The sequence below is a fragment of the Ranitomeya imitator genome, chromosome 2 (genome assembly GCF_032444005.1).
Source record: "Ranitomeya imitator isolate aRanImi1 chromosome 2, aRanImi1.pri, whole genome shotgun sequence".
In the NCBI taxonomy this organism is placed as follows: Eukaryota; Metazoa; Chordata; class Amphibia; order Anura; family Dendrobatidae; genus Ranitomeya; species Ranitomeya imitator.
The window spans coordinates 279,159,775-279,294,932 of NC_091283.1; the positions used below are offsets into that span (position 1 = coordinate 279,159,775).

Genomic DNA, 135,158 nt, shown 5'->3' on the forward strand with positions numbered 1-135,158 from the left:
AAGGAAAAAGCCGGTAATTGAATTACCGGCTTTCAAGCTGTCTAGCGCTGGAATAAATATTAATATATATACATATATGTGTCTCACTGACATATATATATATATATATATATATATATATATATATATATACCTATTCTATGTGTACACATTTATTCTACCTATTCTACTGTAAGCTGTCAGTGTGATTTTACTGTACACCGCACTGAATTACCGGCTTTTCTCTCTAATATATGTGTCTACTGACACATATATATATATATATATAGACAGTATATATATATTTTCTTTTCTTTTTGGGACACATGGATCACTTCTATAGCGGTATGTTGGTTTTGCTAGCCTGCGAGAAAACCACGCAGTACGGATGCCATACGGATTACATACGGAGGATGCCATGCGCAAAAAACGCTGACACACCCTGCCTACGGAGGAGCTACGGACCACTTTTTTCGGGACTTTTCAGCGTATTACGGCCGTAATATACGGACCGTATTGTTTTACGCTGTGTGTGACGCCGGCCTTATACTGAAGCTACAGAAGCAAGGACTGGGGGAAACTATATGGAGATGGGTACAGAACTGACTAAAAGATAGGAAACAAAAAGTCATCATAAGGCCGGAGTCACACTAGTCTGTAATATGGACGAGTGCTATGCAATAAAAAAATCGCATAGAACTCGGACCAATGTTAATCTATGGGGCAGCTCCCATCATCCGTTTTTTTTTTTCGTCTGTATTACACAAGCGAGTGAAATCGCAGCATGCTGCGATTGTCCGCGTATCTCAGCTGAGAAACGCCAATGCAAGTCTATGGGTGCAAGAAAAAATAGCACAACACACGGACCATCAGTGTGACTTGCGAGAAATTCTCAGGCATTGGGCAGGTGACAGGAAAGGTTCATCCATTATTTGCTCATTTTGCAAGTGTGTGAGATTCCATACGGATGAGATACTGATGACGCATGGATACTTTTTTGAGAAAAAAACGCATCCTGGCATTGCACACGGACGAGATACGGATCACCATACGGAGAACATTTGTGTGATTCTCAGCAGACAAAATCGGACAGATTTTTTATACATTGTGTGCGACTCCAGCCTAAATGGTATGTTCTCTAAATGGGATATAGTCAGTAGTGGGGACCGCAGGGATCTGTACTGGGAGCAGTGGGGACCGCAGGGATCTGTACTGGGAGCAGTGGGGATCACAAGGATCTGTACTGGGAGCAGTGGGGATCGCAGGGATCTGTACTTGAACAGATTATTTTTAAACTCTTTATTAATGAGCTTGTGGATGGAATTGTGTGTAAAGCGACAGTTTTTTTCTATTGGCACCAAACTATGTAGGATATTAAAATTTGACCTTGACAATACAATATTACAAAACGATCTGGATAAGATCAATATTACAAAACGATCTGGATAAGATGTCTGATGGACAAACACTTGGCAAATGATATTTAATGTTGATCAATGTAGAGTAATGTACCTAGGACAGAGTAATCCTATTGCTGCATATACATTAAATGAAAGCATACTCGGGACTACAGAACAGGAGAAGGACTTGGGTATTGTGGTTACGAGTAAATAGAGCAGCAGTACCCCAATGTCAAGCAACAGCTGCAAAAGCAAACAAGATTTTAGGGTGTATAAAAAGAGATGTGATCCCAATGTATTGTTATCCCTCTATTAATTACTTGTAAGGCCACATCTAGAATATGGGATCCAGCTTTGTTGTCACGCACAGTGTAGGAAAAACTAAGTTCAACACAAAGGGATAAGGAAATGGGAGACCAACACTAGGGAAGAGGGGACCTGCCTGACCCTAGCTGTAAGCCCTGCTTAGGGAAGAATGGGTGTGTGGTGGTCGAACCCCACTATAACTAAAGACAGATGGAATAGACAAACAAGGGGAACACTTAACTTGAGTAGACTCACAGAGAAACACAGACGTCCTCCAAACACCAAAGAGGAAGATAGCCGACTGCTATAGCTCCAAGCCCCAACACTGGGAAACAGAAATATCACCAGCCACTCAACAGCAAGCTAATAGTTATAAACACCCAGGTCCAGGTGTGTCCATTAGATTTGGGGGAAGGTTGCCACTGGGTCATAGAGTCAGAAGGACCAAGTTGTATTCTGCAAAGCAAACTGAGACCTTCTGCAGCCAGATGAAGTGTGATGGTCTGCAGCCTTTGATGCACCCATGACATTTGGGATCCATATTGCAAAAAAGATACTCAGAAGTTAGTGTGGCCCTTAGTCACTTCTCAAGGAGATACCATGAGTCGGCATACACTCGGAGACTGATGTCAATAGCCAGGAGGGTACATCATAAACACAGGGCATAGACAAAGGTGTAGTTAAGTAACGGTCCAAGGTCAAAATACCAGGAGAATAGCGGATCAGTGCAAAGGGGTTAGACAAACAGGCAAGGTCAGGCAATGATAGATCAACAAGAAAAGCACTGGGTACATGAAATCAAACCACATTGAGCTAAAGCTATGGCTGGCAGCTATCTGGGACTGCCAGCCCAGTTAAGGCCGGCTTCACATATGCGTCTGTGTGCGCAGCATACGATCTGCATGCATCACGCATACATATCTTTAACATTGTGTACGCAGGGACATATTTTTGCATGTGTTCGCTTGCGGATGCATATGCATGCATCGTTATGAGGTGTGCGGCGGGGTCTGGCAAACGCAACATGTTGCCTTTTTTGAGGCGTCAAATATTGAGCGATCATCTGCATGCGGACGATTGCGGATTGCGTAAAAAAAACACATTAGTGTCTATGGGAAGGCATTGGTATGCAATGACATGTGCACGAATGCGTTCGTTGTGAATGCGTTCAATACAAATGCGTACTTTAGACTGTGCATGTCCAGAAAATGATGTCACCGCCTCCACCATGTGCATAAAAAAAGCAAATCTATAAAGGCACGGATGATTGACCTCGTGGAGACCAAAACATCCAACACCGCGGAGACACCATCACGTGTTTCTCAATGCAGTGATCCAGAACACTGCCCCCAAATATGCAAATGCATGTAGAGGAGCTGCAGAGACACCATCACGTGTTTCTCAACGCAGGCAGTGAATAGCCAGTCCTTTCCCCTTGCCTGAAAAAAACCAGAAATGTATAAATCTTTGCAAATGTATTAATAAAGAAAAACTGAAATAACACATGGTCAAAGGTATTCAGACCCTATGCTCAGTATTGAGTAGAAGCACCCTTTTGAGCTATTACAGCCATGAGTCTTCTTGGGAATGATGCAACAAGTTTTTCACAACTGGATTTGGGAATCCTCTGCCATTCTTCCTTGCAGATCCTCTCCAGTTTCATCAGGTTCAATGGTGAACGTTGGTGGACAGCCATTTTCAGGACTCTCCAGAGATGCTCAATTGGGTTTAGGTCAGGGCTCTGGCTGGGCCGGTCAAAAATGGTCAGAGTTGTTCTGAAGCCACTCTATTTTAGCTGTGTGCTTAGGGTCATTGTCTTGTTGGAAGGTGAACCTTCTGCCAAGTCTGAGGTCCAGAGCACTCTGGAAGAGGTTTTCATCCAGGATATCTCTGTACTTGGCCGCATTCATGTTTCCTTCAATGGCAATGGATCTGTTTATACCAAGGAAGGTGACAGTCACAAGGGGCATTCTCTGCATCTGGAGGAGAGAAGGTTTTTCCACCAACATAGGATTCTTTACTGTTAGGGCAGTGAGAATCTGGAATTCCTTGCCTGAGGAGGTGGTGATGGTAAACTCAGTCGAGGGGTTCAAGAGAGGTCTAGATGTCTTCCTGGAGCGTAATAATATTGTATCTTACAGTTATTAGATTCTTTAGAAGGATGTAGATCTGGGGATTTCTTCTGACGGAATATAGGCTGAACTGGATGGACAAATGTCTTTTTCCGGCCTTGCTATGTTACTAATACTTTCCATACCCACTGTACTTGGTAAATTCCCAGTTGAATTCTTGCAGTGAGTCAGGTTGCTTTCCCTCCCTGCATATTTTTGTTCTGCCACCCACTGTTAATTTTCTGGAAGGTTATATTTGTTCCTTGTATTGTTAGTTTTCCTTAACTTTCCCACTCTGCCATATTTATATGTGTTTTAGTTTCTCATCCAGAGTTTTCGTATCTTTGTTCACACTTTCTTTTTCCACTTGTTGACTGTGTATTGTGGCCTCCCCCTAGTTCCTCAGGAGGTACGAGAAACCCCTCGATGGCCTATTAGGGAGTTAGGTCCAAGGTGGTGTTTTTAGTTGTGCGGCTAGGGTCTTACTAGTCTTTTCCTGGGAACAGTTAGGTGTAGTTGTGGCATTTCCAGTGTGTGTACACGTACATGACGTATACGACTGTCTGTTATTAGTGATGAGCGAGTAGCATTGTTGCTCGGGTCTCCCCAAGCACGCTCGTTTGATCTGAGTATTTGGATGTGCTCGGAGATTTAGTTTTCATCATCTCGGCTGCATAATTTACGGACTCTGGACAGCCTGAAAACATGTCCAAATTCCCTAACAAACAGGCATTCCTCACATGTATTCAGCCTGTCTAGCAGCCATTAATCATAGAGCTGAGGCAATGAAAACTAATTCTCCGAGCACATCCAAATACTCGGAGATCACCCGAGTAGGCTGGAGGAGACCCGAGCAACGAGTATACTCGCTCATCACTATCTGCTATATTTTTTTATAAAATTTGTCAATAACATATGTACTTTCTCCCAGTCTGAGATATTTTTGATGATCAACAAAATACAATTTTCCAGTAATTCATTTTTCACACTTTAGGTATCATGATTTCTCTGTGTGGTATTTTTATGTTTATAAATCGGTTGTCCTCTATTTGGACAAATCCTTCTTATTCCTCATGTTTGATCCTATTAAAATTAAAACAATTCTACTTGCCTCCCGTGCTGATGCCGTTCCAGCGGTGCCAGCACTTGCGTTCCCAGGGCTCATATGAGGCTGTTGCGTCACTTGAGCCATGTGCCCATTTAACACTTGCGTCACTGTCCCCACCTTCAGACAAATCGAACATCAAAAAGAAGTTAGAGGCAGCCCTGGCTTGCTGTTGATGCTCAATACTTCTTAAAGTGGGGACAGTGAAACCTTATACACCCTGACCAGACTGGTTTCATGCCCGGTAAAAATACCTCTTAATATTAGACGAGTCCAATCAGTAGTCCAATTTAGTTCTTTAGTGCCGGATAATAATTTGGCTCTGGCATCACTGGATGCAGCTAAAGCCTTTGACTCCCTTGAATGGCCTTTTTTATTTGCATGTTTGAGGAGATATGGCTTCGGGGCTAGTTTTCATAAATGGGTAGGTGCAATATATGCAAAACCTAAAGCTCGTATAATTATAAATAATTCAGCATCGGAGTCATTTTCTTTATCTAGAGTGACACGTCAGGGGTGCACCTTATCCCCAGCTATCTTTGCTCTTGCAATTGAGGCATTGGCTATATGCATGCGGTTCTCTCCAAATATTGTGGGTATAAATATAGCCGACTGTTTAGAGACTATTGGCTTATACAGTATGCTGATATGATTTTATTCATGGATAGGGCAGAAGAGACGCTCCCACATGCGGTTACTATTATAGATAAATTTAGTAAATGCTCCATAATATATCAACTGGGATAAATCCATCCTATTGCCTCTCTCTCATAGCCCAATGACTCACCTTGCTACTTTGTCTTCGCTACCTATGATGTCTCATTTTAAATATCTAGGTATTAACATATCCAAAGACAGTGAGCTTGATCTACAACTTAATATTATTCCTCTACTGGAATTAGTCAGAATTAAATGTGCCTCGTGGGATATGCTATCTGTAGCTGGCCGTATAAACTTAATTAAAATGGTTTTACTTCCTAAACTCAATTATCCTCTCCAACATAGTGCGGTGTTGATTCCTAAATCCTTCTTCATGAATCTAAATTCCTTGACCACGTCTTTCATATGGGGGAAAGGCAGACCCAAACTTAAACTTTCTACTCTACAGCGGTCCAAACAGATGGAGGGAGCGGCGTTGCTGGATTTCTATTTCTATTACCTAGCCGGACAAATTTAGGCTTTGAGTAAGTGGATGCCCGACAATCCCCTACCCAACTCAGAAAGTCACTTAAGGCATGCTGCAAAGGTGGACTGCCCATTACATTTCTTAGAAACAAATAGACCTGGTGTCCCTCTATTATTACCTCTATTTAAATTAGCACGGTCAGTTTGGAGACAAATTAAAAAAGTCATCCACTTTGAGGATATTATAGCAGATATGCCACTGTGGAACAATTCTTATTTTCCGGTGTTGTTGGGTCACCCGTCTGCTAATTTTTGGATTTCACATCATGTTTTTGCAATTAGGCTAGGTTCAGATTGCGTTAGTGCAATCCGTTTAGCGCCTAGCGCTAGCGGATTGCGCTAACGCAATGTGATATAAAGGGGTCGCGTTAAACGTCCCCGATCTCAAAGATCTCCGATCTGCGAGAGCGGGGAACGGACCGCGGGCGCGCCTCGGACGCTGCAAGCAGCATCCGCGGCCCGCCACAAAACACCGGCACATCGCTAGCGCGTGCCGAAAATGGCACGCGCTAGTGATGCGCGTCCCCATTGCTGTTAATGGGTGCGCTAACGGACGCGTTGCACGGCGTTAATTTCGCCGTGCAACGCTGTCCGTTAGCGCGGTCCCATTAACGCAATGGGAACCTAGCCTTATATTTGAATGAAAATGGAGTATTGATGTCCTTTGAGCAAATTCAGTCTAATTATAATGTCCCAAGGTCCCAGTTCTTTCGTTTTCTTCAGCTCAGATCAGCTATCCAGTCACATCTACATTCTGTGAGTTTGACTCAAATTATCTCATCGTTCCCTTTGATAGGAATTCTTAAATCGCAAGGTCCCCAGGGTCTCATCTCAGCTTAATACACATACATGTTATCGGTGGGAACCAACTCTGCTATTGTGTCAGTTAAGGGAAGGTGGGAAGCTCTCAGTCCTGATGCTCAAGATAAGGATTGGGAGGAAATTCTTGAATCTCCCATTGGAGTGTCCCCATCAGTCAATAATAGAATGACCCAGTTATATATCATACATCAGTCATATTTCACTCCATTGCGGCTCTTTAAGATGGGTCGGTTTCAAACATCGGAATGTTTGAGATGTCATTCGCTGGAAGCAAGCTTTATACACATGGTATGGGGTTGCCCCATTATTCAGTCTTACTGGAGCTAGGTAACGTAGCTGTTGACTTCTCTAGTACAATCCTCTGTTCCTCTCAATCCCTTAGTTTGTTTATTTGGGGTGCTAGATGAAGAAGCCTGGGGACACTATGTTAAGATTTTTCTACGTGAGACACTCGTTCTGGCTAGGAAGGTGTTGGCATTGCGTTGGATGGGTAGTGTACACCCCTCTCTCGGGACGTGGATAGAATTAGTAAATTTGATCATACCGTAGGAGTGGACAATACATCAAAACATGGGCTGCTTAAAGAAGTTTGATAAGATTTGGAACAGGTGGAACTCTTCTTGTTTTACTGTATCAGGATATGGTGGCCTGGCACCACCATGGCATTAATACATACTCAACGTCATCAGATAGTTATTATAATATACAGTTATATAAAAAAGTTTGGGCACCTCTATTAATCTTAAGCTTAATGTTTTCTAAAAATAGTTTTTTTGGCAACAGCTATTTGTTTCATGTATCTAATAACTGTTGGACACAGTAATGTTTCTGCCTTGAAATGAGGTTTATTGTACTAACAGAAAATGTGCAATCTGCATTCAAACAAAATTTGACAGGTGCATAAGTATGGGCACCTCACCAGAAAAGTGACATTAATATTTAGTAGATCCTCCTTTTGCAAAAATTACAGCCTCTAGTCGCTTCTGGTAGCTTTTAATGAGTTCCTGGATCCTGGATGAAGGTATTTTTGACCATTCCTCTTTACAAAACAATTCCAGTTCAGTTAAGTTTGATGGTCTCCGAGCATGGACTGCCCTCTTCAAATGATCCCACAGATGTTCAATGATATTCAGGTCTGGGGACTGGGATGGCCATTCCAGAACAGTGTAATTGTTCCTCTGCACGAATGCCTGAGTAGATTTGGAGCGGTGTTTTGGATCATTGTCTTGCTGAAAGATCCATCCCCTGCGTAACTTCAACTTTGTCACTGATTCATGAACATTATTGTCAAGAATCTGCTGATACTGAGAGGAATCCATGAGTCCCTCAACTTTAACAAGATTCCCGGTGCAGGCATTGGCCACAGCCCCAAAGCATGATGGAACCTCCACCAAATTTTACTGTGGGTAGCAAGTGTTTTTCTTGGAATGCTGTGTTTTTTGGCCACCATGCATAACGCCTTTTTGTATGACCAAAAAACTCAATCTTGGTTTCATCAGTCCACAGGACCTTCTTCCAAAAAGAAATTGGCTTCTCCAAATGTGCTTTTGCATACCTCAGCCGACTCGGTTTGTGGCGTGCGTGCAGAAACAGCTTCTTTCGCATCACTCTCCCATACAGCTTCTCCTTGTGCAAAGTGCGTGGTATAGTTGACCGATGCACAGTGACACCATCTGCAGCAAGTTGATGCTGCAGTTCTCTGGAGGTGGTCTGAGGATTGTCCTTGACTGATCTCACCATTCTTCTTCTCTGCCTTTCTGATGTTTTTCTTGGCCTGCCACTTCTGGCCTTAGCAAGAACTGTATCTGTGTTCTTCCATTTCCTTACTATGTCCTCGCAGTGGAAATTGACAGGTTAAATCTCTGAGACAGCTTTTTGTATAATTCCCCTGAACAACTATGTTGAATAATCTTTGGTTTCAGATCATTAGACAGTTGTTTTGAGGAGCCCATGATGCCACTCTTCAGAGGAGATTCAAACAGGATAACAACTTGCAAGTGGCCACTTTAAGTAGCTTTTCTCATGATTGCATACACCTGGCTATGAAGTTCAAAGCTTAATGAGGTTACAAAACAAAAAAAGTGCTTTAGTAAGTCAGTAAAAAGTAGGTAGGAGTATTTAAAACAAGAAATGATAAGGGTGCCCATACTTATGCACCTGTCAAATTTTGCTTGAATGCAGATTGCACATTTTCTGTTAGTACAATAAACCTCATTTCAAGGCAGAAACATTACTGTGTCCAACAGTTATTAGATATATGAAACTGAAATCTCTCTGTACAAATCCCTAGTTAGACCGCACATGGAGTACTGTGTCCAGTTTTGGGCACCGGTGCTCAGGAAGGATATAATGGAACTAGAGAGAGTACAAAGGAGGGCAACAAAATTAATAAAGGGGATGGGAGAACTACAATACCCAGATAGATTAGCGAAATTAGGATTATTTAGTCTAGAAAAAAGACGACTGAGGGGCGATCTAATAACCATGTATAAGTATATAAGGGGACAATACAAATATCTCGCTGAGGATCTGTTTATACCAAGGAAGGTGACGGGCACAAGGGGGCATTCTTTGCGTCTGGAGGAGAGAAGGTTTTTCCACCAACATAGAAGAGGATACTTTACTGTTAGGGCAGTGAGAATCTGGAATTGCTTGCCTGAGGAGGTGGTGATGGCGAACTCAGTCGAGGGGTTCAAGAGAGGCCTGGATGTCTTCCTGGAGCAGAACAATATTGTATCATACAATTATTAGGTTCTGTAGAAGGACGTAGATCTGGGTATTTATTATGATGGAATATAGGCTGAACTGGATGGACAAATGTCTTTTTTCGGCCTTACTAACTATGTTACTATGTTACTATGAAATAGCTGTTGCAAAAAAAAAACAATTTTTATAAAATATTAAGCTTAAGACTAATAGGGGTGCCCAAACTTTTTCATATAACTGTATATAGATATTGGGTAGCAGATTAGGATAAGATAGTTATGACTTAATTGGTTGTATAATGAAGGGAAGAGGAGGTGAGAGGAAGGAGAATACTTCCCTTTTTTTCTTTTTTCTCCCCTCTTTCTTGGATACATGCTACCAGGCCGACATGAAGTTTTCTGTTCACTTGACCAGTGGTTTATTATATATATATATATATATATATATATATATATATATATATATATATATATATATATTATTATATATTATATATATATATATATATAGCAATATATGGACTTATAATACTGATAGTGTATGAATAATAATACACAAATTTGTTTTCCATTCGTAATTACCTTGACAAGTGTACTTATGCTGGCTTGGATGCACAAATATGTATATGTTGTCACTGTTTTGGTTAATAAACGAATTAAAAAAAAAAAGTGGGGACAGTGAAGCAAGCGCTCATTGGACACAGAGCTCATGTGATGTAAACACCTCAAGTGATACCCTGGAACATGAGTTGCAACACCCCTGGAATGCCACCAGCACAGGAAGCGAGTATGAGTGTTTTTGTTTAAACTCAGCCAAATGCGGTATGTGGAATGACAAGGCAACAACCCCTTTAAGAAGATACAATTTTCGGTTAAAACATTTCCAACAGTCTGAACATGAAAAAATCTTCTCCCGTGTGTGACGTATCTGATGTTTATTAAAAGTGGAATTCTGTGTAAAATATTTGCCACATTAAGAAGATGGAAGAGGGTTCTTCCTTGCGTGAATGCGCTTATGACTAAGAAGAGATGATTTCTTCACAAAATATTTTCCACATTCTGAACAGGAAAAAGGCTTCCTTGTGCGAGTGCTCTGGTGTGTAACAAAATGCAATTTCCCACATTCTAAACTAAGTTTCTCCTTGGCGTGAGTTCTTTGATGTGCAATAAGTTTTGATTTCTGTATAAAACATTTACCACAATCTGAACACGAATATGGCTTCTCCCCTGTGTGAGTTCTCTGGTGTCTAACAAGAGCTGATTTAACTACAAAACATTTTGCACATTCTGAACATGAATATGGCTTCTCCCCTGTGTGAGTTCTCTGGTGTGTAACAAGAGTTGATTTGTCTGCAAAACATTTCCCACATGCAGAACATAAAAAAGGCTTCTCCCCTGTGTGAATTCTGTGGTGTCTAGCAAGAGCTGATTTATCTCCAAAACATTTCCCACATTTTGAACATGAAAAAGGCTTCTCTCCTGTGTGAGTTCTCTGATGTATAACAAGAGTTGCTTTCTCTGCAAAACATTTCTCACATTCTGAACATGAAAAAGGCTTCTCCCCTGTGTGAGTTCTCTGATGTGTATTAAGATGTGATTTATGTCCAAAACATTTCCCACAATCTGAACATGAAAAAGGCTTCTCCCCTCTGTGGGTTCGCTGATGTGCGATAAGACTTGAATTGTCTCTAAAACATTTCCCACATTCTGAGCATGAAAAAGGCTTCTCCCCTGTGTGAGTTCTCTGGTGTATACCAACATCTGATTTCTGATTAAAACATTTCCCACATTCTAAACATGAAAAAGGCTTCTCCCCTGTGTGAATTCTTTGGTGCTTAACAAAATTTGATTTCTGTGTAAAATATTTCCCACATTCTGAACATGAAAAAGGTTTCTCTCCTGTGTGACTTCTCTGGTGTTTAACAAAAACCGATTTATGGTTAAAACATTTCCCGCAGTGGAAACAAGAAAATCTATCCTTTGCCAAGTGAATTTTTGGATGTTTAAGAAAAGACTTTTCGAGGGGAAGACTATGTTCATATTCTGAAAGTGAAAATGACTTCTTTGTTTTAGGATCAGTTTGTTTTTTAATGCTGATTTTGTGAATTTGATTTTCCTTAGTAGTTGGTAATGAATCAGAAGACAGGACCTGTTTCAATAGATCGGATGATAGATCTTTGCTGTGAAGGGATGATGGTATATCTGGAGTAATGGCATTCACTTCAATTGTATTCTGTGGGATCTCAACATGATCTGATTTAAAAATTGAAGATTTCTGCTGTCCCTCTGATCTCCTGGTATAGTCACCTGCTAAAAACAAAACCAATTATTTATTAATAAAATATCCTTGAATTTTATATTTTTGAACACTTCTACTTAAGCGGTTTGTAAAAATGTCAACTTATGTAAATATATTGAATTATTCATCAGGACAATGACAGTTCACAGTCTAATAGAAAACCTCATAGGATGAACCAGTATAGGATGGTGTTCAACTGTTTGCTCATTCTGCCTCAAAAGCCACCATTGTTATGCAGGCAAAATAATAACACTTCTCATACTGCAAAAAACTAACCCCACTCAGGTCTAACATCTAACAGTCGAAAAACTGAGGTTTCCACATCATTAAGGTACCGTCACACATAACGATATCGTTAACGATATCGTTGCAACGTCACGCTTTTGGTGACGTAGCAACGATCCCACTAACGATCTCGTAATATGTGACAGCGACCAACAATCAGGCCCCTGCTGGGAAATCGTTGGTCGTTGGGGAATGATCAGGACCATTTTTTGGTCGCTGATCACCTGCTGTCATCGCTGGATCTGCGTGTGTGACGCCGATCCAGCGATGTGTTCACTTGTAACCAGGGTAAATATCGGGTTACTAAGCGCAGGGCCGCGCTTAGTAACTCGATATTTACCCTGGTTACCATTGTAAAAGTAAAAAAAAAACAGTACATACTCACATTCTGATATGTCTGTCACGTCCCCCGGCGTCCACAGGGTTAAAACTGCTTTCGGCAGGAGCGCTGCTAATGCACGCGCGGCTGCCGAGATGCACTGACTGTGTCAGCGCCGGCCATAAAGCAGAGCACAGCGGTGACGTCACCGCTGTTAGTGCCGGTGCTGACACAGTCAGTGCAGGGAAACTCTCGGCAGCAGCGCGTGCATTGGCAGCGCTCCTGCCGAAAGCAGCTTTAACCCTGTGGACGCCGGCGGGGGACGTGACAGACATCAGAATGTGAGTATGTAGTGTTTTTTTTTTTACAATGGTAACCAGGGTAAATATCGGGTTCCTAAGCGCGGCCCTGCACTTAGTAACCCAATGTTTACCCTGGTTACCCGGGTGCTGCAGGGGGACTTCGGCATCGTTGAAGACAGTTTCAACGATGCCGAAGTCTTTCCCCTGATGGTTGGTCGCTGGAGAGAGCTGTCTGTGTGACAGCTCCCCAGCGACCACATAACGACTTACCAACGATCACGGCCAGGTCGCATCGCTGGTCGTGATCGTTGGTAAGTCGTTTAGAGTAAAGGTACCTTTAGTGACTTAACCCTAGAACGCATACCCATAGAAATCTACACATTCACGCACCTGGGGCCTTTTAGGCCTGTTTACAATTATCATGGAATAACTCAAATAAAAATACTTTTCAAAGTTTATTGCAAAGTAAGGATGCATTTCCACTAGCGCAGGGGTCCGCCAGGACGGGATTCCGTAATGGATCTGACCTCCTGGTGACCCCAGCTAAGGCTGGCGGACGCATACCTGGGGCCTCGGAGGCCTGCCAGGTTACTTGTTTTCTATTTTCTGTAAAATTACTTTAGTTAGAATTTTGAAACTCTAGGTATTCCTTACAATTGCAAGGGAAGGATGCATTCCAACTAGCGCTGGGGTCCGCCAGGAGGGGATCCGTAATGGATCTGACCTCCTGGTGACCCCAGCTAAGGCTGGCGGAATCCCGCCATTCCAGCAGCCTTAGCTGGAGTTACCAGGAGGTCAGATCCATTATGGATCCCCTTCTGGCGAACCCCAGCGCTACTGGGAACACAGCCTAAGATGTGTATATTTCAAAACATAATTATGTGCATAAAACAACAAAAAAGTAAGTAAACGGGCACGCCAAATATAGGCATTCTATATGCAATTTTTTTATGAAAACATTTTTTGGTTGTAGCAAACTTGGTGCAGGAATATTTATTTGTAACTTTACATATTCCCCCGACAATTCTTGCATATTATTTTTTCGGCTGAATGTTCCTTGCATACATTTTGTCCGCAAGTAGAACAGAAACGCTCCGATTTTCTTTCCTTCTTTGCTGGACAAAATATAGCAGCGCTTTCTTTTTTTTTCTCTTTGCTCTGGATGTTCCAGAAAGCGTATTCCACATTGGATCATTGCCTCCGTAATTTGCCTTGATAAGTATATCATGCTGCTTCTCTCCATCATAGTAGGCATCAAAAGTTCATAAAGTTCTGTCAAAAATAGACGTCTCTTGACTTTCCTGTTGGCATGGAATTCTGGATTAGTTTGACAATAAACAATGTAGCTATTGAGGGCTGACACATCAAGGATATTGGAAAAAAGGGCAACAGGCCAACGTTTAGTCTGCCTTTTGCACGAATACTCTCCAATCATTTCGTCCATCTTCGATACCTCCTTTTGTCTTATTATAATGCAGTATGATTTCAGGTTTTTTTTTTCCTGTCATTGGTGTCAATACTTCCATCATGATGCATTGTACTCAGTAATATCACGGATTTTTCTTCTTTCTTGGCTTTATAAGACACCATTGTTGCTTGATTGCAGAAACCGAATACACTCTCTTAGATTGTTCGCTGTGCTTCATGATTGGTGGAATTTCGCGGCGGTTTGGCCTCATAGTACCAACAACTGTAAGTTGCTTTTGAAGCAAAAAGTTGGCCATTTCAAAATTGGTAAAGTAGTTATCCATTGTAATATTTTTTCCTGAATTGAAAATTGGTAGAGCAAGTGTTTTTACTATGTCGGAACATAGGTATTTCTGGACTGGAGCATCAGCTTCTTTGCCACAGTAAATCAGACCATTCATCCCATAATAGCTTGCTGAATCGCACATCCAGAAAATTTTGTCATGCAGAATCCACACTCTTCACAGCAATAGCAGAGTCATAAAAGTTCTTCCCCAGCAACAATACAGACAAAAAGACTGAGTATCACATGTAAACCTAGTACAGGCCTAAAAGGCCCCAGGTGCGTGAATATGGGGTAGTCCCAAAAAAAGGTTGTTATACCGAAATGTCTGTAACATAAAAATATATGAATAACTGGAAATTACTAACAACTATATACCTGAGGATTATACCAAGATTTTCAAAATTCTAACTAAAGTACTTTTACAGAAAATAGAAAACAAGTAACCTGGCAGGCCTGCGAGGCCCCAGGTAAGCGTTCTAGGGTTAAAGACTATTGAAAAGCAACATGGCTTCCATAAACCAATCAAGCAATATCCTCTCTCAAAGTCAAATCTCCCCTTCTCTTCTGAGCCTTGCAGTGTGCCCAAACCAAATTTAGCATCCATGAACTTGGTGTTACTATAGTGGGAGGAACCCACTTAAATTACTGTGTGTATGTCGACTGGAGCACAATCTGGGCACTATGTGTTGAGTAACAAAATAGCATATTTGCAATTTTCACTCTCCAACATCCACTGAACAATAATTTCTAGAAAGTGGCTGTGGAGTCAAAATGGTCACTACTACTAAAATTTCCAAAATGAAGACGCATTATGTTGGTTTCTACTGCTCTGTTTATGTCATTTTGTTGTATTAGTTCTTCTGCAAATGTTGTGACTCATCTCCTCCGGGATCTGCTCCTGTGATGTCTGCTTCTGTCACCAGGCACCGCCTTATTCATTCTGCAGGCAGCACTGGTGATGTAGGGGATGTTGTAATCAGAAGCTTTGGGAGGTACAGACGTCTAGCCACTAAGAGTATGGAGCCTGAGACTTGCAGCACAATCCAGTATGGGTGTATGTGCTGTCCAGCTGACGTAATCTACTCCCTGCTTCAGCCAATTGGAAAGCACCACACCCTACTAAAGCTCAAAGCATGAGGCCTGTCCGTGATAGGCTACGTTCACATTTGCGCAGCTCCCGGCTGCGTCGGGCGCAGCCGCGGCGACGCACGCGCCATGCGCCCCTATATTTAACATGGGGCGCATGGACATGCGTTGCATTTGCGTTTTGCAACGCATGCGTCGCTGCAGCGCATGCGTCAGGGCGCAGAGAACGCTGCATAATGCAGTTTTTCCTGCGCCCAAAACCATGCAAAAAGCGATGCATGCGTCGCAAAACGCAGCGTTTGTACATGCGTTCATATTTGCGTTGTGCGTTGCGTCGCCGACGCAGCGCCGCACAACGCAAATGTGAACGTAGCCATACTGTGCCGAGAGGATGCTTAAATACAGCTTCCAGCACTTCCACCGGCTTTTTCTCTCCCTCTGATGGCTCCCACAAGAATCAGGATCTCTGCGCAGATGGGAGCGGTGTCAGCCCTGGATAACTTCCTCATGCAAGAGTGAGTGGGCTTGGCAGTCCCGACGCCATCTTGTTGTGTGGTGGTCACTGCAGCGCAGGTGGAGGATGCATCCCGCAGCGGTCTGGACAGTGGGGAGTTGCAGATCCCAGCTGGAGGGGACGAGCATGGAGGGGGGGGGGGATGGAGGGCATATGAAAGATGGCCCCCTGCATCAGCAAGCACAGGATGGGCTGGACGGCCGAGGACCACCTGCACAGCCCAGCATGTAAGATGGCAGTTCGACACGGATATTTGGAGGTCACCTCTCCCCTCCCACAACTTCAGGCTGCTGAGCCCTCTACACTGCCTAAGAAAAGGAAATCCCCTCGGAGAAAAAAAGCCTGAGTGGACTGGGAAGCAGGGGTTGCACTTTCATTGAAGGGTCTCCCAAAACACTATCATGGCACTGGGGAAGGGGACTGGAGCGATTTCACTGGGGAGTCATCTGAAGAGGAAGAGGGTCTGATGGTTGGTCCCCCTCCCGCCCCCAACATCCTGTATGAAACTATTGTCTCGTTTCTCTTCCAGGCAGGACTTTAAATCTCTGATAGTAGAGGTTAGGCTGGGGTCACACTGCGTTAAGGCAGTCCGTTAGACAGACTGCGTTACACTGTGGCATAACGCGTGGCACGTGGCATTAATCATCTGCGCTAGCGGTAAAGCATAATGCGATGGCGTGTATGCTATAGCGTTAACGCAGCCCGTCAACGCTATGCGTTGAACGGGCTGCTTTAACGCAGTATGAACCTGGCCTTAAGGACACAATTAGGTCTGAAATGGCCTGTGTGAGACAGGATCTGCAGCTTCTGTCAGGCCGCATAAACACTCTGGAGGGGAATCATGATACCACTAGATCCCATGTAGCTGAATTGCACCAGCTAATGCTTTCACAACAAAGGACTGTAAGATCTCCGGGTTCAATTAGGAGATCTTGATAATAGGGGCTGGAGATATAATATCAGGGTTAGGGGCATCCCAGAACCTAGTGACCAGGAAAAGCCATAAGCAAAGTCAGGAATAGACCCAAATTTTCAACACCATCAGATGACAGCAGCATAAAAGGTGTTTTTAATGTTCAATATTTAAATGAGGCCTGCCAGTTGTTGTCTTCTAAATTCTATGGATGACTGTATGACCCTACTTAAAATTTTTAATTTTTTTCCTGGTGGTTTTAATGTTCAATATTTGAATGAGGCTTGACAGTTGTTGCCTTCTATGCTCTATGGATGACTGTATGAACCTACGTATAATTTTATCCTGGCTTTGTACAAAGCCTTTGAGTGTAGAAGTACCACAACTTCAATTTCTTAATATGAATGAGGCACTCCATTTGGTGCCTTCAATAGTGTATGGATGACTCTGCTAGTAATTATTGGCAGGCTTTGCACTGAGTGCATAGCCTTTGAAAGTCTAGGAGTACCTCTAAATTACAGAATGTCTATGAGACCATCCTTTATGTCTAATACAGGGTGTATAAGAGTCCAAAATTTTTGCCAGTAATGGCTTTTTTTTAAATAAAAGTTTAAGTTTTGGTTTATTTAAAATATAATTAAAAATATGTATGTTTTGAACTTTTGTTTCTTAATTTTTTTCTCTAAACACCAATTTCTCATTGATTAAAGTGGAGCAAAAGTCTGACACCATTGTTTTCAGCAGCAATCTGGAAGTCAGAGATGCTTCCAGGGGTCTTCCCCATGCTGTTCTCCTTCCATTCAGCAATTTTTCCACCCATTTCAACATTTTAACTGCCCACAAGATCTCCTTGTAGGGTCTGCTGGAAAAATGGTTGAATTTCCAATTGACTCCTATTACACTCGTTACTTGAAGTGAGCACCCAAGCATTAGAAATTGCTTGGTTCAAGTAATGAGCATCCGAGCATTTTAGTGCTCGCTCATCTGTAGTGGTTACTACTCACCTGGGTAATCATATGTAGGACTCTCCTCTTTACACCACTCACCACCCCTTACATATGTTTCTGAATTATGGGTCAAATCTGCGCTCTGAAACAAACATTGTAAAACATTGCATTAGTCACATCTATGACCAGCTCTAATCCTGCCATCTCCACCGTTCTCATTACACAAGTCTCATATAATACTAGTGGATAAAACAAGATTGAGCACAAGCCCCTCACAGCAGAGGGGAGATCTCATGACACCTCTCCATCTACCTGATGATCCTGAGGAACATTGGGATCTTCTTGTTTACAGTCCTGTGGAAGAAGAGGATGAGGACATCTCTCTGCTGTTGTCCTCTTACTGGATAGATCTGCAAGGAACACATACATGGACTGAATATAATCTTTAAATACAGATAATTATAGGCCAAGTATATTTAGTCCTGTCTATTACCTGGTGATGTGAGGGACTGGGGGAGTTCCAACATGACGTCTTTGTACACATCCTTGTGTCCTTCTAAATACTCCCACTCCTCCGTTGAGAAATAGACGGCAACATCCTGACACCTTATAGGAACCTGACACATACAATGATACGGTCATCCCCCCGATCAGTTCATAGCATTACTGTATAATGTCCCAACATTCCCAGCAGTATCACCTCTCCAGTCAGCAGCTCAATCATCTTGTAGGAGAGTTCTAGGATCTTCTGGTCATTGATGTCCTCATGTATCAGGTGAGGTGGAGGCCCTGTGATTGGGCTCAGTGGTCTTCCCCATCCCTCAGACACAGGGTCCTGACAGCACTCACTAGAGGTCTTCTTCACTACTGTGTAATCCTGGTTATGGAGAGACACATTAATAAATCTCACTACACACATTTCCAGAGTCCTCACCTCTCCAGTTCTGTCCATCTGTTATTCCCATAGATAGGAATGATGTAATGTGACATCATCAGAATCTCTCACCTCTCCAGTAAGCCGGAAGAGGATCTCTAGGGTGAGGTGTAATATTCTCTCTGCCATCCTATCCCTGTCCAGATCCATCACTGTCGGGTGATTCAGAAAAGTTTTTTAATATAGAAGATCTCCACTGAGAGGATCTGATATTGCAGAGACCTGAATGAGAAGAAAATGAGCCGATGTAACATCATAAAAATCCTGTGTAATTATACAATTATATGGGGAAACGTATGAGGAGATCGAACGTGTAGATGTTGTATTCTCTAGTCTTGTATGGACCCGAACATAAGTTGAATTACTGACTAAGACATCTCCTCCATGCTACCAATCACTGGCTATGTTACTCACTGCTTTGGCAACTGATTAGCTATAGGAATCACAAGTTTGTTACGACTGACCAGGAAATACAGAGACTGGCAGGGACCCAAGCAGCAATGGTATTTATTATTTTACAACATTCTGTTTTTTACCTGACATCTACTAATAAAACCTATATATTTTACGCCACAGACAACAAGCAGTTTCTTCCTCGGAGTCGGCAGCTGAATACGTTTCTCATAGACTCATCTTCCATAACGCTAATTCTCGTCTCATTTACCGACACTGGAATCGGCATTAGCAATACTGCAGGAGATATTCATTACACGTGACAGGAGAAATAACTACTTCATGATGAGGACGACATCTTCATCTTCTACTACGGCTCTAGAAATATATTTGGCCATAGTCCATAGCTGACTCCATCACCACCGGCCGTCTGAATGTTTCCGGTCTTCCCCGTTGTAACATATGGAAACGGAGGCATAGCTGTTGCAGTGTACATTCGTTTATTGCAATTTTTGTGGAACCATGGGACCAGTGTCCGGGGGCTACAAAGAGGGCGTGACTATGTGAGCCCCAGACATCCGTAGTAAGACACGTCAAACAGGGTCGGATTGGAATGCCCGAAGGACCCAGGTGCTACCTTCAGTTAGACCCCGGACACGTGGAAGCTGACCCAGGGTAACAGGTGGACTGGATGGTATTGCGGGTAGCAAAGCACTCGGCTGACGGCAGGTAGAAGAGTCAGGTAGCAGCCTGGAGCGGGTAAGAACTGGTGCAGGAAGTTCAGGCAACGTTCTATAAGGCATTGTGAGGCACGGCTGAGGAGATAAGTGGAATTAGCAGGATACCAAGGTACGAGGAACCTGGGCATAGCAACAGGAAGCACTTGTTTCTCAGGCACCTCCCTAAGGGCAAGGGTGCCTGAAATAATATCGGACACTCAGCGATTGGCTGAAAGCAATTTTGAAAGTGGCGCGCTGTCTCTTTAAGAGACAGGGAGTGCGCAGACACGCCCTTAGAGAGGTGTCCGGAGACCTGCGGGACGCACGCAGAGTCCAAGAAGCAGCAGGAGCAGACAGTGCGGGATATGGGACGGGAGCCCAAGCAGACCGGCGTCCACACCGGGCACCATGCTGAAGCGACGAGCGAGAGGCCACAGGTTTGGAACGGGGAGCAGAACGGCACGGAGTCGCTACACCCACACTGTAATCTATCACACATGTCCGATTCACACATAGAAGTTTGAGAGTTTTATAAAAGATTGTTTGTGTCACGGTTCCATCCCTCAGTGTGTCTGGGATGCAGTTACTGACAGCTTGGCCATCCAATCTGGTACAGGGGCATGCTGAGCTGTCATTGTGTTGATTCACAGCTCAACTATCCATCTGAAACTGTGAGCCGTCGGCTGTCTCCATGTGTTCAGTATTCCAGTTAATTGCCATGCTTTTTATCTGAGCTGTGTCTCCCAGACGTACGTTCAGCCTGTGAGGTTTGTGCTTGCCTGTGCTTTGAGTTCTGTATGCTTGATCTGTTGCCTGACCTTGGACTTCGTTCTGACCATCCACCTGTTTAACCCTTTCAGCTCTGATCCGCTCTCCTCCCGGTACTCTGACCTCAGAACGTTACCCGACTCTGCTTTAGTCTCTTCCTACTGTTTATGATGTACCTTTCTGGCTTCTGACCTTGGACTCCTTGGCCACCCTGATTCACGGCTTGGCCGTGAAAAGTGACTACCGTCACAGTTTAAGAACAACAAGACAGGAGATATTTGATGCCAATGTCACCATGTACGTTGTTTTTTTTCTCTGGATATGATTTTTTTTAAGCATTTTCCCATACACATCAATATATTACATAAAAGGTGTTAAATTGTTGCAAATAATTTGGGGATGGAGGCACTGTGGGAACATTATACAGTGTGTGGGGGGATGGTGATACTGTGGACACATACTACACGTGGAGGTGATGGTGGTACTGTGAGAACATTTTAAAAGTGAGTGGGGGATGCCGGTCCTGTGAATACATTATACCGTCTGTGGGAGGATGGTGGTACTGTGGGGACATTTTACTGAGTGGGATGATGGCAGTACTGTGGGAGCATTATACTGTGTGAGGGGATGGTGGTACTGTGGAAGCATTATACTGTGTGAGGGGATGGTGGTACTGTGGGAGCATTATACTGTGTGTAAAGTGATGGTGATACTGTGGCACCATTATATTATCTGTGGGGGATGGGGGATGGCAGTACGGTGGCAACATTATACTGTGTGTGGGATATGGGCGGTACTGTGGGAGCATTATTCTGTGTGTGGGGGGGTTGTTTTGTGGGAACATTATAGTGTGGAATGCATATCTTATTGATTTATGACTTTTCTATATAAATTCTATTCCTTTTCAATACAACAGTATATTTCATGTTCTTACAATATATTCCTCACAGGTTTTAATGACCTCTCACTAGGCTACAACGCCCGTCCTGTTCCATGTTTTACTACAGGTATAGTGGTTAAATCTTTTATAAAGGATAAGACTTCCACTATACAGTATATGCTCTAACTAACATATATATCCCCATCATCACAGGCCTTTTTGCTGTACAGCATCACCCTTGTATTCTGTACCTTGGTTCCTTCCCACTTGTCCCATGATCATAATCCTGTTCTTTTCCTATAATATTCATCATTTGCAAGTATGATTAATGCATTCAAAGATACAATGTATTTTAGTTTCTTTTCTTTATTTTCTTTTGTACTATATATGATAGACATGTTTTGTTTGCTTTTGTTCTTTTCTATTGTGATATAGCAGGCTGACGAAGGTCTATGTGTGACGGAAAAGTCTTTACATGTTACACAGACAGCAATAAAAAATTCCAGCAATAAAAATTAAGGATCTATCTTAACTTGGCACTCAACTAATTTTTACACAGTTGGATGATGGCTGTTAATAACAACTCCCAGTATCTTCTTACCATTTGTAAGGACATACTGGGAGTTGTAGGGTTGCACGTTTATGCGATACAATTGTTTATGGGACGGACTTGATAATAGATTGTTGTACTGAGCTTGGTTCTTGTATTCAAGTACTCTTGGTTCTGGTCATGTATTCATATACCTATGGTGGTTCTGGTCATGTATTCATGTACTGATGGAGTTGCTGTTGGCGTACTAAGTTAATGATGGTGGTTCTGGTGAAGTAGTCAAGTACTGATGATGGGTCTGTTGATGTATTCATGTACTGATGGAGGATTTAGTGATACAGTTAGGGCCAGAAATATTTGGACAGTGACACAAGTTTTGTTATTTTAGCTGTTTACAAAAACATGTTCAGAAATACAATTATATATATAATATGGGCTGAAAGTGCACACTCCCAGCTGCAATATGATAGTTTCCACATCCAAATCGGAGAAAGGGTTTAGGAATCAAAGCTCTGTAATGCATAGCGTCCTCTTTTTCAAGGGACCAAAAGTAATTGGACAATGGACTTTAAGGGCTGCAATTAACTCTGAAGGCGTCTCCCTCGTTAACCTGTAATCAATGAAGTAGTTAAAATGTCAGGGGTGGATTCCAGGTGTGTGGTTTTGCATTTAGAAGCTGTTGCTGTGAGCAGACAACATGCGGTCAAAGGAACTCTCAATTGAGGTGAAGCAGAACATCCTGAGGCTGAAAAAAAAGAAAAAATCCATCAGAGAGATAGCAGACATGCTTGGAGTAGCAAAATCAACAGTTGGGTACATTCTGAGAAAAAAGGAATTGACTGGTGAGCTTGGGAACTCAAAAAGGCCTGGGCGTCCATGGATGACAACAGTGGTGGATGATCGCCGCATACTTAATTTGGTGAAGAAGAACCCGTTCACAACATCAACTGAAGTCCAGAACACTCTCAGTGAAGTAGGTGTATCTGTCTCTAAGTCAACAGTAAAGAGAAAACTCCATGACAGTAAATACAAAGGGTTCACATCTAGATGCAAACCATTCATCAATAACAAAAATAGACAGGCCAGAGTTAAATTTGCAGAAAAACACCTCAAGAAGCCAGCTCAGTTCTGGAAAAGTATTCTATGGACAGATGAGACAAAGATCAACCTGTACCAGAATGATGGGAAGAAAAAAGTTTGGAGAAGAAAGGGAACGGCACATGATCCAAGGCACACCACATCCTCTGTAAAACATGGTGGAGGCAACGTGATGGCATGGGCATGCATGGCTTTCAATGGCACTGGGTCACTTGTGTTTATTGATGACATAAGAGCAGACAAGAGTAGCCGGATGAATTCTGAAGTGTACCGGGATATACTTTCAGCCCAGATTCAGCCAAATGCTGCAAAGTTGATTGGACGGCGCTTCATAGTACAGATGGACAATGACCCCAAGCATACAGCCAAAGCTACCCAGGAGTTCATGAGTGCCAAAAAGTGGAACATTCTGCAATGGCCAAGTCAATCTCCAGATCTAAACCCAATTGAGCATGCATTTCACTTGCTCAAATCCAGACTTAAGACGGAAAGACCCACAAACAAGCAAGACCTGAAGGCTGCGGCTGTAAAGGCCTGGCAAAGCATTAAGAAGGAGGAAACCCAGCGTTTGGTGATGTCCATGGGTTCCAGACTTAAGGCAGTGATTGCCTCCAAAGGATTTGCAACAAATTATTGAAAATAAAAATATTTTGTTTGGGTTATGTTTATTTGTCCAATTACTTTTGACCTCCTAAAATGTGGAGTGTTTGTAAAGAAATGTGTACAATTCCTACATTTTCTATCAGATATTTTTGTTCAACCCTTCAAATTAAACGTTACAATCTGCACTTGAATTCTGTTGTAGAGGTTTCATTTCAAATCCAATGTGGTGGCATGCAGAGCCCAACTCGCGAAAATTGTGTCACTGTCCAAATATTTCAGGCCCTAACTGTATGTTCTTGTACAGATGGTGATTCTGGTGACGCATTCATGTACTGATGGTTCTGGTAACACTTATTTACTTATGATGTTTCTGACATTTCTGGTGCCATATTAATGTACTGTTGATGGCTCTGGTGCTGTAATTATGTACTGATGATAGTTCTGGAGATGAATATATCACCAGAAGCATCATCACTGCATGAATACAGCATCAGAACCACCATTAGCTTTCTGCGAGCATGACGGACGCAAAAACCATCAGACATATCCTTATATTTATAATGGGGGTTTGTTTATTTTCCATTAGGGTATCTGCCAAATGCTGAACACCTTAATTGAAACCAAATTGCCCCAATTATAGTTATGCTTTATTAGTTGCCATAACTATCCTTGGGATCTACATTTAAAATACAAGGCATCAGAGATGAATATCGCAATTTTTTCCCCCTGTATTGTGTAAATGGTCTGCAAATAATATTGATTCTGCATCTAACTTTGAAATTGCACTCCCTGTCACATCCCTAAAGTACACCACTTTTTTAAACTTTGGATTACTTTTTTTGTGAGAGGGAGGAAGAGCAATAGGGGTCCTGATACCTTAGTCTGAGCCATTCCTTTGGGGAGGGATGGGGGGGGGGGCACCATTGGATTTATCTGCCTAGAGCACCAAAATATTTTGCCCTGGCCCTACATGAGCTTCATTCATGTCTCCTCTGTTCAGATAACTACTTGGGTATTTAGCCAGCTCTCTGGTGACACTGGTGCATCCAGCAATGGTAACCCCTGCAGATGTTATAACAGGAAAGGCTATATCTATAACCGGGATTGGAGGGGTCAGCCCTGCCGTGCCCAAGGCCCATGTGTAGCTGGACTGGGGAGCAGGGACAGGACTGAGAGAAGTGGGACTATGTGGATATTCCCTCCAATGTGTTGCTAGGCACAGACTTGGGGAGGATGGTGTTCCACTATATTGCAAGTAAATGCTACAGAGAAGGTGGAAGCAAGCGACCCACCTGAAATCCCGTGCAAGGAGGGATATTGTACCAATGCACAGGACTGTATGTATGTGGCTGCTGTGACCCGGAGTCAGGCTGCGGCTCAGATTCAACCCCAGAGATTAGAGGGCGAGCGTCAGACAGAACTGCCAGGACAGGAGGACCATACTGCGGCCCCGGAGCCTCCTCACATGGCAGACCCAACAAGGTCCCCGATAACCGACACTGAAAACTCAGCTTCAGACCAGTGCCTGGCAGTCACACTAGGCCAGGGCCTGCAGGCTGACAGTCAGCGCTTCCAGGAGGCCCTGTGGACAGATGTCAGTCTGGAGAAGCTCAGATATCTTGCAGACCGACCCCCTACTGCTTCTAACAAAGAGAAAATATACTGGGACCAAAGCAGACTGTAAAGAGACTCTCCCTACGGATACTACAGAACATTGGGACTGTGAAAAGCAGCTGGTTATTACTTATCTATTTAGGGAACAATTATTGAGAATTGCTCATGAGATTCCTCTGGCAGGACACTTTGGAATACAAAAGACTAAAGCTCGCCTGACACATAACTTCTAATGGCCAAAGATGGTAACAGATATTGGCAATTATTGCCAATCGTGCATAGTTTGTCATAGAGTTGGAAAGTCCGGGAATATACAGAAAGCTCCATTGATATCACTGCCGGTGATCGATGAGCCTTTCCAGCTGGTGGCTGTGGATATCATAGGGCCACTTGCAATCCCTAGCAGCTCTGGCAAAAAGTACATCCTCACAGTGGTGGACTATGCTACAAGATACCCGGAAGCTGTGGCACTGTCCTCCATCCAAGTAGACAAAGTGGCGGATGCTTTACTGACTCTTCTCTCGTGTGGGTTTCCCCAGGGAAATGTTAACCGATCAGGGAACCCAATTCATGATGGAAAGCCTGTGCGAAAAAATAGAAGTACAGCATTTTGTGGCCAGCGCCTATCATCCCCAAACCAACGGACTCTACGAGCGTTTCAACGGAACATTAAAACAAATGCTCAAAATGCTGGTGGAGACTGAAGGGAGAGACTGGGAGTGGTACCTCCCCCATCTGTTGTTTGCGTACAGAGAGGTACCCCAGGCATCTACAGGATTCTCCCCCTTTGAACTGGTTTATGGGAGGAGGGTCAGGGGGCCACTTGATTTGATTAAGGACTGTTGGGAGGGTGACCCCAAAACTACGGGAGTCTCAGTTGTTGAATATGTACAGCGGCACAGAGAATGAATGCAAAAACTGAGCAACCTGGCCCATGAAAACGTGACCCAGGCTCAAATCAACCAGGTCTTTTACGATCGTAATGCCAAGCTGAGGGCCTACGAGGAGGGGCAGAAGGTTTGGGTGTTGGTCCCTATGTTACAGAATGAATTACAGGCCGCATGGGAGGGACCATATACTGTTCACAAGTGGCTAAATGATGTTAATTATGTGGTGACTCTAGATGAGCATGCAAAGCGTCAGAAAGTATTTAATGTAAATATGTTGAAGGCTCACCATGACAGGGAGACCTGTGTCCTACCTGGCTGTAGCCTGTCCGAAGAGGGGGAGGCTGATCTATTACTAGATGTGGGGGCTGGGGATCATCAGTATATGGGGTTCCTGGAGTCAGCAGAGCTTAATCCTGAGCTATCCCACAGTCAGAGGTCTGAGCTGATGGGGTGCTCAGCGAGTTCACTGAAGTCTTCACAGGGGAGCCTGGGAGGACGCACTTAGCAACTCACCATGTGGACACTGGTACTAATCCCCCAGTACGGCAGTCTGCATACCGGGTGTCAGCAGAGGTGAAGGCTCATATGAGGGAACAGGTAGAGGAGATGGTTAACCCCAAGCTAATACAAAAATCTCAGAGTGCCTGGGCCTCGCCTGTGGTTCTTGTCCCATACTACCCGGTTCTGTGTAGACTACAGGAAATTAAATCTACTGACTACATGTGAGGTCTACCCCATGCTGAGGACAGATGAACTGTTAGAGCAGCTAGCTAAAGCATTTTACCTCACCATCATGGACCTAAGTACGGGATACTGGCAGGTACCCCTGACCAAGGAAGCGCTGGAGAAGTCTGCATTTATAACGCCATTCGGGCTGTTTGAATTCCTGGTGATGTCATTTGGTATGAAGAATGCCTCTGCCACCTTCCAGAGGTTGGTCAATCACTTATTGGAAGGATGTGATGGTTTTGCCATTGCTTATCTCGATGATATAGCCATTTTTAGTCATTCTTGGGAGGAACACCTCATACATCTTTCTCAGGTGTTGCAAAGGCTTAAAACTGCAGGCCTTACTGTTAAGCCGGGGAAGTGTCAGATAGCCATGCGGGAAGTACAATACCTCGTACACTGGGTGGGGGAAGACTGCTAAAACCAGAGCCAGGGAAGGTAGAAGCCATTACTGCCTGGGCCACCCAACGAACCAAGAAGCAGGTACTGACCTTCCTGGGTATGGCTGGCTACTATAGGAGGTTTGTACCAAACTACAATGCTCTGGCCAAACTGATAACTTATCTGACAAGGAGGAAGCTTCCCAAAATTGTCTCCTTGAGTCCTCAGTTCGAGGAATCATTTTCTGCCCTAAAGTCGGCATTGGTTAGTTCACCCATCCTTCAGGTCCCAGATTTCACTCGCAGGTTTGTAGTTAAACAGATGCCAGTACCTATGAGCTAGGTGCGGTTCTTAGCCAGGTGAACCTGCAAGGTGAGGAGCACCCAATTCTCTACCTAAGCAGGAAACTCCTGCAAAGCCCAGAGAAGTGGCTTATGCCACCATTGAGAAGGAATGTCTTGCAATTGTGTGGGATCTGCAGAACCTGCAACCATACCTCTACGGGTGCAACTTCACCGTGATCACAGATCATAACCCACTGAGTTGGCTCAACAGAGTAGTTGGGGACAAAAGGAAATTGCTCAGATGGAGTCTGATATTACAGCAATATGATTTCACAATTCAACATAAGAAGGGAGTCGATCATGGCAATGCTGATGGCCTATCCCACCAAGGTGAGGCGGAACCAGATACGTGCTCGGGAGCTGACCTGTAAGTTAACTCCCATGCACTTTCATAAGGAGGGAGGTGAAGTGAAATATGCATAGGTATGAATGTGTGACTAGCAGAACTAACATCTAACATCTGTCCTGAGACTGCAGGTCTCACAGAGGGCACAGCATATTAACCTGAGAAGGCAGTCTACAGTCTCCAAACTTTTCACACCTTCTGGCTCTTTTGAAGAGATGTTAATTACATCCTGACACTATCTATGGGTTACACAAAGAATTTCAGAGAAAATAATATATTCATTGGTGGAGTGGCCATGGTCCAGTCAAAAACAAGCAATTATATTAACATGAGAGGCTGGTCTAGAAATTTGACCTCCAGGGTGACTCTATAAATTAGGCCTACACAAAAAGAAAGTGGTTCACAGACTAAGGGACAGCCAAGCTGATGTGATCCATTCCATATTTGTCCCCCCCACAGGGAGCAGAAAGCAGACTACAAAGTTAGATATTTCTGTAAGTTTTCTCCTGTTTATTTTTTATAACTGTTTTGCATATTTGTATGTCACTTTTTATTCCCATATTTTTATACCCTTTTTATTGTAAGCACTGTACCTTTTCTATTAAAGCTTAAAACTTTAATAAGTCTGAACTTTGCATGCTCTAAAGAATCCATAGCCTTATGATTGGAAGACAGTAGTAATATTTCCGGGAATCATCGCCCGTGTGTTCGGTGAATGGTGGCAGTGTGTATGAGCGGGTGTGTGCACTGTGTTGGGGTGTGATTTATGCTCCTATTACAGCATAGGACATAGGTTGAATGCTGGACTGAGTGAGAGGAGATAGATTAACCCTTGCAGGCACAACCCCAAGTCATGTGCTGAGAAGCAGGTACGTGACACCTGGGTATTTAGCCAGCTCTCTGCCTCAGAATAGTGCAAAATGTAGCTTATTGCTCACTGGTGTATGTTTGCCTTGTTTCACTGTGCTCTGTTCTACTGCTGCCTGACCTAGGACCGTGCTCTGAGCATCCGTTTGCTTTGACCCTTTGCTTGATCCACTATCTTCCTGGTATTTTGACCCCTGGACAATGACCTATTCTTTTGTATCACCCTTCTGTCTATGATGTACCCTCCTGGGTTTTGACCCATGGACCGTGACCTGACAATTTTTTGTATCACCCATCTACATATGAGGTGCCCTCATGGGTTCTGACCTCGGACCTTTTGATTACCCAGCCTCGAGGCTTGTGCATGAGTAGTGACTAGCATCAGAAATATACAGTGTATGGGGGGTTGGTGGTAGTGTGAGAGCATTATACTGTGTGGAAGAAGGGCTGCACTGTGAGAACATTATATTCTGTGTGGGTGTGATGGCAGCACTGTGGGAAAACTATACTGTGTGAGGGGATGGTGGTTCTGTGAGAATATTATACTGTGTGTGAGGGGATTGTGGTGCTCTGAGAACATTATACTGTGAGTGGGAACCAACAAAGAAGCAACTTACTGCATCAGGAATGAAGATAAGTGAGTATTTATTATCTAGAGGTTTGGATAGTAGCTTATAGTGTGGGGCATGTTGTAGAATCATAATGTGTGTGGAGGATGATGGTACTGGGGGAACATTATACTGTGTGTAGGGGGGATAGTGGTACTGAGGGAACATTATACTGCGTGTGGATGATGGCAGTACTGGGGGAACATTATACTGTGTGTGGGGGCCAAGAAAGGGGCACAGCACTCAAAGCAATACACATTTCTTTGATTCCCGTCTTTCATAGTTGGGTTGTATGTATGTAGTGGCAGAAAAAGAACAAAACAATTGTGAGTCTTATGAGGTGGCAACACAAAAATAAACTGAAATATAACATTTTTAAAACAACTCCACATTTTTCGTATATTAAGGGTAAATTGCTTTAACCATTTGATTAGAGGTGATACTATGAAGCTAAAGTGACTAAACAAAATTTGTCACATCCATAAAGGGGAACTCTTCTGTGTTTGTCAGAACTGTCCGAGGATTATTAGAAGTGATAGTTGCCTCAATTAGAAGGGACACTTGTGGATATTGGGGTCTATACCTGCAACTGTTCCGGTGGGATTTACGAGGTAAAGTGCCTTGTGATAAAGTGGACGTTGGACAAACCTCACAATCAATTAACATCAGACTGAAGGAACATCACTCCTCTATTCGGCTCTATGAATCTAGGATAAAATCCACTGTGGCTCCTGCAAAAGAAGAATGAGAAAGAGCAGAAGTTTGGTGAGACCACCATGGCCAGACGTTTCTCGGAGATGGTGATAAAAGTTCTAATCTCCGGTGCTTGAAGAGGCGACCGAAGCGGATTCACAATCAAAATGCAGGAAAGTTCTACAGAGGTGTGTTCTAGATTTACTAACATCTTAACCATGCAGCTCCTATGTTGTCCATGGCATTCACACGACGTCCACAAATTTTATAGTTCATCCTATGGAGCCGTGTTCTGAGATCGAAGCTCCGTGAGACATGGCAAGAGCGGTGATGACATCAGTAAAGTTACAGTACTTACATAGCCACTCTCCAGGAGCGAAGCCTGACCAGGAGTGACCTATAACGCTTCGATCTCAGAACAAGGCTCCATAGGTTGTACTATGATGGTGAATGAAGGACTGCCTTTTGTCTATATTCATTTAATTCTCTCTTTTTAGGTTTTTCAGGTTGCCATTTGAGGACCATGTTGGAATTCGTGGACTCCTTCGAACCAGCATGGCTTTTTAAATTTAATAAATTGGTGAACCAGGGGGTAGGAGAGTTGTTTATGAAAAATAAAATATTTTTCTGACTTTTTTTTTTTCTTTCAGCTTACTGTGTTAGTAATGGGGGTGTCTGACAGATGTCCTCCAACACTAACCCCTAGGACTAATGCCATCTGATAAACCCCACAAAATACAGTGCCTTGAGAAAGTATTAGGCTCCCTGGAACTCTTCAACCTTTTCCCACATATCATGCTTCAAACATAAAGATACCAAATGTAAATTTTTGGTGAAGAATCAACAACAAGTGGAACACAATTGTGAAGTTGAATTATTGGTTATTTTAAATTTTTGTGGAAATTCAAAAACTGAAAAGTGGGGCATGCAATATTATTCGGCCCCTTTACTTTCAGTGCAGCAAACGCACTCCAGAAGTTCATTGTTGATCTCTGAATGATCCAATGTTGTCCTAAATGCCTAATGATGATAAACATAATCCACCTGTGTGTAATCAAGTCTCTGTATAAATGCACCTGCTCTGCATCATGAAGACCAAGGAACACAACACATATGTCGGTGATACTGTTGTGGAGAAGTTAAAAGCCGGATTTGGATACAAAATGATTTCCAAAACGTTTAACATCCCAAGCAGCACTGTGCAAGGGATCGTGTTGAAATAGAACGAGTATCATACCACTGCAAATCTACCAAGACCCGGCTGTCCCTCTAAACTTTCATCTCAAACAAGGAGAAGACTAATCAGAGATGCATCCAAGAGGCCCATGATCACTCTGGATGAACTGCAGAGATCTATAGCGGAGGTGGGACAGTCTGTCCATAGGACAACAATCAGTCGTACACTGCACAAATCTGGCCTTTATGGAAGAGTTGTAAAAAGAAAGCCATTTCTCAAAGGTATCCATAAAAAGTGTTGTTTAAAGTTTGCAACAAACCACCTGGGAGACACACCAAACATGTGGAAGAAGGTGCTCTGGTCAGATGAAACAAAAATCGGACTTTATGGCAACAACGCCAAATGATGTTTGGTGCAAAGGCAACACAGATCATCACCCTGAACACACCATCCCCACTGTCAAACATGGTGGTGGCAGCATCATGGTTTGGGCCTGCTTTTCTTCAGCAAGGACAGGGAGGATGGTTAAAATTGATGGGAAGATGGATGGAGCCAAATACAGGACCATTCTTGAAGAAAACCTGTTGCAGTCTGCAAAAGACCTGAGACTGGGACTGGGACGGAGACTTGTCTTCCAACAAGACAATGATCCCAAACATAAAGCAAAATCTACAATGGAATGGTTCACAAATAAACGTATCCAGGTGTTAGAATGGCCAAGTCAAAGTCCAGACCTCAATCCAATCAAGAATCTGTGGAAAGAGCTGAAAACTGCTGTTCACAAACGATCTCCATCAAACCTCACTGAGCTCGAGCTGTTTGCCAGGGAAGAATGGGCAAGAATTTCAGTCTCTCGATGTACAAAACTGATAGAGACATACCCCAAGCGACTTGCAGCTGTAATCGCAGCAAAAGGTGGCGCAACAAAGTATTAAGTTAAAGGGGATGAATAATATTGCACACCCCACTATTCAGTTTTTGAATTTCCAAAATTTTTTTAAATAAACAATAAATTTTGTTCAACTTCACAATTGTGTTCCACTTGTTGTTGATTCTTCACCAAAAATTTACACTTGGTATCTTTATGTTTGAAGCATGATATGTGGGAAAAGGTTGAAAGGTTCCAGGGAGCCGAATACTTTTGCAAGACACTGTATTATCCTGGGCAATTGGGAGGAGCGAGGCAAAGTGGCAGATTAGTGCATCTAGTGTAATTCTCCACTTCTGGGTTTGCTGAATGCTGGTATTTTTAGGCTGGGAAGAGGCAAATATCTATGGACCTTCCCAGCTTCATAATATCAGCCCCCGGCTGTGTGCTTTACCTTGGACGGTTATTAAAAATAATTGGGACCCCACATCATTTTTTATAATTATTTATTTAATACGATTAAAAAAAGTTTAATACACCCTATAGTGCCACATGAAAGGCACCAAAGTGTGCAACTTTATAATATTTAGGTGGGGATGACATTAATCTAATCTCTCAATCCTATAACAACTCTCCCTGAACTGCTTCCTGAGGACGGTGTGCTGAGCATCGCGTCACCGGGTCTTCTATAAGACCAACATGGCTACAGCATTACCATGTATGGAGGGCATTCCCTGCATGTTTAGTGGCCAACAGCGGCAAAACATGTGGGGTGGAGACAACATCACCCGCGGTACCAGATTGAGTAACAAGCGCAACTGAGGACCCCGATGCCTGATCGAGTAGTGGAGAGAGCGGTCATCACTGGTATCTACATTATTGTGCTGGAGCAGAACTAGGAGCGAAGTAATCACACTTGGTGAGAACTTCTTTGGGCTTCTGTCCTCTCATCCTGCAGTTGTCTGAATGGATCTAATGTGGAACCAGCTAAACCGCATTCTGTCCACAGCTGTTACGTCACTGTTCACACCACACAGAGACCCCAAAAGGGTCTCCTCAGTGCTGATGGGGTTAATATCCCCTACATCCAGAAATGGAGAAACTCCAGCACCGACCTCCACCCGCAGAGCCGCACTCCACATAGAGAATAATGGAGCCTCCTGCACCGACCTCCACCCGCAGAGCCGCACTCCACATTGAAAATAATGGAGCCTCCAGCACCGACCTCCACCCGCAGAGCCGCACTCCACATAGAGAATAATGGAGCCTCCTGCAACGACCTCCACCCGCAGAGCCGCACTCCACATAGAGAATAATGGAGCCTCCTGCACCGACCTCCACCCGCAGAGCCGCACTCCACATAGAGAATAATGGAGCCTCCAGCACCGACCTCCACCCGCAGAGCCGCACTCCACATAGAGAATAATGGAGCCTCCAGCACCGACCTCCACCCGCAGAGTCGCACTCCACATAGAGAATAATGGAGCCTCAAGCACCGACCTCCACCCGCAGAGCCGCACTCTACATAGAGAATAATGGAGCCTCCAGCACCGACCTCCACCCGCAGAGCCACACTCCACATAGAGAATAATGGAGCCTCAAGCACCGACCTCCACCCGCAGAGCCGCACTCCACATAGAGAATAATGGAGCCTCCAGCACCGACCTCCGTCCAGAGCCGTACTCCACATAGAGAATAATGGAGCATCCAGCACCGACCTCCACCCACAGAGCCGCACTCCACATAGAGAATAATGGAGCCTCCAGCACCGACCTCCACCCGCAGAGCCACACTCCACATAGAGAATAATGGAGCCTCAAGCACCGACCTCCACCCGCAGAGCCGCACTCCACATAGAGAATAATGGAGCCTCCAGCACCGACCTCCACCCGCAGAGCCACACTCCACATAGAGAATAACGGAGCCTCCAGCACCGACCTCCACCCGCAGAGCCGCACTCCACATAGAGAATAATGGAGCCTCCAGCACCGACCTCCATCCAGAGCCGTACTCCACATAGAGAATAATGGAGCCTCCAGCACCGACCTCCACCCGCAGAGCCACACTCCAGATAGAGAATAATGGAGCCTCCAGCACCGACCTCCACCCGCAGAGCCGCACTCCAGATAGAGAATAATGGAGCCTCCAGCACCGACCTCCACCCGCAGAGCCACACTCCAGATAGAGAATAATGAAGCCTCCAGCACCGACCTCCACCTGCAGAGCCACACTCCAGATAGAGAATAATGGAGCCTCCAGCACCGACCTCCACCCGCAGAGCCGCACTCCACATAGAGAATAATGGAGCCTCCAGCACCGACCTCCACCCGCAGAGCCGCACTCCACATAGAGAATAATGGAGCCTCCAGCACCGACCTCCACCCACAGAGCCGCACTCCACATAGAGAATAATGGAGCATCCAGCACCAACCTCCACCCGCAGAGCCGCACTCCACAGAGAATAATGGAGCCTCCAGCACCGACCTCCACCCGCAGAGCCACACTCCACATAGAGAATAATGGAGCCTCCAGCACCGACCTCCACCCGCAGAGCCACACTCCACATAGAGAATAATGGAGCCTCCAGCACCGACCTCCATCCAGAGCCGCACTCCACATAGAGAATAATGGATCCTCCAGCACCGACCTCCACCCGCAGAGCCGCACTCCACATAGAGAATAATGGAGCCTCCAGCACCTACCTCCACCCGCAGAGCCGCACTCCACATAGAGAATAATGGAGCCTCCAGCACCTACCTCCACCCACGGAGCCGCACTCCACATAGAGAATAATGGGGCCTCCAGCACCTACCTCCACCCGCAGAGCCGCACTCCACATAGAGAATAATGGGGCCTCCAGCACCTACCTCCACCCACGGAGCCGCACTCCACATAGAGAATAATGGAGCCTCCAGCACCGACCTCCACGCGCAGAGCCAAACTTCACATATATGGCTGCACTGTGCGCACAGGACCTGTGATGAGGTCACAGGAGGGGAGGAGTCAGGGGTCACATGATCAGGGTCCTCAGTGTATGCAGGACTCTGCTGTGCTGGTTGTCATGGTGCTGGATGATGGGAAGTTTCTGTGTGGGGTCAGGAGGGGTTTACAGTGTGGATGTAGTGGAGCCGTGGGTGTACGGAGCGGAGCCACGTGTGTACAAGGTTTACAGAGCGGAGCCGGTTTTTACAAGGTGCACGGAGCGGAGCTGCATGTGTGTACGAGGTGCACGGAGCGGAGCCGCGTGTGTACAAGGTGTACGGAGCAAAGCTGCATGTGTGTACGAGGTGTACAGCGTGGAGCTGGTGTGTACGAGGTGTACGGAGCAGAGCTGCATGTGTGTACGAGCCTGGTGCAGAGTGCCCTTGTACAGCCTGGTGCAGAGTATCCTAAAAGCTGCACCAGTGAGACGGACTGGTCGATCTGTGCCTACTACACCCACAAGTTAAACACTCTGGTGCATGTGACAGGACGCTCAGCATAATTTCGTAGGCCCGAGTCCTGCTGGACTAATGGTGAGGCCAGAACAAGTAGAGGCAGCTTTAGATTGGATGGCTGACAAGGCCTCCAGTTCCTTCGCTTTGTTTTCCACCCGGTCTCCTGCTGAGAGTGCAGAGTTGGCATCTGCGGCCTATGGGCATCTGTCTTCCACCTCACTCCATTGCAAATCAGCCAAGCAGTCTGAGCCCCAAGTCACGCAGCAGTCATTTCTGCTTTTTGATGACTCTGCTGGCTGGGGTTCCGTGGGCCGTCCACCTGACGCTGCCCCACAAATGGAAGAGACTGAGTGCAAGGATGCCCAATCACATGTTCTGTTGGAGGATAACTATGTGGAAAGGTTAGTGCACACGGTCAGTGGACCACCACAGCACCTCTGATGAGGAAGAAACACTGGGGCCAACTGCTTGTGTCTTAGATCAGCAACGAGGGCAAGGGGTGAGGAGTGGGAGGAAGATGATGTGGGTGATGATGAAGTCCTCAACCACACATGGAGTGAAGGCTATCTGAGTGATGTGCACAGCCCGGAGGAAGAGGAGGTGGTCACCCTGCCCCAGCTGTCCTCCTCACACACACACCTAGATACGTTTCTGCTGAAGGCTGCAAGTTCTTATCCACAGTTCAAGACAATTACTTCTGTCAGCTGGCAGAGGAACCAACCTGGGGAGATAATCTGCCGGATTATCAAATAGACCAAATACAATCTCAGCTCTAAAGGTCCAGGAGCATTTGTGATGCAGCGACCAGAATATGGTAAGTTGCAATGTAATTTTCTATAAAACATTTCAAAGGGGAAATGGAAAAACCTGGAACTTAAAGAAAGCGGATTTCAACAAATTAAGGATAGAGCTTAATTGTGTAGACTGGTACCATGTCATGTTAACTGGTGACCCCAAACATAAATGGGGCATGTTTAAGGATATAGAGTGGGTACGGAAAGTTTTCAGACCCCTTTACATTTTTCACTCTTTGTTTCATTGCAGCCATTTGGTAAATTCAAAAAAGTTCATTTTTTCTCAACAGAACAGAAATGTAGAATTGAAATATCACATGGACATAAGTATTCAGACCCTTTGCTCAGTATTGAGTAGAAGCACCTTTTTGATCTAGTACAGCCATTAGTCTTCTTGAGAATGATGCAACAAGTTTTTCACACCTGGACTTAAGGAGTCTCTGCCATTCTTCCTTGTAGATCCTCTCCAGTTCTGTCGGGTTGGATGGTGAACGTTGATCGACAGCCATTTTCAGGTCTCTCCAGAGATGCTCAGTTGGCTTTAGATCAGGGCTCTGGCTGGGCCAGTCAAGAATTGTCACAGAGTTGTTCTGAAGCCACTCCTTTGTTATTTTAGCTGTGTGCTTAGGATCATTGTCTTGTTGGAAAGTGAACCTTCGACCAAGTCTGAGGTCCAGAGCACTCTGGAAGAGGTTTTCATCCAGGATATTTCTGTACTTGGCCATTCCTTCAATGGCAACCAGTCGTCCTGGGCAGGTGATTGCATTTGGCAGGTGATGAGCAGTGCCTGGTTTTCTTCATATATTCTGATTAGAGTTATCACCAAAAAGGTCTATCTTCGTCTCCTCAGACCAGAGAATCTTATTTCTCATAGTCCTGGAGTCCTTCATGTGTTTTTTTTTTTTTTTTGGCAAACTCTATGTGGGCTTTCATATGTCTTGCACTGAGGAGAGGCTTCCATGGGAGCCACTCTGCCATAGAGGCCTGACTGGTGGAGGGCTGGAGTGATAGTTCTTTGTGGAACTTTCTCCCATCTCCCTATTGCATTGCTGGAGCTTAGCCACAGTGATCTTGGGGCTCTTCTCCCACGATTGCTCAGGTTGGCTGGACGGCCAGGTTTAGGAAGACTTCCAGTGTTCCCAAAGTTCTTCCATTTAAGGATTATGGAGGTCACTGTACTCTTAGGAACTTTGAGTACTGCAGAAATTCTGTTGTAACCTTCGCCAGATGTATCTTGCCATAATTCTGTTTCTGAGCTCCTTGGCCAGTTCCTTTGACCCCATTATTCTCATTTGGTCTGACATGCGCTGTGAGGTCTTATATAGACAGGTGTGCGCCTTTCTAAATCAAGTCCTATCAGTTCAATTAAACACAGCTGGACTCCAATGAAGGAGTGGAACCATCTCAACGAGGATCACAAGGAAATGGACAGCAAGCGACTTAAATATGAGTGTCTGAGCAAAGGGTCTGAATACTTATGACCATGTGAGATTTCAGTTTTTCTTTTTTTAATAAATGTGTAATAATAATCTTTATTTATATAGCGCCAACATATTCCGCAGCGCTTTACAGTTTAACAGTATCAAACACAACAGACATAAGTAACAACGTTAACAATACAATATTTAAAGCGAAATAAAACGACCCTGCTCGTGAGAGCTTACAATCTACAGTGAGGTGGGGGAGATACAAAGCACAGGTGTGTATTTACAATGATGGTCCAGCCATCTTCAGAGGGTGGGGGATAGATGGGGATAGTGAATGGGCTACTCACAAACATAAAATGAGTTTGATTAGTGACCATGGTAGGCCGCTCTAAACAAATGTGTTTTGAGCGAGCGCCTAAAACTATGCAAATTGTCGATGGTCCTAATTTCTTGAGGTAGAGCATTCCAGAGGATTGGTGCAGCATGGGAGAAGTCTTGGAGTCGGAAGTGGGAGGTACGGATTAGCGCAGAGGTTAGTCGAAAGTCATTTGCAGAGCGCAGCGGTCGGTTAGGCCGATAGAGAGAAATGAGGGAGGAGATGTAAGGGGGTGCCGCACTGTGGAGAGCTTTGTGGGTGAGAACAAGTACTTTGAATTGTATCCTGTAATGAATGGGCAGCCAGTGTAATGACTGGCGAAGAGTGGACGTGTCCGAGTAACGATTAGCCAGATGGACAACCCTGGCTGCTGCTTTAAGGATGGACTGGAGAGGGGAAGGCCAATTAGTAGAGCGTTACAGCAGTCCAGACGGGAGTGGATCAGGGCGACAGTGAGGGTTTTTGTTGTTTCCATGGTGAGAAAAGGGCGGATTCTAGAGATGTTCTTTAGGTGTAAGCGGCACGAGCGGGTAAGAGATTGTATATGGGATGTGAAGGAGAGATCGGAGTCAAACATAACACCCAGACAGCACGCCTGCTGCCGGGGTGTTATTATGGTGCCACCCACGGAGAGGGAAATGTCAGATTTAGGGAGGTTAGTAGATGGCGGGAGCAGAAGAAGTTCAGTTTTGGAGAGGTTGAGTTTCAGATAGAGAGCGGACATGATGTTGGAGACTGCAGACAGTCAGTGGCGTTCTGTAGTACAGCTGGGGTAAGGTCAGGGGATGACGTGTATAGTTGTGTGTCATCAGCATAAAGATGATAGTGAAAGCCAAATCTGCTGATGGTCTGTCCAATTGGGGCCGTGTAGAGGGAGAAGAGAAGGGGGCCAAGGACTGAGCCCTGAGGTACTCCGACAGTGAGAGGAAGAGGAGAGGAAGTGGAGCCAGAGAACAGAACACTGAAAGAGTGGTCAGAAAGGTAGGAAGAGAACCAGGAGAGAGAAGTGTCCCTAATGCCTAGTGACTGGAGCCTAGCGAGTAGGAAAGGGTGGTCGACAGTGTCGAAAGCTGCAGAAAGGTCGAGAAGAATGAGCAGAGAGTGGTCACCGTTACGTTTTGCTGTCAGAAGGTCATTGGTCACTTTGATGAGTGCAGTTTCAGTCGAATGTAGGGGCGGAAACCGGACTGTGAAGGGTCTAGGAGGGAGTGAGTGGAGAGGTAACGGGTAAGGCGGGAGTATATCAGGCGCTCCAAGAATTTAGAGATGAAGGGGAGATTGGAGACTGGTCTGTAGTTATTTGGGCAGGATAGGTCGAGAGCGGGTTTCTTTAGTAATGGAGTAATGATAGAGTGTTTGAAGGAGGAGGGGGAAATGCCAGAGGAGAGGGAGAGAATAAAGATTGTAGTTAGGTGAGTTGTGACGGCTGGAGAGAGAGACTGGAGGAGGTGTGAGGGAATGGGGTCGGTGGTGCATGTAGTCGGACGAGAAGAAGAGAGGAGCCTGGAGACTTCTTCTTCTGTGATGGGATCGAATGTGGAGAGTGAGCCAGGGGAAATGCAGGGAAGGAAGGGAGTCACTGAACTTGGTGATTGGGAGCTGATTTCCTGACGGACATTGATAGTGGGAGGCCAGGTCATCATCACTAATGTCTGTGATAGGGGCTTGTGCTTTTGGCCTGAGGAGGGAGTGAAAGGTGTCAAAAAGTTTCTTGGGGTTGTTGGCTAGTGAGGAGATCAGGGTGGTGAAGTAGGTCTGTTTGGCGAGGTGAAGGGCAGAATTATAGGTCCTTAACATAAATTTGAAGTGTATGAAGTATTATGGTGTGCGTGTTTTCCTCCATAAGCGTTCAGCACACCTAGAGCATCGCTGGAGAAATCAGGTTTGCGATGTGAGCCAGGGCTGTTTCACTCTGTGTTTGGAGGTTCTGAGGGTGAGGGGCGCTACTTGGTCGAGGGTGCTTCTAAGAGTGTCATTGAAGTTATGTGCAGCCAGATCAGGAAAGTAAAAAGAAGAGATTGGGGACAATGATGAGTGTAGGGAGTCAAAGTGTATGAGGGTTAATGGCATGTAGATTTCTGAATGTGCGGTAGGTAGGAGTGTGCTGGGGTGGGCGAGGATTTGTGAGTGTGAAGGAGAGAATGTTGTGGTCAGAGAGGGGAAGCAGTGAGTTATCTAGGTAGGAGATTGAGCAGAGCCGGGCGAAGACCAGGTCAAGGGTGTTACCGTCCTTGTGTGTCTCAGAGGTTGAGAGCTGTGAGAGGCCTAGAGAAGTGGTTAGTGATAGAAGCTTGGATGCAGATGTGGAAGTGGGGCTGTTTATGGGGATGTCTCCCAGGATAAGGGTTGGTAGTTCTGAGGACATGTGCAGCCAGGCAGAGAAATGGTCCAGGAAGTGGGTGGGTGAGCCTGGGGGCCGGTATATGACCGCTACTCTGAGGGAGAAGAGACGAAAGAGCCTGATGGTGTGGACCTCAAAAGAAGGGAATGAGAGTGATGGAGCTGGGGGGATGACCTGGAAGGTGCATTGTGGGGAGAGAAGTATGCCGACTCCACCACGTCTGTTTGTGGGTCTCGGGGAATGTGAGAATTGTAAGCCACCATGGGAAATGGCAGTAGAAGAGACCGTGTCAGAATCCTGAATCCAGGTTTCCGTGAGGGCCAGCAGATTCAGAGAGTTTTTCAGATAGTAATTGTGTAGGAAAGGAAGCTTGTTGCATACAGACCGTGGATTCCAAAGGGCACAATTAAAAGGAGATGAAGGAGTGCAAGTAATATTAGTAAGATTATTAAGGTTTCTATGTGAGGTAGGGTATGGGTTGAGGTTGGTGGATGGTGGACCGGAATTGGGGGAGATGTCCCCTGAAATCAGTAGGAGCAGGAAGATAACAAGCAAGTAGTTTTTGGAATTGTATGAAGTTTTTTTGTGCAAAGAGTTTGGGCAAGATGGGCTGAGGTTTTTCAGAAAGGTGAGAAGTGCATGGGAGCTGTACATGGGAGAGGGAAGGAGGAGCTGATGTATATGAGTCGGGATAGAGGGGGTATTGGTTGGTGAAAGTGGATTGCAAGGGAACATAGGAATAAAGCACATGGATAGAAGAATGAGCAGAGTGTGGGTTACCTGACTCCTGCCCTGACTAACTGCCATGGAATAACTGCTGTATCACGACACTTAGCTCCGTGACGCTTTGCTTCTAGGATGCTTGCGTGCACCCCCATAAGCGTGCACCCCTAAGGATGTTTCTAAATTTATAGTCCAGACTGCTGAGTCAGAAGAGATGGATTGTGGGAACTGGTTGAGGATAATTTGGCAGCTGGGGCCAGCACACCAGGGTTTTTTTTTTTAGATGATCAAAGACATTCAGCCTGGCAACATCTATTTTGACACCTTCCACCAGATAAGATCTACACTGATCCCAGTCATGGATATGCAACAGTGAGTTTTAAGTACAATGCACCAAATGAATTATACCAATGAATTAGCAGACACATTAAAATATGTTTCTAGATGGTAAAGCAGCAGATGACATTTCTACATCTGTTTTTTTCAGTCAAGATGGGGTGCAGAGTGTTCATTAATGAGAAAAAGAAATGAACATTTTTGAAGTTCCCAAATGGCTACAATGAAACCAAGAGTGAAAAATTTAAAGGGGTCTGAATACTTTCCGTACCCACTGTACTACTAGAATCGAAACAGAGAACCTATACCGTGTGGTAATAAAATGTCCAGGAATAAAAAGAAACAGTTATGGATAAATAAGAAAGTACAAAGTTTAATAAAAAGGGCATTCAAAATCGTAAAGGCTAAAAATACAGCAAAAGTATTTCAGGAGTAAAAAAAATCTCAAGCTAGCAAAGTTAGCTACTGAAACACAAAGCACTAGAGACATTAAAAAGAAATCCCCCAAATCTTTATAATGTCAAAAAAAAAAAAAAAAGATGGTATAGGCCCTTTAAAAGATGGTAATAACAAGATAATTATAGAGGACAAAGGAAAGGCTGAGATATTAAACAGGCACTTTTCATCCATGATCACCAATGAACTGACTCTTCCTGGGATCATTCAACAAGGCAAAAATCAAAGTTCACCACATGATATAACTAGTTTAACACAAGATGTACACCTACATCGAAGAAAATTAAACATTGACAAATCCCTCAGCCCAGATGGTATTTATTCATGGATATTAAGGGAATTGAGCTCAGTAATTGACAGAATGCTGTTTTTCATCTTCTTACACTCACTTGTAACAAGGGTTGTGCCACAGGATTGGGCAATGGCTAAGGAGCAGAAAAAAGTGCCATGCAGTCTTATTTAGTGTGACACTAAAGATAAAATTAAGGTTAGTTCAAATTAAGGTTTCTGAGGCATAAATTCCCAGCTGTTGCAGGACCACAGATCCTCAGATCAGAAATTCCGCATAGAAAGATGGAGGGTTTTTGTCATAATTTTGCACTGTTGGTGGGAAAATAGTGAATTCAGGCACACACAAATGGGTTTTCATTTGTCTATGCGCTTTGAGTATGCAAATTTCTCTTGTCCTGAAGAAGTTTGTATACTTTGAACAATGCAGGCAAACTCCTCTCCTCTTTCTAGGATTGCAGGATGGCTGACGTGGTACTGATATTTAAGAAAGGTGAGAACATCAGTAGTGTACAAAGTTTTTGAGGGCAGTATAAGAGATGACCAGAGAGATATATTGTAGATAATATAATAACTGACAACCAGCATGGATTCATGAAGAATAATTTGTGTCTAATTATAACATGTTGGGTTTCTATGAGGAGGTAAGTGCAAATCTTGATGTTGGTAATGATGTGATTTATCTGGACTTTGCAAAGGCATTTGAAACTACCACATAACAGCCTTATACTTAAGCTACAGAAGCAAGGACTGGGGGAAACTATATGCAGATGGATACAGAACTGACTAAAGGAGAGGAAACAAAGAATCGTCACAAATGGTACGTTCTCTAAATGCGATATAGTCAGCAGTGCGATACCGCAAGGATCGGTACTTGAACCCTTGTTTTTAATCTCTTTATTAATGACCTTGTGGATGGGATTGTCTTTTCTAATGACACCAAGCTATGTAGGATATTAAAATTTGATCTTGACAATACAATATTACAAAACGATCTGGATAAGACGTCTGATGGGTAAACACTTGGCAAATGATATTTAATGTTGATAAATGTAGAGTAATGTGCAGCGCCTGTTATGAAAGGCAATTCAGTACTACAATGGACATAGCGGTCAGAGCACATGCAGTGATCTGACAATAACCCAAAATCATAGAACGAGCTCTGAGACGTGGGAACTCTGCAGACCGCAATCCCTAATCCTCTCCAAACAACACTAGAGGCAGCCGTGGATTGCGCCTAACTCTGCCTATGCAACTCGGCACAGCCTGAGAAACTAACTAGCCTGAAGATAGAAAATAAGCCTACCTTGCCTCAGAGAAATACCCCAAAGGAAAAGGCAGCCCCCCACATATAATGACTGTGAGTTAAGATGAAAAGACAAACGTAGAGATGAAATAGATTCAGCAAAGTGAGGCCCGACTTTCTTAACAGAGCGAGGACAGAAAAGGTAACTTTGCGGTCTACACAAAACCCTAAAGAAAACCACGCAAAGGGGGCAAAAAGACCCTCCGTACCGAACTAACGGCACAGAGGTACACCCTTTGCGTCCCAGAGCTTCCAGCAACAAATTAGACAAGCTGGACAGAAAAAATAGCAAACAAATAGCAAAGAAGAACTTAGCTATGCAGAGCAGCAGGCCACAGGAATGATCCAGGGAAAAGCAAGTCCAACACTGGAACATTGACAGGAAGCCAGGATCAAAGCATTAGGTGGAGTTAAGTAGAGAAGCACCTAACGACCTCACCAGATCACCTGAGGGAGGAAACTCAGAAGCCGCAGTACCACTTCCCTCCACCAACAGAAGCTCACAGAGAGAATCAGCCGAAGTACCACTTGTGACCACAGGAGGGAGCTCTGCCACAGAATTCACAACAGTACCCCCCCTTGAGGAGGGGTCACCGAACCCTCACCAGAGCCCCCAGGCCGACTAGGATGAGCCACATGAAAGGCACGAACACGATCGGGAGCATGGACATCAGAGGCAAAAACCCAGGAATTATCTTCCTGAGCATAACCCTTCCATTTAACCAGATACTAGAGTTTCCGTCTAGAAACACGAGAATCCAAAATCTTCTCCACAATATACTCCAATTTCCCCTCCACCAAAACCGGGGCAGGAGGATCAACAGATGGAACCATAGGTGCCACGTATCTCCGCAACAATGACCTATGGAATACGTTATGTATGGAAAAAGAATCTGGAAGGGTCAGACGAAAAGACACAGGATTAAGAACCTCAGAAATCCTATACGGACCAATGAAACGAGGTTTAAACTTAGGAGAGGAAACCTTCATAGGAATATGACGAGAAGATAACCAAACCAAATCCCCAAGACGAAGTCGGGGACCCACACGGCGTCTGCGATTAGCGAAACGTTGAGCCTTCTCCTGGGACAAGGTCAAATTGTCCACTACATGAGTCCAAATCTGCTGCAACCTGTCCACCACAGTATCCACACCAGGACAGTCCGAAGACTCAAGCTGTCCTGAAGAGAAACGAGGATGGAACCCAGAATTGCAGAAAAATGGCGAAACCAAGGTAGCCGAGCTGGCCCGATTATTAAGGGCGAACTCAGCCAAAGGCAAAAAGGAAACCCAGTCATCCTGATCGGCAGAAACAAAGCATCTCAGATATGTTTCCAAGGTCTGATTGGTTCGTTCGGTCTGGCCATTAGTCTGAGGATGGAAAGCCGAGGAAAAAGACAAGTCAATGCCCATCCTACCACAAAAGGCTCGCCAAAACCTTGAAACAAACTGGGAACCTCTGTCAGAAGCGATATTCTCTGGAATGCCATGTAAACTAACCACATGCTGGAAGAACAATGGCACCAAATCAGAGGAGGAAGGCAATTTAGACAAGGGTACCAGATGTACCATCTTAGAAAAGTGATCACAGACCACCCAAATGACTGACATCTTTTGAGAAACGGGAAGATCAGAAATAAAATCCATAGAGATATGTGTCCAAGGCCTCTTCGGGACCGGCAAGGGCAAAAGCAACCCACTGGCACGGGAACAGCAGGGCTTAGCCCGAGCACAAATCCCACAGGACTGCACAAAAACACGCACATCCCGAGACAGAGACGGCCACCAAAAGGATCTAGCCACCAACTCTCTGGTACCAAAGATTCCAGGATGACCAGCCAACACCGAACAATGAACCTCAGAGATAACTTTATTGGTCCACCTATCAGGGACAAACAGTCTCTCCGCTGAACAACGATCAGGTTTATTAGCCTGAAATTTTTGCAGCACCCGCCGCAAATCAGGGGAGATGGCAGACACAATTACTCCTTCCTTGAGGATAACCGCCGGCTCAGACAAACCCGGAGAGTCGGGCACAAAACTCCTAGACAGAGCATCCGCCTTCACATTTTCAGAGCCCGGAAGGTACGAAATCACAAAGTCAAAACGGGCAAAAAACAGCGACCAACGAGCCTGTCTAGGATTCAACCGCTTAGCAGACTCAAGATAAGTCAAGTTCTTATGATCACTCAATACCACCACGCGATGCTTAGCTCCTTCAAGCCAATGACGCCACTCCTCGAATGCCCACTTCATGGCCAGCAACTCTCGGTTGCCCACATCATAATTTCGCTCAGCAGGTGAAAACTTCCTGGAAAAAAAAGCGCATGGTTTCATCACTGAGCAATCAGAACCTCTCTGCGACAAAACAGCCCCTGCTCCAATCTCAGAAGCATCAACCTCGACCTGGAACGGAAGAGAAACATCTGGTTGACACAACACAGGGGCAGAAGAAAAACGACGCTTCAAGTCTTGAAAAGCTTCCACAGCAGCAGAAGACCAATTGACCAAATCAGCACCCTTCTTGGTCAAATCGGTCAATGGTTTGGCAATACTAGAAAAATTGCAGATGAAGCGACGATAAAAATTAGCAAAGCCCAGGAACTTTTGCAGACTTTTCAGAGATGTCGGCTGAGTCCAATCATGGATGGCTTGGACCTTAACAGGATCCATCTCGATAGTAGAAGGGGAAAAGATGAACCCCAAAAATGAAACCTTCTGCACACCAAAGAGACACTTTGATCCCTTCACAAACAAAGAATTAGCACGCAGGACCTGAAAAACTGTTCTGACCTGCTTCACATGAGACTCCCAATCATCCGAGAAGATCAAAATGTCATCCAAGTACACAATCAGGAATTTATCCAGGTACTCTCGGAAGATGTCATGCATAAAGGACTGAAACACTGATGGAGCATTGGCAAGTCCGAATGGCATCACTAGATACTCAAAATGGCCCTCGGGCGTATAAAATGCAGTTTTCCATTCATCTCCTCGCCTGATTCGCACCAGATTATACGCACCACGAAGATCTATCTTGGTGAACCAACTAGCCCCCTTAATCCGAGCAAACAAATCAGATAACAGCGGCAAGGGGTACTGAAATTTAACCATGATCTTATTTAGAAGGCGGTAATCTATACAAGGTCTCAGCGAACCATCCTTCTTGGCTACAAAAAAGAACCCTGCTCCTAATGGTGACGATGACGGGCGAATATGCCCTTTCTCCAGAGATTCCTTCACATAACTGTGCATAGCGGATAAATTAAACAGTCGACCTTTTGGGAATTTACTACCAGGAATCAAATTGATAGCACAATCACAATCCCTATGCGGAGGTAGGGCATCGGACTTGGGCTCATCAAATACATCCCGGTAATCAGACAAGAACTCTGGAACCTCAGAAGGGGTGGATGACGAAATTGACAGAAATGGAACATCACCATGTACCCCCTGACAACCCCAGCTGGACACCGACATGGATTTCCAATCTAATACTGGATTATGGGCTTGTAGCCATGGCAACCCCAACACGACCACATCATGCAGATTATGCAACACCAGAAAGCGAATAACCTCCTGATGTGCAGGAGCCATGCACATGGTCAGCTGGGTCCAGTATTGAGGCTTATTCTTGGCCAAAGGCGTGGCATCAATTCCTCTCAATGGAATAGGACACTGCAAGGGCTCTAAGAGAAACCCACAACGCTTAGCATACTCCAAGTCCATCAAATTCAGGGCAGCGCCTGAATCCACAAATGCCATGACAGAATACGATGACGAAGAGCAGATCAAGGTAACGGACAGAAGAAATTTTGACTGTACCGTACCAATGGTGGCAGACCTAGCGAACCGCTTAGTGCGCTTAGGACAATCAGAGATAGCATGAGTGGAATCACCACAGTAGAAACACAGCCCATTCAGACGTCTGTGTTCTTGCCGTTCAACTCTGGTCAAAGTCCTATCGCACTGCATAGGCTCAGGTCTAAGCTCAGGTAATACCGCCAAATGGTGCACAGATTTACGCTCACGCAAGCGTCGACCGATCTGAATGGCCAAAGACATAGACTCATTCAAACCAGCAGGCATAGGAAATCCCACCATGACATCCTTAAGGGCTTCAGAGACCCTTTCTGAACATAGCTGCCAGCGCAGATTCATTCCATTGAGTGAGCACGGACCACTTTCTAAATTTCTGACAATATACCTCTATCTCATCCTGACCCTGACAAAGAGCCAGCAAATTTTTCTCTGCCTGATCCACTGAATTAGGTTCGTCGTACAGCAATCCGAGCGCCAGGAAAAACGCATCGATATTACTCAATGCAGGATCTCCTGGCGCAAGAGAAAATGCCCAGTCCTGAGGGTCGCCGCGCAAAAAAGAAATAACAATCAAAACCTGTTGAACTGGATCACCAGAGGAGCGAGGTTTCAAGGCCAGAAATAATTTACAATTATTTTTGAAACTCAGAAACTTAGTTCTATCTCCAAAAAACAAATCAGGAATAGGAATTCTTGGTTCCAACATAGCTTTCTGATCAATAGTGTCCTGAATCTTTTGTACTCTTGCCGAGAGCTGATCCACAAATGAAGACAGACTTCTAATGTCCATCGCTACACCTGTGTACTGAACCACCCAAATGTCTAGGGGAAAAAAAAGGCAAAACACAGTGCAAAGAAAAAAAAATGGTCTCAGAACTTCTTTTTTCCCTCTATTGAGAATCATTAGTACTTTTGGCTTCCTGTACTGTTATGAAAGGCAATTCAGTACTACAATGGACATAGCGGTCAGAGCACATACAGTGATCTGACAATAACCCAAAATCATAGAACGAGCTCTGAGACGTGGGAACTCTGCAAACCGCAATCCCTAATCCTCTCCAAACAACACTAGAGGCAGCCGTGGATTGCGCCTAACTCTGCCTATGCAACTCGGCACAGCCTGAGAAACTAACTAGCCTGAAGATAGAAAATAAGCCTACCTTGCCTCAGAGAAATACCCCAAAGGAAAAGGCAGCCCCCCACATATAATGACTGTGAGTTAAGATGAAAAGACAAACGTAGAGATGAAATAGATTCAGCAAAGTGAGGCCCGACTTTCTTAACAGAGCGAGGACAGAAAAGGTAACTTTGCGGTCTACACAAAACCCTAAAGAAAACCACGCAAAGGGGGCAAAAAGACCCTCCGTACCGAACTAACGGCACGGAGGTACACCCTTTGCGTCCCAGAGCTTCCAGCAACAAATTAGACAAGCTGGACAGAAAAAATAGCAAACAAATAGCAAAGAAGAACTTAGCTATGCAGAGCAGCAGGCCACAGGAATGATCCAGGGAAAAGCAAGTCCAACACTGGAACATTGACAGGAAGCCAGGATCAAAGCATTAGGTGGAGTTAAGTAGAGAAGCACCTAACAACCTCACCAGATCACCTGAGGGAGGAAACTCAGAAGCCGCAGTACCACTTCCCTCCACCAACAGAAGCTCACAGAGAGAATCAGCCGAAGTACCACTTGTGACCACAGGAGGGAGCTCTGCCACAGAATTCACAACAAGCGCCCCAGAGATCTGGTCGTTGCAGTATAACACTGTGCCACTAAGGGGAGTGATGGTACGTCTGATGGCACTGAAGGAATTCTACTGACCAGGTATCACCAGCACACATTACACTTCACACTCCGGCCACTAGGGGGAGCATAGGGCTTTATTTATTGGGCCACTCCTCACACTGGTAAAACTAGGGGTTGGATAGGAAGTTAGGCAGAAGCTTACTGGGTTGGATTCAGCCAACATCCCGTGGCAGGGGGTGTTGCAGGGAGAAGACACAGGGGGGTCCCTGTCAGGCACCTAGCGACCAGAATAGAACGTTACGGAACCGCGCCTGCACACCCCGCGGCGGTATCCTAAGAAAGAGACACGAAGCGAAGGATATTGTGGAACAGTGAGAAACGAGATCAAGCACAAAGGAGAGCCAGTAGGAGTCGTGCCGTGAGACCGAGGCAACATCCTACTGAGGCGCGTAGCCGGAACACCGAGGGAGTAACTGACTACGCTTTACTTCAAACTCCGCATTACAGTTAATTATAGGTTGGCTGTCTCACCTAAACACCTACGAAGACATAGGGGGCAACAGTGGGAGAGGGGCATCTCTAGGGTCCCGGATGAACTTCAGGCCTTCCCGTCATACGGGTGCATCCTAGCCATAACATACCTGGGGGACGTTGAACTAGAAACATCTGGAATGAATTAGAAAGAATGAACGAACGAGAGCAGAAGTTGTGAGGACTATTCCGAATGCTCAGCAGGGTAGCACTACAACACACAGGCGCTATTGGTAGGCAACGATTTCCACCTGCAAAGGGAATTCTGGATGTGCCCATCAGACCGGCCGGTCTCAGATAGCCCTGTTAAACGTGCTCTGGATTGCGGATCCTGAAGTCTACAGTAAAGAGGTAAAGAGACTGCAACCTTGTGTCCTCGTTATTGACTGCACCTCACACCATCACCATCCACCTCACTGGAAAGCCCTGGGGACATACCTTCCCACAGGTGAAGTATACCATCCAGCTGCCATTCCATCACCCCAGCGGACCCCACAGCAGCGTCGGTCACCCTGACCGAACACCACAGGTGGCGTCACGAAACCTGGACAGACTCCTATCACCTTTTATTGGAAGCCCCTTAGCAGGGTCGCGGACCGGGTCTAGCCACCGTGACAGCCTCAGAACCGAACCAGAGAGGCCCGGTACCGAGAACTCGTGGCCCTGTGTCTGGGGGCGCTCCAACTTCGTGTCACGAACAGGATCGTACTTAAGCCTGAGAAGCAGGTCATGTGTGCCTTGGAATTGTGATTGAAACGTGTTCGGACTGTGATCTATTGCAAAGACTGTATTGCTATCTGCCTCACGATTCCCGCCAAAACCGCCGCCATTACCGCGCCACGAGGAGCGCAGAAGGGCGTGGAAGTGGGCGTGAAAGAACTGAAGAGCGCAAAAGATAATGGCCGCAAAGTCCAAGTATTGCTGTATCCTGAGGGCGGGCCCGTCAGCCGCTGAGGTCCGCCTTCTCATCCTCTATGGAGGGTGGGGACAGTGGGGACGGAGCCGCCCCCGAAAAAGAGCCCGGGAAGAAGATCCAGAGGAGGGGACAAAGATGGCGACTTCCAGGCCACCACATGGAGACGACCCGGCCAGGTGCAGGCTTGCATCACCCATGGCGACTCCGGAGTCACCGCCGCTGCAGAGATCGACCGCTGTGGAGCTGCCTGAAGGAAAACCCGGCGGACGGATGCCTGATGGCTGGGTGGCCGCCGCTGAGGCTCGGTGGCTGGCGCGCTGCCTGGAGGCCCGCGCTCGGGTGAGTTCCCGGTTGGGCCACCCGACGGAGATCCGTCTCTCCCCCGTGTCCCCTCCTCTACCCACTCCGGCCGCGTCAGATCCCCGCACCCGACTAGGGAATCGCACTCCGCAGGAGCCGGACCTGAGGATCCTGCCGGTGAAGGAACATCAGCGACGCTTAGTGGCGGCATGGAGGAAACCGCCTCGACCTGTGACCATGGTCGACCTCACAGAAGAGGAGAAGGTCCCACCATCACAGTGGGGGGTGGTGGTCTTCTATAACCCCAAGGAGGAGAGGGGGGGTCATCCAGGAGATTGGAGAGCCCTTGCAGGTCCGTGTCAACCGGAGCGAGGTGGAGCCCTGTTATGGAACGGTCGATGAGGATCGTGACATGAGACCTGGGGATGCTGTGACCTACACCCGATGGCAGAGGGAGACCGGCTGGGTGGCCAGGGGTGTCCAGAGATGCGCAGTTCTTCAGGTTGCAGCTGAGGTTCCAGAGGGTGAAGCCCCTGCTGCGGACCACCAGACAGACCAAGCCCCGCGTGTCATTGGGGGTCCCACCCGTTCTCGACCGAGAGGGGTGGTCTGTGAGGTAAGACCGCAACCGTCGCAGCAATAAACCTCGAAGAACCGAGTATGTACATAGTTATTTAACTGTTTCCTGCTTTTGCTGCCTTAAACCCGTCCAGGGTTATTTCTTAAAGGGATCCCTTTGTTGACCCGGGATCCCGATTGTTTTCATTTCTTTTTCTATTTTTGCACAAGTTCAAAATTGTTTAAAAGACTGCCGGATCATGAACAGTGAATGATTCCAAAACTGCTTTGTATATAGTTTGCACCTTCTTAAAGGTGCTCCCTACTGGTTTTACAAAAGAAAGAAGACTTTGCGAAGATAATGCTTCTGGACATGACGCAGAAGGTCTTGCTTTCATTGGACTTGCAGACAGAGAGAATCTGCACTACCTCGAAGAGACTCGGCTCCCTCTTAAAGGGAATGTTTACATGTTGCCTTAGGAAATGTTGATAATGTTGAAATTTAGAATAGTTTGATAATGTTGATAGAGATTGAGGACAGGAAAGATTGAAAGTGAACCCGTAGGGGTTAGAGAGAGAGTCCTCCTGAGAACCGTAGAACGACAGTTCGTTGCTGAAAGAGAGACAATGACAGTAGGCCCAGCCCAGGAGCTAGGCGGTCCTGCATTGGTGAAGCTAGAAAGGAAAGACAAGTTGCGTTATTTTATAGTATTTTGTAGTAGGCCTTTAGTGGGTTCAGCTTACACGCCCTTAAAGGAAAAGTTAAATTATTGTTCAGAATTTGCACTTAGTAGAATGCCCGGCTGGGTAATAAGAGTTATTTATAGTCATAATGTGATTTAAAAGTATTTAATCTTGTTTTGTTTGTAACGTTCAAGTGTCCTCACCTCCCATAAAGGGAAGCATTGTTCTATTTACTTGGGGGGGCGGGGAGTGCAGCGCCCCAGAGATCTGGTCGTTGCAGTATGACACTCTGCCACTAAGGGGAGTGATGGTACGTCTGATGGCACTGAAGGAATTCTACTGACCAGGTATCACCAGCACACATTACACTTCACACTCCGGCCACTAGGGGGAGCATAGGGCTTTATTTATTCGGCCACTCCTCACACTGGTAAAACTAGGGGTTGGATAGGAAGTTAGGCAGAAGCTGACTGGGTTCATAGTAACATAGTAACATAGTTAGTAAGGCCGAAAAAAGACATTTGTCCATCCAGTTCAGCCTATATTCCATCATAATAAATACCCAGATCTACGTCCTTCTACAGAACCTAATAATTGTATGATACAATATTGTTCTGCTCCAGGAGGACATCCAGGCCTCTCTTGAACCCCTCGACTGAGTTCGCCATCACCACCTCCTCAGGCAAGCAATTCCAGATTCTCACTGCCCTAACAGTAAAGAATCCTCTTCTATGTTGGTGGAAAAACCTTCTCTCCTCCAGACGCAAAGAATGCCCCCTTGTGCCCGTCACCTTCCTTGGTATAAACAGATCCTCAGCGAGATATTTGTATTGTCCCCTTATATACTTATACATGGTTATTAGATCGCCCCTCAGTCGTCTTTTTTCTAGACTAAATAATCCTAATTTCGCTAATCTATCTGGGTATTGTAGTTCTCCCATCCCCTTTATTAATTTTGTTGCCCTCCTTTGTACTCTCTCTAGTTCCATTATATCCTTCCTGAGCACCGGTGCCCAAAACTGGACACAGTACTCCATGTGCGGTCTAACTAGGGATTTGTACAGAGGCAGTATAATGCTCTCATCATGTGTATCCAGACCTCTTTTAATGCACCCCATGATCCTGTTTGCCTTGGCAGCTGCTGCCTGGCACTGGCTGCTCCAGGTAAGTTTATCATTAACTAGGATCCCCAAGTCCTTCTCCCTGTCAGATTTACCCAGTGGTTTCCCGTTCAGTGTGTAATGGTAATATTGATTCCCTCTTCCCATGTGTATAACCTTACATTTATCATTGTTAAACCTCATCTGCCACCTTTCAGCCCAAGTTTCCAACTTATCCAGATCCATCTGTAGCAGAATACTATCTTCTCTTGTATTAACTGCTTTACATAGTTTTGTATCATCTGCAAATATTGATATTTTACTGTGTAAACCTTCTACCAGATCATTAATGAATATGTTGAAGAGAACAGGTCCCAATACTGACCCCTGCGGTACCCCACTGGTCACAGCGACCCAGTTAGAGACTATACCATTTATAACCACCCTCTGCTTTCTATCACTAAGCCAGTTACTAACCCATTTACACACATTTTCCCCCAGACCAAGCATTCTCATTTTGTGTACCAACCTCTTGTGCGGCACGGTATCAAACGCTTTGGAAAAATCGAGATATACCACGTCCAATGACTCACCGTGGTCCAGTCTATAGCTTACCTCTTCATAAAAACTGATTAGATTGGTTTGACAGGAGCGATTTCTCATAAACCCATGCTGATATGGAGTTAAACAGTTATTCTCATTGAGATAATCCAGAATAACATCCCTCAGAAACCCTTCAACTATTTTACCAACAATAGAGGTTAGACTTACTGGCCTATAATTTCCAGGTTCACTTTTAGAGCCCTTTTTGAATATTGGCACCACATTTGCTATGCGCCAGTCCTGCGGAACAGACCCTGTCGCTATAGAGTCACTAAAAATAAGAAATAATGGTTTATCTATTACATTACTTAGTTCTCTTAGTACTCGTGGGTGTATGCCATCCGGACCCGGAGATTTATCTATTTTAATCTTATTTAGCCGGTTTCGCACCTCTTCTTGGGTTAGATTGGTGACCCTTAATATAGGGTTTTCATTGTTTCTTGGGATTTCACCTAGCATTTCATTTTCCACCGTGAATACCGTGGAGAAGAAGGTGTTTAATATGTTAGCTTTTTCCTCGTCATCTACAACCATTCTTTCCTCACTATTTTTTAAGGGGCCTACATTTTCAGTTTTTATTCTTTTACTATTGATATAGTTGAAGAACAGTTTGGGATTAGTTTTACTCTCCTTAGCAATGTGCTTCTCTGTTTCCTTTTTGGCAGCTTTAATTAGTTTTTTAGATAAAGTATTTTTCTCCCTATAGTTTTTTAGAGCTTCAATGGTGCCATCCTGCTTTAGTAGTGCAAATGCTTTCTTTTTACTGTTAATTGCCTGTCTTACTTCTTTGTTTAGCCACATTGGGTTTTTCCTATTTCTAGTCCTTTTATTCCCACAAGGTATAAACCGCTTACACTGCCTATTTAGGATGTTCTTAAACATTTCCCATTTATTATCTGTATTCTCATTTCTGAGGATATTGTCCCAGTCTACCAGATTAAGGGCATCTCTAAGCTGTTCAAACTTTGCCTTCCTAAAGTTCAATGTTTTTGTGACTCCCTGACAAGTCCCCCTAGTGAAAGACAGGTGAAACTGCACAATATTGTGGTCGCTATTTCCTAAATGCCCAACCACCTGCAGATTTGTTATTCTGTCAGGTCTATTAGATAGTATTAGGTCTAAAAGTGCTGCTCCTCTGGTTGGATTCTGCACCAATTGTGAAAGATAATTTTTCTTGGTTATTAGCAGAAACCTGTTGCCTTTATGGGTTTCACAGGTTTCTGTTTCCCAGTTAATATCCGGGTAGTTAAAGTCCCCCATAACCAGGACCTCATTATGGGTTGCAGCTTCATCTATCTGCTTTAGAAGTAGACTTTCCATGCTTTCTGTTATATTTGGGGGTTTGTAACAGACCCCAATGAGAATTTTGTTACCATTTTTCCCTCCATGAATTTCAACCCATATGGACTCGACATCCTCATTCCCTTCGCTAATATCCTCCCTTAAAGTGGACTTTAGACAAGACTTTACATAGAGACAAACCCCTCCTCCTCTCCGATTTTTACGATCCTTTCTAAACAGACTGTAACCCTGTAAGTTAACTGCCCAGTCATAGCTTTCATCTAACCATGTCTCGGTTATTCCCACTATGTCAAAGTTACCTGTAGATATTTCTGCTTCTAGTTCTTCCATCTTGTTTGTCAGGCTTCTGGCGTTTGCGAGCATGCAGTTTAGAGGATTTTGTTTTGTTCCAATCTCCTCACTGTGGATTGTTTTAGAAATGTTCTTACCTCCCTTCTGAGTATGTTTTCCTGGGTCGTCTTTGTTCGAGTCTAATGTTTTTCTTCCCGTCCCCTCTTCTTCTAGTTTAACGCCCTCCTGATGAGTGTAGCGAGTCTTCTGGCGAATGTGTGTTTCCCAGGTTTGTTGAGGTGTAGTCCGTCTCTGGCGAGGAGTCCATACCAGTAATTCACACCGTGGTCCAGGAATCCAAATCCTTGTTGTCTGCACCATCGTCTTAGCCAGTTGTTTGCATCAAGGATCCTGTTCCATCTCCTGGTGCCATGCCCGTCTACTGGAAGGATAGAAGAAAAAACTACCTGTGCATCCAGTTCCTTTACTTTCTTCCCCAACTCTTCAAAGTCCTTGCAGATTGTCGGTAGGTCCTTCCTTGCCGTGTCATTGGTGCCAACATGTATCAGAAGAAATGGGTGGACGTCCTTGGAGCTGAAGAGCTTTGGTATCCTATCGGTCACATCCTTGATCATCGCACCTGGAAGGCAGCATACTTCTCTTGCAGTTATGTCCGGTCTGCAGATGGCTGCTTCGGTGCCTCTCAGTAGTGAGTCTCCCACCACCACCACTCTTCGTTGCTTCTTGGCTGTACTTTTTGCTGTCACTTGTTGCTGTGTGCCCTTTTCTTTTTTGCTTGCTGGTATTGCTTCATTCTTAGGTGTGCCATCTTCATCCTCTACAAAGATTTGATATCGGTTCTTCAGTTGTGTGGTTGGTGATTTCTCCATGGTCTTCTTGCTTCTTTTGGTCACATGCTTCCACTCATCTGCTTTTGGAGGTTCTCTGACACTTTTTGCACCTTCTGTGACCAGTAGAGATGCTTCTGTTCTGTCTAGAAAGTCTTCATTCTCTTTGATGAGTTTCAAAGTTGCTATTCTTTCTTCCAGACCCCGCACCTTTTCTTCTAAAAGGGCCACTAGTCTACACTTCTGACAGGTGAAATTGGATTCTTCTTCTGGTCGATCTGTGAACATGTAGCACATGCTGCAGCTCACCATGTAGGTTGTCACATCTGCCATGTTGCTCCTAGATCCTGCTGACTTGCTGTGTGTTTTCCTTCTTGTGTAATCTACTCAGCCAAGCTCTCTTGCAATAATGTCCTACAGGCAAAAATTCGCGCGCCTTATGGCGCGCGGTTTGGTGATGCTTTCGAAGCAGCTGGTCCCGGCTGTACCCAACGATCTTCTAGCTTAGGGAGACTTCGCTTCTCCCAGAAGGCACCTGGAATATGCAAATTAGCCTCCTGAAGCTTGAATCCCTGGTTTGGTGATGCTTTCGAAGCAGCTGGTCCCGGCTGTACCCAACGATCTTCTAGCTTAGGGAGACTTCGCTTCTCCCAGAAGGCACCTGGAATATGCAAATTAGCCTCCTGAAGCTTGAATCCCTGGTTTGGTGATGCTTTCGAAGCAGCTGGTCCCGGCTGTACCCAACGATCTTCTAGCTTAGGGAGACTTCGCTTCTCCCAGAAGGCACCTGGAATATGCAAATTAGCCTCCTGAAGCTTGAATCCCTGGTTTGGTGATGCTTTCGAAGCAGCTGGTCCCGGCTGTACCCAACGATCTTCTAGCTTAGGGAGACTTCGCTTCTCCCAGAAGGCACCTGGAATATGCAAATTAGCCTCCTGAAGCTTGAGTCCCTGGTTTGGTGATGCTTTCGAAGCAGCTGGTCCCGGCTGTACCCAACGATCTTCTAGCTTAGGGAGACTTCGCTTCTCCCAGAAGGCACCTGGAATATGCAAATTAGCCTCCTGAAGCTTGAATCCCTGGTTTGGTGATGCTTTCGAAGCAGCTGGTCCCGGCTGTACCCAACGATCTTCTAGCTTAGGGAGACTTCGCTTCTCCCAGAAGGCACCTGGAATATGCAAATTAGCCTCCTGAAGCTTGAATCCCTGGTTTGGTGATGCTTTCGAAGCAGCTGGTCCCGGCTGTACCCAACGATCTTCTAGCTTAGGGAGACTTCGCTTCTCCCAGAAGGCACCTGGAATATGCAAATTAGCCTCCTGAAGCTTGAATCCCTGGTTTGGTGATGCTTTCGAAGCAGCTGGTCCCGGCTGTACCCAACGATCTTCTAGCTTAGGGAGACTTCGCTTCTCCCAGAAGGCACCTGGAATATGCAAATTAGCCTCCTGAAGCTTGAATCCCTGGTTTGGTGATGCTTTCGAAGCAGCTGGTCCCGGCTGTACCCAACGATCTTCTAGCTTAGGGAGACTTCGCTTCTCCCAGAAGGCACCTGGAATATGCAAATTAGCCTCCTGAAGCTTGAATCCCTGGTTTGGTGATGCTTTCGAAGCAGCTGGTCCCGGCTGTACCCAACGATCTTCTAGCTTAGGGAGACTTCGCTTCTCCCAGAAGGCACCTGGAATATGCAAATTAGCCTCCTGAAGCTTGAATCCCTGGTTTGGTGATGCTTTCGAAGCAGCTGGTCCCGGCTGTACCCAACGATCTTCTAGCTTAGGGAGACTTCGCTTCTCCCAGAAGGCACCTGGAATATGCAAATTAGCCTCCTGAAGCTTGAATCCCTGGTTCGATTCAGGCAACATCCTGTGGCAGGGGGTGTTGCAGGGAGAAGACACAGGGGGGTCCCTGTCAGGCGTGGGAACCTGGCAGGCACCTAGCGACCAGAATAGAACGTTACGGAACCGCACCTGCACACCCCACGGCGGTATCCTAAGAAAGAGACACGAAGCGAAGGATATTGTGGAACAGTGAGAAACGAGATCAAGCACAAAGGAGAGCCAGTAGGAGTCGTGCCGTGAGACCGAGGCAACATCCTACTGAGGCGCGTAGCCGGTGGCCGGAACACCGAGGGAGTAACTGACTCTACGCTTTACTTCAAACTCCGCAGGACAGTTAATTATAGGTTGGCTGTCTCACCTAAACACCTACAAAGACATAGGGGGCAACAGTGGGAGAAGGGCGTCTCTAGGGTCCCAAAAGAACTCCAGGCCTTCCCGTCATACGGGTGCGTCCTAGCCATAACATACCTGGGGGACGTTGAACTAGAAACATCTGGAATGAATTAGAAAGAATGAACGAACGAGAGCAGAAGTTGTGAGGACTATTCCGAATGCTCAGCAGGGTAGCACTACAAAACACAGGCGCTATTGGTAGGCAACGATTTCCACCTGCAAAGGGAATTCTGGATGTGCCCATCAGACCGGCCGGTCTCAGATAGCCCTGTTAAACGTGCTCTGGATTGCGGATCCTGAAGTCTTCAGTAAAGAGGTAAAGAGACTGCAACCTTGTGTCCTCGTTATTGACTGCACCTCACACCATCACCATCCATCTCACTGGGAAGCCCTGGGGACATACTTCACCTGTGGGAAGGTATACCATCCAGCTGCCATTCCATCACCCCAGCGGACCCCACAGCAGCGTCGGTCACCCTGACCGAACACCACAGGTGGCGTCACGAAACCTGGACAGACTCCTATCACCTTTTATTGGACGCCCCTTAGCAGGGTCGCGGACCGGGTCTAGCCACCGTGACAGCCTCAGAACCGAACCAAAGAGGCCCGGTACCGAGAACTCATGGCCCTGTGTCTGGGGGCGCTCCAAATGTACCTGGGACGGAGTCATCCTATTGCTGTATATACATTAAATGTAAGGATACTCAGGACTACAGAACAGAAGAGAGTAAACAGAGCAGCAGTCCTCAATGTCAAGCAACTGCTGCAAAAGCAAACATGATTTTGGGGTGTATAAAAAGAGATGTGATCCCAATGTATTGTTACTCCTCTAATAATCACTTGTAAGGCCACATCTAGAATATGGCATCCAGCTTTGGTGTTACGCACAGTGTAGGAAAGACCAAGTGCAACACACAGAGATAAGGGGAAGGGAAACCAACACTAGGGAAGCAGGGAGTGGAGACCCCCTTGGAAGATCTAACATCACCCTGTCTGCACTAAGCGTCCCTTCATAGGTTCTGCACCTATTGCCAAGCAGAATACCTAATCCCTGCCTGACTCTAGCAGTAAGCCCTGCTTAGGGAAGGATGGGTGAGCGTTGGTCGATCCCCACTGTAACTAAAGACAGATGGGGTAGACAAAAGGGGAACACTTAGCTTGAATAGACTCATAGAGAAACACAGACATCCTCTAAACACCATAGAGTTAGATAGCCGACTGTTATAGCTCCAAGCCTTAACAGTGGGAAATAACACCAGTCACTCCCAGCAGCAAGCTGGGAGTTATAAACACCAAGGTCCAGGTGTGTCCATTAGAGTCGGGAGTAGGTTGCCACTGGGTCATAGAGTCAGAAGTACCAGGAAGAAGTCTGCAAAGTAAACTGCTGAGACCTTCTGCAGCCAGATGCAGTGTGACAGTCTGCTTCCTCTGACACACCCTTGACATTTGGGATCTATATTGCAAAAAGATATTCAAAAGTTAGAGTGTGATGCTTAGTCACTTCTCAAGGAGAAACCATGAGTCTGGATAGACTAGGAGACTGAGATCAATAGCCAAGAGGGTAAGTCATTATCAGAGGGAATAGACAAAGGTGTAGTTAGGTAATGGTCTGTGATCAAAATACCAAAAGAATAGCGGATCAGAGCAAAGAGGATAGACAAATGGTTAGGTAAGGTCAGGCAGTGATAGATCAACAAGCAATGCACTGGGCACAAGAAAACAAACCACATTGAGTTGAAGCTATGGCTGGCAACGATCTGGGACTGCCAGCCCAGTTAAGTATCTGAGTAATCAAGGGAACAGGGAGAAACTAATGAGTGGTCAGCACCTCCCAGTTTCAGATTGGACGGCCGAGCTGTCAATCAAAACAGCCTGCTCATCATGACCCTGCACTTGACTGGATAAAATGAGCTATTACTGTGTCCCAAGACAGACTGAGGGGTGGAATTGTTACATAGAGTTAGTTAACAGGCCGGCAACTAGATTATTTCAAGGGATGGAAGGCCTCCCATATGATAAGTTGAGAAAAGAGGGATGTGTTTAGCTTAGAAAAAATACAATTTACATGTATAATTATATGTGTGATCAGTTCAGAGAACTTGCACGTGACTTCTTCCTTCTAAAGACCATACTAAGGACCAGGGGGGCCCTCATTATGGGTGGAAGAAAGGGGATTCCTGCAGCTAAATAGGAAAGGGCTTTTACAGTTGGAGTAGTCAGACTGTGGAATGCCTTACCACAAGAGGTAGTAAAGGCAGACATTATGACAGCTTTTAAATAAGGACTGGATGATTTCCTCGATACACATATTATGTGTTATAGTTAAATTAGTGACAAAATGTATAATTAGTGGAGAAAGTCGAACTCGATGGACCGTGGGCTTTTTTCAACCTATGTAACTATGTATATACTATGTATGAGAAGTTGGGCTTGTTTAGCTTAGAAAAAGATAACTCAGATCTCATTTACAGTATGTGTATAAATATATAAGTGGTCAATACAAAGGACTGGCACATGACTTATTCCTTCCAATGACCATACATAGGAAAGGGTTCTTTACAGCCAGACTGTGGAATGCCCTACCACAAGAGGTAGTAATCAAAGACAATATAACAGCTTGTAAAAAAGGGCTGGATGATTTCCTCTGCACACATAACATTGTGGGTTATAGATAATGTAGCAACAAAAAATGTATATTTGGTGGAGAAAGGTTGAACTTGACGGACCTAGGTTTTTGTAAAAGTGAGGGTACTGTCATAGCTCAGTGTGGGGATTCAATCCTGTGATCTATTGCTGCATGTTCGGTTCTTCTGTATACTCAGCTATTGCTTCTAGTCTTTGTTTTCCTTTCTTGGTTTGCTCCTCTCCAACTGTTTACCATTTACCCATTTTGGTTTGCCCTATTACGTTCTGTGTGGGATTTTATATGTTCATCCTTCCCTTTCCTTCACTGCACTGCCTTGCTGGCTATACCTCTTGGTGAATGTGTGTTTAAGAGTTCCAGCCCTTCAGCTAAGGGGTTTACCTTGCTTGGTAAACTTCCAGTTAAATTCTTGAATTGAGTCAGGTTGCTTTCCCTCCCAGCATCTTTTCTTCTACCACTTCTCGTTTTCTGGAAGGTTCCTTGTATTGTTAGCTCTCCTTAACTTTCCCACTCTGCCCTATTTATGTGTTTTAGTTTCTCATCCTCGGTTTTCGTTTCTTAGTTCACACTTTCCTTTCCACTTGTTGACTGTGTATTGCAGCCTCCTCCTGTTTCCTCAGGAGGTACGAAAAAACCCTCGATGGCGTATTAGGGAGTTAGGTCCAAGGTGGTATTTTTAGTTGTCCGGCTAGTGTCTTACTAGTCTGTACTGGGAACAGTTAGGTGTAGTTGTGGCAATTCCAATGTGTGTGTGTACACGTACCTGACATATATGACTGTATGCTATATGTTTTTATAAAATTGATCAGTAACATATGTACTTTCTCCCAGTCTGAGTTATTTTTGCTGGTCAACAAAATACAATTTTCCAGTAATTCATTTTTCACACTTTAGGTATCATAATGACTTCTCTCTGTGTGGGATTTTATGATGTTTATAAAGCGGTTGTCCACTATTTGGACAAACTCTCGTCATTATGCATGTTTGGTCCTATTACTATAAAAACAATTATACTTGCTTCCCATGATGGTGACGTTCCAGCGGTGTCAGCACTTGCATTCCCAGGGCTCATATGAGGTTGTTGTGTTACGTGAGCTCTGCGCCAATTCAGCACTTGTGTCACTGTCCTCAACTTCGGTCAAATCAAACATTAAACATAAGTTAAGAGATTAGCAGCAGCCCTGGCTTCTTATTGATGTTCAAGACTTCCTAAGGTGGGGATAGTGAAGCCGGCGCTCATTGGACGCAGGGCTCATGTGATGTAACCACCTTATGTGATGCCCAGGCATGTGAGTCCCAACACCTATGGAATGGCACCAGCACAGGAGGCGAGTATGGCTGCGTTTAATCAAAAACACTCAAATATATGGGATAAGAAGGTGACAACCCCTTGAAGAAGATACAATACTGCACAGTATTTCTCCCGGGTATGCCACCCTCCCTCCTCTAACTGCAAGCACTCTACCTGCCCAGGGTCCAATTCCTGAGCCCTTTACACCAGTTGAGGAGATCCCCCTTGTCCAAGTCGCTCCCCCTTACAGGCACATAGACTGGATATAGCCTTTACCTGCTCAGTTGCGGAACTGCTCGGACTGATGTGCCGCACAGGTGCCCCACGTGCTCAGTTTCTCTTCCAGCACCATCTTGGATGAGAAGAATGGAGCTGCCGCCGTTGCTCTGCACACAGCTTACATAGCGGAAGTGAAAGCACTGTGGGACCTGATATAGGAAAGATATATATCTTGGTACCATGTTAGCCAGTAGATAGAAAAATATTTAGAATGGAGAGTGCTCAGTGGTTGATACCTTTTAATGGCTAACTGAAAATCTTTGAGGACTCTCAATTCTCAATATTTTGGGACCCGATAGGCAGGTGAAACTTCAGCACTTAATAAAGCCACTCCAACAGTATGCTGCTGACACCTAGTGGCCATTCAGCTCAACTGCACATTAAATTAAGACACTAGTAGACCTAACAGCAATTCTGCACTGAATTTAAACCTGCTTATTTAGGTACAGGCTGGTGCATTTCTTGGAGCCTGCGGCGCCTTGCAGCCTGCACTTCCGGTTGGACCGCGTCCTCGGGTTACGGGCCTAACGGCTGCACCGGTGGTGAGTGGGGTCGTGCGGAGGCTGGGCAGGCCAGTGGAGGACTCTCGAGAGAGATCATCCTGGTCCAGGTGGCGAGTCAGACACTTCTTTGGCCTCCTGCTGTGCGTACACAGGGTGGTGAGGCTCTTGCTCTGTATGGAAAGTCTGCATTTTTGGCACCTACTCCTTTAAAGCAGAATAATAAGCTTACCTAAAAAGTTATCAAAGGTCAACACGGTGGGCATGGGCAGCCTTGGGGAGTCATAACTAAGACGCACTAGTTCTTTACCCACGGGCACAATTATGCACTCAAATGTATAATCAACCCCTATAGTTAGAGATGTTGGATCTGCATGTTATTAGAATAATGCGTCCCAAAACATCCACTGTTTCTGAACCAAATACCAGATCTATCTCACATTTAATGTCTCAGTGCACAAAATCAACGAGTCACGATATGTCAGCATCACAATCAACCTCGCCGAGCTCCAGAAGTCCTTCTCAGAGGTCACTGCAGACCGATACGACTCCATCAACAAACATGAGACTGATTACGATGGAAGAACTCCTAGCAACCATCCAGAAAACATTTAAAGGGACACTGTCACCTGAATTTGGAGGGAACAATCTTCAGCCATGGAGGCGGAGTTTTTGGGTTTTTGATTCACCCTTTCCTTACCCGCTGGCTGCAATATTGGATTGAAGTTCATTCTCTGTCCTCCATAGTACACGCCTGCGTAAGGCAAGATTGCTTTGTGCAGGCATGTACTATGGAGGACAGAGAATGAACTTCAATCCAATATTGCAGCCAGCATGCAGCCAGCGGGTAAGGAAAGGGTGAATCAAACACCCGAAAACCCCGCCTCCATGGCTGAAGATTGTTCCCTCCAAATTCAGGTGACAGTGTCCCTTTAAGGCTGAGCTGTCAACAGCTGTGGACAATTTTACACAAAAAATCCAAGATATTGCGCAAAGAAACAATTTTCTGGAGAAAAGGATGTATGACACTTGACGCCATCGAGTATGGCAGAATAATTGCAGGAGCAAGATGCTAGAATCGAGGTCCTGGAGCTTAAGTGCAAGAATCTGGAGAACCGTTCACGATGTGGCAACATCAGAATCAAGGGGCTACCAGAAAGTAACACCAACTTAATGGAACTGATCTCGAACCTTTTTGGTGCACTTCTGCCTCAAGCAGATCCCAACTCTTTACGTATAAGAAGGATCCACAGGGTGCTGGGAGGACCCAAACCGGACACCTCACCGAGGGATGTCGTCCTTAAATTGCACCACGAATAATCAAGAGATCTGATCCTAGCAGCAGCTTGCAACAAAACCAAATTACCAGGTGTTCCAGAGACATCTGCCCAGAGACTTTAATGAGGAGAAAAGGTAAGAAAGATATAACAATGGCTTTAATCAAAGCAAATATCAAGTAGAGATGGGGGTTCCCACACGCACTAATCTTCTCTCATGGTAACTCCACCTACTCGCAAAAAATCAGTAAGAAGGCAGAAGGGCATTAGAGAAGGCAGGCATCCTGATGCTCGATTCGGGAGCATTGCCACAGAGACAAAGACCACGCAGAGATTGGATGGAGGTTCACTGTACAAGGCCTAACAAGCAGCAAATCCATTAGACAAACTGATCCCTGAGGCCACACTCACCGACTTCGATTGGTCGTGCCTGGAAGGCTATTAAAATGTAAACATTTAGTTGAGATGGTACTTGTGGATAATACACTTTACAATCTGTAGTTAATTGGGCTAATCTTTTTCAATTATAGAGTGCTGTGCCTTTGGAGTAATTATGCCACTCCATTTTGAGCTACTAGTGTTACTGGTCCCACTGATAGTGGACAAAAACACCTTAGCCCGCATATTGGCTGTTTTTTCTAACCATTTTTCATGGTTTTCTATTCCTTTTTACCCTATTCCCTCCTAATCGAAGGTTGATGAAGACTGTACATTTAAATAGACTTGGAAGTCGACATGAAGCGATTCATCACATACATTATCATTCCAACTGACTTAATTAGATTCTCTCTACATGCAACAATTCTCCGTTAAAAAGAAGGTGCGCCTTTATGGACCACACAAAACACTCTCCTGACGTGATATTTTTTTACATAAAAATGATTTCTCTAATAATTCGTCTCCCAAATATTTTCATAAATCATTCTCGAGATTTTTCTAGCTTCCCATGATAAAAAAACAAGAAGAGTTGTTATTTTACTTCATAACTCCTTTCCATTTGTGCAAGAGGATACAATTCTAGATAACGAAGGCAGATATATAAAATACTCTGGGGAACAGTACAAGAGAAATGAGTCTGCCTAGTGGAGTTCCCATGCTCCCCCGACGATGCAAATGAAAACTATCAAATCGATTGCGAGATTATTGGACGTGGTATATCTCGATTTTTCCAAAGCGTTTGATACCGTGCCGCACAAGAGGTTGGTACACAAAATGAGAATGCTTGGTCTGGGGGAACATGTGTGTAAATGGGTTAGTAACTGGCTTAGTGATAGAAAGCAGAGGGTGGTTATAAATGGTATAGTCTCTAACTGGGTCGCTGTGACCAGTGGGGTACCGCAGGGGTCAGTATTGGGACCTGTTCTCTTCAACATATTCATTAATGATCTGGTAGAAGGTTTACACAGTAAAATATCTATATTTGCAGATGATACAAAACTATGTAAAGCAGTTAATACAAGAGAAGATAGTGTTCTGCTACAGATGGATCTGGATAAGTTGGAAACTTGGGCTGAAAGGTGGCAGATGAGGTTTAACAATGATAAATGTAAGGTTATACACATGGGAAGAGGGAATCAATATCACCATTACACACTGAACGGGAAACCACTGGGTAAATCTGACAGGGAGAAGGACTTGGGGATCTTAGTTAATGATAAACTTACCTGGAGCAGCCAGTGCCAGGCAGCAGCTGCCAAGGCAAACAGGATCATGGGGTGCATTAAAAGAGGTCTGGATACACATGATGAGAGCATTATACTGCCTCTGTACAAATCCCTAGTTAGACCGCACATGGAGTACTGTGTCCAGTTTTGGGCACCGGTGCTCAGGAAGGATACAATGGAACTAGAGAGAGTACAAAGGAGGGCAACAAAATTAATAAAGGGGATGGGAGAACTACAATACCCAGATAGATTAGCGAAATTAGGATTATTTAGTCTAGAAAAAAGACGACTGAGGGGCGATCTAATAACCATGTATAAGTATATAAGGGGACAATACAAATATCTCGCTGAGGATCTGTTTATACCAAGGAAGGTGACGGGCACAAGGGGGCATTCTTTGCGTCTGGAGGAGAGAAGGTTTTTCCACCAACATAGAAGAGGATTCTTTACTGTTAGGGCAGTGAGAATCTGGAATTGCTTGCCTGAGGAGGTGGTGATGGCGAACTCAGTCGAGGGGTTCAAGAGAGGCCTGGATGTCTTCCTGGAGCAGAACAATATTGTATCATACAATTATTAGGTTCTGTAGAAGGACGTAGATCTGGGTATTTATTATGATGGAATATAGGCTGAACTGGATGGACAAATGTCTTTTTTCGGCCTTACTAACTATGTTACTATGTTACTATGTATTATTAAATTCACATGGGGGGGTGATGCATGACCATAGATGCAACACTCGATAGCTCCAATAATAAGCGATCTGACATATCTAAGAGAGAGAAAAAAAACGTACTTCAAACCATTTTCCAATCTCATCGCTTGGTTGACACGTGGAGAGAAAATCACTGACAATTGAGAGGTTACACTTATTTTTCTAGAATTTCTCACTCATATTGTAGGATAGATTGGATCCTTCCCAATTCAGTAAATATACCATCTTTATTATTCTCGTCTTGGTCTGATCATGATTGTGTCCTATCTGTATTTAAATTAGACTTTGTAACATCACGTTTATACTAATGGAGATTGAATTAATCACTAGCACCGATCCCCAAACAAAAGTGCTGGTGGAGCAGGAACTTAAAACTTTCTTCACCTCGAATAACACCCCTGATACCTCATTAGGTAATATATGGATGGCGCATAAAAAGTATGTAACTGGTGTTCTCATCCGGATCGCATCCAAAAAAAGAGGGACAGACTGAAAGAGTAATCATCGCTAGAAAATTAACTTTATAAGGTAGAATTAGCAAATCAATCGCATCCCTCTTTATACCTAACTAAGTGAATTTATGATTTAAAGCTGAAACTAAATACATTATTGAAGGCACACACTAAACTAGGTGGACTCAAGCGAAATTCTAAAACAAAGAACGACTAAATTCTATTTTCTCTATAAAAGATGAACAGTCTCAAACTACCTCCAATCCAAACAATATCTATAAAACATTCCAAAATTACTATCAGAATCTTTATACTGATTCTACGAATTTCTCTTTGCCTAAATTAGAGGACTTCTTAATGAACGTCCCTCTACGATCCCTGACCCCAAGTTTCGATGCAACACCGCACTCTGAGCAGAAGAAATATATACCAGCTCACCCGTGATACATAAGCTGAACTTCGGGAGCACGGACCCGTTGTGTCCAGGCGTGTAGGATCCAAAAGAAGAAAAAATGTCCAGCTTCACCGAATCCGTGAAAAAATAGTTTTCTTTATTCACAAACTTGTAACAGAGTATACAAACTTCAGCAAAACCATATGGGTGTGAATCTCAACGCGTTTCTGGAGACTAAGCTCCCTTAATTATGACATCACCGCACTCTCCCATTTCTGTTGAGGAAATTAGGTCCACCATCAACAGATTGGCTGACCGCCTTATATTATAAAAATGTTTTGAATATTTTAGCTCAACATGTCGTTGCAATATGCTTGGATATGTTTAAGGGTCAGGTAATGCCCCCAGAATTCTTTTCAGCACATATTTCTGTCATCCCAAAACCGGAGAGGAATCCTCTACTTCCGAAAAGATACAGGCCCCTATTCTTATTAAATTGTGACCTTAAAATTTTCCCGGTCATTGTAGCTGATAGGATTAATAAATGTCTCCCCAGCTTGATCCATAAAGATCAAATTGGGTTCATTCCGACAAGACAATACCCGGATAATATTCGCAAAAACCTTAACCTCATCCACGCCGCTAATAAACGTAAAACTCCCTTAATTCTTTAGCTTTGGTCATAGAAAATGCATTTGACAATGTCATCTGGCCTTACATGGTCACCATTATCCACAAAATGGAGATACCACAACAATTAATTCACTTAAACTCCTCTATAACAATCCGGTAGCTTACCTCAAATTACCGTCGAACCTCCTGAACCAATAATTATCAACAGGGGATCTAAACAAGGGCCTCTATCTCAGGGGGTGTCAAACTGCATTCCTCGAGGGCCGCAAACCATGCATGTTTTCAAGATTTCCTTAGCATTGCACAAGGTGTTGCAATCATTGTGTGTGTAGGTGATTAAATTATCACCTGTGCAATACAAGGAAATCCTGAAAACATGACCTGTTTGCAGCCTTCGAGGAATGCAGTTTGACACCCCTGCTCTATCTCCCACCCTATTTGCTATTGTCATGGAAACTTTAGCTCAAAAGATACGCTTACATACAGACATTACAGGCCAAACCATAGGCAAGCATAATTACAAGGTCAGCTTATTTGCTGATGATCTCTTACTAACTTTAACAAATCCTCATATATCGCTGCCAAACCTTCTTGATACTCTTAAACACTTTGAGGAAATCTCAGAACTAAAGGTCAATGTTGATAAATCAGAGATCATGTTTCTAAATACTCTTCCTACGGTCCAAAATTCAATTTTAACTAATTTTCATAAAACATTAGGAGTAATTTTCATCAAAACTTGAAAATATCTTGAAATCCTGATGTGATAGCCAAAAACGGAGTTCATATTCGTAATCAGCAGCCAAAATTGACTTAAAATAGGTTTTAAAACCTTTTGCCAAAAAAATTGCGTTGACCAGTGTTATGAATTAAAGTGCTTATATGACCCGTTGGGAAATTACCTTATATCACAATTATATTCTGTACTCAATAAACCCAGAGACGGTTTGAAATTAAAAACCATGGAACAATGGGAAGAGGATTTGCAAATCACCCTTTCACCTCAGAGATGGTACAAATGTTATGAAAAGATTTAAAAAGGAAGTACCGTATATACTCGAGTATAAGCCACCCCTCTAATGTTGCCACAAAAACCTGGGAAAACTTATTGACTCGAGTATAAGCCTAGGGTGGAAAATGCAGCAGCTACCGGTGAATTTCAAAAATAAAAATAGATGCTCCATACCGTTCATTATGGCCCCATAGATGCTCCACATAAAGCTGTGCAATATATAATGCTCTGCACCGTTCAGTATGGCCCCATGGATGCTCCACATAAAGCTGTGCCATATGGAATGCTCTGCACCGTTCATTATGGCCCCATAGATGCTCCACATAAAGCTATGCCATATATAATGCTCTGCACCGTTCATTATGGCCCCATAGATGCTCCACATAAAGCTGTGCCATATAGAATGCTCTGCACCGTTCAGTATGGCCCCGTAGATGCTCCATATAAAGCTGTGCCATATAGAATGCTCTGCACCTTTCAGTATGGCCTCTGTTGTGAATTCCGTTCTTGGGCTCCCTCCGGTGGTTGTAAATGGAACTTTTGTGAATTCTGCCCTTGGGCTCCCTCTGGTGGTTTTGAGTGGAACTGCTGCTCCTTGGGTTTAGCTTTAGCAGCTGCTTTCACTAATCGTCTCTCCTGGCTCTGCTATTTAACCTGGCTCTAATCTTCAGCCTATGCCACTTGTCAATGTTTTCTGGCTGGATTCAAATCTCTGCTTGGATTCTCCTGGTTTCCTGACCAGTTCTGCTAAGATAAGTTCTGGCTTTGCTCATTTCAGTCCACATGTTGTGGACTTATTGTTCTGTGCATTCTATTTTTGTCCAGCTTGTCATTATGGATTGTTTCTGCTAGCTGGAAGCTCTGGGAAGCAGATTTACCCTCCACACCTTTAGTCAGGTGTGGAGATTTTGTAAACTCTGTGTGGATTGTTTTGTAGTTTTTATACTGACCGCACAGTATCCTTTCCTGTCCTATCTATCAAGCTAGACTGGCCTCCTATGCTAAAATCTGATTTCATCTCTGCGTATGTTATTTTCCCCTCCTCTCACCGTCAATATTTGTGGGGGGCTATCTTTCCTTTGGGGATTTTCTCTGAGGCAAGATAGGTTTCCTGTTTCCATCTTTAGGGGAAGTTAGATCTTAGGCTGTGCCGAGGGGTCTAGGGAGCGTCAGGTACCCCCCACGGCTATTTCTAGTTGCGCTGCTAGGTTCAGGGTCTGCGGTCAGTACAGATACCACCTCCTTCAGAGCTTGTCTCATGTTGTTCCTAAACCACCAGATCATAACAGGCCCCATAGATGCTCCACATAAAGCTGTGCCATATACAATGCTCTGCACCGTTCAGTATGGTCCCATAGATGCTCCATATAAAGCTGTGCCATATAGAATGCTCTGCACCGTTCAATATGGCCCCATAGATGCTCCATATAAAGCTGTGCCATATATAATGCTCTGCACCGTTCAGTATGGCCCCATAGATGCTCCACATAAAGCTGTGCCATATAAAATGCTCTGCACCGTTCAGTATGGCCCCATAGATGCTCCACATAAAGCTGAGCCATATACAATGCTCTGTACCGTTCAGTATGGCCCCATAGATGCTCCACATAAAGCTGTGCAATATATAATGCTGCTGCAATAAAATAAAAAAAAACACCACAGTTACTTACTGGTAGCCGGTTTTTCCGGAGCCCATGACAGCACACATGAGATGGGATCCGCCCAGTCAGGACAGGAAACCTACTGAAATAAAAGGTCGGTACCTCTCCCTCGCTTCAGTTGGTTTTCAGAGCATGAGAGGCCCCCCTGGTTAGTACACATGGTAATCTATCACATCATAATAATAACAAAAAAACACCCAGCTAAAAAGTGCGCACCAAAGGGTGAAAAAAGAAGGGAGGGAATATACAGGTGCTGTCATGGGCTCCGGAAAAACTGGCTACCAGTAAGTAACCGTGGTGTTTTCCCGTCTTCCATGACAGCACACATGAGATTTTTGGAGAAAGGAACACTTTAGGGAGGGACCACCGCTTGCAGCACCCTTCTACCAAAGGTAAGGTCAGTAGAGGAAGATAAGTTCAGTCGGTAGTGTTTAAAGAAGGTAGACGGCGAGGACCAGGTAGCGGCCTTACATATCTGATCAAGCGATACCTCTGCTTTTTCTGCCCAGGAAGTAGCCACGGCCCTGGTGGAGTGAGCCTTGATGCCTTCAGGGATCGGAATGCCACACGCAGCATAGGATAAGCTAATGGCCTCCCTAATCCACCTGGCAATAATACCTTTGGATACCCCATGACCTTTCCTGCTACCCTGGAAAGCTACAAATAGAGACTGATCCTTCCTCCACAGACTGGTTAAGGACATGTACTGTAACATAGACCTTCTTACATCAAGAGTGTGAAACCTCTCCTCACCTGGATTTTTTGGACGAACACAAAAAGAGGGTAATACAATCTCCTGACTCCTATGAAATTTAAGAACTACCTTAGGTAGATAAGCCGGATCTGGTCTTAGAACCACCCTGTCGTCATATATCTGAGTGTATGGAGGACAAAACAGACAGGGCTTGCAAGTCACTCACCCTACGTGCGGATGTCAAAGCTACCAATAGCACTGTTTTTAGAGTGAGAAATTTTATCGATAAATCTTGCAAGGGCTCAAAAGGACTCTTAGTTAGAGCATCTAAAACCAGATTTAAATCCCAGGGAGGAATTTTCTGAATTACTACAGGTCTAGACCTACTACATGATTTAATGAAACGGGCAACCCACTTATTGGAGGCTAAATTACAATGATATAAAGCTCCTAATGCTGACACTTGAACCTTAAGTGTATTGGTAGCCAATCCTAGCTGTAAGCCTGCTTGCGGAAACTCTAAAATAGCACCCACAGGAGGCTCATCCGACAAAGGTTGTCCTAAAAACTCTAGAAACCTCTTCCATGTCCTACCATAAATTCTTGACGTAATCGGCTTCCTACTTTTCAACAGGGTGGAGACTAGCTCTGGCGAGAATCCCTGTCGGCTTAGTAATGCCCTCTCAAATTCCAGGCTGCCAGATGGAAGCCCTTCACTTGAGAGTGGCATACTGGACCCTGGGTAAGCAGGTCCGGGACCGCTGGTAGGATCCATGGGTCGGTTACCGACATTTGTCTTAGGAGAGAGAACCATGGCCTTTTCGGCCAGAATGGAGCAATCAGAATCACTCTTGCCTGCTCAGTCCTGATCTTCCTCACTACAACCGGAATTAATGCTATCGGCGGAAACACGTAAGCGAGGTTGAACTTCCACGGTATGCGGAGGGCATCTACTGCAACCGGGTTCCCCCTCGGGTCTAATGAACAGAACCTCTCCACCTTCCTGTTGTGAAGCGTGGCAAACAAGTCTTTTACCGGTTCGCCCCAGGCCTGCACTATTTGCTGGAACACCCTGGGATTCAGCGACCATTCTCCCTGTCTTAGCTTTTTTCGGTTTAAAAATAGTCCGCCTTTGTGTTTTCGACCCCCTTTATGTGCAGAGCTGTGAGGGACAGTAGGTGAGATTCTGCTAATTGAAGAAGTGCCGATGTTGCCCTCATGAGTGAAAGGGACCTCCTCATTCCCCCCTGATGATTGATATAGGCTACTACCGCGTAATTGTCGGACATCACTCTGGTGTGACGACCCTGAAGGATTGGAAGGAAATGTCTTACTGCCCTTTCTACAGCCCATAACTCTCTTATATTGGATGTTTGATGTTTTTCTGTATGGGACCAGGACCCCTGTATGGAAAGGGTCCCTAGATGTGCACCCCATCCTGTACCACTCGCGTCCGTTGTGATCACGTCTTCTATCGGAGTTAGCCACTGAACCCCTGAGCTTAAGTGATCCCTTACTGACCACCAGACTAGGGAATCCCTGACGCATATCGAGAGGTGAATTTTTCCCTCCAAATGCCCTTCTAACAACCTTTGTGTTGACAGGACCTCCCACTGTAATTGCCTCAGGTGAAATTGTGCCCATTTTACAGCGGGAATACAGGATGTTAGTGACCCTAGCAGGGACATCGTCTTTCTTAGTGTCATCACAGGCTGATGTATCGCCAGTTCCACAAGACTTTGTATTTTGGATATTTTGCTCTCCGGCAGGAGACAGAGCTGACGCGTGGAGTCCAGAACCAACCCCAGGAAGGATTGAACCTTCTCTGGTGTTAATCTCGACTTGGCGACATTTACCTCCCAACCTAAAACACTGCTAGGGTCGTAGTCACTTCTTCTATTTGTGCAAGACAGTGATCCACTGATTTGCCTATTACCAGGAAGTCGTCTAGGAATGGAACAATGACTATGTCCCGGGAACGGAGGAAGGACATGACCTCTGACATTAATTTTGTAAATATTCTTGGCGCTATTGATAGACCAAATGGAAGGGCAACATACTGGTAGTGCTTGAGTTGTCCTTGGACAAACACAGCTACCCTCAGAAATTTTTGATAGTCCCGATGAATTGGGACATGGTAGTAAGCGTCTTTTAAGTCTATAGCTGCCATGAAGCAGTCAGGAAACAGCATCTTTATCGCTGAGCTTACTGGCTCCATCTTGAAGGAGTAATTTTTTATTGACCGGTTGAGTTTTTTTTAGGTTGACAATAGTCCTTAGTGAGCCATCTGGCTTTCGTATCAAAAAGAGAGGGGAATAAAACACTTCTACTTTTGGAACTTCTACTAGGACCTTTCTTAGAACTAGCCCCAATACCTCTGTTTCCAGAGCTAGTTGTTCCTCTGGAAGTTTCCTGCATGGTGTCAACACAAAAGTCTGTCGAGGTGGATGAATAAATTTTATTTTTAGTCCGTCGTCGACAACATTCAACGCCCAACGACTGGGGGAAATATTCAACCAGGCGTGAAGATAGAAAGAAAGCCTTCCCCCTCCTTCTAGCTTGGCGTCATTGGGAGGGCTTTTTTGTGGATGTGGAGAGGCCCTTAAACATGTACCCCGATCCTTTTCTATTTCTATAGTCCCAGTTTCTTCTATCTCCTGGAGATTGAATTTTCCTCTCCGAAAATAAGGCCGTCTGATATCCACTGGAAAACGAGGAAAACCTTTTCTCTTGTCGCCAGCTTTTTCTAAAATGTCCTCCAGTTTCTGACCAAAGAGGAATTTGCCATCGCACGGAATTTAGCAGAGTCTATTTTTTGAGGGTAAGTCCCCTGGGCACCCCTTCAACTACAAGGCATGTCTTGCCGTGTTAGACAATCCTGCTGCCCTAGCTGCAAGTCTTACAGAGTCTGCTGAGGAATCTGCTATAAAGGCCGCCGCTCCTTGTGCCATTGCCATATTGGCTAGGATTTCGTCTCTCGGCACTCTAGATTTCAACTGATACTCTATTTGTTGCAGCCAGACTATAAGGGAGCGGGCAACACAAGTCCCAGCTATTGCCGGTTTTAGACCTCCTGCGGCTGCCTCCCAGGTATGTTTTAAAAAAGCATCTGCTTTTTTATCTAAAGGGTCTCTTAGGACGCCTGAATCATCCAAGGGTAGGGATGACCTTTTAGATGATCTGGCCACTGCACCATCAATTTTAGGGGCTTTATCCCATATTTCTGAATCTTTTTCCTCAAAAGGATAAAGTCTCTTAGAAGCGGGAAGACTACCAGACTTTTCAGGTTTCTTCCACTCCTTTTCTATAAGGGTTTTAACTCTAGTATTTACTGGGAAGGTACGCTTCCTCTTCTCCTCCAAACCACCAAACATAACGTCCTCTACTGATCTGGACTCCTTCTCATCTTTAAGGCCCATTGTAGCCCTAACTGATTTAACCAGTTTATCTGTATTTTCAGTTAGGAAGCATGGTCGGCCCCCAACATCACTATCCGAAGAGGAGCCAGAGAACACAGAAGAGGACGAACATGGAGACAGAGGTCCTTCTTGATATTCCTCATCAGATTGAGGGGTACCAGAATCCGAAACAGTCTCTAGGACCTTGCTGCTTCTCTTTTTAAGGACTGATTTTAAAGACCCTTTAACCTCTGCCCTAATCATGGCCCTGAAGCTAGCGGCAAAGTCAGGGGATTCATCCTGAATAGTTTTTTGGATGCAGTCCGCACATAGGTTTTTCTGCCATTGGACTGCTAGCGGGGCTTTGCAGAGGGCACATTCTTTGTTCTTGGACTTGGCACTAGCCTTCCTCGGCGCCTGACAAGCAAGCAGAGAAATGTAGCCCATTACCACCAATGTGACATTCACGAAGATCACTCACCACCCACTGACACTCAAGGGTACCGGATTTTGAGTCTGATCTGGAGTACGGATAACATCCCTCCTAGAAGCTGAGGAGTCCTGCGACCTCCGAACCGGACGACTGCTGCTTCTCCTCTTAGCACGCTGGTGAGCAGACATAGCACCTGATAGGCTCTCTTGCTGCTGCGGCGATGACTGATGTGAGTGCTGCTCCATACCACCCTCCATAGCGGAGCTCTGTAGATATGAGCACTTTTCCTGTGGACTCACTCCCTTTTAAAGGGTGATCCACTCTGCTCACCGCCTCATCCGGTACAAAATTCTGCTCCTCCCCCACCTCTGCGCCCACCAGGAGACCGCCAGGAGATCCCTGCGACACTGCAGCGTTTGCCTATGGGCGCCGCCATCTTGGATCCGGCGCGCAGCAGCGACGTCACGCTGCCACGCCTACTCCCAGCGTGCCCCGCGCGCATCACTGCCAAGCACCCGGAAATCAGAGCCGACAGCAGCAGAGGGGGAAGAGAGCGGCGTGGCAGCCGCAGAAGAGCCACAGGACTCCGGACTGCCTGCCAAATGCCCGCACGTGCGCTAAGGCCCCAGGACCTGCGAACGGCACTTCCAGACCCTGAAGGCCGGCATAAAGGCATCCTGCCTGTTCTTCCAGTGCCGGGACAGGAGTGGGTGAGGGAATCTTCAAGCAAAATACCGCCGTGATTTCAGCACAAGGATTCCCCTCAGGACAGGAAACCCAACTGAAGCGAGGGAGAGGTACCGCCTTTTTATTTCAGTAGGTTTCCTGTCCTGACTGGGCGGATCCCCTCTCTCATGTGTGCTGTCATGGGAGACGGGAAAAAAAAAAATCACATACTCACCTCTCTTGCTGCCCGCAGCTCCTCAGCAACCCGTCTCGGTGTCTCTCCGCACTGACTGTTCAGGCAGAGGGCAGCGCGCACACTAATACGTCATTGCGCCCTCTGACCTGCACAGTCACTGCAAGAGGACGGGAAGACAGAGCGGCGCCCGGCGGGTGGAACGTGGACAGGTAACTATGACATACCTGCTCCCGGCGTCCCTGGCTCCTTCTCCCGGACAGATGGTCTAAGGGGGCCGCAGCCTCTTCCTCTGTCAGCGTTCACCGTTACCGCTCATTAGAGGAATGAATATGCGGCTCCACCCCTATGGGAGTGGAGTCAATATTCATACCTTTAATGAGCGGTCCCACATGAACGCTGAACAGGGGAAGAGCTGCGGCACCGAAGACCGTGGGACGGGCAGGGGGAGGGCCAGGACTAGGTGAGTATGCGACAGTCCTCTCTCCCACCCTGCCGCCGACCGTGACTCGAGTATAAGCCGAGAGAGGCACTTTCAGCCCAAAAATTTGGGCTGAAAATCTCGGCTTATACTCGAGTATATACGGTAATCAAATATTGCTCACTTAAACGTCCCTTAGATTATTCCATAGAATCCATTACGTTATCAATTCTCTGCACAATATCTATCCCACAATTCCTGACAAATGTTTCAGGGGGATCTGTTGATGTAGGAGATACACTCCACACATGGTGGACATGCCCAATAGTAAAATCTCTCTCGAAAGATGTAATAAAATTAACATTGTCCTAAAAAAGCATATTTATTACTTTAATGAGTGGTACAATGTGACCGCTGAACATAGGAAGAAGTTGCCAGTGCACGTAGACCATAGGACAGTGAGAAGCTGCCAGGGACCGCGCCGGGAGCAGGTGAGTATAACGAGGGAGGGTGAACATTTTGCGATATTCACCTGTCCCCGTTCCACCGCTGCGCGCTGCTCAGTCTTTTGCATCTTACAGCTGTGACTGTTCAGGTCAGAGGGTGCAATGACATGTTTAGTTTGCACCCTCTGCCTCAACAGCCAGAGAGCCGGAAGACACAGTGGCATACAGCCGGGGAACGGGGAAGGTGAATATCGCAAGTGCTGGGGCCTGAGCAACGAGAGGGGAGTATGTGATTTTTTTTATTTTAATCGCAGCAACAGCATATGGGGCATAATCTATGGAGCATCTTATGGGGCCATCAACCTCAATAAAGCATTGTATGGGGCATAATCTATTGATCATCTTATGAGGCCATCAAACTTTATGCCGCATTGTATGGGGCACAATCTATGGAGCATCTTATGGGGCCATTATTAACCTTTGTGCAACATTATATGGGGCATATTTTAACATGGAGCATCTTATGGGGCCCACCATTAACTGTATGGAGCATTATATGGGGCTCCTGATTCAATGTCTCAATTAATTTTACTTTTATTGGTATCTATTTTTATTTTTTAAATTTACCAGTAGCTACTGCATTTCCCACCCTAGGCTTATACTCAAGTCATTAAGTTTTCCCAGTTTTTTGTGACAAAATTAGGGGTCTTGGCTTATACTCGGGTCGGCTTATACTCAAGTAGATACGGTAATAAAGCTATATGAAAAATTTTGAAGCCACTAGATCCGATTCTTTTGAAACCTTTTGAAGTATATGGGATCCATGGATCCAAACTCAGACCGACGGTGCCTTTTCCAGAATAGTGTCACTATCTATATAAAAAAATATAACATAGACAATACTAACTGATGGATATGACGTTTGATCTACACGATATATTAGTTAACGTCAACTTAATTCTCATCACTATCGTCTAAGGTTCAATACCCCACTCTTCCCTTCCCCATTCTTCTTATTATAACACAGTTGAGTTATTATTGCTGTATATTTGATTCATACAACTTAAATTACCTAGTCAAGGATAATGTATTTTTCCTATTTAGTTTACTATATATTTCCCTCTGCGAGGGGATCCTTGAACTTTACAACCCATGCTATTCATGTTAATTTGATGTACTCTACAATAAAATTGTTGAAATTTCCATCAATCTGAACATCAAAAAGGCTTCTCCCATGTGTGACTTATCTGAGGTTTATTAAAAGTGGATTTCTGTGTAAAATATTTGCCACATTAAGAACATGAAAGAGGCTTCTTCCCTGCGTGAATGCTCTTGTGATTAAGAAGAGATGATTTCTTTGCAAAATGTTTTCCACATTCTGAACAGGAAAAAGGCTACATTGCGTGATTAGTCCGGTGTCTAACAAAATGCAATTTTCCACATTCTAAACTAAGTTTCTCCTAGGTGTGAGTTATTTGATGTGCAGTAAGTTTTGATTTCTGCATAAAACATTTACCACAGTCTGAACATGAATAAGGCTTCTCTCCTGTGTGAGTTCTCTGATGTATAACAAGAGTTTGTTTATCTGCAAAACATTTCCCACATGCTGAACATAAATAAGGCTTCTCCCCTGTGTAAGTTCTGTGGTGTCTAGCAAGAGCTGATTTATCTGCAAAACATTTCCCACATTTTGAACATGAAAAATGCTTCTCTCCTGTGTGAGTTTTGAGGTGTCTAGCAAGAGCTGATTTATATGCAAAACATTTCCCACATTTTGAACATGAAAAAGGCTTCTCTCCTGTGTGAGTTCTGAGGTGTCTAGCAAGAGTTGCTTTCTCTGCAAAACATTTCTCACATTCTGAACATGAAAATGGCTTCTCACCTGTGTGAGTTCTCTGATGTTTATTAAGATTTGATTTATGTCCAAAACATTTCTCACATTCTGAACACGAAAAAGGCTTCTCACCTGTGTGAGTTCTCTGGTGTGTACCAAGATCTGATTTCAGTGTAAAACATTTCTCACATTCTGAACATGAAAAAGGTTTCTCTCCTGTGTGACTTCTCCGGTGTTTTTTGTTAAACGATTCATGGTTAAAACAATTCTTCGCCGAGTGAATTTTTTGATGTTTAAGAAAAGACTTTTCAAGGGGAAAACTATCTCCATATTCTGAAAGTGAAAACATCTTCTTTGCTTTAGGATTAGTTCGTTTTTTAATACTGATTTTGTGACTTTGATTTTCCTTAGTAGTCAGTGATGAATCAGAAGACATGACCTGTTTCAATAGATCGGATGATAGATCTTTGCTGTGAAGGGATGATGGTATTTCTGGAGTAATGGCAATCACTTCAGTTGTATCCTGTGGGATCTCAAAATGATCTGATTTAAAAATTGAAGATGTCAGCTGTCCCTCTGATTTCCAGGGAAAGTCATCTGCCAAGAACAAAACCAATTATTTTTTAATAAAATATCCTTGAACACTTGTTTTTGAACACTCCTACTTAAACCGTTTGCAAAAATGTCAAGTTAATGTAAAAATATGGAATTATTCACCATGACAATGACAGTTCACAGGGTAATAGAAAACCTCATAGGATGAACCAGCAGAGCGTGGTGTTAAGCTATTTGTTCAATGTGCCTCCAAAAATTAACCCCTTTCTGCCACTGGACGTACTATTCCGTCCATGTGGGGTGGGCCTTAATTCCCACGGACGGAATAGTATGTCCAGCGCGATCGGCCGCGCTCACGGGGGAAGCGCGGCCGAGTGTCGGCTGCCTATCGCAGCTGACATCCGGCACTATGTGCCAGGAGCGGTCACGGACCGCCCCCGGCACATTAACCCCCGGCACACAGGCCGGATCCAAAATGGCCGCGGCATCCGGGTCCTGCACGGAGGGAGGTGGCTTACCAAGTGCCTACTCAGAGCAGGCGCTTGGTAAGCCAGCAGTCCTATAAGTCAGATCGCTGATCTGACAGAGTGCTGTGCAAACTGTCAGATTAGCTATCTGTAATGTCCCCCCCTGGGACAAAGTAAAAAAGTTAAAAAAAAAAAAAATTCCACATGTGTAAAAAAAAAAAATCCTAAATAATGAAAAAAAAATATTATTTCCATAAATACATTTCTTTATCTAAATAAAAACAAACAATAAAAGTACACATACTTAGTATCGCCGCGTCCGTAACGACCCAACCTATAAAACTGTCCCACTAGTTAACCCCTTCAGTAAACACCGTAGGAAAAAAAAAAAACGAGGCAAAAAACCGCTTTATTATCATACCGCCGAACTAAAAAGTGGAATAACACGCGATCAAAAAGACAGATATAACTAACCATGGTACCTCTGAAAACGTCATCTTGTCCCGCAAAAAATGAGCTGCCATACAGCAACATCAGCAAAAAAATAAAAAAGTTATAGTCCTCAGAATAAAGCGATGCAAAAATAATTCTTTTTTCTATAAAATAGTTTTTATCGTATAAAAGCGCCAAAACATAAAAAAATGATATAAATGAGGTATCGCTGTAATCGTACGGACCCGAAGAATAAAACTGCTTTATCAATTTTACCAAACGGGGAACGGTATAAACGCCTCCCCCAAAAGAAATTCATGAATAGCTGGTTTTTGGTCATTCTGCCTCACAAAAATCGGAATATAAAGCAATCAAAAAATGTCACGTGCCCGAAAATGTTACCAATAAAAACGTCAACTCGTCCCGCAAAAAACAAGACCTCACATGACTCTGTGGACTCAAATATGGAAAAATTATAGCTCTCAAAATGTGGTAACGAAAAAAATATTTTTTTGCAATAAAATGCGTCTTTCAGTGTGTGACGGCTGCCAATCATAAAAATCCGCTAAATAACCCGCTATAAAAGTAAATCAAACCCCCCTTCATCACCCCCTTAGTTAGGGAAAAATAAAAAAAAATGTATTTATTTCCATTTTCCGATTAGGGCTAGGGTTAAGGCTACAGTTAGGGTTGGGGCTAAAGTTAGGGTTTGGATTACATTTACGGTTGGGAATAGGGTTGGGATTAGGGTTAGAGGTGTGTCTGGGTTAGAGGTGTGGTTAGGGTTACCGTTGGAATAAGGGTTAGGGGTGTGTTTGGATTAGGGTTTCAGCTATAATTGGGGGGTTTCCACTGTTTAGGCACATCAAGGGCTCTCCAAACGCAACATGGCGTCCGATCTCAATGCCAGCCAATTCTGCATTGAAAAAGTAAAACAGTGCTCCTTCCCTTCCGAGCTCTCCCATGTGCCCAAACAGGGGTTTACCCCAACATATGGGGTATCAGCGTACTCAGGACAAATTGGACAACAACTTTTGGGGTCCAATTTCTCCTGTTACCCTTGGGAAAATACAAAGCTGGGGCCTAAAAAATAATTTTTGTGGGAAAAAAAAGGATTTTTTATTTTCATGGCTCTGCGTTATAAACTGTACTGAAACATTTGGGGGCTCAAAGTTCTCACAACACATCTAGATAAGTTCCTTGGGGTGGTCTAGTTTCCAATATGGGGTTACTTGTGGGGGGTTTCTACTGTTTAGGTACATTAGGGGCTCTGCAAACACAATGTGAAGCCTGCAGACCAATCCATCTAAGTCTGCATTCCAAATGATGCTCCTTCCCTTCCAAGCTCTGCCATGCGCTCAAACGGTGGTTCCCCCCCACATATGGGGTATCAGCGTACTCAGGACAAATTGATCAACAACTTTTGGGGTCCAATTTCTTCTCTTACCCTTGGGAAAATAAAAAATTGGGGGCGAAAAGATAATTTTTGTGAACAAATATGATTTTTTATTTTTACGGTTCTGCATTATAAACTTCTGTGAAGCACTTGGTGGGTCAAAGTGCTCACCACACCTCTAGATAAGTTCCCTGGGGGTCTACTTTCCAAAATGGTGTCACTTGTGGGGGGTTTCAATGTTTAGGCACATCAGTGGCTCTCCAAACGTAACATGGAGTCCCATCTCAATTCCAGTCAATTTTGCATTGAAAAGTCAAATGGCGTTCCTTCGCTTCCGAGCTCATGCGCCCAAACAGTGGTTTACCCCCACATATGGGGTATCGGTGTACTCAGGACAAATTGTACAACAACTTTTGGGGTCCATTTTCTCCTGTTACCCTTGGTAAAATAAAACAAATTGGAGCTGAAGTAAATTTTTTGTGAAAAAAAGTTAAATGTTCATTTTTATTTAAACATTCCAAAAATTCCTGTGAAACACCAGAAGGGTAAATAAACTTCTTGAATGTGGTTTTGAGCATCTTGAGGGGTGCAGTTTTTAGAATGGTGTCACACTTGGGTATTTTCTATCATATAGACCCCTAAAAATTACTTCAAATGAGATGTGGTCCCTAAAAAAAAAAAAAATTGTCAAAAAGGAGCAGGACGTGCCTTTCTGAGCTCCCTGGGCTGCGGTGGCAATCCGCCGGTTTATTGGCACTTTAGAGGCCCATCCAAACTGCAAAAAGCAGCAGTTCATAGCCCCTGGGCCACAGAAGCAAAACCGGGCTGCGGCGGTGAGAGAGGTGGACCGGAGCCGCGGCGCTAGATTGAGGCCTACTGCCAGGCCTGAAGCCTGCGAGGCCTGAGAGACGCCGGCAAGGCCCATCCCCGGCCGGGAAGCTTGGGACGCCTCCCCGCCTTGTGGGAGCTGCCCGGATTGTGCTTCCCTGAGAGATCCACCCTGGCCGACCGCATCGGAGGGACCCCCGCCACCGGGGCCTGGTCACTGCCGGAGACCGCCGCTCTGTGAGCCGCAGCGGCGCCACGAGACTGTGCCCTGCTCGGCCTCCTCCCGCTCCCTGGAGGCGACGTTGCGGACCCCCGGCTCGCGCTGCTGGAACACAGGTGACGCATACCTCCAGTCCCAGAGCCCTTGCTGGACTGAGCCGCTCGATCCCCCACGTGCTCTCCTCTGTGGTGTGGGCCCTGCGGTGATCGCTGCTGCCGCTGGGAGGCAGGTGGCCCATGCTAGAGGCCGGATCCCCAGGAGGCACACAGCCATCAGTTACGGATCTGCAGACAGCACACCGGATCCCTGGGGCTGCTACGCTGAACAACTCTGCCAAGGAAGACCCAGCACCCCCCGGTGGACGGCAGACCTATCAGCACCTGATGGTAAAGGTGAGAGAGAGTGGCTATACCTCTCCCTCCTGCTTGAGCTACCTGTGAGGGGAGTGGGATCTGGAGGCAAAAGATCTGTCATCCCCCAAGTCTAGGGGCACACAGCTCGTGAGAACCAGGAATCTATGCAGTGCTCTGGCTCCCACTGTAAGCACCCCACGCCACCAACCTCAAGACCTATTAACCCTTTACCATTGGCTCTAATGCAACACCTGCCTACAAAATACTCAGTAATTGTTGCAATGCCCTAACCTCCCCCTCATACAACTGCTAGGGGATTAAGCGCAGTATGCCATGTCCTAGACCTCACTCTCTTTAATACAGAATATTCATCATGGGGATCTACCTCCATCTAAATTCTTAACGCCCTCATGCCTAAAGCGCGTAGAGCCAATTCAAAACAACCTAGTAACAGGTTTGCCGCATTAACAGACTTGGACGCTGACATGTCTTGTGGACCATTTTCCCAGTTGGAGTCCTCCAACTCCTCCATGCCTGACGGAGCAGACTCTGAGATGATTCCGGCCTCCACTACTAAAACCCCAAACACCCCTACTCCGGACCAAACGGCTCTACTGTCGCAATTCCAATCTATCTTGCATTCTGAATTGCTCAAGATGTCGGACAAGTTGACTAAGGACTTAACAAAAGAGATCAGGGAACTTGGTTCCGCACCTCCGACCTTGAGGATAAAATGGACTCGACCCTTGTAAGTATTGCAACCCGTGAAAAGGATATCGAAATGTTGCAGGATGAGATCCTCACCCTAAACAGCAAGCTAGAAGACTCTGAAAACCGTGACCGAAGGAGCAATATTAGGATTAGGGGAATACCAGAAACAGTCACCGACCTCCAGTCCACAGCGACAGCTGTTTCAAGAACTACTACCGGGGATCTCCATCGAGCGCTTAGAAATGGACCGCATCCACAGAGCTTTGAGTAGACGCAAGGTAGATGGTCCGCCGCGAGACATCATCCTTAAAATGCACTTTTACAAAACTATAGAGCAGCTCCTACAAGCGGCAAGAAAATCTTCGCCGCTATCATTCCAAGGTCACCCATACGAGCTGTTCTCAGACCTGGCCCCTACCACTATCGCCAAGCGACGAGCTATGAAACCATATCTGGAGATTCTATGTTCTAATACCATTAAATACCGCTGGGGATTCCCCTTTAAACTGATATTCTCCCACCTTGATATGACCCACACGGTTCTCTCCCCTGAAGGAGCGAGCCGTTGCTTGACCAAACTACAACTCATGGACCCCTCTTCACCTCCCCCGCTTGCCTCCTCACAGCCTCAGCAAGAGAGTCGCCGATCTCGACCACGAGCTCCACCTGATCCCCCGTGATGAACATTGCAACCGCTGGCTCCGTACTGGGCCTTTGATATCTTACAGGCAACTCTGCCTGACACTCCTACAGTTCCAGAATGACATGGTTATATATGTTTTTCAGTTTATTTTCGCAGACATTCTTGAACTGCACAACTCTAACACTCCCTCACCGGACACCACTGCGCCTTTTACGTCTAGTGAAACCCTGGACTGGAGTGATCCTGACTTCCGACTTGATCTTCACTGCAAACATGTGAATATGTTCAACCCATAAGCTAATATAGTGTGTGTTTGTTGTTGTGTTTTTTTTTCTCTCTTTTTTTCGCCTATTGATTGTTAAACCCTAGCGACAGGTTACATACATTCTATTATATCACAATGTTTCAAACGCAACACATAGTTATATAACGGCTTCAGTTAGTTATGCTAGTGGGCGCAGTTGTTATCCTGTGTAACCCGTCTTATGCCCTCTAGTTACCAGCCGCTACAATAGGTTAATAAGATACAACTTAGTTGAACATCCCACCGAAAGTTGAGTCAGACCCCCCAGCTCGACCCTATCACATACTTGACTACATTCCCGTATTCCGTTATGACCATATAAAGTTTTTTTTTTCATGTGCTACCCCTAGCAGACCTTAATGACCCCACAGTGTCCTCACACACTGCCGCTCAGCACATAGTGCTTAGCCAACACTACAGTCACCCCTCCCCCCCTCAATAAGCTTTCTCACCCTACTCAAACTATAAACACCTTTCAATCTACCCTATTTCCCAACCCAATCACTCACCCGGGCCCACACTACTGGCTCAGTTCATTCTGTAATGCCTCCGGTACTCCAACTGATAAATCACATTCAGTGAGACCCACAAGCAAATTACACAACCTTCTAATATGCCACTCAAAATCATATCGCACAATGTGCGGGGACTTAACTCCCCACATAAGCGCACCAAAGCCTTCCGCTACTATAGATCACAACAGGCAGATGTGGTATGCCTTCAAGAAACGCACTTCTCAACTAATTCTTGCCCTAGATTTTTGTCCACTTCTTACCCACTTTTCTATACAGCAAATGCCCTAAACAAAACTAAAGGTGTAGCTATCTGTTTCAAAAAATCTGTCCCGTTTGTTTTTAAGTCCTTAGTGGCTGATAAAGAGGGTCGATATATCATGGTGACTGGCACAATAACCGACGAACTGGTGACCTTTGTTTCCTACTACGTACCCTAATACCCACCAAGCCGCCTTCTTTTCTCAGCTACTAGAATTGATTTCAGAGCACGCCCAAGGCGCCACAATCTTATGCGGAGATTCCAATTGTGTACTTAAAGCTAGCCTAGACAAATCCCTAAGCCCACACTCATCTACTCCTCCACCACCATACCCGTCTGCGGACTCAACCACCCTCAACAAACTCCTTTCCCAGTACCATTGGATAGACCTATGGTGAGAACTTCATCCCACAGAAAAAGACTTCACCTTTTTCTCTGCACGCCACTTAGTTTACACCAGAATTGATCACATTCTGGTTCATCCTTCCTTTATCCCAAATGTATCAAATATCTCAATCCAATCTACTCCCTGGTCGGATCATTCCCCAAATCTAATAACATGCTCAACACTCCACCTGCGGCCTTGCTCATTCAACTGGACCCTTAATGATTCACTGCTCTCCTACCCTGAAATCGCCCAAAAACTGAGAAATCATATCGACGAATATTTTTCTTTGAATGAACAATCAGCCTCTTCGCCGATTTCCTTGTGGGAGGCACACAAAGCAGTGCTTAGAGGTCTCTGCATCCAGGAAGCCTCTCGCAGGAAAAAAGATAGAAATGCAAAAATAATCGATTTGGAGAGCAGGGTGTCAGTTTTAGAGTCTCAGATGAAAACCACACCTTCACCCACCACGTATCGAGACCTCTTCCACGCTCGGACAGAATTAGACCTACACCTCTCTGAGAACCCCGACCGTGCTATACGTTGGTCACAGCAACGCTTCTACGCCCTTAATAACAAAAATAACTCTAACCTCGCTCGCCGCCTAAAATGCAATCCTCTACCTAGACCCCCATACATTTGCGCACCTCCACAGGTGTTACAACTAACCCGCAGCAAATTATTCATATTTTCCAACAAAAACTAAAACAGTTGTATAACGCCCCATCTACCACAAATATAGATGCCGTGAAGAACTTTTTAGACTCTGTCCCCCTTCCAGCCCTTAGCTCAGATATGGTCGAACTTCTTGAACAAGTCATAACCCCTAACGAAATAGAGACAGCCATTAAAAATTTGAAGATTAACAAAAAACCAGGCCCCGACGGGTTTACAGCCCTTTACTACAAAAAATATGCCCCGGCACTGACTCCACACATCACTAATTACGTCAATTCCCTGAGAGATGATAATAAACCAGGCACAGCCTCATTAATGGCTGCAATATCTATGATCCCTAAGCCCAATTCAGACCACTCACTTTGGTCAAATTATAGACCAATATCTCTAGTTAATATAGACCTAAAAATTCTGGCTAAAATCCTAGCTCAAAGGTTGAATTTGGGCTTAGGTGCATTAATACACAAAGATCAAGTAGGCTTCGTTCCGCGCCGACAGGCCTCAGACAACATATGAAGGGTATCTCACTTGCTACACCTCTGTAAGCGCCGCAGCATATCAAGCATGTTACTGTCATTAGACATCAAAAAAGCCTTTGACTCTGTGTCATGGCCTTACTTGTTTGCGGTGCTGCAGAGATGGAAGTTTCCTGACCACTTCTTCTCCTGGATCCACGCTCTCTATAGCTCCCCTTCCGCCTACGTGCGTTACAGCGGCTTCTCCTCTACACTCTTCCCAATAAGCAGAGGTACCCGGCAGGGTTGTCCCCTCTCGCCCCTATTGTTCCTCCTAGCGTTCGAACCACTGGCTATCCAGCTGCGCCTCAACTCCCAAATACAAGGCGTAGAGGTGGCAACAATTCCACACAAGCTATTTATGTTTGCTGACGATATTTTACTCCTTTTATCGTCCCCTCAGACGTCCTTACCGGCCCTTCTCCAAACCTTACAAGATTTCGAATCTATATCTGGTCTGCAAATAAACGCTGCCAAATCTTACGCAATGAACGTATCCCTCCCGCAATCAACTATAACACAGCTCCAAAAAGATTTTCCGTGCCAGTGGGTTACTAAGCATTTGGATTATTTAGGAGTAAAACTGACGGCTAATCTAGACTCCCTCTACACAGCCGATTATCCGCCTATGCTCCGTAAACTTCGCCTTTTGCTCCAATCTTGGGAGAAGTTACACCTCTCATGGCTAGGCCGAGTGCGTGCCTTGAAAATGTCGATTCTCCCCAAGCTACTTTACCTTTTCCGCGTCCTGCCAATCCCTATCCCCTCGCACTTCCTTAAAATGGCCCAAAGATCAATAGACACTTTCGTTTGGAGAGGAGGTCTCACCAGAGTAAATAAAGCCACCCTCTACTACCATCGCTTAAAAGGGGGCTTGGGAGTTCCCAACCTTTCTAAGTATTACCGCGCCGCCCAGCTGGGCCAACTGACCCTATACCACGCCTACACTGAACCTCCATTATGGTTATCCTTAGAAGCATCCGAGCTACAACCCGACACTATAGATACAATTCTATGGATTCTCCCAACCCAACGCAAACATATCTCGAACCCTGTTATACGACACTCTCTAGCAATCTGGGACTCGCATAAATATTCCTCAAAGTTAATTTCACCCTTTTTGCCCCTCGCACCACTATGGAACAACATCCTATTCTCCCCAGGCATGGGACCCCTTAGATACTTCCAAAAGTGGGTTGAAGCGGGGATAACTAGAGTTCATCATCTCTTCAATGTGGATGGGATTATCCCGTTCCCGGCCCTTCAAGAGAAACACGGTTTCCCCCCTGGAGAGATATTTAGATACTTACAACTAAAAAACTTTGTCAGCTCTTTGTTAAAAAAACTCAACCCCTCCATACTCCTTTACCTCATTCGAACAAAGGTGCCGTCAAAGCCCCCACGCCTCGGGAACTATATCCCTCCTTTACTCACTATTAAACTCACCCTCACATAGAAACTGCTTGAAATACACCTCTCGCTGGGAGTCCAATATTGGCTCCACCCTGTCCGACTCGGAGTGGTCCCAAATTTGGTCCTCCTCCACTGGAGGAATATTAAACACCCTCATGTTGGAAACCAACTATAAAGTGCTGACCCGGTGGTATCTGACCCCAGCTAGAGTGGCCAAGGCAGTTGCCAACTACTCCCCAAATTGTTTTAGAGGTTGCAACTCTATTGGAGACATGTTCCATATCTGGTGGCTATGCCCAACTGTCAGGAGACTATGGATCAGAATCTACCACTTGGTGTTTTCTGTCACAAACATAAATCTCAGAAAAAATCCTTGGGAAGCCCTACTCAATAAACGAATCCCCAACATTTCAAAACACACTCAGGCTCTAATATCATTTATATTTTTAGCAACCAAGCAAACGATAGCTCTGGCCTGGAAAAAAATCAACCATAGACTTTTCCGTAGTTAAATCATGCCTCTCCTGGTATATGGTTAATGAAAAGCTGTCTGCTATTCTAATGGACAAAGTGGGCAAGTTCGAGAAAGTATGACTCCCCTGGGCGGAATATACTAGCCACACTCCCTTTGCCGTACCTGCATTTTATTTAACTAACGCTGAACCTTCGGACTCAGAATGACTTTCCGCAATTATCGCGTATATAGTGATTTTACCCCCGGGCCCCCCTTTTCCCCCCTTCCTCCCCCAAACCCCCTTCCCCTACTTTTCTCTTTTCCCCCCTGCCTTCCTTACTCCCTCCACCCCCTACCCCCCATTGTTGTTAGTATATAGGAACGCATATTACTCATTTACAAGCATTTGTGCATATGTTATGTTCACAGCTTTGTAATGTTAAGTACTAACGCACCATATGTAAATCGTAAAATTTAAATAAAAATTTATTGTTGAAAAAAAAAAAAAAATGGTGTTGTAAAAATGGGAAATAGCTGGTCAACTTTTAACCCTTATAACTCCCTAACAAAAAAAAAATTTGGTGCCAAAATTGTGCTGATGTAAAGTAGACATGTGGGAAATGTTACTTATTAAGTATTTTGTGTGACATATCTCTGTGATTTAATTGCATAAAAATTCAAAGTTGGAAAATTGCGAAATTTTCGCCAAATTTCTGTTTTTTTTACAAATAAACGCAGGTAATATCAAAGAAATTTTACCGCTATCATGAAGAACAATATATCACGAGAAAACAATGTCAGAATCACTGGGATCTGTTGAAGCGTTCCAGAGTTATAACCTCATAAAGGGACAGTGGTTAGAATTGTAAAAATTGGCCTGGTCATTAACGTGCAAACCACCCTTGGGGGTAAAGGGGTTAAATATAAATTAAAATTTTTAAAAAGTTGTAAAATTTGCCTAGATACAAGTCATTATGCAGGAAAGAATGTTTCTTAATTTTTTCTCCTGTAAACGCCAATTTCTCATCAATTTTGAATGTTTTGTTTTCACTCCATAAAGTGGCGTAAAAGTGTGACACCATTGTTCTCCACATCAATATGGGAGTCAATGATGCTTCCAGGGGTCTTCCCCCATGCTGTTATCCTTCCATTCAGCGCTTTTTCCATCCATTTCAACTGCCCACCAGACCTTCTTGTAGGGTCTGCTAGAAAAATGCCCGGATTTCCCTTTGACTCCTATTATACTCGTTACTCGAAACGAGCACCCAAGCATTAGAAATTGCTTGGTTCAAGTAATGAGCATCCGAGCATTTTAGTGCTCGCTCATCTCTAGCAGTTACTACTCACCTGGGTAATCATATGTAGGACTCTCCTCATTACGCCGCTCATCACCCCTCACATATGTTTCTGTAATATGGGTCAAATCTTCACTCTGAAACAAACATTGTAAAACATTGGAGAAGTCACATCTATGATTAGCTCTAATCCTGCCATCTCCACCGTTCTCATTACACAAGTCTCATATAATACTGGTGGATAAAACAAGACTGAGCACAAGACCTTCACTGTCGTCTACACATCATAGGGGAGATCTCATGACACCTTCTCTCCATCTACCTGATGATCCTGAGGAACATTGGGATCTTCCTGTTTACAGTCCTGTGGAAGAAGAGGACGGGGACATCTCTCTGGTGTTGTCCTCTTACTGGATAGATCTGGAGGAAACATACATGGACTGAATTAACTCTACAGATAATTATAGCACGTCTGTATTTAGTACTATTTATTACCTGGTGATGTGAGGGGCTGGGAAACCTCCATCATGAAGTTCTTGTACATATCTTTGTGTCCTTCTAAATACTCCCACTCCTCTAGAGAGAGATAGATGGAGACATCCTGATACCTTATAGGAACCTGACACATACAATGATACCGTCATCCCCCGATCCCTTCATAGAGTTACTGTATAATGTCCCAGCATTCCCAGCAGTGTCACCTCTCCAGTCAGCAGCTCAATCATCTTGTAGGTGAGCTCTAGGATCTTCTGGTCATTGATTTCTTTATGTACCAGGAGGTGAAGTTGAGGCTCTGTGCTTGGGCTCAGGGGTCTTCCCCATCCCTCAGACACAGGGTCCTGACAGCGGTCACTAGAGGTCTTCTTCACCACTGTGTAATCCTGGTTATGGAGAGACACATTAATAAATCTCACTACAGACATTTCCAGACTCTTCACCTCTCCAGTTCTGTCCATCTGTTATTCCCATAGATAAGAATGATGTAATGTGACGTCATCAGAATCTCTCACCTCTCCAGTAAGACGAAAGAGGATCTCTAGGGTGAGGTGTAACATCCTCTGTTCCATCTTGTACCTGTCCATATCCATCATTGACAGTTGATTCAGAAAATGTTCTTAATATATAATATCCCCACAGAGAGGATACGATAACAGAGATCTGAATGAGAAGATGAGCAGATGTAACATCATAAAAATCCTGTGTAATAATACAATTACTGGAGATTATAAGTGAAACATATGAGGAGATCGAACGTATAGATGTTGTATTCTCTAGTTTTGTATGGACCAGAACATAAGCTGATTTACTGACTAAGGGCTTGTTTCCATTTGTGAGAAACACGTCTGTGTCTCGCACGTGAAAACCAAGCTCTGGCGCCGGCACTCCAGAGCGGAGCGTGCGGCCGCATAGCAACACATGGAGCTGAACGCTCCGCTCCCAAGTGCCGGCTCCAGAGCTTGGTTTTCACATGTGAGACACGGACGTGTTTCTCGCAAATGGAAAAGAGCCCTAAGACATCTTCTCCATGCTCCCAATCACCGGCTAAGTTGGCCATTACTTCTGCAACTGATTCGCTATAGGAATCACAAGTTTGTTGGGACTCCAGGAAATCCAGAGACTGGCGGGGACTCAAGCAGCTATTGTATTTTTGATTATTTTACAACATTCTATATTTTTTATTGACATCTACTAATAAAACCTATATATTTAGGCCACAGACAACAAGCAGTTTCTTCCTCGGAGTCGGCAGCTGAATACGTTTCTCATAGACTCATCTTCCATAACGCTAATTCTCGTCTCATTTACCGACACTGGAATCGGCATTAGCAATACTGCAGGAGATATTCATTACACGTGACAGGAGAAATAACTACTTCATGATGAGGACGACATCTTCATCTTCTACTACGGCTCTAGAATCAGATTTGTCTGGAGTCCATCACTGACTCCATCACCACCGGCCTCTATATGAAGGTTTCCCGTCTTCCCCGCACTGTAATCTTCTATCACGTTACATCTCAGGTCTGATTCACACACAGAAGTTTGAGGCTTTTATAAAAGATGGTTTGTAAGAACAACAAGAGAGGAGATATATAATACCAATACCATCATGCACATTGTTTTAATTCCTCTGGATATGATTTTTTAAAGCATTTTCCCATATACATTATTATTATTATTATTATTAATTTACATAGCAGCATTAATTCCATGGCGCTGTACATGAGAAGGGGTTACATACAGAGTTATAGATATTGTTTACAGTAAACAAGTTTACAGGGACAGACTGGTACAGAGGGGAGAGGACCCTGTCCTTGCGGACTTACATTCTAAAACAGGTGTTAAATTGTAAAAAAATTGAGAATGGAAGCACTGTGGGAACATTATACTATGTAGGAGGATGGCGGTACTGTGGGAACATTATACTGTGTGTGGGAGGATGACGGTACTGTGGGAACATTATACTGTGTGTGGGGGGTGACAGTACTGTGGGAACATTACACTATGAGGTGATGGCGGTACTGTGGGAACATTATACTGTGTGTGGGGGATGGCAGTACTGTGGGAACATTATACAGTGTGTGGAGGGATGGTGGTACTCTGGGAACATTATACAGTGTGTGGAGGGATGGTGGTACTGTGGGAACATTATAGTGAATGCGGGGGATTTTAGTGCTGTGGCAACATTAAACTGTGGGGTGATGGTGGTAGTGTGGGAATATTATATTGTATGTGTGGGATGGCGGTACTGTGAGAACATTATGCTGTGTGTGAGAGTGATGGTGTTACTGTGTAAACAACATTCTGTTTGGGGAGATGGTGGTACTCTAGAAACATTATATACTGTGTAGTGAGATGGCGGTACTGGGGGAACATTATACAATGTGTGGGGGGGATGGCAGTACTGTGGGAACAATGGTCACAATTTCATCTTGTTGTGGGTCTGGTTGCGGTGAATTTCTTTCACCCAACCAATCTAGAACAGGGGCATGCTGTGCTGTCAGTATTTGATGGACAGCTTAGCTGCCCAATCGGATGCTGGGGCATGCTGAGATGTCAGTGACTTGAATGACCGTTTAGTAGTACAATCAGAGTTAGGCTGTTGACTGAGCTCAGGCGCGGGACAAAGAGTACTAGGCACCTGCCTAGGGCGTTACCTTCTGTCTAGCCAAGGAAGGAGCACTTTGAAAAAAAAAAAAAGAAATTGCTGAATGTCTGCCGCCGCCAGGTAACTTCTTCCAGCCATAGACATTAGAGTTTCCGGACATTCCTCTGCCAGGAACTCCAGCAAGATGCAGACCACTTACGGCCTGCGCCTTTTTGGAGAAGGTGCATGTAGGGGATATTGGATGGCATGATGGAGTGATGTCATTGCACCATTCTGCGGCCACTTTACAGAAGAGGAAATGATGGACTAAAGCGTAGATTAGGCGAGTATAAGTTTTTTTTTTTTTTAAATGCTTATACTAATGTGGGGGGAATAAACTGAGGAACTGTGAAGAGGGGGTATATAAAGGCTGTGAAAATGGAGGGATAAACTGAGGGTCTGTACTAATGGGGGTAATAAACAGGCTGTGCTTATGAGGGGAATAAACTGACGGGCTATGCAGATGGGGGAATAAACTGAGGGGCTGTGCAGGGGGAATAAAATGAAGGGGTGTGCAGATGAGGAGGAGTAAAATGAGGGGCTGTGCAGGGGGAATAAAATGAGGGTCAGTGAAGGGGAAAATAAAATGAGGGGCTGCATAGGGAAGCATGAAATAAGAGTTAGGCTAGAGTCACACTCAGCGTAAGACAATACGGTCCGTATATTATGGCCGTAATACGCTGAAAAGTCCCCAAAATAGTGGTCCGTAGCTCCTCCGTAGGCAGGGAGTTTCAGCGTTTTTTGCGCATGGCATCCTCCGTATGTAATCCGTATGGCATCCGTACTGCGTGTTTTTCTCGCAGGCTTGCAAAACCGACATACGGCTATACAAGGGATCCATGTGTAAAAAAAAAAAAAAAGAATTATTCTTACCGTTAATTCGGTTTCTAGGAGCCTTCCACGACAGCCACAGGAGGTTGTCTCCATACCCTAATGGGGGACAGGAAGCACAAGAGGTTAAAAACCCCTCCCACCTTTCATTAACCAGTGACTTACAACTGAACCCATAGCACCGGTTACCTTTAGGTTCTCAGACTAAATATCCAAGAACATCGGGAGGGAATTAATGCTGTCGTGGAAGGCTCCTAGAAACCGAATTAACGGTAAGAATAATTCTATTTTCTCTAGCAGCCTTCCACGACAGCCACAGGAGGAATGCCAACCAATTCTGAATTTAGGGAGGGACCACAGCCTGAAGAACCTTTCGGCCAAAGGAAAGATCCCGATTGGACCAGAAGTCCAATCTATAATGCTTAGTAAATGTGTGTAGAGAAGACCATGTTGCAGCCCTGCAAATCTGCTCTGTTGAAGCGCCAGCCCTTTCAGCCCAAGAGACGGAAGTAGATCTGGTGGAATGAGCCTTTAGGCCCGCAGGAATTGCAATATTCTGAGCTAGGTATGCTTCAGTAATGGCCTTCTTTATCCAGTTGGCAATGGTACTCTTCGCTACCTTCTTGCCCTTGTTTCGGCCAGATAGATGAACGAAGAGATTTTTGTCAATTCTGAAGGATTTGGTTTGTTCCAGATAGTATAATACTATACGTCGTACATCCAATGTATGAAATCTGTGTTCCTCCGGGTTTGAAGGATTGTGACATAACGATGGAAGGACTATATCCTGTGATCGATGAAATTCTGACACTACCTTCGGAAGGAAACATGGATCTGGACGGAACACGATGGAATCGTCTCTTATAGTAAGATAAGGTTCTCTAATTGAGAGAGCTTGTATTTCCCCCACTCTTCTTGCAGTAGAAATTGCAACTAAGAAGGCAGTCTTGCAGGACAGAAGCTGTGAGGAACAAGATGATAATGGCTCAAATGGAGTAGCCGTAAGGCCCTTTAGAACTATGTTTAAGTCCCATGATGGCACAAAGATTTGTTTTCTTGGACAATGCCTTGATGTTGCCACCATAAACCTTTTTATCCAACGATGTCCTGCAAGTAGGGTTGAGCGAAACGGATCGTTCATTTTCAAAAGTCGCCGACTTTTGGCAAAGTCGGGTTTCATGAAACCCGACCCGATCCCTGTGTGGGGTCGCCATGCGGTACGCGACTTTCACGCCAAAGTCGCGTTTCGTATGACGCGCTTGGTGCCATTTTTTCAGCCAATGAAGGAGCGTGGGCAGAGTGATGACATAGGTCTTAGGGGCGTGGACGCCTATTGTCATCTTGTCGCTTGTGCGCTGCAGCGATTTGAAATGTGTAATACCAGCTTTTCTGTTGAGAGAGAGGAGAGAGGAGAGAGGAGAGAGGAGAGAGAAAAAAAAAAATCCCATTGACTTTGCATTGGGTTTCGTGTTTCGGTCGATCCCCGACTTTTCGCCATAATCGGACGATTTCACTCGACTCGACTTTAGAGATAGTCGGGTTTCGCGAAACCTGACTCGACCCTAAAAAAGTAAAAGTCGCTCAACCCTACCTGCAAGGTCTTGGTCGAAGACAGAACTCAAAGCTGACACCTGGACCTTTAAGGTACTTGGCTTCAGCCCCAACTCCAATCCTTTTTGTAGAAAGTCTAATATTTGTGAGATATTAGGATGGAAAGGGTCAGGATTATGAGGATGACACCACGAGGAGAATCTCTTCCAAATTTTGCTATATATAGCATTGGTGACAGGTTTTCTAGATTTTTGTAAAGTAGAAATTACTGATTCCGAGAGACCTTTAGCTCTTAATACCTGGGCTTCAATAGCCAGGCTGCCAGCTTGAACTTTTGCGGCTCCGGATGATAAAAGGGGCCCTGGCAGAGTAGATCTTCTGATGTCTGGAGAAAGACCGGACCATCCACCTTCAGTTCTCTGATGAGGTGATACCAACTTCTCTTTGGCCATGCCGGAGCTACTAGAATAGTCTGGACTTGATCGTCTCGGATCTTCCGGAGGGTCTTTGCAAGCAACGGTATTGGAGGAAACACGTACGCTAGACGGAATCTCCAAGAATGAGCAAAGGCGTCTACTCCTTGAGACCTGTCTCTGGGGTCTAGAGAGAAGTAGTTCTCGACCTGTGCATTCTGGCTTGATGCTAGAAGATCTAGGTCGGGAAGTCCCCATCTGTCCATCAACACTCTGAAAACATCCGCCTTCAGGCTCCATTCTCCTGGATGCAAGTCGCGACGGCTCAGGAGATCTGCATGAGTATTTACTGATCCCTTGAGGTATATTGCTGATAGAGAGAGGAGATGTTTCTCTGCCCAGCAAAAAATTCTGTTCGATATTGTCTTCAAATGATTGAACTTCGAGCTCCCCTGGTGCTTTAGATGTGCCACAGTCGTCATATTGTCTGAGTAAACTCTGACATGTTGACCTAGAATAAGAAGGGCCCTCTCCACCGCCATCAATTCTCTGAAGTTGGAGGACCTGGAACTTTCTTTCTGGGATCTGCGAGACAACTGCTCCCCAACCTCTTTGACTGGCATCTGTTGTCACTGTCACCAGTGGATCTTGTATCCAGTCTACCCCTCTTAGCAGGTTTTTTTGGATCGCCCACCAGGTTAACGAGCCTTTTACCTTCCCTGGAGTGTACACTCTCCTGTTCAAGGAATTTGGATTTCCGTTCCAATTTCCTAGGATGTGTGTCTGCAGAACTCTGGAGTGGCTTTGAGCCCACTGGACTGATTGTATACAGGCCGTCATCGACCCCAGAAGAGACATTGCAGTCCGCAGAGTCGGAGACCGTTGTTTTTTGAAGTCTAGGATCTTGGATATCAGGTTCCTCTGGAAGGAAAGATTTTTGATTTTCCGAGTCCAAAAGGACTCCGAGAAATTTTATCACCTTTGATGGTAATAGTTGGGACTTGCTTAGATTGGGTATCCAACCCAAAGCTGTAAGATATCCATAGTTTTGGAAATCCTCTGATTGAGAATTTTGGCTGAAGGACCAATTACTAGGAGGTCGTCCAAGTATGGCACTATAGCGACGTCTTGGTTCCTGATGTGAGCTACAGCTTCTGCCATGACTCTGGAGAAAACCCTTGGGACCGAGGAGATCCCGAAGGGAAGAACATTGTATTGGAAGTGTAGGACCTTTTGATTGATTTGGACCGCAAATCTCAGGTATTTCCTGTGGCGAGGATGCATTGGAATATGGAAATAGGCATATAGGAATGAGGAGCTATCAGAGGGATGGCTGTTTTTACTGACTCCATTTTGAATTTGCGGTAAGTTATGTATTTGTCGAGAGCTTTTAGATTTATTATAATCCGAGCCTGCCCGGAAGGCTTTTTTACCATGAAGATACGGGAATAGTGACCTTCCCCCCGCTCGTTTACCGGGGCCACGGAAATAGCTCTCGAGTCTAGTAAGTCCTGTATTCCTGCCATCATCAGTTTTTGAGTCTCTCGAGATGACGGGGAGGTGACTCTTAAGATCCTGGGAGGAGGCGCATCGAACTCTATGAGAAGACCCTGCTGGATTACACTTACTACCCAAGGGCTGTTGGAGATATTTTGCCAACTGAGAACAAAGTTTGAAAGCCTCCCCCCCACCGGATCGGAGTCATTGTTTTTCTTGCTGAGTTTGTTGGGGAATAAGGATATTCTTGGGTTTCCCCTTAGCATAACTCCATCTCCCGGATTTTCCTTTCCCTTTACCCTGGGAGGGCTGGGACTGGGAGGGTCGAAAAAAACGCTTCCTGGGAGGTCTTTGTTCAGGAAGAGTTTTCTTTCGGTCCGTGGCTTTCTCTAGGATGTCATCCAGTGAGGGCCCAAACACATAATCACCCTTAAAGGGGATAGAACACAGCTTTATTTTTGAGGTGACATCTCCACTCCACATTTTTAACCAGAGAGCCCTTCTGGCTGAATTCGTTTGGACTAGAGATCTGGCGGCCACACGGATAGACTCAAGTGAGGCGTCCGCAAGGAACCCAGTTGCTCTATGTAAAATAGGCAAGGAATCCAATACCTCCTCTCGCGGGGTACTCTGAGAGATGTGGTTTTCTAGCTCTTCTATCCAGCGGAAGAGAGAGCGGGCCACGCAGGTGGATGCAATATTAAATCTGAGGGCCGAGGTAGACGTTTCCCAGGACTTTTTGAGAAGGCTCTCAATCTTACTTTCTAAGGGGTCCTTTAATTGGGAAGAATCTTCGAACGGCAGTGCTGTCTTAGCCACTCTAGCCACCTGAACGTCTATTTTGGGGATGTTCCATTTGATTGAATCCTCATCTAGAGGAAACCGTTTTTTAAAGTCCGAAGGAGTGGATAGCCGTTTCTCAGGTAGTTCCCACTCGTTGTTAATCATGTCTATGATACTTCTATGTACGGGGAAACCTGGTTACTTTTCGGAATGTATACCGAATAACTCGTCTTGTATAGACTGAGGAACTGGTTCCTCCTTTAGCCCCATAGTATTTCTCACTGCAGACACCAATTCCTCAATGTATTCAGAGGAAAACAGATATTTCCTGACTTCCGCAGATTTATGGGGTAACACATCTTCCCATTTGACTGAAGATGATGTATAAGACTCTTTAGACTCTGACCCGGAATATTCCTGGATTTTCCTCTTTTTGGGAAGTGATGGACCAGGTGAGGATGGTGGTGGTGGAGGAGGGGCGAGCGTGGCCAAAGAGGTCTGACCCTCCTGCCTAACCATGGAGCGAATTTCTTCAATTAATGAAGGGTGTTCCGCCCGGACTATTTTATCCGTACAAGGTTGGCACAGCTTTTTCTCCCAATTTAAGGGCATTTTCACACTACAGGTAGCGCATTTGCGCTTAGTAGTTGTTCTAGGGCCAGGCTTGACTCCCTGCAATGAGAGAGGAAGCGGCGTAAGAAGGTATACATTAAACTACCATTAAATGGGACCCATCTCTGCCACACTTACAGGGGCTTGAGGAGCGCTGGGCTCTGCAGCTGCAGGGCAAGACGAATCCATGCTTACAGCAGGCTTACCCGAGACATCTTCGCAGCTTATATAGAAAATAAAGGCTGCACCAGCGCGTGGCAATTAGCCGCCCCTCCCCCTCCGCGGTCCTAGGCAGGCGTGCGAGGGTGCAGCGTGCCTCACACGCTGTTCAGTAGTCCATTTCGCTGGACAGTATCGCTCCTATGCAGGAGTGCCGACCCGGAAGTAGAAGACACCATGTGACTTCCGGGTCGCCGAACAGCGCGCACAGGAGGGGGAGACGCCGGAGAGCTCAGGGAGGCCTCCGGGATGGGCTCACCGGTCCGCTTTACCCCCAAGGGGAGCGCAGGAGGACCGGGAAACGCGGTCCCGAATCCGAAGAGACGGGAGCAAGTACCGGAGGAGGAAGCCCAGGGGCCCGACCACCAATGGCCGGCAGAAAATAAGAAACACAGGTACACTGCAGAGCTGGCCGCGCAGCGCACCAGAACCTCTCCATGCCCCATGGGGAACAGGAAAGACACTGGTTAATGGGAGGTGGGAGGGGTTTTTAACCTCTTGTGCTTCCTGTCCCCCATTAGGGTATGGAGACAACCTCCTGTGGCTGTCGTGGAAGGCTGCTAGAGAAAAAAAAACACATATATACAATATGTATATTATATATATGCAATGTCGCGGCGACCAAAAAAACGTAATTCTGGCGTTTCGGATTTTTTTCTCGCTACGCTGTTTAGCGATCAGGTTAATGCTTTTTTTTATTGATAGATCGGACGATTGTGAACGCGGCGATACCAAATACGTGTAGGTTTGGGGTTTTTTTTAATTGTTTTATTTAGGATGGGGCGAAAGGGGGGTGATTTAAACTTTTATATTTTTTATATTTTTTTCATATTTTTAAAAACTTTTTTTTTTTTTTTTTTACTTGTGCCATGCTTCAATAGCCTCCATGGGAGGCTAGAAGCTGGCATAGCCTGATCGGCTCTGCTACATAGCAGCGATCATCAGATCGCTGCTATGTAGCAGAAATGCAGGTGTGCTGTGAGCGCCGACCACAGGGGGACGCTCACAGCAGGCCTGCATCAGTAACCAAAGAGGTCTCAAGGACCTCTATGGTTACCTTCCTGATGCATCGCCGACCCCGATCATGTGATGGGGGTCGGCGATGACATCGTTTCCGGCCGCCCGGCCGGAAGCGCCGGTTAAATGCCGCTGTCTGCGTTTGACAGCGGCATTTAACAGGTTAATAGCGGCGGGTGAATAGCGATTTCACCCGCCGCTATTGCACGCACATGTCAGCTGTACAAAACTGCTGACATGTCGCGACTTTGATGTGGGCTCACCGCCGGAGCCCACATCAAAGGGGGAGACACGACAGGCGCCGTACTATTACTGCGCATGTCGTGAAAGGGTTAATAACAACGCCAAGTATCTTCCTATTTTTTAGAACATACTGGGAGCTTTAGGGCTGACTTGATATTACAATTGATTGTTGTACTAAGCTTGGTTCTTGCATTCAAGTACTCTTGGTTCTGGTCATGCATTCATATACCTATGGTGGTTCTGGTGATGAAATCATGTACTGATGGAGGTTCTGATGACATATTAAGGCAACGATGGTGGTTCTGGTGATGTGGTCAAGTACTGATGGTGGGTCTGTTGATGTATTCATGTACTGTTGATGGCTCTGGTGCTCTAATCATGTACTGATGATGATTTTGGCGTCATATTCATTTGCTGATGATAGTTCTGGTGATGAATATAATCACCAGCAGCATAATCACTGCATGAACAGCATCAGAACCACCATCAATTTTCTGCAAGCATCACGGACGCAAAAAGCATCAGACGTATCCTTATATTTATAATGGGGGTCTGTTTACTTTCCATTAAAGTATCTGACAAATGCTGAACAAGTTAATTGTAACCAAACTGCCCCGATTATAGTTATGCTTTATTAGTTGCCATAACTATCCTTGCGATCTACATTTAAAATACAAGGAGTCAGATGAATATCGCTATTTTTTTCCCCTGTATTGTGTAAATGGTCAGCAAATAATGATTGATTCTGTATCTAACTTTGATATTGCACTCCCTGTCATATCCCTAAAGTACTGTCGTCTTTTTTTTTTTCACTTTTGATGGCTTTTTTTTGTGAAAGAGGGAGGTGCATTAGGGGTCCTGATACCTTAGCCCGAACCATTCCTTTGGGGTGAGGGCACCATTGGATTCATCTGCCTAGACCACCAAAATATTTTGTCCTGGCCCTGCATGAGCTTAATCCATGTCTCCCCTGTTCAGATAATTACCTGGGTATTTAGCCAGCTCTCTGCCTCAGACTAGTGCAAATTGTAACTTCTTGCTTACTGGTGTATGTTTGTCTTGTTTCAATTTGCTCTGTTCTACTGCTGCCTGACTTAGGGAAGTTCCACCATCAAACTAATTTGACACAACAAGAGAAATTGGCTCTGAATAAATTATCCACCGACAAAACACTAACCATAAAACCTGCCGACAAGGGCGGGGCCATCGTTGTGATGGACAGTACATATTATATGTCTGAAATATTAAGACAATTAAATGACACCCAGGTTTATGAATCTATCCCTCACAATCCTACAAACAGTATAGCTTCTAAAATCAAGTCAGTTGTTAATCATCACTTTGAAGAGGGAACTATAGACAAAAAATTGAAAAATTATTTCATTAAAACCGACCCTATAACACCAATCTTTTATGTACTTCCAAAGATACATAAAAATCTGCATAAACCACCGGGACGTCCCATAGTCTCATCAACTGACTCCATTCTCTCACCTCTAGCCATTATACTAGAAAGAATTTTGACACCACTCATCAAACAAACAAAATCCTTCCTGCTTGATACCAATGAATTTTTGGGACTAATTAAATCCTTGGGCCCACTATCTACATCTACTATACTCGTCACCTGGGATGTATGTAGTCTTTACACATCCATTACACATACCAAGGGGATGGAAGCCACAGATCGACTACTGACAGAGGCCAAGGTTGAACCCAAAATAAGGCGGTTCTGTGCAGACATTTTGAGTTTAGTCCTCAGGGAGAATTTCTTTCTTTTTCAAGACACGTTTTATGTCCAGCGACAAGGGACCGCTATGGGCTCTAACGTAGCGCCGCCTTATGCAGTAGCCTACATGGCGGCCTTTGAGGAAGATTTCATATTTAATCATTCCCTTTTTCAACAACATTCTAGGATATGGCGGAGGTTCATAGATGATATTTTTTGCATATGGGAAGGCCCCCTTGAATCACTCCTTCTCTTTGATTCTCACATTAATAATATATGGCCGGAACTTAAATTCACCTTACAATACAGTGTCGACAACATCAGTTTCCTTGACACTAGAGTTTGTAAAAACACGGATGGCAGGCTTTCCATTGACCTACATACCAAACCTACCGACAGAAACAGTCTTCTTCAGTACACTAGCTTTCATCCTACGGCAATAAAAAAATCTATCCCAATATCTCAATTTCAGAGGGTTAAAAGGATAGTTACTGATAATGACATTAGAAACCAAAGACTGAACGAAATGGAGGAGAAATTCTCCAATAGGGGTTATCCCAAGAGCCTTTTAGCACAAGCCAAACACTCATCCCCTAAGCCCAAAAATTCGGTCCCACGAATTCCATTCGTGAATACATACCATCCATTCTCAAGACGGGTTCAGGCCTCAATCCACCGTCATTGGAACATCCTAAGCAAGAGCTATCCTAGAGTTCCAGAATTTCAGCAACCTTTCCTGTCTTGTTACCGGCGCCCAACCAACATTAAGGACAAGTTGGTGAGGGCTGATGTAGGTTCCGACGTTCGAGTACCTAGACAGACTTTTCTACGCACTCAAAAACAGGGAACTTTTCCCTGCTTAAACTGTCTGCAGTGTAATAATGTCCAGAAGGGAGACAAGGTCTTCCACCCGCACACTGGAAAAGGCATTCCTATACGTGGCTTCTTCACTTGTGATTCCTCGTATGTAATCTACATCATTAAGTGCCCCTGCGGCCTGGCATACGTTGGAGAAACTACTCAAGCCATACGTGATCGTGTATCACAACATAAGTCGAACATACGGTGTAACAGGGACCATCTTCCCCTCCCACACCATTTCCGTACTACGGGCCATAGCGTTGCCCAACTACGCTATCAGGTATTGGAACATGTCGACCAAGGGAGAAGGGGACAGAGCAGGACAAGGCTGCTCAAGAAACGTGAGGCCTATTGGATTTTCACTTTACAGACTTTAGAACCGAAAGGCCTTAATAGAGATTTTGATACATCTAGTTTCCTCTAAGCTGTACCCTTGTATTATGCTTGAACATGTGGTTGACATTTGCTCAATAAGATATGTCAGTATTAATCCTGTTTTCTTTATCTTTTTAGAATCGCTAAAACCTCTTCCCTCTTTATGCTTCCCTCGTGGCACCCTGCACTCTTCACGGTATAGTATATAAGATGCCACTCAGTACACTATTACTGAAGGTTTCTACCCTCAACCTCCCGCTCACAGCTTCATAGCACGCTCATATAGCTCCTTCTTTCTTTATATTGCGCTCCAGCGCGCTACACAGACAGCAGACACTTATATAACTCTCCTGCGTCTAATTTTTAGAGCATATTACAACGCTCCAGCGTTTCGCTTTATAGCACTAGCTAACGTCACATTTTTAGAGCAAATTACAACGCTAGAGCGTCCCGTTTTTTCTGTGATGACATGTGGCACCATGTGACTCGTCAGACTGCACTTAAACCCGGAAGTAATACCCAGGCATTCAGTGCGTCCCTCTCTGGCGATCCGGTGCCACGCATATCTGAGCTCCTCACCCTGGTAAGTCGGGCTGGTCCCCACATGCAGCGTCCTTAGATAGCGGTCTGATTAGACACGGTGGTCAGGCATTTATCTTATTGTGTGCTTCCTTATCACGCAGATTATGGGCCACAGACTCCATTAGCGACTTAGTTCGCCTAGAGCCCTTTCGTTTTCTCTTTTATTGGTAAGCCCCCTGTCAACCCTCTCTTTAGGACATTTATCCCACATGCTGCATTATTTTTACCACCACTCACATTCTCCCTCTGGTAATTTTTTACTTTTTACAGCATTACTCCACAGTTTCGCGTAAGAAGGTGATTTTTCCTTCCACACGTTGTAACCAGCTTAACCAGGTGATTCATTTTTCATTTTACACTTCATTTTTTATTTATTTTTATTCATTTTTTACCATTCATCATGGCTCTTCATCCTCACTACACACTTTAATCCACAGCTTCAATCTTACCTCATACCATTTAGCACCACTACCAGGTACTCTTGTTCGATTTTCCATATATAGGTTAAGTCTGTGTTTAGATTTCAACACCCTATATGCTTTATCTCCCTAGGCACGTTATACCATGCACTAAGTTTATCAGGCTATAAAGATGAATAAATATCGTCACTTCATTTCTGATCCACGTGGGAGCTCCACCCCTCACCTATGAACATATATCCTTTTCTCATAGGGGCTCTTTATAGCATAGTATACTATATCCAATTTTTCTGAGTCAGATCTCCATTAAATGTTTAGTTCTTGGAGTTAATCGTAGGCTGCGGTAGCATCCGCTTAATTATCGTATATTTTGTATATACTTGGTTTTGAAATTTGTTTGATATTTTTCTGCCCTTGTTTTATTATTTTTTTTGTTGCTTTCTTTTGTAGACATATCTTTTGTTAATTTTTGCACTTAATATGTGATATTGTGTAACCAGACAGAAACTAAAATATTGTTCTATATGCCTTTGTTGGTATTTTGCATCAGATAAATTGGAAATTGTTCTGAAGAAGGTCCGGTGGGACCGAAAACGTTTAACTGTCGAAACTGTATCTGGGACTTGCAATAAAGCTGATTAACTTCACCTTACTACCGTTTTGAGTGCCAAGTTTATTGTATACATTGACTGACGGGTTGGAGACCCTACTTGAGCACCATCTCTCACCAACTAGCAGAGTGCCGTGTTTTGTTTATTATTTGACCTAGGGCTGTGTTCTGACCATCCGTTTTCTTTGACCCTTTGATTGATCCGTTACCTTCCTGGCATTTTGACCCCTGCTATGCAGGAAGGAGCAGCTCCACTATGTGGCAATAGAGTGGAGGGAGGACTGCACACAACAGGAGCAGACCTGCAGCACAGCAGTGAGGCGACCACCAGGTGGCAGCGGAATCGTAAAAAAGCCGGGTCGATATTAGTCTTTAGCACAGTACAAAAGGAATAACCAAGCACAGAGTCAGAAACAAGCCAAATGGGTCAATACCGGTCAGGAGCAGATATGCCAAAGACAAGAAACAAAACAGAAGGTCAGAGTCCAAGCCAAGTCAGGTACCTAGGGAATCCAAACACGAAAGGGGAACGCGGAGTCAGGACAGGAAGAGGGGAATAAACGGACATGGGTACAGTCAGCAAAAGCAGCAGGACGAATCAGGGTACACAGAGTCAGAACACACCCCATAGGCAGAAACTATAACTGACACCGCCTGCAGGATACAGTGGAGATTCATAGCAAACCTGAACCCAGAATGAGGCAGAGCAAAGTTAACCCTTGACATGATTAGCCCAGGAAAAGGGCAGACAGGGCTTAAAACCCAGACTGGATCAAGACACCTGACGGTTCTTTTGTATCCCCCATCTGTCTATCAGGTACCCTCATGGCTTCTGACCTCAGACCTTTTGATTAATCAGCCTCTCTGCATGTCCATGAGTAGTGACTAGCATCACAAATGTACTGTGTATGGGGGTATCGTGGAAGTGTAGAAGAAGGGCTGCACTGTAAGAATATTATATTGTGTGTGGATGTGATGGCGGTACTGTGAGAAAATTATACTGTGTGAGAGTGGACGGCAGTAAAGTGAGAACATTATACTCTCCACCCCCTTTCCCCTTCCTCTCCCTCTCTCACCTGGCTTCATTTCATGGACACTTGAATGGTAACATCTGAACGATCTCTTAATCCAGAATACCCACGGCACCCCAGAACCCCATGTACTCCTCTACCTCTGCTTGATCCTGGTGCCCTGCTGCTCCTTCCCTGACTTTAATTCCACGTATCATACTTCAAATTTACTAAATGCATATTGATATATCCATGCTCTTCTCACCTAGCACTATCCTTCCATCATATTCTGTCTTTCTTCAGCGTTGGTGGTAATCAAATGTTCATTTAACTGCAATCTGTTAATTTTTCCCTGATGTGAACTCTCCTCCACCCCCTTCCTCCTCCCTCTCCCCCTCTTTCGCCTGGCTTCAGTTTATGGACACTTGAATGGTATAAGTTGAATGGAGCATGTCAGATAGGACCTCGGTCAGATGTGACATCATTTGAAGTGACATCTTTTAAGTGTATCATCAGAAATATACCAGAATTAGTCCAGAAATCAGCCAGACAGTAAGACTAATCACAGTCTTCTAATTTTACTTGCCTCTCTTTTCTTCCACTGCTCTTTAACCATGCTCACAATTTCCCCCACCGTTTTGTTGCACTAATTCTCACTCTCCTTCGCTAACCCTAAACCCTTGCACCCTCAAACCACATAATTATCTTCCCCTCTCTCTTACCCCCCCACCTTGCTTCATCTGCAGACCTGCTCTTTAACCTCAGACCTCTCCTACCAAAATATAATATAAGCAGATCACTCTCTTTCACCCATCTGCTTTCCCTTTCTCTGCTCATTCTCACTGCTGGCGACATATCCCCCAATCCTGCCCCCCCCCTTCCCGCCTCATACATCCCACTAATCCTCACCCCTATTCTTCTCACACTAAGAGAAACTACCGCAATCCCTCACACTTAAAATCTGTGCCACTTCCCCCCACCCCCCTGCTTTCTCTCTCTGGGGCACTTTGGAATGCCCGCTTCATCTGCAACAAGCTCCACGTAATCCATGATCTATTTATTTCCCGCAAACTTTCCTTCCTGGCCCTCACTGAGACCTGGCTGACACCCCCTGACACGGCCTCCCCTGCTGCGCTGAGTTACGGCGACCTCCAATTTACCCACACTCCTCGCTCTGGCAACATACATGGCGGAGGAGTGGGTTTCCTTCTTTCAAAAAACTGTTCCTTCAACCCTATCCAACCCCCACCCTCCCTTATCCTCCCTTCTTTTGAGATTCACTCTGTCTGTATCTACTCTCCCTCTAATTTCCAAAAGGCTGTCATATACCGACCACCGGGCTCAGCCGCTGCCTTCATTGACCAATTCTCCACTTTCTCTCTGCTGACATCCCCACCATCATCATGGGTGACTTTAATATCCCTACTGACACCCCCCAGCCAGCAGCCTCCAAGCTCTTGGCCCTTACTTCATCCTTTGGGCTCTCTCAGTGGTCCTCCACAGCCACCCACACAGACGGACATACACTAGACCTCTTCTTCACCCGCCTCTGTTCCTTATCTAATCTCACAACCTCTCCCTTCCCCTTATCTGACCATCTACTCATCTTCTCATCCTTGTCCTCCTCACCCGCCCTCCATGTCCAGCCACTACCACATCCTCGCAGAAACCTCGCACACCTAGACTTTCACAGACTCTCAAGACTCTCCTCTACCCCTGTCCTCCATATCTTCACTCCACGACACGGATAGCGCCACTGCTTTCTAGTACTTCACCCTCTCATCAGCCATAGACTCAGTCACCCCTCTCATGCATGGCAAAGTCCAACAAATCAATAGGCAACCCTGCTATAACAATCTCACCAAAAAACTTCAACAAGCATCCAGAGTCACGGAGCGGCGCTGGAAGAAAGCACGCCTGCCAGACGACTTCGCTGCTCTCAAACAAACTACACTTGCCTTCAAATTAGCATCGGTCTACCACACGGCCAATCCCTGATTGAAGGCTGGCTGTTTCATTTGGTATTGCACCTGTGCAGTTGCCATTTTACTTGGGTCCGCTGCAACCTGTTAGTGCAATTGTATTGAGGCCCATTTAGACAGGTAAGCATCTCTGCCTGTTTTTGTTTTTTTCTTGAATATTGGCGGATTTTTTCCTCTTTTTGTGGTTTTCATGTTAGAGTAGGACTGGCAAACGTAAGGACCCTTGACGTGGGTTGCCATCTTACATATTATGGCCAGAATATCAACCAATACCTTAGCTATATTGATTTGTTTTTTTGCACGTTATATTTTTTTCAGGGTGCAGTTGGGCCCAAATGGTTCTGTAAACTGTGGCCTCTGTTCAAACAGGATGCATCATAGTTAGCACTGGGCAGCCCGCCATAGCGCGTCATTAATAGGCTGAGAACCAGATGCTCTGCATTCCTTGTGTGAACATTGCCACATACAGAGTATATTTTTTTGCATCGGTGTACCACACGGCCATTTCCCGATTGAAGGCTGGCTGTTTCATTTGGTATTGCACCTGTGCAGTTGCCATTTTACTTGGGTCCGCTGCACCCTGGTAGTGCAATTGTATTGAGGCCCATTTAGATCACCTTCAACTTCCAACCACTCCATATATACCAGACCTCTGCCCTTCCCTAATAACTTGTTTCTCCAACATCACTGAAGGAGAGCTTACTCACCTCCTTTCCAAATCACACCTCACCACCTGTGCACTTGACCCCATCCCTTCCCACCTGCTCCACAACCTCACTAACATGCTCATTCCAGCCCTAACCCATATCTTCAACCTATCGCTATCTTCTGGTACCTTCCCTTCTGCCTTCAAACATGCCACCATCACACCCATCCTCAAAAAAACCTAATCTTGACCCAACTGCTATGCCCATCTGTCACCCCATATGACTGCTCCGGTTTGCTACAAAACTCCTTGAGCAGCATGTCCATGCTCAACTTTCCTCCCACCTCTCATCTAACTCTCTCCTTGACAACATCCAATCTGGCTTCCGCCCCCACCACTCCACCGAAACTGCCCTGACAAAAATTACTAATGACTTACAGCCAAAGCTAACAGACAGTTCTCCATCCTCCTCGACCTGTCCTCTGCCTTCGACACAGTCGACCACTGCCTACTGCTACAGATTCTTGGGATCAAAGATCTTGCCCAGTCCTGGATTGCCTCATACCTTTCCGATTGCACATTTAGCGTTTCCCACTCTCACACTACCTCCTCATCCCGCCCTCTCTCTGTTGGAGTCCCTCAAGGCTCTGTCTTAGGGCCCCTACTTTTTTTCATCTATACCCTTGGCCTAGGACAACTCAAAGTCCCATGGCTTCCAGTACCACCTGTATGTGGACGACACGCAGATCTACCCCAGATGTCACCTCTCTGCTGTCCAGAATCCTTCTTCACCTCTCGCGTCCTATAACTTAATGTAGACAAAACCGAACTCATCATCTTTCCTCCATCTCGCGTATCCCCCCTACCTGATCTATCTATTATGGTAAACGGCATCACTCTCTCTCCTGCACCTGAAATCCACTGCCTTGGGGTAACTCTCGACTCTGCCCTGTCCGTCAACTGCAAATCCAAACTCTTGCCACCTCCAACTAAAAAAATATTGCCAGAATCCGTCCCTTCCTCAGCCCAAAATCTACTAAAACTCTTATGAATGCCCTCATCATCTCCCACCTCGATTACTGCAACAGCCTCCTCTGTGGCCTCACCGCTAACTCTCTTGCACCACTCCAGTCTGTCCTCAAATCTGCTGCCCGGCTAATCCACCTCTCTCCTCCTCTGCTTCTCCACTCTGCAAATCCCTCAACGAATCCAGTTCAAACTACTAACACTGATCTACAAAGCCATCCACAACCTGTCCCCTCCCTAGATCTCGGAATTAATCTCCCAATATCTTCCCTCACGTAATCTTCGATCCTCCCAAGACCTCCTACTCTCCTCCACACTTATTCGTTCCTCACACAACCGCCTCCAAGATTTCTCCCGAATATCCCCCATCCTCTGGAATTCCGCGCCTCAACACGTCCGATTATCCATTACCCTCAGATCCTTCAGACGGAACCTGAAAACCCATCTCTTCAGGAAAGCCTACAGCCTGCAATAACCATTCTGCCGCGTCACCAGCCACCGGAGCTGCCGCCTCACCACTGCCAGAGTTGCCGCTCCCCCGACCTTCTGTCTCCTCCCCATTATCCCGTAGAATGTAAATCCGCAAGGACAGGGTCCACACGCAGAGCCTCACTCCACATAGAGAATAATGGAGCCTCCAGCACCGACCTCCACCCGCAGAGCCGCACTCCACATAGAGAATAATGGAGCCTTCAGCACCGACCTCCACCCGCAGAGCCGCACTCCACATAGAGAATAATGGGGCCTCCAGCACCGACCTCCACCCGCAGAGCCGCACTCCACATAGAGAATAATGGAGCCTCCAGCACCGACCTCCACCCTCAGAGCCACAATCCACATAGAGAATAATGGAGCCTCCAGCACCGACCTCCACCCTCAGAGCCACACTCCACATAGAGAATAATGGGGCCTCCAGAACCGACCTCCACCCGCAGAGCCGCACTCCACATAGAGAATAATGGAGCCTCCAGCACCGACCTCCACCCGCAGAGCCGCACTCCACAGAGAATAATGGGGCCTCCAGCACCGACCTCCACCCGCAGAGCCGCACTCCACATAGAGAATAATGGAGCCTTCAGCACCGACCTCCACCCGCAGAGCCGCACTCCACATAGAGAATAATGGAGCCTCCAGCACCGACCTCCACCCGCAGAGCCGCACTCCACATAGAGAATAATGGAGCCTCCAGCACCGACCTCCACCCACAGAGCCGCACTCCACATAGAGAATAATGGAGCCTCCAGCACCGACCTCCACCCGCAGAGCCGCAATCCACATAGAGAATAATGGAGCCTCCAGCACTGACCTCCACCCGCAGAGCCACACTCCACATAGAGAATAATGGAGCCTCCAGCACCGACCTCCACTCGCAGAGCCGCACTCCACATAGAGAATAATGGAGCCTCCAGCACCGACCTCCACCCGCAGAGCCGCACTCCACATAGAGAATAATGGAGCCTCCAGCACCGACCTCCACCCGCAGAGCCACACTCCACATAGAGAATAATGGAGCCTCCAGCACCGACCTCCACCTGCAGAGCCGCACTCCACATAGAGAATAATGGAGCCTCCAGCACCGACCTCCACCCACAGAGCCGCACTCCACATAGAGAATAATGGAGCCTCCAGCACCGACCTCCACCCACAGAGCCGCACTCCACATAGAGAATAATGGAGCCTCCAGCACCGACCTCCACCCGCAGAGCCGCACTCCACATAGAGAATAATGGAGCCTCCAGCACCGACCTCCACCCGCAGAGCCGCACTCCACATAGAGAATAATGGAGCCTCCAGCACCGACCTCCACCCGCAGAGTCACACTCCACATAGAGAATAATGGGGCCTCCAGCACCTACCTCCACCCGCAGAGCCGCACTCCACATAGAGAATAATGGAGCCTCCAGCACCGACCTCCACCCGCAGAGCTGCACTCCACATAGAGAATAATGGAGCCTCCAGCACCGACCTCCACCCACAGAGCCGCACTCCACATAGAGAATAATGGAGCCTCCAGCACCGACCTCCACCCGCACTCCACATAGAGAATAATGGGGCCTCCAGCACTGACCTCCACCCGCAGAGCCGCACTCCACATAGAGAATAATGGAGCCTCCAGCACCGACCTCCACCCGCAGAGCCGCACTCCACATAGAGAATAATGGAGCCTCCAGCACCGACCTCCACCCACAGAGCCGCACTCCACATAGAGAATAATGGAGCCTCCAGCACCGACCTCCACCCGCAGAGCCGCACTCCACATAGAGAATAATGGAGCCTCCAGCACCGACCTCCACCCGCAGAGCCGCACTCCACATAGAGAATTATGGAGCCTCCAGCACCGACCTCCACCCGCACTCCACATAGAGAATAATGGGGCCTCCAGCACTGACCTCCACCCGCAGAGCCGCACTCCACATAGAGAATAATGGAGCCTCCAGCACCGACCTCCACCCGCAGAGCCGCACTCCACATAGAGAATAATGGAGCCTCCAGCACCGACCTCCACCCACAGAGCCGCACTCCACATAGAGAATAATGGAGCCTCCAGCACCGACCTCCACCCGCAGAGCCGCACTCCACATAGAGAATAATGGAACCTCCAGCACCGACCTCCACCCGCAGAGCCGCACTCCACATAGAGAATAATGGAGCCTCCAGCACCGACCTCCACCCGCACTCCACATAGAGAATAATGGGGCCTCCAGCACTGACCTCCACCCGCAGAGCCGCACTCCACATAGAGAATAATGGAGCCTCCAGCACCGACCTCCACCCACAGAGCCGCACTCCACATAGAGAATAATGGAGCCTCCAGCACCGACCTCCACCCGCAGAGCCGCACTCCACATAGAGAATAATGGAGCCTCCAGCACCGACCTCCACCCACAGAGCCGCACTCCACATAGAGAATAATGGAGCCTCCAGCACCGACCTCCACCCGCAGAGCCGCACTCCACATAGAGAATAATGGAGCCTCCAGCACTGACCTCCACCCGCAGAGCCGCACTCCACATAGAGAATAATGGAGCCTCCAGCACCGACCTCCACCCGCAGAGTCACACTCCACATAGAGAATAATGGGGCCTCCAGCACCTACCTCCACCCGCAGAGCCGCACTCCACATAGAGAATAATGGAGCCTCCAGCACCGACCTCCACCCGCAGAGCTGCACTCCACATAGAGAATAATGGAGCCTCCAGCACCGACCTCCACCCGCAGAGCCGCACTCCACATAGAGAATAATGGAGCCTCCAGCACCGACCTCCACCCGCACTCCACATAGAGAATAATGGGGCCTCCAGCACTGACCTCCACCCGCAGAGCCGCACTCCACATAGAGAATAATGGAGCCTCCAGCACCGACCTCCACCCGCAGAGCCGCACTCCACATAGAGAATAATGGAGCCTCCAGCACCGACCTCCACCCACAGAGCCGCACTCCACATAGAGAATAATGGAGCCTCCAGCACCGACCTCCACCCGCAGAGCCGCACTCCACATAGAGAATAATGGAGCCTCCAGCACCGACCTCCACCCGCAGAGCCGCACTCCACATAGAGAATAATGGAGCCTCCAGCACCGACCTCCACCCGCAGAGCCGCACTCCACATAGAGAATAATGGAGCCTCCAGCACCGACCTCCACCCGCAGAGCCGCACTCCACATAGAGAATAATGGAGCCTCCAGCACCGACCTCCACCCGCAGAGCCGCACTCCACATAGAGAATTATGGAGCCTCCAGCACCGACCTCCACCCGCACTCCACATAGAGAATAATGGGGCCTCCAGCACTGACCTCCACCCGCAGAGCCGCACTCCACATAGAGAATAATGGAGCCTCCAGCACCGACCTCCACCCGCAGAGCCGCACTCCACATAGAGAATAATGGAGCCTCCAGCACCGACCTCCACCCACAGAGCCGCACTCCACATAGAGAATAATGGAGCCTCCAGCACCGACCTCCACCCGCAGAGCCGCACTCCACATAGAGAATAATGGAACCTCCAGCACCGACCTCCACCCGCAGAGCCGCACTCCACATAGAGAATAATGGAGCCTCCAGCACCGACCTCCACCCGCACTCCACATAGAGAATAATGGGGCCTCCAGCACTGACCTCCACCCGCAGAGCCGCACTCCACATAGAGAATAATGGAGCCTCCAGCACCGACCTCCACCCGCAGAGCCGCACTCCACATAGAGAATAATGGAGCCTCCAGCACCGACCTCCACCCGCACTCCACATAGAGAATAATGGGGCCTCCAGCACTGACCTCCACCCGCAGAGCCGCACTCCACATAGAGAATAATGGAGCCTCCAGCACCGACCTCCACCCGCAGAGCCGCACTCCACATAGAGAATAATGGAGCCTCCAGCACCGACCTCCACCCACAGAGCCGCACTCCACATAGAGAATAATGGAGCCTCCAGCACCGACCTCCACCCGCAGAGCCGCACTCCACATAGAGAATAATGGAGCCTCCAGCACCGACCTCCACCCGCAGAGCCGCACTCCACATAGAGAATAATGGAGCCTCCAGCACCGACCTCCACCCGCAGAGCCGCACTCCACATAGAGAATAATGGAGCCTCCAGCACCGACCTCCACCCGCAGAGCCGCACTCCACATAGAGAATAATGGAGCCTCCAGCACCGACCTCCACCCGCAGAGCCGCACTCCACATAGAGAATTATGGAGCCTCCAGCACCGACCTCCACCCGCACTCCACATAGAGAATAATGGGGCCTCCAGCACTGACCTCCACCCGCAGAGCCGCACTCCACATAGAGAATAATGGAGCCTCCAGCACCGACCTCCACCCGCAGAGCCGCACTCCACATAGAGAATAATGGAGCCTCCAGCACCGACCTCCACCCACAGAGCCGCACTCCACATAGAGAATAATGGAGCCTCCAGCACCGACCTCCACCCGCAGAGCCGCACTCCACATAGAGAATAATGGAACCTCCAGCACCGACCTCCACCCGCAGAGCCGCACTCCACATAGAGAATAATGGAGCCTCCAGCACCGACCTCCACCCGCACTCCACATAGAGAATAATGGGGCCTCCAGCACTGACCTCCACCCGCAGAGCCGCACTCCACATAGAGAATAATGGAGCCTCCAGCACCGACCTCCACCCACAGAGCCGCACTCCACATAGAGAATAATGGAGCCTCCAGCACCGACCTCCACCCGCACTCCACATAGAGAATAATGGGGCCTCCAGCACTGACCTCCACCCGCAGAGCCGCACTCCACATAGAGAATAATGGAGCCTCCAGCACCGACCTCCACCCACAGAGCCGCACTCCACATAGAGAATAATGGAGCCTCCAGCACCGACCTCCACCCGCAGAGCCGCACTCCACATAGAGAATAATGGAGCCTCCAGCACCGACCTCCACCCACAGAGCCGCACTCCACATAGAGAATAATGGAGCCTCCAGCACCGACCTCCACCCGCAGAGCCGCACTCCACATAGAGAATAATGGAGCCTCCAGCACTGACCTCCACCCGCAGAGCCGCACTCCACATAGAGAATAATGGAGCCTCCAGCACCGACCTCCACCCGCAGAGTCACACTCCACATAGAGAATAATGGGGCCTCCAGCACCTACCTCCACCCGCAGAGCCGCACTCCACATAGAGAATAATGGAGCCTCCAGCACCGACCTCCACCCGCAGAGCTGCACTCCACATAGAGAATAATGGAGCCTCCAGCACCGACCTCCACCCGCAGAGCCGCACTCCACATAGAGAATAATGGAGCCTCCAGCACCGACCTCCACCCGCACTCCACATAGAGAATAATGGGGCCTCCAGCACTGACCTCCACCCGCAGAGCCGCACTCCACATAGAGAATAATGGAGCCTCCAGCACCGACCTCCACCCGCAGAGCCGCACTCCACATAGAGAATAATGGAGCCTCCAGCACCGACCTCCACCCACAGAGCCGCACTCCACATAGAGAATAATGGAGCCTCCAGCACCGACCTCCACCCGCAGAGCCGCACTCCACATAGAGAATAATGGAGCCTCCAGCACCGACCTCCACCCGCAGAGCCGCACTCCACATAGAGAATAATGGAGCCTCCAGCACCGACCTCCACCCGCACTCCACATAGAGAATAATGGGGCCTCCAGCACTGACCTCCACCCGCAGAGCCGCACTCCACATAGAGAATAATGGAGCCTCCAGCACCGACCTCCACCCGCAGAGCCGCACTCCACATAGAGAATAATGGAGCCTCCAGCACCGACCTCCGCCCACAGAGCCACACTCCACATAGAGAATAATGGAGCCTCCAGCACCGACCTCCACCCACAGAGCCGCACTCCACATAGAGAATAATGGGGCCTCCAGCACCTACCTCCACCCGCAGAGCCGCACTCCACATAGAGAATAATGGAGCCTCCAGCACCGACCTCCACCCGCAGAGCTGCACTCCACATAGAGAATAATGGAGCCTCCAGCACCGACCTCCACCCGCAGAGCCGCACTCCACATAGAGAATAATGGAGCCTCCAGCACCGACCTCCACCCGCACTCCACATAGAGAATAATGGGGCCTCCAGCACTGACCTCCACCCGCAGAGCCGCACTCCACATAGAGAATAATGGAGCCTCCAGCACCGACCTCCACCCGCAGAGCCGCACTCCACATAGAGAATAATGGAGCCTCCAGCACCGACCTCCACCCACAGAGCCGCACTCCACATAGAGAATAATGGAGCCTCCAGCACCGACCTCCACCCGCAGAGCCGCACTCCACATAGAGAATAATGGAGCCTCCAGCACCGACCTCCACCCGCAGAGCCGCACTCCACATAGAGAATAATGGAGCCTCCAGCACCGACCTCCACCCGCACTCCACATAGAGAATAATGGGGCCTCCAGCACTGACCTCCACCCGCAGAGCCGCACTCCACATAGAGAATAATGGATCCTCCAGCACCGACCTCCACCCGCAGAGCCGCACTCCACATAGAGAATAATGGAGCCTCCAGCACCGACCTCCACCCGCAGAGCCGCACTCCACATAGAGAATAATGGAGCCTCCAGCACCGACCTCCGCCCACAGAGCCACACTCCACATAGAGAATAATGGAGCCTCCAGCACCGACCTCCACCCACAGAGCCGCACTCCACATAGAGAATAATGGAGCCTCCAGCACCGACCTCCACCCACAGAGCCGCACTCCACATAGAGAATAATGGAGCCTCCAGCACCGACCTCCACCCACAGAGCCGCACTCCACATAGAGAATAATGGAGCCTCCAGCACCGACCTCCACCCACAGAGCCGCACTCCACATAGAGAATAATGGAACCTCCAGCACCGACCTCCACCCGCAGAGCCGCACTCCACATAGAGAATAATGGAGCCTCCAGCACCGACCTCCACCCGCAGAGCCGCACTCCACATACATGGCTCAGGCTGCTCTGTGCATACAGGACCTGTGATGAGGTCACAGGAGGGGAGGAGTCAGGGGTCACATGATCAGGGGCCTCAGTGTATGCAGGACTCTGCTGTGCTGGTTGTCATGGTGCTGGATGAGGGGAAGTTTATGTGTGGGATCAGGAGGGGTTTAGGCTATGTGCACATGTAGTCTGGGCCCACTGCGGATTTTTCCGCAGCGGATTCCAGCAGATTTGATAAATCCGCAGTGGAAAACCGCTGCGGATTTATCGCGGATTTACCACGGATTTACTGCGGTTTTCCTGCGGTTTCCACTGCGGATTTAAAACTGCGGTTTTCCATAAGAGCAGCTGTAAATCCGCTGCGGAAAACGCACAAAAGAAGTGACATGCTGCGGATTGTAAACCGCTGCATTTCCGCGCGTTTTTTTCCGCAGCATATGCACAGTGGTGTTTTTTTTCCCATACGTTTACATTGAACTGTAAACGCAGGGGAAACTGCTGCGGATCCGCAGTTGCGGAAACGCTGCGGATCCGCAGCAAAATCCTCATCGTGTGCACATAGCCTTACAGTGTGGATGTAGCAGAGCCGTGTGTGTATGACGTGTATGGAGTGGAGCCATGTGTACGACATGTACGGAGCGGAGCCATGTGTACGACTTGTATGGAGCGGAGCCGTGTGTGTACGGCGCGGAGCTGTGTGTACGAGGTGTACGGAGTGGAGTCGTGTGTGTACGGAGCGGAGCCGTGTGTGTATGTAAGCAGGTTGCGGGTTGCAGTGACACACAGGAGGTAGAGCAAGGGTTGACAACTTTAGTTTAACGGGGATACTCCACGCAGGGAGGCAAACAGTTTAAACTGGGAAATAAACAGTTAAATAGCAGAATGAAGGGTTCAATGGCAAAAGGATAAGCAGGGTTGAAAAACAATAGATTCAGTTTTGGCAATTCCTTTGTAGACTTATCGTGTCAGAAGTTTCTCCAACTTTGGATGTTGCTTTACAGTCAGTATTGCCGACAACAACTGGCGCTGTGTTTGTCCAAGAAGGTCCTGCGGCAGAAGTCGGTCTACGGTACTTTCCTCTGAGCCCCTAGTCCATAAACATATGCGGCCGGAGCAAACAAGGCCGCCGCACCAGCCGTGTCTCCCGTGGGCGGGGAAGTATATGCTGGTAAGGTGGGTTACACAAATCTGTCCAGTACTCGGTTGTCTCTTTGCGGCATGTCGCCGTACTCATGGTCACGAAGGACACACCACCTCGATCTCTGTCAGCTACGGGTCGCGCTGCACTTTTCTCTCTGTGCTGCGCGCTGGCTGTTCCCACCAAGACTGAAGCGCTGACAACCACTGGTGTGCTGCTTCTCCAGCATGGTCCTGCGGACCAGGATCCGACAACGAGGGCAGCGGCGAACAGTCCTGAATTCTGAACACTTAATATAACGCTGGGAGCGTCAGTCTGTCCGAAGCCTTTATAGACTGCGCAAGCGCCGGCGCAGTCTGGCCCCCACAGAGTGACGCTCCCAGGAGATCGCGGTATGCGTAAACACTGAACGCACACCGCGATCTTCACCGGAGAGGCAGGGACCGTGGACGCGCCAGGAGGGTGAGTATATTAACCTGTCCCCCGTTCCAGCGCTGCGTGCAGCTCCATCTCCCAGGTCCTCTGCCTGTGACGTTCACAGTTCAGAGGGCGCGATGACGCGCTTAATGCGCGCCGCCCTCTGACTGAACAGTCACAGCCAGAGGACCCGGAAGAAGCAACACGCAGCGCTGGATCAGGGCCAGGTGAATATAGCAAGTGTCGGGGGCCTGAGCAAGCGGCGATACCGGCACCTGACCCCCACAGCGCGCTGGTGTCCCCGCCTGCTCAGGCCCCCCAGCACTCGGCACCCAGCGATGATAGGTGAGTATGGTATTTTTTTTTTATATATACTGTATATATATCGCAGCAGCATTCGGGGTATATAATACAATGGAGCATCTTATGGGGCCATCAACCATAATGGAGCAGTGTACGGGGGCATATAATACCATGGAGCATCATATGGGGCCATCAACCATAATGGAGCAGTATACGGGGGCATATAATACCATGGAGCATCTTATGGGGCCATCAATCATAATGGAACAGTGTACGGGGGCATATAATACCATGGAGCATCTTATGGGGCCATCAACCATAATGGAGCAGTGTACGGCGGCATATAATACCATGGAGCATCTTATGGGGCCATCAACCATAATGGAGCAGTGTACGGGGGCATATAATACCATGGAGCATCTTATGGGGCCATCAATCATAATGGAACAGTGTACGGGGGCATATAATACCATGGAGCATCTTATGGGGCCATCAACCATAATGGAGCAGTGTACGGCGGCATATAATACCATGGAGCATCTTATGGGGCCATCAACCATAGTGGAGCAGTGTACGGGGCATATAATACCATGGAGCATGTTATGGGGGCCATAAACCTTTATGGAGCAGTGTACGGGGCATATAATACTATGGAGCATGTTATGGGGGCCATAAACCTTTATGGAGCAGTGTACGGCGCATATACTATGGAGCATCTTATGGGGGCCATAAACCTTTATGGAGCAGTGTATGGGGCATATACTATGGAGCATCTTATTAGGGCCATAAACCTTTATGGAGCAGCGTATGGGGCATATGGTTGGGAGCAGCAAATTACAGAACGGGGGCGCAGGATGGGAGCAGCACATGACAGAATAGGGCAGCACATGACAGGATGGGGACGCAGGATGGCAGCAGCACATGACAGAACGGGGGTGCAGGATGGGAGAAGCACATGACAGAACGGGGGCGCAGGATGGGAGCAGCACATGACAGAATAGGGCAGCACACGACAGAACGGGGGTGCAGGATGGCAGCAGCACACTCACTATGCTCATTCGGCTATATATTTAGAAGGCATTATGGGGACGCCCACTCACTGCCTACTATATGTTCTGTTTAAATGGTCCTACATATCGGGTATTGATTGCTATTTGATTAATTGACCTAATAGCATTGTGCAGTGATTTGTTTTACATGACATATCACATGGTCATGGATTTGTGCTATCATCTGTCTTTTGTGCCATTTCATGTTAGAATTTCAAGTTTTGGGTGCATCATATTTGTATGGATAAGGGTGTCAGTATCATGTTTTTAATATGTTTTTAATCATGGTTGTGCTTTTGTGGTAATAAAGAGTTTTTTGATACATTCTATTACAGGTGTGCATAGTTCAATTGCATTGGTCTTTTTTTGTGTCTCTGTGGTGTATGGCATGGAACCATGTGTTTATGAGGTGTGCAGAACGGAACCGTGCTCGCACAAGTAATACAACGTGCAGAGCTGCCATCAGGGCATTACTGCCCTTAATGGTGTTTGGGGGCAGAATGAGACATGAGACACAAGGTATCACGTGTTATGAAAGGCAATTCAGTACCACAATGGACATAGCGGTCAGAGCACATACAGTGATCTGACAATAACCCAAAATCATAGAACGAGCTCTGAGACGTGGGAACTCTGCAGACCGCAATCCCTAAACCTCTCCAAACAACACTAGAGGCAGCCGTGGATTGCGCCTAACTCTGCCTATGCAACTCGGCACAGCCTGAGAAACTAACTAGCCTGAAGATAGAAAATAAGCCTACCTTGCCTCAGAGAAATACCCCAAAGGAAAAGGCAGCCCCCCACATATAATGACTGTGAGTTAAGATGAAAAGACAAACGTAGAGATGAAATAGATTCAGCAAAGTGAGGCCCGACTTTCTTAACAGAGCGAGGATAGAAAAGGTAACTTTGCGGTCTACACAAAACCCTAAAGAAAACCACGCAAAGGGGGCAAAAAGACCCTCCGTACCGAACTAACGGCACGGAGGTACACCCTTTGCATCCCAGAGCTTCCAGCAACAAATTAGACAAGCTGGACAGAAAAAATAGCAAACAAATAGCAAAGAAGAACTTAGCTATGCAGAGCAGCAGGCCACAGGAATGATCCAGGGAAAAGCAAGTCCAACACTGGAACATTGACAGGAAGCCAGGATCAAAGCATTAGGTGGAGTTAAGTAGAGAAGCACCTAACGACCTCACCAGATCACCTGAGGGAGGAAACTCAGAAGCCGCAGTACCACTTCCCTCCACCAACAGAAGCTCACAGAGAGAATCAGCCGAAGTACCACTTGTGACCACAGGAGGGAGCTCTGCCACAGAATTCACAACAGTACCCCCCCCTTGAGGAGGGGTCACCGAACCCTCACCAGAGCCCCCAGGCCGACCAGGATGAGCCACATGAAAGGCACGAACAAGATCGGGAGCATGGACATCAGAGGCAAAAACCCAGGAATTATCTTCCTGAGCATAACCCTTCCATTTAACCAGATACTGGAGTTTCCGTCTAGAAACACGAGAATCCAAAATCTTCTCCACAATATACTCCAATTCCCCCTCCACCAAAACCGGGGCAGGAGGATCAACAGATGGAACCATAGGTGCCACGTATCTCCGCAACAATGACCTATGGAATACGTTATGTATGGAAAAAGAATCTGGAAGGGTCAGACGAAAAGACACAGGATTAAGAACCTCAGAAATCCTATACGGACCAATGAAACGAGGTTTAAACTTAGGAGAGGAAACCTTCATAGGAATATGATGAGAAGATAACCAAACCAGATCCCCAACACGAAGTCGGGGACCCACACGGCGTCTGCGATTAGCGAAACGTTGAGCCTTCTCCTGGGACAAGGTCAAATTGTCCACTACATGAGTCCAAATCTGCTGCAACCTGTCCACCACAGTATCCACACCAGGACAGTCCGAAGACTCAACCTGTCCTGAAGAGAAACGAGGATGGAACCCAGAATTGCAGAAAAATGGCGAAACTAAGGTAGCCGAGCTGGCCCGATTATTAAGGGCGAACTCAGCCAAAGGCAAAAAGGACACCCAGTCATCCTGATCGGCAGAAACAAAGCATCTCAGATATGTTTCCAAGGTCTGATTGGTTCGTTCGGTCTGGCCATTAGTCTGAGGATGGAAAGCTGAGGAAAAAGACAAGTCAATGCCCATCCTACCACAAAAGGCTCGCCAAAACCTTGAAACAAACTGGGAACCTCTGTCAGAAACGATATTCTCTGGAATGCCATGTAAACGAACCACATGCTGGAAGAACAATGGCACCAAATCAGAGGAGGAAGGCAATTTAGACAAGGGTACCAGATGGACCATCTTAGAAAAGCGATCACAGACCACCCAAATGACTGACATCTTTTGAGAAACGGGAAGATCAGAAATAAAATCCATAGAGATATGTATCCAAGGCCTCTTCGGGACCGGCAAGGGCAAAAGCAACCCACTGGCATGAGAACAGCAGGGCTTAGCCCGAGCACAAATCCCACAGGACTGCACAAAAGCACGCACATCCCGCGACAGAGACGGCCACCAAAAGGATCTAGCCATTAACTCTCTGGTACCAAAGATTCCAGGATGACCAGCCAACACCGAACAATGAACCTCAGAGATAACTTTATTGGTCCACCTATCAGGGACAAACAGTCTCTCCGCTGGACAACGATCAGGTTTATTAGCCTGAAATTTTTGCAGCACCCGCCGCAAATCAGGGGAGATGGCAGACACAATTACTCCTTCCTTGAGGATACCCGCCGGCTCAGACAAACCCGGAGAGTCGGGCACAAAACTCCTAGACAGAGCATCCGCCCTCACATTTTTAGAGCCCGGAAGGTACGAAATCACAAAGTCAAAACGGGCAAAAAACAGCGACCAACGAGCCTGTCTAGGATTCAACCGCTTAGCAGACTCAAGATAAGTCAAGTTCTTATGATCAGTCAATACCACCACGCGATGCTTAGCTCCTTCAAGCCAATGACGCCACTCCTCGAATGCCCACTTCATGGCCAGCAACTCTCGGTTGCCCACATCATAATTTCGCTCAGCAGGCGAAAACTTCCTGGAAAAAAAAGCGCATGGTTTCATCACTGAGCAATCAGAACCTCTCTGCGACAAAACAGCTCCTGCTCCAATCTCAGAAGCATTAACCTCGACCTGGAACGGAAGAGAAACATCTGGTTGACACAACACAGGGGCAGAAGAAAAATGACGCTTCAACTCTTGAAAAGCTTCCACAGCAGCAGAAGACCAATTGACCACATCAGCACCCTTCTTGGTCAAATCGGTCAATGGTTTGGCAATACTAGAAAAATTGCAGATGAAGCGACGATAAAAATTAGCAAAGCCCAGGAACTTTTGCAGACTTTTCAGAGATGTCGGCTGAGTCCAATCATGGATGGCTTGGACCTTAACAGGATCCATCTCGATAGTAGAAGGGGAAAAGATGAACCCCAAAAATGAAACCTTCTGCACACCAAAGAGACACTTTGATCCCTTCACAAACAAAGAATTAGCACGCAGGACCTGAAAAACTGTTCTGACCTGCTTCACATGAGACTCCCAATCATCCGAGAAGATCAAAATGTCATCCAAGTACACAATCAGGAATTTATCCAGGTACTCTCGGAAGATGTCATGCATAAAGGACTGAAACACTGATGGAGCATTGGCAAGTCCGAATGGCATCACTAGATACTCAAAATGACCCTCAGGCGTATTAAATGCAGTTTTCCATTCATCTCCTCGCCTGATTCGCACCAGATTATACGCACCACGAAGATCTATCTTGGTGAACCAACTAGCCCCCTTAATCCGAGCAAACAAATCAGATAACAATGGCAAGGGGTACTGAAATTTAACCGTGATCTTATTTAGAAGGCGGTAATCTATACAAGGTCTCAGCGAACCATCCTTCTTGGCTACAAAAAAGAACCCTGCTCCTAATGGTGACGATGACGGGCGAATATGCCCCTTCTCCAGGGATTCCTTCACATAACTGCGCATAGCGGCGTGCTCAGGCACGGATAAATTAAACAGTCGACCTTTTGGGAATTTACTACCAGGAATCAAATTGATAGCACAATCACAATCCCTATGCGGAGGTAGGGCATCGGACTTGGGCTCATCAAATACATCCCGGTAATCAGACAAGAACTCTGGAACCTCAGAAGGGGTGGATGACGAAATTGACAGAAATGGAACATCACCATGTACCCCCTGACAACCCCAGCTGGACACCGACATGGATTTCCAATCTAATACTGGATTATGGGCTTGTAGCCATGGCAACCCCAACACGACCACATCATGCAGATTATGCAACACCAGAAAGCGAATAACCTCCTGATGTGCAGGAGCCATGCACATGGTCAGCTGTGTCCAGTATTGAGGCTTATTCTTGGCCAAAGGCGTGGCATCAATTCCTCTCAATGGAATAGGACACTGCAAGGGCTCTAAGAGAAACCCACAACGCTTAGCATACTCCAAGTCCATCAAATTCAGGGCAGCGCCTGAATCCACAAATGCCATGACAGAATACGATGACAAAGAACAGATCAAGGTAACGGACAGAAGAAATTTTGACTGTACCGTACCAATGGTGGCAGACCTAGCGAACCGCTTAGTGCGCTTAGGACAATCAGAGATAGCATGAGTGGAATCACCACAGTAGAAACACAGCCCATTCAGACGTCTGTGTTCTTGCCGTTCAACTCTGGTCAAAGTCCTATCGCACTGCATAGGCTCAGGTTTAAGCTCAGGTAATACCGCCAAATGGTGCACAGATTTACGCTCACGCAAGCGTCGACCGATCTGAATGGCCAAAGACATAGACTCATTCAAACCAGCAGGCATAGGAAATCCCACCATGACATCCTTAAGGGCTTCAGAGAGACCCTTTCTGAACATAGCTGCCAGCGCAGATTCATTCCATTGAGTGAGCACGGACCACTTTCTAAATTTCTGACAATATACCTCTATCTCATCCTGACCCTGACAAAGAGCCAGCAAATTTTTCTCTGCCTGATCCACTGAATTAGGTTCATCGTACAGCAATCCGAGCGCCAGGAAAAACGCATCGATATTACTCAATGCAGGATCTCCTGGCACAAGAGAAAATGCCCAGTCCTGAGGGTCGCCGCGCAAAAAAGAAATAACAATCAAAACCTGTTGAACTGGATCACCAGAGGAGCGAGGTTTCAAGGCCAGAAATAATTTACAATTATTTTTGAAACTCAGAAACTTAGTTCTATCTCCAAAAAACAAATCAGGAATAGGAATTCTTGGTTCTAACTTAGATTTCTGATCAATAGTGTCTTGAATCTTTTGTACTCTTGCCGAGAGCTGATCCACAAATGAAGACAGACTTCTAATGTCCATCGCTACACCTGTGTACTGAACCACCCAAATGTCTAGGGGAAAAAAAAGGCAAAACACAGTGCAAAGAAAAAAAAATGGTCTCAGAACTTCTCCTTTCCCTCTATTGAGAATCATTAGTACTTTGGGCTTCCTGTACTGTTATGAAAGGCAATTCAGTACCACAATGGACATAGCGGTCAGAGCACATACAGTGATCTGACAATAACCCAAAATCATAGAACGAGCTCTGAGACGTGGGAACTCTGCAGACCGCAATCCCTAAACCTCTCCAAACAACACTAGAAGCAGCCGTGGATTGCGCCTAACTCTGCCTATGCAACTCGGCACAGCCTGAGAAACTAACTAGCCTGAAGATAGAAAATAAGCCTACCTTGCCTCAGAGAAATACCCCAAAGGAAAAGGCAGCCCCCCACATATAATGACTGTGAGTTAAGATGAAAAGACAAACGTAGAGATGAAATAGATTCAGCAAAGTGAGGCCCGACTTTCTTAACAGAGCGAGGATAGAAAAGGTAACTTTGCGGTCTACACAAAACCCTAAAGAAAACCACGCAAAGGGGGCAAAAAGACCCTCCGTACCGAACTAACGGCACGGAGGTACACCCTTTGCGTCCCAGAGCTTCCAGCAACAAATTAGACAAGCTGGACAGAAAAAATAGCAAACAAATAGCAAAGAAGAACTTAGCTATGCAGAGCAGCAGGCCACAGGAATGATCCAGGGAAAAGCAAGTCCAACACTGGAACATTGACAGGAAGCCAGGATCAAAGCATTAGGTGGAGTTAAGTAGAGAAGCACCTAACGACCTCACCAGATCACCTGAGGGAGGAAACTCAGAAGCTGCAGTACCACTTCCCTCCACCAACAGAAGCTCACAGAGAGAATCAGCCGAAGTACCACTTGTGACCACAGGAGGGAGCTCTGCCACAGAATTCACAACAGTCACGGGTTTACCGCGACAGAGAGGAGCTAGAAGACACTCCGGCACTGATTAGAAGCACTTCACCTTCATATTAAACAGTGTAAATTTCTTTTAACAATGCAAGGGGTTAATCTGCTAAATTGAGAGCTCCTGGAAGCTTTCCTGCATTAAGGCTCTCAGCTGATCACTGTTAGACACTTGCATCTCCTATATAATCTGGGTCCTGGCTAGCACTCATTGTCAGAGTTAGCTAATGCTGCATGGCTGGAGGTTTTTTAATTGGTGGTTATTATAGTTGGCAGTTAGAGAATTATCACACACCCAAAACCTAGCAATAGTCACAGATAAATCCACTTTCTTCTACTACTTTGGTTTAACTCCATCCTTCACTCCCCGGTCAATCCCTCTTTAATTTGTGGGAGTGTAATTGTATGCTTGGTATTTTTAATTACACCTGTTCGTATTACCTTGTTAGTCTGGTTAGTGTACTACGGTACACTACTACTCCCCTCTTCCCTGGGTGGGGGAAGGGTACAGACTGAATTCAAGAGCTAAGGCAAGGTACGAGGCCCCAGCATCTTTACCATCAGAAGTAATCTGGGGAGCAGGGTGGGCTAGGGTGCCCCTAGTGTGAGAGACAGGGAAGCAGCCCCTGGTCCCGGGACACCAGACAACAGCCATGAAACAGGGGGCCAGTAATGGGACACAAGGGGCCAGGAATGAGACACAAGGGGGCAGTGGAAATTTTGGAACAGCCCAACTCAGGGATTTAACTCTAGAAGGGGCATTTAATAATGTGAGGGTATTTAACTGTGTTGCTCAAGAGCCGGAGGCTGACACCCGAATAGCCATACTTCGCTGTAAGGCTGCCGTCACACTAGCAGTATTTGGTCAGTATTTTACATCAGTATTTGTAAGCCAAAACCAGGAGTGGAACAATTAGAAGAAAAGTATAACAAACATATGCACCACTTCTGAATTTATCACCCACTCCTGGGTTTGGCTTGCAAATACTGATGTAAAATACTGACCAAATACTGCTAGTGTGACGGCAGCCTAAATGGGAGTTTCTGTACCAGTTCACTAAGCTGAGAGGGAAGGTAATTGAGCAATTGCTGGTGCCAGTGCCATACAGACGCAAGGTGTTAGAAATGGTCCATACACATGTGTTAGATGGTCATCTGGGCATAGAAAAAACCCAGAAACGGATCCTCCAGAGGTTCTATTGGCCTGGTTTTCACAAAGAAATCATAATTATTGTAGGTCATGTTCCTCCTGCCAGCTGAGGTCCCCAGTGGCTCACTTCCATAGCCCCTTAATGCCATTGCCTATCATTGAGGTGCCACTTGATCGCATAGCCATGGATCTGGTGGGACCCCTCATCAAGTCCGCCAGAGGGCATCAGTATATCCTGGTAGCACTGGACTATGCTACATGGTACCCGGAGGCCATACCACTACGAAACTCGTCCATGAAGTGTATAGCTCAGGAGTTGGTCCACATCTTTTCTAGAATAAGGTTGCCTAAGAGATCCTAACGGAACAAGGGACCCCATTCATGTCAAAAGTGATAAGAGAATTGTGCAAAACAACGCAAATCACACAACCCTGGATCTCAGTCTACCATCCACAGATGGATGGCATAGTGGAAAGATTTGATAAAACCTTGAAGTCCATGTTACAGAAGGTCGCAGAGAAAGACGGCCGAGACTATGACTGTCTACAGCCGTTCCTTCTATTCTCCATCAGAGAAGTCCCACAAGCCTCTACTGGATTCTCTCCTTTTGAGCTGTTGTATGGCCTACACCCCGTGGGCTCCTGGACGTAGCAAAATAGACATGGGAAGTGTAGTTATTACTCTGCTGGAGTGTTATCAAACATGTACTCCAGATGCAAGAGAAAATTGCGAAGATGATGCCCATTGTGAAATAACACCTCCTCAAAGCACAAGAGGCACAGTCGAGGGTGTGCAATAGATCGATGAGGGTGAGACATTTCAACCCAGGGGATCGGGTGCTGGTGCTGATACCTATGGAGAAGAGCAAATTCTTTTTTTCAAGTGGCATGGCCCAGATGAAGTAGTTGGCGACGTGTACTATAAAGTCAACTAACCAGGGAAAAGGAAGCCCTACCAGGTGTACCTTGTCAACCTTATTAAGCCATGAGAAGATAGGGAGCCCGTGGAAGCTCCATGTTTGATGGCTAAGTGTGAAGCTGACATGGAAGAGGTTAAAGGGAACCTGTCACCTGAATTTGGTGGGACTGGTTTTGGGTCATATGGGCGGAGTTTTCGGGTGTTTGATTCACCCTTTCCTTACCCGCTGGCTGTCTGCTGGCTGCAATATTGGATTGAAGTTCATTCTCTGTCCTCCATAGTACACGTCTGCACAAGGCAAGATTGTTTTGCACAGGCGTGTACTATGGAGGACAGAGAATGAACTTGAATCCAATATTGCAGCCAGCATGCAGCCAGCGGGTAAGGAAAGAGTGAATCAAACACCCGAAAACTCCGCCCATATGACCCAAAACCAGTCCCGTTCAGGTGACAGAGTCCCTTTAAGGTGTCAGAGATGCTATCATATGCCCAAATGCAACAGTGTCGAGAGTTGCTACATCGGAACAGAGACCTGTTCACAGAACTTCCAGGTTGTACTGGGATCATAGAGCATGAGATTCTGACGGAGCCTCGTGTCCAAGTAAACTTGAAGCTGTATCGGATTCATGAAGAACACCAAGAGGTGATCTTGAAAGAGGTAAAGCGGATGCTGAGTCTGGGAGTCATTGAAGAGTCCAAGAGTGGCTTGTCCACTCCCATAGGCTTAGTGCCGAACCTAGTGACTTTGCAATGACTATAGGAAGCTGAATGAGGTCTCTAAGTTTGGTACGTACCCAATGCCCCATGTCTATGAATTGATTGAAAGGCTAGGGCTGGCCCAGTACATTACCACTTTGACCTCATAAAAGGGTACTGGCAAATTTCCATGTCCCAAGAAGCCAAGGAGAAGACTGCTGTAGCAACGCTGCAAGCATCACTGCATGGCCTCCCATCCCCCACCTGCATTACACTCAAATTCACTTACTTCTCTGGGCCTTGTTGTGACTTCTTCCTGCTGCCAGCTCCATGCTGTGTGCCTCATGTCTGCTGTTTGCTCTGTGCATGCTCTGTCTGTGTGCATAGGGGGGCGGCGCCGGCAACGCCTGTGTCTTATTGAGACTGTGTGCACCTTTCTAAGGTGTCCCTGGCCAATCGCCATGAGGCTTCCTGTATTTAAGACATCCCCATCCATTGGTGGGGGCCTGTGCAACTTACTCCCTCAGTCAGTTCTTAGCTGCTGAGGTGCCAGGCCCTGTCTCTGCTACTCTTGTGTCCGCCACCCAGGGGGGCGTTGTACCATCCAGTGTTTGCCATCCAGTGGGCTTCGTACCCTGGCATATGTCCGCCACCCAGTGGGGCGTCGTACCCTGGCATGTGTCCGTGTGTCTGTGCCTTGTCCCGTTCCTGACTCTGTCTTAGTCTACTCCTGTTCCTGTGTTTGTTTATGTCCCTGTCTTGCTTTGCTCTGCTTTCTGCTCTCTGCGATCTTGCTCTGAACTCTGTGGTTTTGCTCTGCTTTCAGCTCTGCACTATGTGTCGTGCTTAGCTGTTTTCGGCTCTGTTTTCTGCGACCTTGCTTTGCTCCTTGCTCTGCATTCTGTGACCTTGCTCTGCACTCTGTGGCTTTGCTCTCGGCTCTGCTCTCTGTAGCTTTGCTCTGCACTCTGACTTTGCTCTGCTATCGGCTCTGCTCTCTGTAGCTTTGCTCTGCACTTTGACTTTGCTCTTCTCTCAGCTCTGCACTCTGTGGCTTTGCTCTGTGGCTCCACTTCTTGCGATTCTTCCCTGCTCCACCTCCTGCATCTCTGCTCTTGGCTCCGCCTCCTGCTCTTTGCTCTACCTCATGAGTTTCCACACTTGGCTCCGCCTCCTGCGTTTCCGCACTTGGTCCCGCCTCCTGCATGTCTGCACTTGGCTCCACCTCCTGCTCTTGGCTCCGCCTCCTGTTTTCCGTGCTTGGCGCCGCCTTCTGCTATTGGCTCCGCCTCCTGCGTTTCTGTTCTTGGCTCTAGCTCCTGTGCTTCCGCTTTGCATCCGCTCTTGCGGTCTTTCTCTACCTATTCATAAGTCCTCCTGTCTGAACAGGGTCCTACCTGTTTTCATATATCTGCCTATATACCGGTCCCTACCGGTTCTTCCTGTACCAGCCTTGTCTGCCTGTCCTGCCAGAGAGCCAGCCGTACCTGCCTGCCAGAGAGCCAGCCGTTCCTGCTTGCCTGCCAGTGTCTCTGTAGTACCCGTCCACCAGCCTGTGTCCCAGCCTTGTCTGCCAGAGTGCCAGCCGTGCCCGCTTGCCTGTCTATGTTCCATTCCCCAGTGGGATCAGCAGCCACAGCCAGACACCACCCTGGAGTGGTACTTGGTAGCTTCCTGCCGCACAAGTCTGACCTCACCATCAGAGGCTCCAGCGAATACCAAGGAAGCTACTTAGTTACGCCCCTTCCAGGGTAGTCTGGTCTGTGGCCCAGTGGGGCCACACCCCCGCACCAACCCGTTTGGGCGCGAGCGTGACAACTGCCTTCTCAACACAAGACTGATGCTTCCAGTACACAAGGATGCCATTCTTTTTACCAGGAGCTCCAGCCACCTTCTAGAGAGCCATGGACCAGATCTTAACTCCCCATAAAACGTACGCAGTGGCCTATCTGGATGACATTGTGATATTCAGCCAGGACTGGGGAAGCCATCTGAGCAAAGTTTCTATCAACCCAAAGAAATGTGCTATGGTAATTGAGAACGCTAAACACTTGGGCTATGTCATAGGCAGGGGTGAACTAAAGACCCAAATAAATAAAGTTGAGGCAATCCAGATTTGGCCACGATACCTCTCAAAGATACAGGTCAGAGCATTTCTGGGCTATTTCCACCAGTTTATGCTTAACTTTGCCATGATAGCTACCCTTCTTACAGACATCCTTAAAGGGACAAAGTCTGCTATGGCTAAGTGGTCTCCAGATGCTGAGACGGCCTTCGAGGAACTTAAACTAGCCTGCCGTCCCATTAACGTGGCCGTAATGTTACAACACAACACAGGGTGAGGGTAAAACAGTGTGGCAATAATTTATTGAACGACAAAACAGGCAGATAACACATAAAACAGTCCCAGCAAAATTCCCCAAGATGGTGGACATTACAGAGTCTCACCTTTCTGCTGATCCGCCGGGATAATGGCAGATGTTAAGTCAGAGCTCCCAGGGTCGGCTACCCCACCTTTGTTACACACACAGAGGAGGTACCGACAAGCGTAGGGAGATGACAGTCCATAGAGTTCATATGAGGTCCAAAGCCAGTTGACATGAGAGTCACCATCTGGCTTATCCGAAAATCTCCATGGAGCCAGGCGACCAGTGGGTCCCAATTCTTCCTTTCTCCAAACGTATCCTTGGTTCAGAGATGGTCACTAGATCAAATCTGTGTCCTTCCAACCGGAGCTGAAAACCCCTAGGCTGTTTCCTATAGAATGATAAATCCATGTTCCTCGTGATGGTGCCATGATGGTTTGGCTGCAGTCCTGTCTCTCGTCTGTTGGCTGTTTTGCAGAATGTCCGGCTGTGTCACTCTCTCTGTCTCTGAATCTCTTTATACCAGATGCATGTCAGCTATTTTTAGATTTACCCAGTGTCCTTCAGTCCAGCATCAAGATAAAATGAACAATGGTGATGAGGTCAAGTAGCATTACTTGAGCATTCAATCTATTTGCACAGTCTTTCCCTCTCTGCTTTGAAGTCAACAAACTGGCTGTGAAAATCAGACTGCACTCAGATGTCATCCGAGTGCAGTCCTATTGTGAGAACTTTTGGAATACCTGGGGTGGACCCGCAGATCCACGACAACGAACCTCCCAAGGGTGAGCTGACCAGGTAGACCACCCCCTATACAGGGAGCATTAGGGGCAGACCCAAGGGAGACTATTGCGGCAGAAGCTGGAACCCGGAGACAGGTAGTAGGAGGTACAAAAATAGAGAAGCTAGGCGTAGGACGGACAGAGCGGGGTAAGATAAAGTACAGTTAGGTAAGAGCTGGGTACAGGCGAGACCAAAGGAGCACTGCGAAGGGGAAGACACAAAAGGAACAGGACAGAGACACCAGACTAACAGAGTACGGAGAGGACACCGGGAAGGCTGGACTGGACGAGGAGACAAGGAAGCCAGGGAGAGACAGAGAAGCTGAACTGGCTGGACAGAGCAGAGACTCAGAACAGGCAGAGCAAAGACAATGGTGGACCTGAGTCACAGAAGCACAAATGACAGACAGGCAAGGAGCAGAGGAAGGAATCACCTTATATACATGGAGTGCTGGAGGACTTCCAGGTCACGGTCCTCCAGGATCACAGAGAGGAGATACAGAGCGCCTGTAAATCAGAAAGAGGAAGTGCTGGAATGAGCGGTGCGCACCCGACGAGAACCAGGGAGCGGAGAAGAATGAAGGAGAGAACGCGCGCCTGCAGGAGGAACGCGCCGCAGCGGGTAAGTATGAGCGGAAGGAGTGGCCGTGATACTGGCTCCATAACACAATGCACAATTAGCATATCAGCAAACATCACTAGTCTTCAAAGATAAGCGCGCAATGTATTATATCAAATATCAGCTTACAAATCACTATTACAGACTTACACAAATAAAAATCTGTTTTCTTGACTCATCAAATCAACACTTAAAGGGAACCTGTCACCCCCAAAATAGAAGATGAGCTAAGCCCTCAACAGGGCAAAATACGCCCGTTCCGGAGCCGGAGTGTGAAGACAAGAGGACGTCATCCTATGAAGATAGGAGGCCCCGGACCAGACCGCAACGCACATTGGACCTGACCGCCCTCCCAACCCCCCCCCCCCCCCAGATAAGTATAATTTAACTTCTTTTTCTCATCTTTCAGGATACATCTGGGCCTTATCTACAGCATTACAGAATGCTGTAGATAAGCCCCTGATGCTGGTGGGCTTTGCTCATCTTCGATTTTGAGCGTGACAGGTTCCCTTTAATCCAAAAGCGAACATACAGATAAAAAGTAAATTCTTCGTGGTTCTGAAAAACAGTCGTCTGGGTAATCAAGATATAATCTGGTTTCTTCACAATCATTGTTCAGTTGCCATGCATCACTGTTTTGCAAAGATAACAGAAAGAAAACTAGATAATATTAGAGGTAAATATTCGTCCTACTAGAAGAACCAATACAGTTTATGATTCTGGACCTACACAATTTACGTCTGGCTAACTAAGATACAAGGCTGTGTCTTCACACAGCTTCACTCCCTAAACACTATACACAAACATGACTCCGCTCCGTACACCTCATACACACACGGCTCCGCTCCGTACACCCAATGCACACACGGCTCTGTTCCGTACACCTCATACACACACGACTCCGCTCCGTACACCTCGTACACACACGACTCCGCTTCGTACACCTCGTACACACAGCTCCGCTCCGTACACCCTGTACACACACGGCTCCGCTCCGTACACACAAGGTTCTGCTCCGTACACTCTGCATACACGGCTCCGCTCTGTACACGTTGTACACACACGGCTCCACTCCGTACACCCCGTAGACATACACGGCTCCGCTTCGTACACACTGCACAGTTTATGACTCTGGGCCTACACAATTTACGTCTGGCTAATTAAGATACAAGGCTGTGTCTTCACACATAGCTTCACTCCCTACACATTATACACAAACATGACTCCGCTCCGTACACCTCATACACATGGCTCCGCTCTGTACACCTCATACACACATAGCTCCACTCCGTACACCTCGTACACACATAGCTCCACTCCGTACACCTCGTACACACATAGCTCCACTCCGTACACCTCGTACACACACACGACTTCGCTCCATACACCTCGTACACACGACTTTGCTCCGTACACCTCATACACACACGGCTCCGCTCCATACACCTCATACACATATGACAATGCTGAATACACATGGCTCCGCTCTGGA

At 46.2% G+C, this 135,158-nt stretch overlaps 1 protein-coding gene across 1 annotated transcript; it reads right to left on the minus strand.

The window, feature by feature from the left end:
* Positions 1–10,540: 10,540 nt before the first annotated feature.
* LOC138666410 (zinc finger protein 850-like) lies at positions 10,541–92,145 on the minus strand. Its single transcript, XM_069754633.1, has 16 exons — positions 91,916–92,145; positions 91,607–91,786; positions 91,401–91,524; positions 91,228–91,325; positions 90,958–91,042; positions 79,112–80,079; positions 74,995–75,906; positions 74,301–74,856; positions 74,028–74,254; positions 19,996–20,173; positions 19,038–19,117; positions 18,732–18,902; positions 18,525–18,648; positions 18,344–18,441; positions 18,089–18,173; positions 10,541–11,923 (listed from the first exon to the last, which is right to left on the minus strand). The coding sequence occupies exons 1-16, from the start codon at positions 91,994–91,996 to the stop codon at positions 10,587–10,589; spliced, it is 5,304 nt and encodes a 1,767-aa protein (XP_069610734.1). The 5' UTR covers positions 91,997–92,145; the 3' UTR covers positions 10,541–10,586.
* Between the last annotated feature and the right edge of the window lie 43,013 nt (positions 92,146–135,158).

Excerpts from the sequence above, each read along its gene's own strand:
- LOC138666410 (XM_069754633.1), bottom strand. The coding sequence starts at position 91,996 with ATGATGGATATGGACAGGTACAAGATGGAACAGAGGATGTTACACCTC. Across the intron at positions 91,525-91,606 it reads TTGAGCTGCTGACTGGAGAG|GTTCCTATAAGGTATCAGGA; the intron begins GTGACACTGCTG and ends TGTATGTGTCAG. Across the intron at positions 18,174-18,343 it reads ATGTTCCTCAGGATCATCAG|AGCGCAGATTTGACCCATAA; the intron begins GTAGATGGAGAG and ends TGTTTGTTTCAG.